The sequence below is a fragment of the Serinus canaria genome, chromosome 1 (genome assembly GCF_022539315.1).
Source record: "Serinus canaria isolate serCan28SL12 chromosome 1, serCan2020, whole genome shotgun sequence".
NCBI lineage: Eukaryota > Metazoa > Chordata > Aves > Passeriformes > Fringillidae > Serinus > Serinus canaria.
The window spans coordinates 44,491,817-44,635,995 of NC_066313.1; the positions used below are offsets into that span (position 1 = coordinate 44,491,817).

Below are 144,179 nucleotides of genomic sequence, written 5' to 3' on the forward strand. Positions count from 1 at the left end.
TTCCGTCCATGCTTTCCAGAAGGTCTAGAAAAAAACCCACCCACCCCAAAATCTGTTCCCTGCTTGCATTCCTATTCAGTACAACAGTATTTCCTGCCTTTTCTGCAAGATAGACCAAGCCCTTAATCCAGTCCTCCCCATCCTACCAGGAGTTTGAGATCACATGGCTTTTCCCTTCCCTTTGTTGTGGGCTCTTTGAGGGCCTTTGGTTTGCATTCCTATGAAGTCCCTCCAAGCAACAACCTCCTTGCATTAAATTAATCCTCTCCCTGTCTTTGGTGATGGAGGTTTAGATCACTACCTGCAGCACATTCCAGCACAGACACTGCTGCTTTGTTTTGCCCTTTTGAAAAAGAGGGATTGAAGGAGGGTGCAGTGTTTTATCAGGCATGGAGCACGCTGAGGCTGGGCACAGCAGAGCAGAGCCACACAATGCACACTTTGTGCTGGCAGGGTGCAATTTAATCCATATTTAGTTTTGGCCTGAGTGATGGTAAAACCCACTTGCTCTGCAGAGAGCAGCACATGAGCCGTTTCGATTATGTCTGATAAGGCGGCCCTTTCAATGGGACAAAAATCATCCTGGGTGGATTTGCTGGGGAGCCTGCTGCTTCCCACAACAGCACTGAATGATGGGATTAGAGGAAATGTTTTCCAATAGCCAACTGACAGAGAGGGTGGCAGATTGGGGGCACACTGAGGCTTCTACACAGCACCACAACTCCAACAGCAGGGTCAGCTGAGGAGGACTGAGGGGGTTTTCCCATCATTTGATTTTCTAAATCCTTATCACAGTTGGATTTTTTTTTCCTTTTGGTTGATCTGACAAAAGGAGATTTGGCTTGCTCAAAAGGTTATAAATGACATTTTTCTAAAGCATTGGTGGAAAAGCAGACAAAAAGAGAAAGCAGCTTTTAGAAGTGCTTCCCCTGAGCCTCAGTCTGTGGAGTTTTCCATTTCTTTTGCCCAGGTTTCAGTCTCAGTTTATGGATGGCTAATTCACATGCTATTTAGCATGCAAAAATTCCCTTAAGTATAGCAGCTAATATATCAAAATCTGGTTGTAACCAACAGTTTAAGGGAGAGCACTGATTTACAGCTTAGAAAAAGTATTAAACCATTGGAATTCCAGAGATCATTTTGATGTGCCCCTGATCTGTATCACACAGTCAGTTGGAACACAACAATAAACATATATAAATACAGAATGTGTACAAAATAATGAACCTGTCACCTTGCACATGACCTGAGGCAGGGCATTGTCCAGGTCAGTTAGTAATCTTATTCCTAAATCCTCAAACTTGAGGAAATTACAGAACACTGTGGACCAATTCAGGGGAGGCCTGTACATCCACCACCCAAGCACTTATTCTGCATGTGGCAGAGATTACAAAAAGAACTGAGAACATCAAAAAAAAAATACTAAAGGTTGTGTTTCAGTTTTTTCAAATGCCTCTCAGCCCAGGCATCCAAGCACTGTAGACATTTCACAGGCCAATATGGGAGCCTTAGGGGGGGAAAGCTGCACACAATGGGTGTTCTACTGACCAATATTGAACAAAATGGCAGCAGCAGAGGTTATTTGTCATTAAAACAGGAATGAGAAAAGGATATCTAGCTTTTAGTGCACAAAAAAAAAAAAAAAAAGAGCAAAAAGGGGGCATTACATTGCAAAACATATTTTAAAAGCCAAAGTAAAGCACTAGTCTACAGCCACCTTACTTCTCTAATTTCATGGTCACCTAAACACACATAAACTCTGCACACATAAACTCTGCAGCAGCCCAAAGCAAAATGAGGCAGATCTGGAATCAGCAGAGTAACAGCATTTACCATGCCTGTTTTGTCCATACCTTGTAAATGTTCTTTTTTCATTTTGGTCTTGATTCCAGCAATATCTGGTAGCTGAGTTTAACCTGAAGAAATTCAGCAGCAAGTATCAGCTCGGCCATTTGTTGTCTCTCTGTTGCAAGAGAAAAAAGAAAGTTTTGGCCAACCTGGTGTTGGTTTATGTTGTTAGATATAGCAGTAGTTGTGTTCCTTTATCAGAGTTTCAGCTTCATTAAACTTTTTCCCTAAGGATGTTCAACAATTAAAGCTAAGGGGACACAGCACCAGTGCAAGAGTGAGAATATCTTTCTGACTGTAATAATAAAACAGACCCATAATATTCCAGCAAATTACACTTGCGTTTTATCAAAATTAATGACACTTTTTGGATATTTTGGGACTACAAAAAGACAAAAAATCCTTGATCGGAAAAACTTATACACTTTGACAAAATGCTGTGAAAATTTACATGAGGAAGCTTTCTCTGGGAAGGTCTGTGCAGCTACTCTCCACATTAAACCCTCAGTCTAATGAAATCCTCAATTTAAATATATCTTTAAATATAGTTTAAGCCTTGGAGGTTCTGCTGCTTACTCAAGGAGGACCAATCAATTTTTTATGGATGAGATCTACCTCAAAGTTATCTCCATACACTGTTTTTCAACTGGGAGAACAGATGGACTCAGGCAGAGCAGACTCTCAATCCTTTGGGTGATAAAATGCCAATTGTATTGATGGGTTAATAGAAGCAAGCCCTGTGGGTTCAGCCTCCCCATTAATACAATGGGAGAAGCTGTGGGATCTGCAGGGAAGAGCTGAGGAATGCCAGAAATTGCATCTCCTGTGGCTTTCAACAACAAATAGACAGCATTGGGGTTGACTCAAGGTGCTGGCAAGTGCTGTAGAAGTGATTCCTGAAAAATATCTGAGTGCCAGATGCTGTTTGCTAACACACAGAGTGTCACTGAGGAGGGCTTGTGGCATTTATGGCCCAGATGCTTTCTTCTCCTAGAGAGGAGATCTTTGAGTTGCCTTTCTGCAGTGAGTGCCCTCTGGGCAGTGGGGGCAGCAGGAGCAGTGCAGGAGGCAGGGGAGAGCAGGAGCAGGGCTGGCATTCCCAGCACATGGCAGCCTCTTGCAGTGGTTCCCTCTGCAAGTCTGGGGGTGCAGACATAAGCTGTTAGAGCCCCAAAACCCCAAAGATGCAATATGGCACCTTCTGCAGATGTAGCAGTGCTGTAACTGCAGCAGCTGAGAGAGGGAAGTGAAAAGCAATTATTATCATCTGTTAGCTGAGGGGGTGAACCAAACACAGCTAAAAGTTTTGGACTCAAGGCTTCCTTGGATCTGCTTTCTGATGTTTGCTTTTCATCCAGTCCAAGGTCTACAGCTGCTGCAGCTCCTCTGAGGAGACCCCTGTGGTTCTCACCTGATCTTAGGGAAGAGAAGTTGGCTTTCAGTTCAGCCTTGTCACACCCCATGCTGTGAGAGCTGGAGGTTTAAATGCCTGACAATCTCTGATCTTTTCCTAATTGCCTCAGGTTTTGGATAAAACAATAAAAAGAGTGTTTTCAAATTTTGCTTAACTTGCATTACATTTTCTCATGGGGGGGAAAAGAAAAAGGCAATCCTAACACCACCCAGAGCCCTAAGAGCCCTGGAATCAGCTACTGCTTCATGCTCTTACTGCTGCTCTGTCCTCTGGCCCAGCAACCAGGCCAGGAAAAAAAATAAAAATCCCACATCTTTGACCAGATCAACCCCAACAACCCATTCTTTAAAAGTCTGCTATTGAACCACTGCCTATGGGTAGTTCAAACAAAAGAAAACAAAAAGGGGTGGGGGGGGAAAAGAAACAGGAGAAAAAAAATTGCATAAAAGTTGTACTGGAGAATCATTCAGCAAAATTCCCAGTTGTGTATTAAAAGCTCAGCTAAATAACTCTGGGCTGCATGGGAAAACAAGCAGGAAAGAAAACTCTTCTATTCTCTAGAATTACCCTGCCCCTCAAGCATACCAGGCATTTTATCTTCTTAGTCTTCATAAAATGCCCATTTTGTGAAGAAGACATGCTGCATTTACCCCTTTTTCTTGACACAGGAGGATTTGTCCTCCCCATCCCCTGCCCCCTGTCAGAAATAGTAACACAGTGAAGACTCTTTGCACTCAGGAAAGGAATGTCTCTCTCTCTTATCCCCTCTCCCCCTGTTTTATGGCTCTTTCCTACCCTTCTGCCTTATTTATCACTGCTGCAATTGTCAGGTACTTGTTTGCCTGCTTTCCTCCAGGTCTGCATTTCCCATTCCCCTCAACTGATCTCCCCCTGCCACTGGCAAACAGAACTGGGGGTTTAAGTTCATTAGCTTGGCAGATGTAACACATGCACAAGGTAAAGCTTGCTTTTAGAAAGGCAGAGAGCTCAAATTCGAAGGCAATCTACCCAGGGATTTATTTGGGTGGATTCCTATCTGTGGACAGCTGCTTCTGAAATGGAAGAAAATGGCAAAGTGTTTAAAATAGTGATTTATTTAATTTTTTTTTTTTTTTAGTGCATGCCCTGATCAGGATTTATCTGCAAGAACCCTCCATAAAAACTAGGGACAAGAGCTGGTCACAGCAGGGAGACAGAGCTAGCCATGACAGTGTGTAAAAATTGCTGATAACAGGACTTATCCTCAGGTGCTGCACAATAATTGCCTGTAGAAGAGATTAGACAGATCAGTAGGGAAGTGCAATGGTTTAAACTGACTGGAAAAACAAAGGTGTCCTCTTTTTTTGGTGTGGAACATTCACTTTCTCTTCCCCGAGATAATCTTACCACAAAATACTACAGCAAAACAAATAACCCTTCATATCAGATCCACTTTGCACACCTGGTATTCAACTCAATTTCCTGAATGGGTGAGTCAAAGCAGGTTGGGCTGACCTGTGAGCTGAGACACAGCAGGGCATTCCCTCCTGTGCTCCTAGGCTGGTGGGGATGACACAGTTTAATTGGTCGCCTGCTTGGAACTGCCAATCAGAAATCAGCCCAAAGTTATAATGGTTATAAGTTATTTGGTTACACTCAGTTAAACAGAAATTATTTTAACAATAATTTTTTAAAACACCTCAAAAACTTTAGAACAGCCAGATGGAAGAAGTGGAAGAAAGAATCCAATCTAATTTTGGCCAAAACTGGCAAGAGTCCTCACGGGCACTGGGAGGGGATGCCTGGGCAGGGAACACCCACTGCCTGCAGGCTCCCTGGCAGCACCCTGCTCCCTCCTCACACCCTCATCTCTCCAACCTCCCCAGCTATTGATGCTGAACAGGTCCAGTGTAAACAACATAATTATATATTTTTATATTGTGCTGTTATAACCTTTACACTTCTACAAGAAAGAAAACTACAGGGCCCTAAAGTGGGGGCTTTCAAGAGCCCCTTCAGCTGCTAATCAGGGCTGGGCTCTGGCTGTTCCAGTCCCTCTGCAGCTCCTCACCTGCCCCCAGTGAAGGCAGAAGGGATGCTGTGGCCATGGCTCACAGCAGCTCCTCTCTCTGTCCCTGCAGCAGGAGCAATCCTGCCTTATCGTGGCATGGGCCCCTCCTCCCTTTGCTTTTGCAAAGTGTTTGGTTGGTGTTTGCTCAAAGCCTTCCAGTGGGTGAGTGGTTTTTGCACAGGAAATATGTACACCATTGCAACGTCCTGCTGTGCTGTGACATGTGGCTACAAAGGAGAGTTTGCACTTGGCCTGCTTGTCTCAAACTCTTTATTAGGTGATGGAGTGGGAAACTGCAAACTGGGTCAATGAGTGAGCCTTTTTCTTAGCACTACTCATGGACCTCCAGCAGCTGAAGAATGTTCTCCTGTCTGCAATTAATCCATCAGTTTGTGGTGTGTGGAAGGCCAGATCCAGGACTCTCTGAAAATGTTGCCACTACCACGTGTAAGTTCTTCCAGTGTTCTTCTGGGTTGAGATTTTTTGCTGCTCTTTTGCTTTAATTAAGCAAAGATGAAGTCTCAGGCTGACCTGGACAAGGAGGGGGATTCCAAACCCCACAGAGAGCTGGCGTAGCTGGCAGCCAACTCGGGTCAGCACTGAGGAGTAGAAGCCATGGGAAAATGAAACATATTCATCAGCAGTGCCAAAAGGGAAGAAAATCAAGATGGAAAGTAGGCTGTACAAAACAGACCCTAGAAAAGAGTAACATTTGTCTCATGCCATCTGGGATTGTATGAAGACAGTGACAGTGGACTCTCTATGAACGCTTCTGAAAGCAGTTTCTAAGAAAGTCTGGGTAAGGTATCCAGGTGATTTACACGTTTCCAGTCAAAACAAAAAACTCAACATTTTCTTGGCAGGCCTCAGCAAGGTTTAATTCCCTCTTTAGAGCGTTGTGAATTCCTTTTTGAATGAGCACAGCTGTGCACATTTCAGTTCAAGCCAACCCATAAGAACACGGTTCCCAGCCCCGGAGTTCAGCAAGGCGGCCGAGGATGTGACTTGAGTGTGCCTGCAGCAGCTTCACCAGGACCATTATGGCTCCCTTGGGATCAGCTGGCTGCAATGGCCCTTTAGTTACCTCCTCCTTTGCTAGCTGATCCCACCTCACTGCTCTGAGTGTGAAACTCAGACCTGGAACTCTAATTTGAATACTGTAAACTTCCAGCTGAGCCAGCCAACAGCTATTATCACTTCAGCATGCCTTTTCTGGGAGAGAGGGAAGAGGCATGCCAGACTCGGGGCAACAGGAAAAGCCTCTGAAGACATCAACACCCGTGGGACATTGTCACTGTGGCTGTGCTGCTGAGCAGCAGAAGCAGGCCCAGTCTCCACTGGTACAGCCCTCTTGTAGGAAATCCTCCAATTATCAACAACTTCATCCCCTCAGGGTCACCAGTGCCCAGATTTCTGGGGACATCTTCCAGTCCCTGCAGCAGAGATGGCAATTCAGCAGCCTCACTGATAATGATCCTGAAAGTGGAGTGAGATGTGGAGGCTGCTGGCAAACAGCCCAGTGCTCCTGAAGAGTAAGAAAATTCCAGTTTGGCTGCCATGGGCCCTGACAAGGGATGTTACAAGCCCCAGATGACCTCTGGGCATATCAACACCTACTCTTTTCTAACCACGTCATGCTGAATCCAGTGCTTCCTTCCACTTTGGGCTGGTTTATTCACATTTAAATTGCTTAGAGCAGTAATAATGAAGAGAGAAGTTACAGACACCCCTGCCAGACACTTGCCTGCCTTTCTGTCCTTTCTGTTAGTGTTCTGGTTTTTTGGTGGTTTTTTTTTGTTTTGTTTTTTTTGTTTTGTTGGGGTTTTTTGGGTTTTTTTTTTGTTTGGTTTTTTTGTTTGTTTGTTTGGTTTTTGTTGTTGTTGTTGGTTTTTGGGGGGTTTTTTTGGTGTTTTTTTTTTGTTTGTTTTTTTTTTTTTTTTTTTTTTTTTTTTTTTTTTTTTTGGTACAAATAGCAGTGTCCAGAAGACTGTAGTATTTATGGTATAGTAAAAGGAAAAAGGCAAAGACAAGGTAGGAGAAATAGTTGGCTGCAGAGACAGAGTTTGTCTCTCCCAGGACCAGCTTTGCAGGGCTGGAGAGCAGCACCCTGAGTCCAGATGGAATTTCTCTGTAGGGTAAAAGTCAGTATAAACAGGGTAAATTTATCTGGAGGATTTACTCAGGCTTGATTTCAGTTCAGTGGAGGATGGTAAGGAGCAGTAGCAGTACAAATGGAAAGACCCAAAACTGGCTTTGATAATCTGGCATAACAAGGAATTTTCTCCATTTTGCAGCAAACAAAGCTTTTCACCTACCCCATCATTTTCCCCAACATTCAGGGGGAAATAAAAAAGAATTATAGGATATCACCAGCTCGAACTTCCTATTTCTCCCATTTCCATGTTCATACTGTGGCTGAGTTTCCAGGTCTTGATAAATAAACGATCCAGGAGCTCACTTTTAACAAAGCCTCTCAACAATCACAGAACCCCCTGCTGACCTTGGCCCTTAAACACTGTTTCAGAGGTCCAGAGCTAATGCAGCATTCACAAACAAGTCCTTTAGTTGACTGGGAGCACTGATGGATTTTCTGCCCAGAGCTGGAGCACCAGAGGGACCTTTGGGTGAGCACAGTATGAGCTGAGGGTCACCTTCCCCAGTGCTGATGTTGATAAGAGGTGCACAGGCTGTCTGCTCCAGGCTGAAACTCCAGGTGAATAATGGAAAAGGAAGAGCAAAGCTCAAGGCTCCTGTTTGCTCCAGCAAGTCCTGCATTCCTGAAGTGACCTTTTCCATAGGGTGTGGTGACTGGGATCTGCAGTGGTCTCAGCTGGAACAAAGGCTCCTGACAGCCAGAGAATGAGTTCTAAAATGGGGGGTTTGTAGCTTTTACCCACTCACTTTAATTTGCAAAACGTTTTTTTTTTTTCCAAATAAGGACAAAAAGCTGGAGTTGCAAGATGGGATGAGAAACAAACCTGAAGCAGGGAACTAAAAACATACAGGCTACAACCAGAGAGGAAGAGGTGCTAGACCAGCTGACAGACACTTCTGACAGACTGAGGGAAAGGCATGGGAAATGGGATAGCTCACAAAGGAAGAAACTGAATGTCAAATTAGCTATTTACCTGTAGCCAGCTATTTCCCTGTACATCAGTTTTTCACATTTGAGACTGTGAGAAGCAAACAAACAAACAAACAAACAAACAAGCTGATTTTCTTGGAAAACAGAGATTACAAACTGAACAGACTATTAAAACCACTTTGTCTTGGGAATTTGGCTTTAACACCAGATTAAATCAAAGATAGCTAATTTGATTAAGTAGAACAAGTTATCTAAATCCCTGCTTAGGGAAAACACCGCCAGCAATTCAGCACTGTTTTGCAGAAGACCTTCAATGTTAAACAGTTTCAACAAGAGCAAAACCTACAGACACATGGCACTTCTCCATGCATGAGGAACACGTTGGCTGGGCAGGCTTCAGGGCAAGACAAATTAAATTCAATTTACAAGAGATAAGAAGAAAATTTGCCATGATGGTGAGGAATCAGGAGTGATGAGAACTTACCTTGTCACCATCAGCTGAGGTTATAGACCCCAATGGCACTGCCTCTTTCTTGCAATGGCACCTCCAGTTCCTGGGGAATTCCTTCCTCAACCTCCCTGTGACAGCACAGGGAGAAAAGGCAATATATTTGTGCAAATGTTAACTGTCACTTCAACTCTCATTTGTAATGAGTAGGATTTACTCTGGCTAGCATGAATCATTTTGATAACATATATATAATTAGTTTTATAGAAGTTTTAGGATGTTATAAAAGCTGCTCTATCACTTGTGTTCCCCCAGGGCTCTCCTATAAAATTATTTTGTTACAACTGTATTCTCCTTGGAAGTGAATTGCAGACAACTGAGCACATTTGTAGGTCAGAGGCATTGTAAGCCAAGGCATCCAAGGCAATTTTAATGCCTTTTTCATTTCTAACACCCATGAGAAGAAATGCAGGCACTTGTGGGCTCCAGCCCTACCAGCTGCCCAAAGCCAAAGACACCCTCTGCTTCCAGGCTGCTGCTCAGCCACCTCCACACAGCCCCTGGCTGCCCACAGCAGATGCTGCAGATCAGCAACCCAGGAGCTGGGATGCTGTCAAATGACCTTGGGGGAAAACACTCAGCATAAATAACACAAATCTTTAATAACTTCCTTTGAGCTACAGAAAGGTGTGTTGGAAGAGGATTTGTCTCTGTGCAGTGAGCTGCAAGGTGAGTTAACTGGATTCCATCTTTGTGAGGAAGAAAATTGGGGCTGATATGAGAATGCATTAAGTGAAACCAGCAAGCACTTCTGATCTTATACATGTTTTTTATTTCATATGCATTTTAAATACTGAATGTAGGCTATGATTGAGAGCCTTGTGGCTACTCCTGAAAAGCACCATTAATAAACAGACTATTTTTAACAACTGCCCTGCTAATCTGCTGTGAGCATGCCAGAGGAGCTTGATGAGGTTAAGGGCTGCTGCAAACATCAGCCAAACACCTTCCAACACCTACCTGATAAATTATTCATGAGGAGCAGGTGCCTACAGTGTATTGAAAGCTGCTGCCCTGTGGCCTGTAACCTAAAGGGGTTTATCCACCCTCATTTGGCCCAGCTTGGCAACGCTTCAGCTTCTTAGTGGGTCATATTCAGGGCATTTCCCCAAGGCCCAGCTTTCCCACAGCACAGGGAAGGTGGATGAGAAGTGCTGTTAAAGCATGATACAAACTCCAGGCTGAATGGACACCAGCAGCAGCAGCAGCTGTGGACACGGTGGGAAGAACCTGTCACGCTGCCTTTTTGTTTTTCCTCTGACAGGATCACAACCCCTGGGTCAGCCCCAGCCCAAAGCAGCTCTCTTCTCCTCCTACCCTCTAGGTCATGTCCTAGTGCAGCTGTAACAGCAGGTGGAGATGGGGGCATTTAGAGGTGCCTAAGGAGTGAAGTGAAAGGTTGTAAGGAGTCAGAGGGACAATGACCAAAAGGCACTTCATAGAACCCAAGATGTCCTGAAGATTAATGAAGAGTATCTTCTGTGCCTATTTTAGTATTGTATTAGATGATGCTGTCAATGATGCACGAACTCACTCATGTATGACAGACAGCAAAAGCAAACAATGGTGGTATTTGACAACTGAAAATTTGTAACATTAAAAAAAAAAGTCCAGTACTTTGAGGTGTTCTGGACAGAAACTAGAGTTCCTGACACTTCTATTCCAGCCACCTGTGCTCTCTCTAGTTACTGGAGAAAGAAAAGGCACATAAAAGAACTGGTTCAACCCCCTCCTTAGACTGGTAGGATATATTCCATTTTGAGGATATCTGTTTCTTCTCATAAAGAATGAATGCAGCCAGAATGGACAAGTTTTAGCCACTTACAAGCTGCCTTAGAAGCTACTGGCTCTTTGGCAACTGCTGGCAAGAGGCATCCCACTCCCTTCCCTCTGTGCTTTTAAATCTACACAGCAGCAGAGCACCAAGCAGCCATCCTGTCAGATCTGTATCTCCGCTTTGCTTCTGGTTTAAGTAGTTTGTCTCCAAGAGATTTTTTGGATACTTCCTCCAAACAAGAAGTCGTGATGATTTCCTACACCCATGCAGCTCCGCATGCCAGCTGTTGAGGAGCAGCCGCAGCGGACTTGAAAACAAACAAATCTCAGCCCAGGGAAGATCAGAAGGGCCGACAGACAGCCCTACTGCTGCTGATTTATACTGCCTTATCTTTTATCTCCTTCCCTCTCCTCCCGAGCACACTAGCTGCTCTCCCACGGTCCTTCTCCCAGGGAAATCCGTGTGCTTGCCTTCTGCTATCATGCATCTCAAATTCTTAAGTTCTTTAACTCTTGAATTCTTTCTAATTTTACTGGAATACTCCCCTTTTGGTACACTGCGAACCTGCTGGGGCAAAGAGCCAATTTGAACTTGTTCCCAAGAGCACACAAATAAATCCCTGGCTCTGGGAACACAAAATCTCCAATACTTTGCCCAGAAGCAATCTGAAATAGCAGACACCCAGTGCCTCCCACTTCACAGCAAGCAGAGGAGGTGCTCTGGCTGGCACTGCTTTTCCAGCTCTCCACAGAGGACAAGGGGAAGCTGCCAGCAGGACAGTTATCCAGCAAGCACAGACTTGCTACCCTTGTGGAAAAACCTCCTTCTAAAGACACTCTCCTCACTCACAGCTTGTTGGACCACAAAAGGTGGCTCTTCCCTGGTGTAACTGAGGCTATAGGGCTTCTCTGAATTAATCTGAATTTGGGCAGGTTTTTTTGATGTACATTTCTGGTGCTGCTTAGTCAACCCCAGCTCTTCTCATATGTTGTCCCTGCTGTCAACATATAGACTAAAAATCAGGTACAACTTTGTCTAATTTCAGCTACCAGCTCTTGTTAAACACTTGTTTTCAGATCAATGTTCAATCTTTTGAATTTATGCTTCTGTATCATCATTACATTAATCTTCTGATAGACTAAGATGCATATTTTCTAAGCCATCAATATTGCTGTTACAATAATCTCTTCTCTACATTTCCATCTCAGTGTCATCTATAATAGTAAAGTCTCTTACTTTGATATAAAATTCACTTTTTATTTTTGCACAATGATTTAGATTCTGACTCGCTGTACAAGCAGCTATTTAACATCTGCAGAAAAGCTTTTATCAGCATATGATATGAATTCTTCCATCTGGCATTCCACTGAACACAAAGCAGAAACATTTTTGAACACCTCTGCCTTTTCTGTTACTGGCAGTGCTGTAATTTCCATTTCAGACTCAGTGCTGTGCAAAGAAAGCCCTCTTTTTCTCTGCCCAAGCTTTTAACTCAGAGGGTTTTTGCTTCTGTATCAACCCATTACCATGCCTGGCTTCCAATCTATATTAAATTCTTCCCTGTCTGATTTCCCTTCTCTTCCCTGCCTTCTTAACTACTGCCTTTTCCTCCTGTTATCTTCCCTGAGGTTTAGAGAACTTCATCCAGCACCAGCTGTATTTATGTCACCTGAAAGTAATTATTACACAATATTTCAGTCACTCTTAAGTGAATCAGAAAAATAATCACATCAAACTTTAAAAAAAATGAAAGCAGTAAAGTTCACACCTCAGACTTTCAAATGTAATCCACCTGTGCTTTTCTGATGTTATAATTATGTGTTATTATTTCAGGATTGCATAAGGGTATAATTTCTTCTGAAGATGTTCACTACTTATTTTCCATAGCAGCCAAACTCCAAAACATTGTAAAATTTCAGATTAAAAGCATGATGCTGAGTTACAATATTATAAACCAAACTTTTGGATAGCTGGTTCAGCAGCCCCAGTGGGAAAGCATGGAATGCTGGAAAAGGATTACAGTGGTTTTTACATTTATGAAGAGTTACACTGCTGGTCACAAGAGAGGTCTCATGTTACTGAGAGTACACATTATTTGCTGGAAAATAAAAGTCTCTTGAAAAGCAAAAAAAAAAAAAAAGAAAAGAAAAGAAAAAGCATCAGACATTTGAACAGCTGGAAGCATTTTCAGAAACTATCAAAAAAAGAGAAAAAAATGTAGAATAATATTTCCCCTTCTGTAGTAAGACTCATTGTGGTGGTATATAATATGTTCCCTAGAGGCTTAATCATGTCTACTGTTCAATCCTCAAAGGTTATTTTATTAAAAAAAAAAAATCAGTGGAGACAACAGAGTTTCTTCATAAAAGAACCTGAAGCTGTCCTTCTGAGATGTATTTATTTTTCTACCAGCTCTCATCTTTGTCAGATATCTCACAAGTAATAAATCTGAGCAATAAGCTGCAATCCAGCATGCTCTGGCAAAAGGCAAGATTTCCTTCCTTTCTTCGTTGACATCTGATTTCATATTAGGAAGATATTGTTTGATGCCACTTTGATAAAACCTTGAAAAGACTGTTGTTTGCAGAAGGATCAAATGAGATGGTGAATTAATGAAGTAACAGCAGCCATGAACATAAAGCAATGTGACTACTACATATAGTTTGAAGGGGTATCTGTACACTAAATCCAATACCACTTGAATTTCTTTCAAATTAAAATGTAGGAGCAATCTCTTAATTGTAAATGCTCTGCTTATTCCGCCAATTATGATGCTTTATTTTCTTTACCGCAGCGCTTCCAGAGCCATGTCAGCACGAGGATTTCCGTTTGCTCAGTTCTTTTTGTCACAATGAATCTTTCAACGTGTGCCAGCTCCAGATAAACATAATCGCTAGTTTGTTCCAGTACAAAACCCAGGCAACAAACAATGAGAGGCTCCCTTAGCAACACCCTTGAATTCCCTTTGAAATACACTTCCATTAAATACCCCACTATGGGCTGTTAAATTTACATTCATCAGCTATTGTATACTTTACAGGCCTTCCCCCATCCTCACAATGTGGCTCTACTCACACCTAAACTGACACTTACTTTGTGGGGTTTTAAATTACTTTACTTACAGCAAAATGCCCACCTAGTTTGCTAAGCAAAACCATTCATTCTTTCCTCTCAAGGATCAACTCCAAACACTCAGTGGAGTCAGTCAGTAGTACAAGAAATAAGCCTAGTTGGGTACAAATCTGAAAATGCACCCACTATGGTTTAACCAATGTCTAAAAATGCCTAAATTCAGCTCTACCAGAATGACAGCGCTACTCACACAAGGCAACTTACACCTTGCAAAAACAGGCAGTGAAAAAAAATGGGTAAAATACCAAACAATACCCTTTTGCACAGATTCTGCTAAAAAGAGGGCAAATCATCCAATCAGCTCTCACTCTTATTTATCGCTTCCCAAACACCCACTTTTTCTGGCTGGGTTCTTTTACCTTTGCTTGCTTCTCTCTCAGTTATTTGCTCTCATCTCTCAACTTTGATTTTCTTCCTCTCTTGCTTCTTTCACTGCATTTTCGCTGAGCAGGACACTTAAAATGCATTTTATAACAGCCTACAGAGGACCTCTAAACAAGGCCATTCCTACAGCAAAAATCACCAGGGTTTTTTTGTGGGTGTTTGTGGTGTTTTGGGGTTTGTGGTTTTTTTTTTTGGTTTTTTTTTGTTGGTTTTTTGTTTTGTTTTGGTTTGGGTTTTTTTGTTTGTTTGTTTGTTTTTTATTTTCTGGGGTTTTTTTTCCCCAAAACACCCTCAAATACCATTTCATAATTTACTTAGAGGGAAAAAGAAAAACCCACTGATAACATTCCCTTTGTTCATCATCCACTATATAACATGCAACTGTACCAAACTGCTCCAGCCTACCCTGGAAAAACATTTCTGTTCCGAATTATTTTGTTTCCCCTCCAAAACCCATCCTCTTGTACTTTAAACAATTCCCCAAGCTCGTCCACTCATCATTAAAAGGAAACTCCATGTGAACAAACATGCAGGGACCAGATCATCTGTAGGGTACCTATTTTACTCCTTTGTCTCTCTTATGTGTTGCAACATACCTCTTTCCTCCTCATCTAAAGTTTTCCACTACAGACCAGTAGGACCACAGATTTACTTCTCCCATCTTTCTCTTCCTTATCTCAAATACAGCTCGTAGTCTCTTTCTTTCCAATTTTCCCTTTGTTTCAAACACAGTTTGCTCTTCCCAATGCAGGACTCCTACAAAAAATATGGCTAAACAAAGGTAAAGAAAATCCATGAGCACATGAGAAAGACCTGTGTGAGCAGTTCTGGGCCATAACATCAAGAGGTAAACCCTAATTGTGAATCAATGTGTGCACCAAAACACCTTTCAAACCCCTCCAGTCACCCTGAACATGAGTTCAATTCCCATTTATTTTCTTCCAACAAGATCAAATTTTCTAACAGACCATACTAGAGGATTTATTCCATGCTTAAACTTCTATGCAATGGAAAACAGTCATTTCATAAATGAAACCAAGTGATCCAATGAAAGTATTTATTAGCGTTCCACCAACATGAACAGTCAAACTCTAAAAGTGTTCACCAAAAAGCAAAACCAGTCACAAAAATATTTTATCCACAATTTTGAAGACATACGCAATCTTCCGTAAAAGAATTCAGTTCTGTTGTTATGAGTCCATGATAAAAGTTTCAAAGTCATGGTCTAAGTCTGAAACAAGGGCATCCACAAAATCTTCAACTGAAGGGGATTTCTGCAGCATACCTACAAAAAAACAAGACACTCTTCATCAGGATGCTGTGACCTTGACAGCTTCATCAGTGATAGCACTTACTGCTAACTAACTTTGAATGTTGCTATACAGCAGAAACAGCTACCAGATTTCTTTGCCAAGAAAAAAGTGCAATTATAGTGTAGAGGGATTATTTAATTTCATCAAGATACCTGTTACACATTTTCACAGAATTGACAGGTTTCAAGGCTGTTAACTGATTTTTGTCATTAAGACCTTGTTTAAGCAGGGAATTATATTTGTTTTAAAGCAATGTAACTGCAGACTGTCATTCCTAAATGACTGAAACAAAATAGTGATTGAGCAGGTATATAAATCCTTATTTGCTAAGTCTCAGTTCTGACCAAGCCAGGAAAAAAATGCATTTTCTCAAAGCATTACACACACCTTAGAACCATTTAATTTAGCACTTAAAATACAGCTATATCTGAAATTGTTGACAAGTCACAAAACATAAACAAAAGCATTTTCAATATATTGCAGTTTTAGTTTTGCTTTTTTACAGTACTAGGACTTACCTTTTTTTAAGACTTTAAATTACTGTATCTGTTAGCTGTAGCACTTGGCTACACAATAACAGACAAGAAAATTAGCATCATGAATTAGAATCATGCCCAAGTACTTCGTCAAGTAATTCTATAAACAGAGAAACTAAAAATTTCACCCCTTCCTCTCCAGAAACCAAATTTTTAGATGGCATGAGAATATATCCTTTAAATTATTTTCAGATGTTTCTTTGTACTTAACATCACCTACAGTTGGTCTTTTCACTGTTATTAAGATTTTCAAGATTACACATGAAAATTTACTGCATAACTTGGACCAGAAAAAAACCAAAAAAACCCCAAAAAACAACAGTTCAACTGCCAAATAATGTAAAATTTAATCTTTGTGTTTCTTTGAAGTGATCTTTCTGGCATCTGCCAATGTAAACATAACCTTGTTCTACCCTTTCCGATCGGTTTACCTACAGAACATAAATTTCTGTTCTTTCACATCCTCAACAATATTTGCTTTTGGTGGAAATTATAATTGCATGCTGCTAAAAGACTATAATCTTTTACTATAACACAATGATTCAAAACCCATCAGGAAACAGACCAGCTCAAAGTAAATTGGTGAGAGCAATTTAAAAGAATTTTCTTGCTAAGACCTTACAGAATTCCATTTCAATCTGATTTAAAAACATGTTACAAGTGTCAACACAAACTGCCATGGCCCAGTAGATTAATAGCAAGCACTACAAGGAAAACAAATCTCACACTATATATAGATTGACTGAAATGCTGTGAAATGAAGTTTGCATCAAGCTATTTTCAAAATGAAAGAGAACAGAATTAATATTTCCAACTACTTGGTAAACTTGTCATCTACTCTAATGTTAGAAAAATCACAGTGGAATTACTTGTAGTTCACAATGAAAAATGGCTTGCTGTGTGCTGGGCTGAGAAACAGATGTGTGCAGATAGCCAGCTACTGATCTGAGCTCCCCAGAGAGCCGTGGCCTCTTGCAGACTCCCTCTCTCGGGTTCCTGGCCGGGGAACACGCATATTTGCCCCCTAGCAGCCTTGGAAAAATTCCAGTTAGACTCATATTTTCCTGCAGTTTTCACAGAAGAGGAGAGAGTGCCTTAAGAAGGTGACAGGGATGGCAGCCCACTGGAACATGTACAGTCATTCCTTTTTCACCAGATATCAGTATGGAGAGATGACTAAAATACTGCACAGATGTTACATAAAAATGGCTGTAATAGATATAACCACTACTGCTCGAGCCCCATTATACAAAACTCCCCTTCCATTACTGACTTTATAAAAAGCAGCCAGTCAGGATGATGCTCAGCCAATTCTTTGACACACTAACAATTATTCTGACAATTATCAATATCTTGGAAAAAACCAAGAGCCAATAGTATAATGATAGGCAGAAGAGAAGAAACTGAAGCTGGGATTATCTTCAAGGAGATTTAATTTCCCCTCTCACATAAAAATGGCAAATCATAACAAAAACATTCCAACCCTCGACATTATAAAATGAATAAGAGAAATATAATTAATTACAGTATACTTGGATGCATTTTAGGGCAGCTGAATACAGTCTTACCAAATGTCACTTGAAACTTGTTACATATTGTATTTATTTATGAAAACCAAGTTTGCTTTAAATATGTAGGAGATTCCAAAATCATTCTGGCAATGGTGATGTCAACTGACCTCTGATCAAGTAGCTCCAGCTTTTGATAACAAAAACAGATTCCAGATTTCTTGCATTAGTGGTTTGTTGCACTCCTATTTTCCCAGCACTGACATCAAAAGCAGACACCAACAGACTTCACTTTTGCAAAGAAGGGACGGAGAGTAACTGAGGTCATTGCTAAAGAACTCCTACTGTAGTGAAATGATCATGCCCTCATTAAATAAATAACTACAGATTTTAGAGTAAGACAGTTCCAAAAGAAACAGGCAATGATGGTATTTCTGTGTTTTAACCTCTAACTCTACACTGATGTGCTAAAGAGTGGTCATGTCTCTCTTCAAACCCCATTAAAATATATCAAAGCAAGATCAGCTTTGATATATTGTAAGTACTCAGCACTTCAGTCTAAATGATTTAGTAAGATGTCCACAAGGTCTGATGGTTGCAGTTTTCAAATTTAGGAGTGTATTTTAATACGTTCAGCCCAACTCCTATTTCAGCTCAGTCTCTCCCAAGCCTAAGGCAACTGCATAGCTTATCTTCACTGCTTTGAAGTTTCTTTCACATTACAGCACTGTGGTTAACCACACCCTTTTGAGAGATGGTTAGCTATAACCTACAATCACTGAAAATTGAGAGAAGAATAAAGCCTGTGGCAAAATTTGGCCTCTGCCCCCCTGGAACACTAATGATTCTGGGTCCATGTAGTTTGAGCTAACATATGTTGCCGTTCATATCACCTTCTAGGATTTATGCGTATTTCTTACACTTGCAAAGGGACATACAATCATTATCTGAAGATTTTTGCAGCCTCCTCAAATTATAACTACTCCATGATGTACAGTCTGAGGCATGGAAAAGCAAATTTTCAAACAGCATTGGAGCAAATGGTTGTTTATTTATACAGTCAGTCGGTTTGGTTACCATGTAGGCTCAGAGCTGAGTATGACTGTCTGCAATGTCATACGGCATCAACAAAGCAAGAACACAACCTCACACACATTTCGCACAAGGATTTCTTCAGAAGCCCCAAGGACAACATGACTGCACCAAGGCACTGCAGGAGAAGTGCACTCCAGTATATGCTCCATGCTCTTAGTTCCCAAAACATCCAACCCAGTAGTTTTCACACTGTAATTCACTTTCTGCCTATGCACCTGGGTTTCTTTCCAGCTAGAGAGTGCCAAGGGAGAGAGGGAGGAATGGTGCACACCTGAATCTTGTTCAGACCTGCAACCAGCACACAACTGGACCTGGAAGGGATAGCAGGGTTATATAACTTCAAAGGAATTTGGAATCCCTAATGCCATGTAATCCTAGGAAGGAGAAAATCTGCAAGAGCCATGTAATCAACACAAAATCACAGAGGAATGAAGTTCTTCTCAAAATGTTTTTTTCTCTAAGGAAAAATTGAAAGAAAATAAGCCTCTCAGACAAAACATTGCCTACCCATTTTCAATTGCCCCCGATATCCATATTTGTGACTATTTCTGTATTTCATTGACTATCAAGGGGATAAGATAAAAAAAGTCTCTTCAGAAAATGTTTAAGAAGTTCTCAACCTCTATGATTTTGGTTTTTTTTAAAGGAAACAAATACTAAGAGAATCAAATGCAAACAACAACAACAACAATAAAAAGCATATTGTGTTTCCTAATTAAAGACTAGTTCAAACAGGAACCTTGTCAGCAACTCCACAGGTCAGGTCCTTTATCTTTCCTAATCAGAATATCTATGGAATAATGTTGGAGAAAGATGAAAAGCTAGGGTCATATCCAAAAACAAAAGAAAAACAATAGATAGCTTCTGAGAAGAAAATCATAACAAAGAAGCTGCATAAATCAAATGTGCTCGTGAAGTAACCTGCTATCAAACAGCCAATGAACATGGTTAATTTCCTAATGAGGTATGGAAACACTTCAAGGGTGAGGCTGCAGATGCACATCCAAACGTCAGACATGTGCAAGCCCATATAAAAAACCACCTGAAATAACAACCTAAAGAACTTTCTGAAATAGGGCACTAGTGAGCACAGATTCTGGACTGTTTCTCTGAAGAGGAATAAAATCAACAAGTTTTAAAGTGGAATCTGTGTTTAATCAAGTATGTTTTGTTATTTGCTATGAGAGCACAGTTTTGCAACTGATGGAAACCAACAGAAGATGGAAGTCAAGTAGTCTGGAATAACAATAATGAAAAAAAAGCAGCAAGAGAAAACAAAAGCTCATTGAACCTAAACAAATTGAATTGTTTGTTGTGGTGTGTGTTCAGTTCCCAATTGAGTTATCTTCCCTGTTTTGTATTGTTTTGTGATGCTTTCCCCCAGTTACACCCCTATACCCAGTTCGACGGTTCAGTCCTGGTTCCCCCTTTCCCTCCAATGGTGTCCTCCCTGTCTGGGCTCGCTGCCAAGCCCTTGTCTCCACCCCCGTTCCCCTGGCAACTGCCCCTTTCCCCTCCTCCAGAGCCCCCTTCATCTCCTGAAACCCCCCCATCCTTCCAGAAACTTCTCCCTTCCACAGGGGGTGATTGGGCAGGTGCCCTGAGTCCCTCCTTCGTTCGTGTACCACTTGTTGCCACCCCTGTCAGTCATGTTGAATTCCCCTCCTCAGTTTCTCCCGATTGGTTCTTGTACACCGCTTTATATACTGCTTCTCCCCCTTTTGTGATGTCTTTTCCCGCCTGGACGCAGTGGTGTCTTTTCCCGCTTGGACGCGGTGGAGAAATGATACATTAAAACCACTGAGCTACACCGGGTGTGTCAAGACCCTCTTTTCTCTCGGCTTCTCCGCCTTGCCGCTTCTTTTCGATACTGTTGCTGCTGTCCTGCCGAGGAAGGCGCAGCCCGGACGTCCCTGACGGATCCGGGTAGTGCCCCCTTAGCTGCTAGCTGCTGCTGTGCTCTGAGCTAGCCCCGGCCGCCTTCCCCCCCTGCTCGGACGGGAGGGGAGTGCTTTCGACACAGCAGCCGCGGCAATTGTTCCTACTTTTCTCCGTAAATTCTCATGTTTTGTAAGAAATACTGACCAATCGAGTACAAATATAACTGTTTTCATCAGGTGTGTTCTATGATTTAGCTTCCAATAATCCCAAATCAGCAATCAAGTTATTGTCTTGTCAGAACACCTGAGTCACCCCGATTTCATTCTTCAGGGAGTCGTTCAAGCACGTTTGTTAAGTTTTTTACTTAACTACTTTTACTGTCTACAAATGAACATCACGATAGGCACAGACCAAGAATCTGCTGATGAACACTTGCTATTTTTACAATCTTGAATACCAGCTAGGATTTCTGAATAAAGAGTATAAAAGTGAAACTCAGAATACAAAAGTGGCCAGGGAGATAAACTGAAGCGAGGAAGATGTATCTTAGATGGAAGAGGATCAGATCATGGTACACTTAAAAAAACTGGGCATAAACAAGCCCACAGGCCCTGGCAGGATGCACCCCTGAGCACTAAGGGAGCTGGCCGATGGCATTGCTAGGCAACTCTCAGTAATCTGTTAAAACAGGAGAGGTACTATAAGAGTGGAAAAAAGCAAAAGTCATGTCTACAGGAAGAGCAAGTAAAAAGAACTGAGGCTGGTCAGTCTCACCTCAGTCCCTAGGAAGGGACCAGCTAATCCTGGAAACTGTTTTCAGACTCCCAAACATCAAAAAAATCAGGATTCACCAAAGGCAAGTCGCGCTTAAATAACTTGATATGATGAAATAACTGGCCAGCAGAAAAAGAGGAGAGCAGTGCACATCACCTCCTTTGGATCTCAGTGAGCGCTTTGACACTATCTTCCATAGGATCCTATCACATGCAAGGGGGAAAGCCAGTTTTACTTCCATAGATTTTCTGTAAGACCATCCACAGATGAATTTTGAAACTTCTTTCAAATAGTACTTGATTCACAGAAACACACTGCCAGCAACTTCAACATAGTTTCCAGGACATTCCAGGAAAATTCCATGTTCAGTAAAATAAAGAATATACCCCAGAAAGAGATCATAAGTATATCTGGTGTTTAAAAACATTTTTTCTTTCTCCACCATATGACTTACAATGTAAAAATTGGATATGCTTGTAAAAATGCACATTCCTGTCTTGCAAATTCTTAATCCACAGTTCTGGGCTACAGTTTTTAAAGGTTACACACACAAACTCTTCAAGAACAGTAAAGAGAATTTGGTAAGTCATATTGAATTAAAAGTAACCCTGTAGATCAGAAACATAAATAGACAACCTAAAGAATATATAGTTGCTTAATATATGACGAGTCTAAGGAGAGCAGAGGTCATGGCCTCAAATATAAACAGATGGGTCAAAGAACTGAAATGTTCTAGTCATGAAACCGTGCCAATCTCATGATGAAATACAGACACGTTACCACTGTCTTCCTTATCTGTAGAAAAAAGTCCCAGAAGTTCCAGTCTGCTAAAACGGAGTTTACAGAGGCCAGTGAACTCATACTCATTCTTAGTACTAAGAATTTCAGAGAAAGTTGAAAGATGTACCGGGACTTAGCAAGTGCTCACCTTACGAACAGCAAAAGTAATGTTTGGTTTGAATTCTGCAACATTACACAGGAAGGTCTTTACCCTGATTTCAGAGATTTGAGATAAAGTCAGCAGTTTCTCAAACTTGTTTCATTCTCCTGGCATTATTTTTTAAGGTATGAACACACATAGTATTTTTGCTATGGGTATGAATGATTTTTAAAAGTTATTTTCCAGGTTCAAGAGGCAAATATTGTAGTGAGATGAATAATGAATTGTGTTTCTTTATTACAGTTGTCAGAGCTGCATTTCATGAAAATGAACACTCAAACTACTGATACAACCAAAGATATTTTGATGACACTGAAATGATGAGGCCAAACCAAGTTCAACTTCTCCTACACAAAATAACCAGAGATTTTATGAATTCCATGTATGGATAAGTTACTACTTTATTGTATCCAAGAAATAATGCAATCTATCTTCCTTCAAGTTTTTTCTGAATTCTTTAGACAGCCTTGTAACACAAACCTTTCCAACACTTCAGCCCAGCTATCTGCGTGTACTCTGCATACCACGAGGAGTTCTACTGACCATGATACAAAGGTGATGACCAGTCCACTTAAATTTTTCTTTCATAAATCCAGTTTTAAGTAAAAAGACCAACTTGGGAAATGCAGTTAAGTTGAAGTTCCTTCCTTTTTCAGGGGAATAAAGGAGTTATAACTGATTTCCTACCTTGCACCATCAGCATGGGCTCCTTTCCACCGCCATGTGCCAGCATCTCTCTACGATAGCGCTCCCCCATTGCCCTGGAGAAACACAGGAGTTAGAGCCATCTGCAAACACTACTGGTCCAGCCTTCACTCAGGTTTGCTTCTAGGATCTCTACAGAACTCACAGACAGAGACCAAATGAAATTTTCCACCCTGAAACAATGGCTGGTGCCACACTAGCTCCTCAAATTCAAATTACATTTAAAATCCCACTATGAGGAACTGAACTAGACAAATTTTATTCACAGGAGTGTGTGTTGGTGCCTATAAAAGTTAATTTGCGAACAACATTTCAGGCTTCATTGTGCCAAAGGGAAAAGTTGCTCTGTTACAATGTCAGCAAAGGTATAAGAATGCTTACAATTTGTGACCTCACAATTTGCTTTTTTAATTTCACAAAGCAAAATGAGTAGGATAGCTCTACTGAGCTTTGATGTTGGTGACATGAAGCTTGTTAAATACCCACAGTTGCTTTGATTTCAACAGAAAATTACAAGCTATTAGGCATCTATGAATTTCAAGCTCTCTAATTACATCTAAATAGGGATTTCAGTGTCTCCCAACTGACACACCTGTATTTTAAAACACTGACACAATTTTTTTTGCACCAATGAACATGTCCCAGAATATATATATACACGCAGACACGTATATTTGTGTGTGTGTATATATATATATATATATATATATATATATCTGTGGTTATTTCCTGCTTTGTAGTCCTCTTAAAATCAAGAGAAACACTAAAAACTAATTTGCATCAAAAAAGCCCACCAACCTAATTTGTTTCATGTTTTCCAAAAGCAACTAGCATCTCATTCTATTTAACATTTCTGTGGTTTTACCTATCAAATGGGTTCTGAGCAAAGCACTGTTTCCACACCATAGAGGCGACAGCCCTGGACATGAGGTAGGAGTAGTATTTGGCACCGTAGCCCACCAGGTGACTGAATCGCAGCTGCCAGGCCTGTAAAATGAAGAAGAACCCAAACCCCATGTTATCTTTGAAATTCTTTATGTTGTTCAACTATGCTGGAAGAAATCTGATCCTATTAATGACAAACAAAAAAGAAAAAAAAAATAGCCAGCAGAAATAAATCCCAGAAGAATCCTTTATCAGAAGAAGCGTTTTCAATCTAAATGGTGTATGTCCAATACACTGATCATCAGGATTGAAACTATATTTAAACAGGATCAGAAGGGGAGAAAATAAAGCAGTAAAATAAATTACTCATATTTGATAATAGCTGCAGAGTTCTACTGGTCTTGAACAAAACCCACAATTATTTTGTTACAAGTAACACAGTATTTTATAATTTTCCATGTGGGTATGTGCGGCATCACACTCAGAAAAGTTCAATTTATAACTTTTGTCAGAAACAAAATGGTAATAGTGATTTGTGTTTAATGCTATAAAAAAACCCAGCTTTCCATGAGGCAGCCATCTTAGAGGAACACAAATTCCATCCACATGCAGTACCATAATTCACAGACTTGTCTGCACATTTTCAAATGCTTGTGTATATATATATATATATATATATAGCAGGTCATAATCTGCAATTATCTTGCTATTCATTTATGGATTGTTACTTCACAGTGACTCATTCAAGTGATGATAGACATTTTTTAATGCTTTTTAGTGTTGACTATTTCCTTATGTTTTCTTAGCAAAGAAAATCAGAACTATCAGCCTTATCTTCACAGAAATCAAAATAATTTTTTCTTTTTATTTCCTCGACTGCAACAGAATAATTTAAATTGTGACAGACCTCCAAAAGTCATCTTGTCCAACCCTTACTCAAAGCAAAGCTAGGCTTGAAGAGATTTCTCAGGTCCCTGTCTAAAGTCTCCAGGGATGAAGATTTCATCACCTCTCCAGTGTGAGTTGTAAAGCAAGTAGGTCCAAACTGAAATGCTGTTTCCCAACAGATTGAAATGAGAATGGATGACTGTAGAAAGGAAGGAGTATGAAACTTCCTTTGCCCTTTGGCTCCGAGGAAACTCCAAAGAGAAAACAAGTGCCCTATCTTATTGGCCTTCATATCCAAAGTCAAAACTCTTAAAATTCTTGTGATATGTCTGTTGTCATGATTTTTTCAGGTACTATATAAAAACAGTTTCACAGAGGAACTAAAACAATAATGTAGCATAACAGATGTTTTAAATTTAAATCCATGGGCTGTCAGATGCTTGTTCCTATCCTACAGTCAATGGCTGAAATTCTGATGAAGCCAAACAAAAAAGTGAAAGGGCATATGTAATTTTCCAAAACTTTTTGTCTTTGTAATCCTTTTGCACACTGTAATTAACAAATTCCTTCTTTTTTACAGCTGAAATAGACTATGCTTCTTTATTCAAGAAAGTCCTATTATCTTACTCTCTCCATTACCCAAAAAGATGTACATGTATTCTAAAAAAAATGACCAACTGAAAGGGTGGAAAAAGTAAGTATTTGGCTTTTACATAGTCTTTTTTCCTCAAAAGAAAAGGAAACAAACAGTGCTTCATAATCTAAATTACTTCTAACAGCTGATGAGAACCAAGGGTACTTTTCCTGAGCAACAGCTACAAATAAAGTTCTCAAAGTTAGCCATAGTTCAGCCATTCAAAAGCTACTTTTTACAAGATGGTTACCTCCACCCTAAGACAGGGGCCGAAAACAAAGGGAATTTGCCACGGGTGAGCAATTGAGCCAGTACTGGTGACCCACACAATTAAAGTAGGAGCAGCAAGGTTAAATGAGATGAAAAAAGATCTCCAGCCTTCAATTTTCCTATGGGTCTCGATGCATGGTACAAATTCTTTAAAATTACTAACTTTTTTCTTTTTACCTTAAAGCACTGTTCTGTATCTCATTGCAATGCAAGTGTGTTACAACATCCAGCTCAGACACAGAGTCTCCGCTTTGCTTTGAAAGGTATTTTGGTTGCCATGTTTATACTTTATAGCTATAGTTTTTCTAACTAGTCCCTTAATTACAACCATAATCATTAAACTAAAAGCACATTTTGAACACAGAGCAGAAAGACTACATTTTTAGAAGACTGAGCAGGAAAACATGTCAGTTTCTTTTATAATAAACTTTAAAAGTTATGATTAGAAGTTTATACTCTCAATCTCTCTCTGGAATGTGGATAACTTTACTGATGAATTGGTTTCACATAATCAGAAATGGTTTTCAAGCTGCAAACAAAAATAATTTCCAGGTGTTTGGCATCCTGAAGGATATTCCTACCTCTCCCATCAGAAAGGAATTACTTTGATAATCATATAAGCTGTAAGTAAGACAGTATGTCTTACTTGAAACCTCAGATTACACTGTTTCCTCAAATGCTCTTGGCATTTAATGGTCTGCACCTAAACCAGCTCATCTGCACTTCCAGGTCGATCAACAACTCAATTTATTGGGTTTGTTGAAACTCTGTATCACAATTAGGCAAGGAGAAAAGAACAACTTCTCAGCAATCTGTCCAAGATCAAAAGCTTGATATCGAAGTCAGCACCTAAAATGGCCTCAGTATGCTCTGCTCAATTTTGTTTGACCTTGTCCTTGCTAAGCTTTACTAACGAATGTCACGTTGTTTCCTTTCATAAGAAAAAAGGAAAGTACAGAAAGACCAAGGAATAGCACTGCTCATCTCCCTCTCTGCATCTGGGGAGGCCTGCAAATATGATGAGGTCGAAATTTCAAAAATTTATTTGGAACAGAACAGTATCTAAAACAAGAAACAGAAATGGAGGATGAGTCAAACTGAAGCTAAGATTGTTTTCCCACTGCAAACAGCAGTAAAGGAAAACCAGTAACAAACAGTGCTATTTCCTACTGAAATCTGAAGCCTGTATTTAATTTTTTTTTAATCAGTACAGATTTTCCCCACTCTAGAGCATGAATAACTCTAGCATGTCATCATTTCCTGTCACTACTTTTGTCCAAGTCCTCACACAAAGTTCCTGATCAGGACTCCCAATTTTCAGTATTACCCAGAAATCATTACATTATTCAAGTACATTTTCTGATTCTATTCTGTCCTAACAATTGCCTTTTCAAGACTGGACTTAGCTACCTATAAAAATATGTTTAAACATTAAAACACCCATCCTCTACCCTAATTCACAAGAAGCTACCTGCCCACATAAAAAAATCTCTTCCTCTCCTCCTACTTCATACAGAGGAGATTATGACTAGGCAATAACATCTTCAAAACCCACAAGAATATATAGGCTACTGCTCCATTCAAAAGTTCTATGATGAATAAAAGACACCCCCCCTTATTAGGGTGATTATAACAAATAATATTTAAAACTATTTCTCACAAAAAAGAGAGACATTTTAAAAGATTATCACAAATATTTAAGACTAAATGATTGACCTGGTAGCATAAAACTCCATTTCTCCATGTTAATAAATTCAGCTATAAGATGACTTGATTTCTTGTGTTATTTCCGACAAGGAGATATTTCTTCATTAAAAAAACAGACATATCAAATTCCCTTTTGGACAGAGTAAAGGCTAGACATGCAGAACTAGGGCAGTCTCCTTATTAAATGTTATATTTTTGGTAAGCAGCTAGAAAGTTAATGAAGACTCTGGGTAATTGCTTACTTCAAAAAGTTCCATGAACCCATTCCAGGAGTTTATAAAACAGTGCATTTTACAGCATAGCCCATGGGTTATGATAATATACCATCCACAGGTCATGTTCATGCCTGCTTTTTATTCAGCACATCAGACTGCAATAAAGGTGGGTGACTGATCCACTGCTGTTATTAAACAGACTTTTTTTCCACCAACATTATCAATCTTTTCTTATAACCATGTCTGAAGCATTTCCAAAACTCCATGTGCAATGGTTTTCCACCCCATCATGTGAAAACAAAAATACCTTACTGATACTTTGTATTCTCATACCTTATTAGGAATTTTTTTAAAGTCCTTGTAGAACACATTCTTAGGGTAAAATTCAGTTCATTTTACTCTAGATACCTTACACTGTGTCTTGCCCAAACTAGTCACATAGGCCTCCTTTATAGTAGGGGACAGAAATATTTATCCTGTTATCTTTTGAGAGGATAGGATTACTGCTTTAGGAGAAATCTGAGTAATTTACTACATTTTCCATCTTCTACTCAAAAGTTGAGCAGCTTCATTCATTTTAACCATGTGGTAGGATCAGTTAAACTAAACTATTTTGCAGGTTACATTACTTTAGGATTCAATTATTTGAATTTTAAATTTAGAACTGTTAATATTGTCACAAAAATTATCTGATACAAACATTTATATGTGATGGTAAAAAGACAAAATTTAAAGAATATCTGTAGGTATCTTAATATATACTAAGCTAGCTTTTGCTTGAGAGGGTAAACATGGTTCTGGAGGGTTCCACTTAGTTTATCAGCAATCATTACTACAAAATCCTACTACATCTTTTGAAAAGAAATCCTAAAGAAATTCTTGACTATTGCTTGGACTTATCAAAACATTCTTCCAACAGTTTCTGCTGTGACTTTAGGTACTTTAAAGTATATTTATGTTCATTTTGCTTTGCATCTCAAGACAAAAAACAGAAGTGAGAACCTGAAAAGACCCAATAATAAATTAAGGGAAGTACTTGTGTCATTTAAGACCTCTAATTACAAAAAGTGTGCTACAGTAATTACACCAATGAGCAAGTTGTTGAATTGTTTCCATGAAGAACAATATTTGATGGAGATGATATCTGGTGCCCTCCCTCTTCTTAATTCAGATCTTATTCTGGCAGGAAACCCAACAAAGGAGCAACCAACTTATCTCCTTCAGGGGCTACTGGGCGGAGAACCCCTTGTGCCGGGCACTCACATGACACTGTTGCTCCTAGTGCCCTTGAATTTAGCTATCAGCAGGGGTGGAAAACTCGGGGGGGGGCAAGGGGAAGCTGCAGGCTCTGGTTCCTTGGAGCCAGGAGAGAAGGGCAGTTAGCATGGGAATCGGCACAGGCTATTTCCCTAGGGTAAGGCTGAGGTTTATCACTGCGAGTGGAAATCGAGGACAATGCTGCTCTGCCATGCAGACAAGACCAGTGCTTTGAAATGGTTTGATGAGTATCAGGTGCAGAGTTTGCAAACTGTTTGTGCCAGTAGCCAGCTTTGGAAAAAAGCTGTAGCACTCCCTGACTGTAGAAACACCTCTCTCCATAGGTAAGCAGCAGCTTGCATGGTCAACTTACATTCTGGATTTTTGACCTCAACCCCTCGAAGTTTTATAGAATTATATAATCATTCTTCTGGAGTTTCATAATAATAATAAAATGCAATAAAGAACCACTTTCTTTCCTGCAGTTTCTAATCTTGCTTAGAATAACAGAAAACTAATTTCAGGAAATCACATCTCATGCTGCATCTCTAACTCGCCTAGTATCAATACTCTTCTTTTTTCCAGTGCTCTGCATTTCTGTGTTAGGAATGGAGAGAACACAAAGTAAACCAAACCAGAGACACTGCTGACATTTCAGAGTGAGTCAAGCAAGAGATTAAGATTTTCAATTTATAACACTTCCGTGTTTTTATTATAAAATGATAAATAAATTTAGCAAGGCAGGAAATGTAAATATTTTTGCAGTTGTTTACACTAAGGAAGAGGAAAGGAATTTAACATTCAATTAACCACTTAGGTGATTCTAGATATGTACCATATGGTCTTTGAATTGCTTAAAGAAAAATATTTCATTTTTACTTATTAACTATTCATGAATTTGAGCTGCTTATAGCAAAATCATTTAGAACTATTTACTCTATACCCTTTTCTCTCCTCCCCAGAAATGGACTGAGGGAAGGAGATGTGGGTCATAATAAAGAATACTGATATCAAAAATCTGTATGTATGATTTGTATTGCTTCGAATCTTTAAAAGGCACTGAGATATGAAAATGGATTCTTTATTGTGTCCTTTTACTGATCTTATCTGGACAAGTTAAGAGACAGTGTTACTTGTTAACCTAACAGCTAGTCTTCGAAGTAAAATATAAGAAATTTGCAAACATACGATTTTCAAACAAATCTTTCATGTCATATACCATGCAATTCTACACAGGTATACATACACATGCAATATCCCCTCTTCAATTATAATTAGTAATTTCTATTATTGCCTAAGCTTTAAATTCATAAGCCTGAGATAAACAGAATCAGGTCACTGTTTGCTTTGAGTACAGACTTGCACTGAAGCCCAAATTTTTTACACTACTTTTCCAATTAAACCTAATTTTAAGTATTGACCTATTATATTAAAAGAAACATCATGAACACTGCTTAAAATAAGCCCTTACAAAACCAAGAAATACCTTAAGCAACATGGTAACTGCAAACTAAATTTGCAACTGAATCAAGTAAAGTGTCTGATCCAACACCAGAAGATGAAATCACTACCTGTTTACTGTTTATTTACTATCTTTTGCTAGAGTCATTTTAGAAATGGATTTAAGGGATCATGACTCTAATCCTCAACCTGCCACAGGTGCAGCGTGAATTTAAAGAAATTACATTCACCCCATCTCAGCCACCTCCCGCAAAGCAAGGGTGCTAATAGTTCCTTTGACTTGTTCTTTTCTGTTTTGACTTTTCACAGAAAGGACAGTCCCCAGTGGCACATGAAGAGAATTTCATTTCGACTCTCTAGGCTGTGTCTATGGCAATGAGGTATTCTATCACTGTCAAATATAGCTCCAGTAATGCAATCTCAGGGGGGAAAAAGAACATGTGAGCCATGAAAGCAGAACTATATCAAACTAGATGAAGCTATCTGTGCTTTCATATATAAGTACAATACATCTAAACATATTTAGAATTTTAACAGGAGATGTATGCAACTACTTGCTCCTTAAAAAGGTCTCCCACACGGCAAACATGGCAAATGCTATCACTAAAGTATGTTTGAGTTTCATGGGGCTAACACTTGGAAAAAGAATTTCCTTAAAAGTGCTTCATATCTTATGATATCTGTAAACACTCTACTGCTGTAGATAGTTGCCCAGTGAATAGTGTCATACAACCACTGGAAAACAAATCTTCACAGTATTTGCTATCACCATTTTCTTTATCATAAAATGAACTCAACTCCACAAAGACAGAAACCTAAACAAACCTTGAAAGGTGACTTTAAGAGCTTTTGAAAGTCCCAGCATCCACTTTAATACTGACCTCAGCAGGGCACCAATCTTCTTGAAATGGCTTTTAGCTATTAATTATTTATAGAACTATCACTTCCCCAGAGTCCACTGTGCACTCCTTTATTAATCTTTTCCTCAGACCCAGACTCTTCAACTTGATTTTACAGTATACTTTTAAAAAGGCTCATATGAAAACTTATCTGGGGACTTGCACTCTGTATAAACAACTTTAGTTTCCAACATGGCAAGGTAAAAAATTACCTTGAAGGGGTTACACAAACTTCAAGGGGTTGAGTAATAACATATGACTTCATCTCTCTTCAAAACTCAAAAAAGTGCAATATGAGCAACATCAGTACCTTGCAAGTAACTGCAGAGGGAGAAGTGGAAAAGCCATCCTCTATGAAGGCCCTCTGGCTTCACTATGAAACTTATGTCTCTGTGACCTACAACAGTGGTTTCTTTAAAATTGCCTATGAGATGTAAGACATACTGGGTGTCTGCTTCCCTCTTCAACAAATGAGGGTAAAAATTAACAATACTTTAAAGGATTAGATAAAAGATTAGATATAATTTACTTCCTATAAATTATATCATTTTTCCCCTCCTACTACTTTCTCATAAATAAGAAACAAATAATCACAGACTCAATTCCAAATAATTTTTTCATAAAGATTTTCAATACGATTCATATGTGCTCATATAAATTTCTCTTTGCTAGCCCAATATTGGATTTCCTTAACTTTCCTCATAGTTCCTGTTTCCAATCTGAACAGATTCCTGGTGATGTCCACTTAAAATGTCCCTGTCTGAAACTAAGCTTCTACCTGCTTTGTCACCATATTTTGTTTTCTGTGTGTTGACTCAGCAACAAATCTACAGTTTGGTTGTACAATTATGATTTGCAAGTGTTAGAAAGCTTGTTAAGCATAGAGTTATGCTATCAATTACTTACATCCTATTTCCAAGATCAATCAATGTCTTTGGAAGAAAGTGGATTTTTTCCATCTTAGGCAGTTCTTTACAAAACTGGGGTTATTTTGCTCACTTGACTGTTCTCAAGGTACCTATGAGCTGCTTAATAATTGCTGCTATTACCTTCTTGAGTGACAAAATCTGAACAATTAATCTACAGTTCCCAAGTTTTTCTCCCTTCATAAGAGCAGTTATCTTAACACTACTACTTTTTCATGAGTTTGTGAGTGATAATTCCTCCAAGTCACTGACTGTTCTGACCAGCTTAAATATTCTGAAAATCTGACTACATCTAATCTAGTTATTCTATTCTATTATGTAATCTCACTACTGTTTTAATCCATCTCAAAATTTGCATCTATTACTTACCTAATCAAAATTCACTCATTGTTCAAAAAATGTTGAGGCAGAACAGAATCTCACTGCTTTCTCTGACATTTATTGTTGCTCTTTCTCCCACTGTCCTCTTGCTTCTTGAGTAATTATGGAATTCTATTACCTTCTATACTTGCAATTCTCAACTCAGCATCTCTAGCCTTTTTTGTTCTGATTTCTTGCATTCTTTCATTATCTCTAGTAATTTCTACTTTTTATTATCTTAATAAAGTTTTAAAGGGCTTGGTCCTTTACTGCCAAATCTTTTTTGCATCAGGATGGTTTGTATCCTTGGTTCAGTCTCTTGGATAACTACATAATGCCTTTTGAATCATCATACTTAGCTATGTTCCAGTTCCAGCAAATATCTGGCAGCCTTCCTCTTTTTGATGCATTGTTTTTAATTATTACAGCTGGGTTTGGTTTCTAAGCTGCTTGAAACTTCCAGAGTTTTACTTATGGCTCGTTAGAACTTACCCTGTATTCTGTTTTTCACACTTTTATATGGCTTTTACTTTTCTAATAACCTCCCTTTCTCAGACAGTCAGATACACAGGCTTTTTCTCCCACTGAGTTCTTTTTAGCATCTTACTGATTAGCACCATAAATTTTACTCTCTCATCTGCCATCCAGAATTGGTTTTTTAAAGGCGCTTTACCAATAGCACCCATTCTCCCTTTTAACTGTTTTTTTATGTTTTCTTTAATCTGGCTTTCAGTTTTACTTAGGTTCTAAGGTTACATCATAGTTTGGCCTAATAAATCTAAAATTAATTTTGGAAGGTTCTAGTCAGAATAAATATGAAATGAAATTACAGTTTAAAATTTATTAGGTGGCCACTACTTAGCCTTCCTTACCAATAATTTTAAGATTTATGTTCACCACTTGAGTTAAGTTTTCAGAATTCAAAGCCACTTTTACCATCAGAGGTTAAAGGTTATCTCTTATTTACTTTAAGCCAGCTGCTTCATTGCTTGCTCAGTCTATTTATTCTTTGTATATGCATTACTGATATTCACATGAAATTTTATACAAAAACAGAGTTATATATAACTGCACATTAGTAGCCACTCCAAAAACCTAACAAGAAAAACCTAAACCTAACAAGAAATCCTAAGACAACAGATGCCACAAGGAAACAGATGGCAAATTCTGTAACAAGATACTTCACCCAAACTGCCAGCTAGCCCTCAGTAGGCTGAGGAATAAGCCTGTTAAAACTACACCCTCTTGCACACACATTTTCTTCAACAACAACAAAACAGGAGGCTTTGGCTCATGGCAACCGTGTGTGATGCAAAAACTATTTTCTCTCTGTAGAGAAGCCAGTTCTGCCTATTGACATCAACTCCTCCTCAGCTGACCAAACAGCCATGCCTCTGCATGTTCCCTGTTAATGAAAAACTTGTGTTTTCAGCTCCCATGGCAAGCCACATCTTCCTGTAGTGCCTGAAAGCCTCCCTGAGCAAGCACTCCAAATGTTAGGTTGCATCTCATCCATTGATTTCCTTTGTCAGGAACATGACAGACACAGCCACAGCAAGTTAAGACAAGGACCTAGGTGGAGCTTTCCAAGGTCAGGATCCCTGTCTGGGCAGAGTCCTCCCAGCTGCAGGAAGAAGACAGACTAACAACCACACTGGTGATACACCATTTTCATACACATCTTTGCTCTAGGGTATCTCTCACAATACCTGCCTTGTCTTCTGCTGGCAAACTTGGCTGGCTAACATTTTTGGTCTCACAGGTGTTTTGGTCTCTCCAAACACTAGCAACTGTTGGCCATGCTGCCAAAGAAACTTACACTCTGGAAAAAACTATATAGCCATAATTAAACCTGTAACCTGATGCACACTTTAAGGTACCAGTAAAGGTGGTCCTTCTGAAATAATCTGTATTTTTAATATGTTAAAACAAAAAGGCATATAGGAAATAATTCAGTGTTCCAAAAAATATCAAAGGCACCCTGCATACCAACATGTTGCCTCCTATCAAAAGCAATTATAATGATGTGTGTGGTTAAATTCCAACATCGCACTTTGTATTCAAGTACCACACAAGAAATTCAGCTGTTTCTGGAAAAAAAGCCTACCAGAAGACCATGTAATTTTGAAAAATGCAAAAGGGACTATTTGGCAGTCATCTAAAAAAGAACCCAGATTCCTTGTGCCTCACTTCAAAACCATTTTCCCCTACAGTCACAGTCAAACCATTTCCCACCAAAATTCCAGATTAGAAAAGGTTACTACAATGGAGAGACAATATATAAGTCCATAATTTTCTAAAAATAAGAATTAATAACTCAAACTACTCCACAAAGAAAATACAGGTATAATGATTTGGGCAGGTAGTGTTTATTGTACTACTTCTCCATTATTGAGAGCTCTTCCTGTAACTGCAGGAGGCTGCAAACAACACTATCATTGCAGGGTCTGTTTACCCTGTGTGTCCTTTTCTGTTACAATACTGAACCAAGCCCCCAGCAGGAGATAGGAATTATTATGCTTGGCGAAGGACTAGCAATGGCATATCATTAAGTTTTGATGACTGTCTCAAAGGAAAGTACTTTTCAAGTCTGAACCTGGGGGATCAGGGGACTAAGCAACAGATTATGGGGAGAAACTTTGATCATGTCTCAGACTGATCAAAGGGTCACCCGATACATTTTCAAAAGCCTCTCTGGGCATCCTGGGACAAACATAGAAGAGACCAGGGGAGACACTCTAAAAGCAGACAGTATCATCAACTGCAAGGCAGGCCATAATTAATGAAAACTGACTTCACAAGAGATAAGAAATAAGCTATGATTTGAACAAAACTTTGGAGCAAAAGCAAAGTACTGAATTCCCCACAGTGCACAGATTTTGACACAATGTACATTCAGGAAGGAATGGCTGGAAAAAGTATGGTCATTACTATTTTGTTTATCTTGCTTGCCTACAAGAATCGAAAAGAAGACTGGCTGCTTTTTAAGGGGATCATCAGGATTCAAGAATCCAGCCTGTGCAAAATTGCCATTCGCTTTCCAAACTCAGTAACACTAATCTCCTCTGGCAACAAAAACTGCTGGACTCCACAAAAACAGGCAGATACATTTCATTGCCCCCTGACTGGCAATCATCAGCTTCTGGATTCAGTAACAGAGCAATGAAATCCCAGTGGAATTTCATCCTCCAGGAGCCAGCAGTAAACTCTGTATACTTTTGAACAGATAAGCAATGGCCAGCCAGAAATTGAGATTTGCATTATTCAGACAAACAAAGTCTAGTGGGGTGCTGTTTCTCCGTGCTTCCATCTGACTTCCTTTCTGCCTTGCACGTGACACCAGCTCCCATGCCCATCTGCATCAAAGCAGCCAATGCAAACATGCCTGTGTGCAATGCCTGCTGCCCCAGTGCCTGCAAAATCTGTTTGAATGGCAAATACAGACCTAAACAAGACTTATTTCCCACTGTCTCTCAACAGAACTTCTTTTGCACTATCCCTCCTACTGTTGGCATGTAACATGTGATGCTTAGGTTTATCTTAAATAGGTACAGCCCATAGGTGCAGCAGCAGCTTTTACTTACTAGGTGTAGGCTATATGCCTCATTTTTAAGGCACTGTAACAAAAAGACACACGCAAATTGTCCTATTATCTGAGCTGTGCCTGAGAATGACAGAAGACACATGCTGTGGCTCTACGCCAGAAAATAAGTCTGCACAATAAGACTGAAGCCCAACAAAGTACATTCAGAGGATATTTACTGAGTTTACTTGCCTGTCAAGAGAAATAAAAGAGAATTAAGGTTCATCAGGAAGAGATAATAATCTATGTTTGCAGCCCTGACAGACAATGCTGCTACAGAAAAATCACATTGATGCAGTGAAGATCTTAACTAAGTAAGAAATACTCTTATCCATCCCCACTAAATTAAGATACAGAAGCCTGACTTAAAAATACATAATGGAATCTAAATGTATAGAGAAGAGATAAATTCAAATAATCAAAACACTTTGTTTTCTCTGCCAGCTCTGTAAGTACCTAGCCAAATAACAGACATAAAAAGCACACAGTCTCTACTATTGTATTTCAATGTCTAGCTCTGAAATCAAATGAGAGGAAGTAATATATTCTTTTCACTTAAAAACCCCAACCATTACTCTAAGACTTTTATTTTTTTATCTGAACTAAAAATTAAACATGTAAATGTGTCTCAAGTTTGGAAGGCAGCTCAGCAAAGGAGAGCAAGACAAACTACAGACATTAAATACTCTACAGAGTACTAATGTTATTCTTATGCAATTTTCCACAATGTTTTACTGAAAATTTAAATTGTCTTACAGTTCTTGACACAAATTTTACATTCAATAAATATAAACATAGACTTTCTGACTATTCAGAAGTTCACAGTATATTTTGCTGGGATTAAGTTCCAGGCCAAAACTGGCTGTCCCACTTCAAAATGATCACAGCCTTAGTACATGATGTTACACTCTTATGGAGGTGTGAGCAGGGGCAGTACAGTTATGACGAGGAAATGGATCTCCCAATACCGTTCTCAGAGAAGGAAAGACATTTTGCTAAGAAGGAAAGTACATTTCCTTGAAGCAGCAAAAGCATTTCGGTATTCTGACCACAGGGGCAAACAGTGACAGGGGGCCAGGCTCCAAGCAGGAATTCAGCTTCACACAGACCAGGAAATCCTGTGACTGCCGTATACAAACTACACCTTTGGCTGTCACATGATGTACAGAACAAACACATGTCACCATGGAGATCAAAATTAGACAGTTCAGTAGAACTCCAGACTTCTTAACTTTCAGATCACACATGAAGGCATAAATGACATGACAAAGGTCACAGGAATACAGTGAGAAGAACACACTTCCATTTCCTGCTTTACACTTTCTCTCATGCTGACAGCGTACACACACCAATTGCAGTACAGTGTTTTGCTGCCTTTTATAAGCAGCCTTTGAAAAGCTCAAATAAAACCTCTTTCCAATATATTGTTTCCAGTGCCTTCTTTACTAAGAAAAAATAGGCAAGGTAATGAAGTTCATCATTAAAAGACAACATTTATACAAAAACACCCCCACTCTCTGGATCAAGTGAGTGAAAGAAAGAAAACTCTTTCAATATAACAATACAGCAGTAAACACATGAGTGTGCAGGGCAAGGGTCAGTGAGAGGAAGGGGTATTATGCTATCAAAGAAAAGATGCAGTTTATACAGTTATTCTGCTACTCACTGTATTGGGTACATATGGCAATCCATAAACCTTCTCCTGTGTTTCCTTTAAAATTTCTGTGGTTGACTTGTTTAGAGGATGTTTACCATGGTAGATTTGGTCCAAGACAGCATAAAAAACCTGAAGAGAGAAAACACATTGGTCTTTGGCACATATTATTGACATATGAAAATCAAAAAAGACACAAAGAAAATAATATAAGATATGGACTAGAGAGAGGGAATAGTTTAAATATATATGGTTTGGAAATCTTCTATAATTAGTATAACACACACTAATGTTACAAGGAGAGAAACAGATTTTTGGAGTTCATCAACCACCACCATCATGACCTTTCATAAATCCATGTTTATGTCATTTATCACACTGGGAGTACCAAACTGTCTGCACCTTTAAAAAAAATTAAGATCTGTCCTGAAGGCCCTCCAGCAGTTCCCCTTTTCAAGAAAAGTATTTTTAAATTCCTATTTCGAAGTTATTGAAGTGGACACTGCAAAATAAGCTATTTCAAGACGTGTACATGCAGCCATGAGAAGGCCTCACCCCTGCAGGGACAACTTACGGCTTAGGCAGTGAACATAAGAATTATGTTAAGAATATTACAGAATCAATGAGGTTGGAAAAGGCCTCCGAGATTATCAAGTCCAACCTTTGACCTAAAAGCACCATGCTCATTACACAGAGCTGCAGACGCTACTGAGTTTCTGCCAGAGCCCTGCAACAGTGTAGTACTAAGGTCGATCTTTCCTTTAATTTAGCTCTCACCATCAGAGCAATAAATCGCTTAAGTGTAAGCTTAGCTAAAAGCACACTGCACCAGGGGGGTACTTTGCCAGAAGTAAGAGCTGCTCCACAAGCAATTTTTATGCATGTGAACTACAACAGAATGCAGGTGCACTCTGCTGTAGTTCACATGTATAAAAATTCATGGGTGCATGACCAAATAACTGAAGTGTTCAGAGAGTGGGAAAGCAGCACCACTAAAAAGACTTTCCAAGCAAAGACAGCAAGGTGGAGTCTCTGGAACAGTAACAAAAAACATGAAACAGGCATGGACAGAAGAAATGATTGCAGCCTTGGTTTTTAGCATGAAGATTTCCTATTTTGTGGAAGTGCAAGGAAGACAGAGGACACCCACTGCTCTACAGCACAAGATATTTTTAAGTAGTTTGATGGATCCAGATGCTTAAGGGAAGAGGTCAGGTCATCCAATAGTCAGCACACTTCACAGGAAAGTTGACAATAAGGAGCAACAAAAAGCTTTTTTGCAAGGAATGTAGCAAATAATCTGGCTAGAGATTCAGGCCCAGTCACTCTCCCAGGGTGCAATACCATCCCTAATGACATAAACACTGTTCCAGGAACTATAACCATGAAATTTTATGGAAAAAAAAAAAAAAAGTTGTTTGGATGTTTTATGTTACCTAAATAACACAACCCCCTGAACATCAGAAAAGATTCTTTATTATGAAATGTTAGTAGAAATAATTCTGAACTCTAATAATTTATCAGAATTCAGAATCTTCTTATTTGTTCTGGATACGACATGTAGTTTCACCAAAATTGTGACTGTTTCTAAAGTAGTATATTTCTTCTGTTTGATTAAACTGTCTTCTAACATACAGAATTCTGGTAAACCCTTTGACAGTCTCTCTTGGCACACTGTTTTTTTTTTTCCAAGAAAAAATGAGGGTTATAAGCAGGGGGGGTGAATAAACTTGCAGGAGCTACTCCTAGATTTCCTGCTTGCTCCTCATTAGCCATGGCTAAGGAGGAGAAGAAAGGTAAGACTCAACTTGCACAATTACCCATTAATGACACTGCAAGTTTCATGTCCCAGGTAGCAACACTGAACAAGACGTGCAAGCACTCAACACTGTTCATCTACAACTGCAGAGTAGCCAGAAAGCATCTGTTCAGACTAAAAATATACAGAGAAATCTACACTAGACTGCAAAAATACTTTACTCTTATATATCTAAGAAGAGAAAGAGGCTTTACAATGGCTTTGCATTCCTAGTCACTAGACTCCCGTTCTTTTTTTTTTTTTTTTTTTACACAGTTTAACAAAAGCTACAGGTTTAGGACAGCAAGGGTGCCTAAGAGTATGACCTGCAGTAAGTACCATGAATAGACCTGAAAATTACCTCATGTAATAGTCCTAAAAAGGTCACTTTCTCCTGTCACCTTACACCTTTTTAACTCTGCAGTAGTCATTTCACACTAACTTCCCCTCTTCTCTCTACAAAACCCAAATCAAACGTGAGGAACTTCAGCATCTGACAACAGACTTTAGCTTCAAGCTTCAGCACAGCCTTGATCCTCTTTTTTCTATCTCCCATCTTTGTCTGGACCAGTCTGCAGTTGCTCTTCAGCATTCTTCCCAAGATGGGGGAACTGCATCTGCACTGCAGGGGACCTTCTTCAAAGTAAAATTTGGAGTGAAGTAGTTTGTGGTCAAGGAGCAAAAGCTCAACTCACAGCTAGGAAGTGGGGAAATGTCAACCAAAGGCCAGTGAAATGTTCTGCCTAAAGAACAATGTGGTGACAGGGAAATGAGTCACTGAAGTCAGCTACAAGCTCTCCCTTGATCCTGGCACACGTACAATGCGGGAAGAAAGCTGTGAGCCAGGCCACCTGGACAGCACGGTTAAAAAAACCATCCCTGAAAATAAACTTGGATGAACTTTATACCCACATGCATTTCCATCTACAAACCACAGTTCTGTGTGTTTACACAGGCCTTGGAAATGGGAAAGGGAAACACATCCCCAGACCACAGGATTTTAGATGATACTGCTGAGGAGCAAGCTAATACTTAATATCAAGCAGTAGATAGAAGATGATTTCTAATTTCAGTAAAACAAATTCCTCAAAAGACGTAAAAAATATAAAAACGCCATCAAATACTTATTAATCTTCATACTGTCTCTCTAATTTGCACTTACATTGGTATTTATTAGTTTCACTTGATTCCAGTTCTTTCTAGCTCCTTGTCTGCTTAAAAGCATTAATATGCACACACTTAGGCATTTTCCAGTGAAGTTACTACTGACTGAAAGACTCTGGGATTCAATCTGCCTGGCAAAAGCCTTAGGAGAAGATGTATGGACTCTCCTATCTTTCCTTCTGAGTAACTGATTACACGACCTAAAAGAAAATTCAGAGGTATTATAGTTATGAAAAAGCAGCAATATTTCTTACTTTCATGTGCCAATAGACTTATTTTCTGAACAGACCACAGAAGAAGAACCCCCAGGTGTTTTCCACACTGCTGGAATATTTGTCAGCATTTTTTTCTACTTTTAAAGGTCAAACACAGCTAACATAGCATCTAGCCATCAATACAGAATATAGTCTTTGCAAAATCTGAAGGAACAGTATTAGAATCATCATTCACAGTATTTTCAGGTATACAGCTAGCAGCACATATATATTTTGGCATCTGCAAATTAAAATATATTTTGCTTCAATTAAGTATTATACTTTTTAATTTGCATGACTTACAATATGTACTTCTAAAATGGAAGTTGTTTTTGCATGTAGTTGTTTTGCATGCATTGTTTTTGCCATGTAGTCAACTTCTCTGGGACATTCTTTTGAATTATTCAACAGAACAGCTCTGCCAATTTGTCTCTTTGAAACGAGTGCACACTTCTGCAGGTTTTACACCTGGCATCTCCAAAAATATAGTGCTGAAAGTAGGAAATGAATAATATTATTCTGTATGGCATTGTGGTCATTTGTCATGTGTTGAAACTAGTTTAACTTAATTTACACAAGAAAAATTTGATGGCAAGCAGCCTGCTAAATCACTGCATCACTGCCAGCAGCAGTCAATCATCAGGTACCCACAGGAACTCGAGCCCACCAGAAGTGGGTGTTCTTGAGCCACAGGGTATGGAATGACTCCAAGACAGACTCTAAAGAGGCCCCAGGAACAGCTGAGGGTCAACAACAGCAGGGACATTGTAGAGCCCCACCACAAGCAACTGATGCAATGACTTCTTTTGGAATACTCTCTCCTGCACCACAGAGCAGGGAGGCCATGTCACTTGTGAATATCTGTGTGACTTACATTGCTCGATATCTGACCCTATTTAGCCTCCACAATGCCAACTTGGTCTCAAACCTTGACAAGATCATAGCAAATACATATAAAGTTGAAAGAAATCTGTCAGACTGATACGTAGCTCTTATGGACAGAGACACCAGAAAAGAAAGGGTGCATGTCAAAGGACCTCATCAACCCTTTGGTGGTTACTAATCTGTACATGTATTGTGCCCCCATGAGTAAAATTCCACAATTAAGCATGCACAGTATAAATTTTATTTCAATCCAGATTTTTTTCCCCAATAAAAACTTCCTGTATTAATTATTTATATTCTTGCTCACATTCCTTCTGGATTATCAGGCATGTCTATGAGAATCTTTCAAAGCCAGCAGTGTGCATTTTAAAATCAGACCTGTAGAGAGAGTGCAGTTATATTTTCATGTCACAGAGGTATAGCCACAGGTAGCACCTGCCCAGCCAACATTGGCTGCTGACAGCCAGCACTGCACTGAAAGCACAATTCAAAAGTCCAATTCAAAAGTCCATTAAATTTAATCAAGGAAAAATACATGTACACTGTAAACAGTGTTCAGTCTGGCTTTGACTAGTGTAAATGACATGTATACAACTTACAGGTCCACAGCCCAGGCTTCTGATTAATTTAAAGTCTTCTTTGTAACTGCATAGAGAAAACTGCAAATATTGAAGTTTCTTTTTCAGATCAACTTCAACTAACCAGCCCAACTCCTGGGGCTGTGATCATTTGGCCACTTCTCAAAGGAAGAAATACCAAATATCTGTAAAATTGTTTTTTTTCACATCTCAGTAACTAACCTTCACTGAAGTATTAGCAGAGTTATCTCACCTAAACACCAGGCTAATTGTAGAAGGAAAAACTATATGCTTCAGGCTTAAGGCAAAACAAAGAAGAAAACAAAATCACACAGGAAGAACTTGTAGCACACTAAGCACAGCCAAATGCTTACGGTAAGAAAATCTTAGCTGGATGCTAATGCTACTGTACACATCTGAGAACTGCTGTTGCAGGACTGAAAAAGGCCAAATACCATTTTAGATAGAACTCTGATTTTCTTTACTTCCTTTGAAGAACAGCATCACTGATTGTTTATGGAAACGACAATCACATGACAAAAGACAATCACACCTACCCACAGAAAATAAAGGTTTATTCATTTAGTTACTTTTCCTAACACTGTGGGAGAGAAGTCTTACATCCTAACAGCACAACCAGCAATTCTGATGTGACAAGTGGCCACTTTCATCTGGAGCTGCAGAAGACAAGGAACTCAAATCACATTCTAGTAAACAGATGTGCTGGTTTGATTTTACTGTGGAAGACTGTATCTCTCAGCCCTACTATATTTTAATGATTCAAGGTACACAATCCTTCCTCTATTTCAAGTTCTCCTTAAACAATTCCATTAACTCAAGAATTCAATCTTAAACTACCTTTGGGAATTCCGATAATCCAACCATTTTCAAAAGCTGTGGTTTTTATAATATTTTCCTATAGATGTAAGCATTTAGGTTTAAGCAGACAACACAGAATATGTTCAAAAAACAAACATAAAATTAATATGAAATTCATTCATTTTAATTAATTTTCATATACTTAGAAAACAGATCTACATTAAAATAAAAAATTTGGTCAAATTATAAGAACAAAAACATGTTTTGTAAGTGCTGAATAGAAAGTGGAAACTAGAATGCAAAACACATACCTGGAGCTGCATATCAGCTGCAGCACACACCTTTTTGGACTCACATAGTCTTGACACCATGTTTTTTGGTAGTGGCTTGAAAAGAAAAAAAACAGGTCACATTTAGACTTATTGTTTGTTTGTAAATTGTGTTTAAATAGCTAATTACTAGAAGAGGCTGAAGATACAAAAAAAAAAAAAGCCTGGTGGTAATAAAACACATTTAAAGTGCTTTGCATTGAGGAAGGAAATATTTGCAAACAAAGCATTAACCAGCCAATTACGATATCAGCATGAATCCACATAGCAATAGAGAAATCATTAAGCAAAATCTTTTTCTATAAACTGAGTCCACATTCCCTTATAGGCCTATTAAAGATGTTATTACTATTTTTAGATATAAAGAACAGACTGGGGCAGTTAAAGCTCTCCCACATCATAAAATTCATAATACTGAGCTTAATAATACTGGGTTTTCATAAATTCAACTGAGACAGCATCCATCAACCCTAACCCACATAAAAATATTTAGTTGTACTGAACAGTAAATATCTACCCTTTGAAATTTTTAACAAAGTTAAATTTATTCCACATCTATGGCAATAAAATTATCCACGCCACCACATACTGAAAAGTCAGAAACACTTTTCAAGGAATTATAAAAAAACCTTTTGACTTTCCATCCAGATGTCTGCAAAAACATCCAAAGACTTTTTAATGCCACATTTTCAAGAACATCTGTCTATGAATGCTTGACATTACGCTTCTTCCACCATTTGCTGAAGCTTTTCAAGTGATGTTTTTCCTAACAAACATTTCCTTTTTTTTTCCTCTAGCAGCTTCCTTAACCAACCAAATGGAATGTGGTTAAAATAACTGCATTCTTGCTAAAATATTAAGAGAGGTACTACAAGTTGTACAACATGTATAGAGTTATGTTTAATGCCTAGCATCTCTATGTTATAGGGATGCTAGGTTTTAAACCTGACTCTACAATCATACCTATGCTTTTATAGTGTGTTGAAGCATTCAAGAAATAATCCAATAAAGTCTACAGGTATGGCAGAGCCATATGTTTAGATTCCCTCCAAATTATATGAATTCCAGACAAACAATGTTCACAGAATAAAACCCAGCTCTAGAGAAGGTACACCTAAGTGAAGAAATTTTATCAATTGACTCTAGAATCTCAAAGTTGAAGCAGGTAAGAAAAATTCTCTGCTTGCACAGCTGCTTTATGCAGTACTTGCTAAGGCTTGCAACCTCTTCTCCAAGTCAAAAGTTAGCTACGTCAAGCATGGTATAGAACCAAAGAATTTAATAAGGCAGAAAATCAAAAGAATCAAGATGAAAGTAAAAGTAAAATTAGGAAAAAAGTACAGGTCACTCTTATGACCACCTGTTGACAAAAAGGCAAAGGAGGAAAAAACACTTATGTCTTTCTTAAATCTATCAGTGTTACTGACCTGGCTTAAAGATTGTGTTGTGATCATAATTCACAACCAAGCAGAATTGGGCACCAGAAAAACACTGCCAAAATTAGATTAAATTGAAAGAATTTAAATTGATAAAGAAGTCACTTATTTTTTCCCCAAACACCTTTGGGATCTTAAGATTTCAGGGAAGCAGAATTTGACTCCAGAGGGTTTTCCATAGATCACAACTCCACTCCAAGGTATGTTTCTGCAAATGTCATGCACACAGATACACTGAGGTATTGAACTGGAGCATGTACTGTTTCAGGCAGTAGAAACTATTCCTCCTCGCTCCATTACGATCTCACACAGTTGCTTAATAGGCAGCTGAATGAATTTAAAAAAAGGTATCAGCATTCTTACTTCACTTCTCCTGAAAGATGAACTCTCTGATAAAACCAGAATGAGACTGTCATCTTCCTTCTAAAAAAGACTTCACAGAGCTTTGCCTAAAACTATGTCATTGAATAACCATTTAATTTTTAAAATTTAAACACTACGTGCTTTACCTTGAGCCCACTCTTCTATCTTTCTCCATTAAGTAACTTTAAGATCTTGTAATGCATTTTTCAGTTTTCATGGTGCTAAAAGAAAAGAATTCCTTATGTCCCAAAGCATGCTTAACTCCTTATGGTTGTGCAGTAATCGCAACACATTACAACTGTACTATCTGTGGGCTAATTCTTGTAATCATGCTAATACAATACAGTCTTTGTAATTCCATCTCTGTGAATAATGAACTCAGTTCAAATTTGAACAGCTGAAACACTGGCCTTTATTCAAGAGAGCCTCCAAACCCACACAAGCTTAAAATTATTTAGCTCAGACCTACCACGTATCCTTGCACTTCACAAATGAAATTAAACAAAATCACAGTGATACAGAATGGCACCCATGCACCAGACTGTCTGCTTAAGTACTGTAATGTTCCCATTTTGGTATGGCTTGACTTCATGAGCTCACCTGACTAATCCAACTTTAGAAACTAATTATTACAGTCCTCTCTATTTATTCATTTTATCTCAAGGATTTTTTGGTTTGAGTCATCTTTTGTATGAAAGGAAAATCAAGCTTGCTATTTTCTTGAAACAAATAGATTTGTACTGGCCAGCTTTTGCAACTAAGTTCAAAACACCTGCTCCTTTTGACAGGAGAGCTTGCAAGTTTTGTCAATCTTCAACTTTCAACAGCACAACCTTTCAAAAGGGATAGAAAGCAGAGAGAAGCTTTCTATAAACTTCAAGATATTTTGGACCAGAACCTCATGATCTACATCTAAACAAACTTTCATGTTTGAAGGTCTGTCCATCAGTTTCTTTTCCTGCAATGCTACTAAAACACAATTTGAAACAGTTCACATGTTTTAATAATCAAAACACCTCTTTCCCCTCCTCTTCCCACAAGCAAAAGCACTGATTGTATGTGCAGATCCTCAAAGATGAATCCTTCTACAGCTGACTTATATAGCAATGGCTAAGGTGAGATTACACTGGTAAGTTTTTCTGATGCAATTATGTTCAGCCGGAATATTAGAAACCACACCACCTGAAGTTTACATGCAAAAATTAGAGTGTAGATGCAGCAACACCAAAAGAAGAATGCTTTGTAAAATTATCTGTATTGCCTCCAACACAAACTGGATCAGTAGCAAGTCCACCTTCTGCCAACATCCAGCAGAGCTCTGTTGGCATAGCTGGTGAAGAAAACAGCTTTCTAACAGCCTTCTAGCACAGGAAAGCTCAGTCTCTTAATCCATAAGAAGAAAATTAATGGAAGTTCTCACAGAGAACAACATACTGATTAAATGGTTTCACAATTTTCACATTTTACTTTTTTTGTCCATCTTCCTTACTTCCCCTTGAAAAGGGGGTAAAGTGGACTCTTTTTTTTTAATACATCAAAAACTGGAGAAACAAAAAAAAATCAAATTTCCTATTTCCACAACAAGAGAATTCATCAGGGAACAAGCAGAGAAATTAAGTCCCAAAAAGATCTTTGTGAAGTTAAAAATGAAAGAGAGATGGGATTTTCAAGTCAAAGTACTTCATAACATATACACAACAGAAAAGGTTGTTTCAATCTATTTGTATTTAAATGACAGACATAGAAATCTGATATCAGATTCTTAAAGTCAGCTTAGATGAACCAATATAAGCAAAAGCAGATTTAGAGATGTTGGATAATGGCTTAAAAATGCATTCTAAAATTTTAAAAAAGCAATTAAAAGGAAGGAATCTAATGCTCTCAAGAGCCACAGAGCAGTTTCGGCTCTTCTTCTCATCATCCAGCATAATCCATTCTTGCCCTCTTCAAGACTGGACTTTTACATCAAACCTCTCTCAATTGCTGTCTGAAAAGGGAAGATTTCACCACCAATAAGCAGAAGTAGTTTATGGAAATGCCAAATGGGACACAATGTCTGGTTCTTAGCTTTTGCACTGAAACGAAACATGGTTTAGATTTGTCAAGTCATTTTGAAACTACAAAGCCATAAATAATGTTCCACAAATCTCTTTCAGATGTTTTAGTGAAGCTCATTCTCTGAATTCATACGCAATCAGATTAACTCCATGCTGTTTAAACACTACATGAACTTTATAGAGAACATCAGAAAGCCCTATTTCTGTATGTGGATTCAAGTAGACAAATGATCAACACTCCTGAAATGAGTTTAATTCCCAGGTTTCAAAGAGACCTTTCTTAGTGCAATCAATTCTGGAGAAACAATTGCTCTCTTTAAAAAAGAAAAAAAGAGAAAAATTACAGATCAAATTTCTCAGACAGTATCTATTCAAACAGAAGTTAGACAACATATTTTCCTAACTGTTCAATGGAGGCAAACATAATTTTACTTCCATAATACTGAAATGCACTGAATGCTTAGTACTGGATAAGAAGCCCCAATGAAGTATAACACTACACAACATGAAAGCGACCACCAAAAGTCACCTTGCTCCAAAGAGCACACCTTTCCAAATACCCCACAGAAAGCAGATCCTTGCAACAGACTGATAAAGAACTTCCTCATGTGAGAACAACATCAGAGTTTTAATGCAGAAATTCATGACTGACAGAATCTAACTAATCCTAATATAATCCTAAATAGAGCAGTATATTTTTCATCACAAAATATTTCACTCACTGCCCTACACCGTGCTAAAAATCGAAATTTTGAAACACTGCAGATCATTTCCATTTACATCCATGATTGGTTACCTGAGCTTTATTTTAAGACAGACTTTGGAGAGTTCAATGACAAATGCTATTTTTGTCATAACTTACCTGTAATTATATTAAATCATTCCAAAACACTTGATTCACACAGAAGTTGTTCACCTACTATACCTTGCAGGAAAAAAAAGGCTGAAAGTTTTATATATGTAATTGGAACCTAGGATGTAAGAACCATTCTTACACAGATTACATTTATCTTTTTTCCAATGACAATATTAACATTTTTTCTGAATAACTGAAATCGTAATACTAAAATAACTTTATCCATTGTTTATTTCTATTTAAATGCTATTAATTAATAACACATGTAAAGATGATTCTTTTCTACATACATTTTTTCCTATTTTCAAAATTTTACCTTTTTTTCCCTACCTGTCCTGTTTTATAATGCCTTGCAAACTGGTTAACGACTCGATAGTCATTTGCAAAGTACTCCATCAGAATTGAGGGAACTTCAGCAAAATCAGTAGCACATCTGGTTCCTAGAGGTAGAATAATTGTACACATTAGCATCTGCTATTTTCACTAAGAAATAGTTAACTCTTCCCAAAAGGTTTTGCAACTTTCAGTTTGGACTTTTGGTGAACTTTAATGTTCTTTCATTTATTAAGTCAATATTTTATTTCCATTATTGTACATACTGCCAGAAAAGCTTCATTATAATCCTACACATTTTACTATAAATCACAAAGTAAAACAAAATATTTGAACAGCTGGGTGAGGCACCTTATAAAGCTCTGGATCACACCCTTTTTAAACTAAACCAGACTGTAGCCAAACTGGCCCTACATGAAACACCAAATCTATTTAAGTATCCTAAACCTAAATTAAACTACAATGTAAATAAAATTCTGCCTTAATCCCATTCACAGTTACAAGTTTTAGCTTCCATCTGTTTGCTGAGCTTTCTTATGCTTTATATTAACCTTGCTTTATGATACCAAGTCATTCATTCAAGAAACACTCCTGTAGATTGAAGATATGTTCTATGTAAGTGCAATGAGGTAATATCTCAGCTGTTACTATTTTCAAAAAGCTCTTTCCCAAAAACCTTATTTACTCTAATCTTTATCAGCATCTTACCAAATGGAAGTTACTAAAAAGTGTAACACATTGCCAAATCAAAGCTGAATTTCTAATTTCTATATTAAAGTTAGCAATGGAAAAGTTGTTGCTTTCATATGGACCCATTGGGTCGTCACCTCTATCCCGGTCTGCCAGACACAATGTCAACATTCAGAATCAGTCTTAAATTCTAGTCTGCTTTTACTATTATTTGAAGACTGGTTTTTAAAATCACTCCTTTGACCTCTACAAACCTTTCTCTAATTTTTAATCTTAACTTATGATCTGTTTACACTCAGTGATTCAGACTGATACTGCTCTTTAATACAAATAGCATTTATCACACTGGTTTTTACCTACTAAATAGAGAGAAACTATATTCTCTCTGAGCCATCATTAGCCAAAGGCAAGATAAAGTCTAAGAAACTATCCATTCTAGTTCTCTGTAACTGCTGCAGTTTGAATTCACCTTCCGACTAGACACACAAAATGAACATGCCCAAACACTGCATGAGGTTTCACCAGTACCTTTACCATTCTAATACTTACTGCTGTTAGATACAGCTCTGATGTAATTTCAAATCACACTGCTCCTTTTTACAGACACATTAGCTATATGCACTTCTGCATTGACACATAAAACTGTCATTCTGTTTGTGCACCACTGCTGAAAAATCTATTTGGTAGCAAAAATTCTCCTTAGATTCTGAAAATGCATCATCTGCACTGTGTAGTTCTGAATTAAAGAAAAGTAAGGCAAGAAGAGAGAGCAGGAAAGATGTCAAATTACTCAGCTCATCTCAATTAGAATGTCAAGTTTTTTTGTGCTCACAATAGCCTGTAGTCATATTGCTTCCATACTTTACCACCCCCATCTTCCATGAGGGCAGACAGCCTCTAACAGACATCCCTGGGACAAGCCCTTTGATTTTTGCACATTCCAAATCCATTAAAAAAGGATTCTCTGCAGAAACAACACCACTGACCTCCAACCTCCAATGCTGCTTTTGCAATGCTAGATCTGGAGTGAAATCCTTTGGGATACAGGACTGCCTGGAGCTAAGGCAACACAGAAACCATACACAGGGACTCCTGGAAAATCTGAGCCTCACAATTAGCCACTTCCTGCCCCTTCAAGAGTCTGACATGCAGAAACACATGATTCAGCACAAGAGGAGAACTCACTGAAGTGGCTATTTTGGGCATATAAGTATTCCTGTAGCTCAAGATGAGCAAGCCTATATGAGTGGAAGGAGTGGAGTCTTAAAGACTATACAGAGCTTATACTGAAGGAATTATGCAGTGTTCATCTGTTTTAACAATGTCTAGTAGTGAAAAACTTATAAAATAGTTCAGTCAACTTTAATTTTAAATGGACTTAAAAAAAGAGTATTTTGCCACTGGGTGCAAAGGTATCTATTGATAAAACATGAATTTAACATTAACACCCCTTTGTATCATTAGGATAAAAAGGGTAAAACATACTAAAAAAACTACTTCTTCAGACAAGGGATTCACAATCTCACCTGTTTCATAGTTTGTTTGGTTTCTATTTTTTAATAAGTAAATGCCCACTGCACTTGAGATTGCCAGCACACTATTATAGAAAAGAATATACCAAGCTGTCTACAGGTAAAAAAAGTAGCATGCCAAGCAGCCTTCGCCAGCATGGGTGTTTGACCTGTTTGCCACAACTGCAGAAGGCTATAGAAGCCAGAGACCTGCCAGGCAATACCCTCACTACTCTTTGCAAGACCTAATTCACTGATTTTCCTTCATTCATTTTCCTAAGTCCTTTCCAACCCAGGATTCAATGTGGTTTTACAGTAGGTACAACCTATTTCCCAACCTCCAACTATCCCAATGATTATGAACTCCACATAAGACAAACTTGAAAGAGTGGATACCACCAACAGAATAAAGATCAACAGTACATAAAGAAGAGATACAAACAGTTAATTCTTATTAGAAAAAGAATATTCAAATGTTGTTTGGTTGAGTTATACACAATATCTGCAGATTTGAAACCATATTCTCAAATCATCAAGGGTATAGAACTATTAACATGACAAGCATTTTTGGTTCATACCCTTTTTAATCTTTTCTTTTGTTCTATTTTTAATTTTTTTTTAATCTACACCTTTCTTCTGGAAATTAAACGTTTGACTGAAACAAAAAAATCACGACTTTAATAACTTTCTTACCAGTGACATGTTGGTACCGAGTTCTCCCCAGCATAGAATGCATAGCATGTCCCATTTCATGGAACAGATTCTCCATCATGCCAGGACTTAGCAGCGTTGGTGCACCCCTTGCTGAATTGGGAAGGCTCAGCATAAGAACGACTACAGGTAGCTGGTACTCTCCATTCTCCTTTAGCCTGCCTCCTCGAACTGTAAAGTGACAGTCCTTTTTGAGGTAAAAGTAAACCAATGTCATTATATCAGTGATATTAAAACAATTATTAAATTAAACTAAACTGTTAAATCAAATCAGAACATATACTCAGCTACACAAGTAGCTTCTATTGAACAACACTGTTTCTCCATCCTTACCATATACCTCAAATTCATAAAGAAATTACTTTATTCCATAAAGGAAAGGCTATATTGCTTCTAGAAAATAAAATTATTTCTTTACGTTTTAGAGTTATCAAAACCGTTCAAACTTTCTAACAGGTATCATTAGTGACAAGAAATTTACTGATGTGTCAAATCCATAACATACAGATTAAATTCTCTCCTTAACCTTCAGCAGTAACTTCTTTATAAAATACACCACACAGCACTACTAGTATACTGTGAAATACTAGCAAAAGAGTTATATAGCAAACTAATGTAGATTTAAAGTTTGTCCCTCATCACCTCATTAAAGGTGGTAATTTGCAGATGCTTCTACTGAGTGAAGTGTCTACTGTACTGCATCCTACTGCAAATATACTGGCACTAGGTAGTGACTGAGCCACAACAGTTAGAACCATCTACAGTTTTAAAGAGAATTTAGAATAAAACTTAGTTGAGTGTAAAGATTAGAAAGTATAAATGTCAGATTGTTTTTACTTGTAAACAGTAGGCCAGAAAACAAGTGTTTAAATATCTACCATTTCTCTAAACAGAATTCTCTAAACATTTTGTAGCACCTGTTATTCTGTACCACAAAAAGTGTGAGTTCATCCTATTGGGTGTTTTTTTTTTAAATGAAAGCTTGCTCTAAAAAATATTTTACCTAAACCCACACATGAAGTTACAGAGATTCCCTGTTTAAATTTATTTTAAAAATGAGGAAACCTTTACTAAATTTATATTGAACACAAAAAGCACTAATGCTACAGTCAGTACTTATATAAAACCTGAGCTGAAGTCAGATCATAAATGTTACCTGATGAGGTTTATCAGGTCGCTGAAAGAAGTCACAATAGATGTACCCTAGCAAACCTTCAGTTTCATGAACAACTGCCTGAAGAAAAAAAGAATATAATTTCCATAGTGAAAGCATTGATAACATGCAAATTGAAGACATAATACTCAAATCCCAAGACTTATAATGAAGAAACGGCAAACAAACTGGGAATAATTAATATAAAATCTGTTCTTAATTTTAATTGAAAATAAATATATGGATAAAATTCACATCTTCTATCTCAAACGACAGACATTTCTGCATTTCACTCCAAACTAGCTAGTCACAGATTAGTATTAAAAGTACTTTCTGTGTTAAAAAAGCCCACAAATGACAAACAGGAGCTGATTTACCACAGAAATAAAAATAGAAAGAGTAAGGAGTAATTATAAATTGACCCACAGTATATAAAGAACAGCATCTCTTGCTGGAGGTTGAGGATAGAAGAGCAGTGGAGAAGATCTGACAATGAAAAAATGTAGGAAGACAACAGAGGAACTTGGGAACCTGATGAGTGAGTTACTGCCCAAGTTTTGATTTCCACCCTCCCCTAAAAAGAGGGCAGAAAAATAAAAGTAAAAAAATCAATCTCAATGTAAAGATGACTTTAAGAATAAAAAAAAAAAAAAATGAGGCAAAGACACATGACAGCTAGGACACACACTTCCAGCATTCTAGTCATCTATGGTAATCTACAAATTGAAACTAAAACTAACAGGGCCCATTCAGAAAGGTGCAACAATAATCTCCAAACAGAAATTGTTTCTGATTCAGGCATCCTTGACACAGAGCTATTAAAAGGCCATAAAATACCAAACATCCAAAAGGCACTTTAAAGAGATGATAAAGCTCTTGAGGTCTAACTTCAACTAAAATTAGACAGTTTGTGTTTTTGATAGGTATCCAAGTAATTTTTTTGATTCATAGCTCACAGGAACACACTACCTTGTTTATCTTCCCTTTGGTTTCAGATGCTGGGAACAAGAATACTTACCAACTTTCGAACATCTTCAGACCAAATCTCTCCTCTCTTTGTCTGTTCAGCATAGAGAGAGATCCCTAGGAGCTGACTGAACAAAGAGTTCAAACCTTCCATGCATGCCCCAAGAGAGAAAAATGGACAGTACAAGCCAGGATCAATGTTGTACCTAGAGGAATACAAGCATCCCAAACCAGTCAGTCAGCAGAGGTACATAATCTACAGTACTCACCTTCAAGCCACAGGATGTCACAAAATACACCAGCTTAGCCCAAAGACTCTCAGCAAGCATGTTTGGCTTTATTTTTCAAATAGCGAAATCAAGTTACAGACACAGTGCTTTGCAGTACCTCAATTTTTCTTATATTCAAATCCGGATACCAAATTCAACAGAAGTTGACTATGATTTTCAGAAATGTGGTGAACATGCAGCCCAAAGAGACCATGGCAACATGATGGGTGGCCAAGCAGTGGCTTTTGATACTCAAGAGACCACTGGCAGTTAAGTGCCTTTCCCACGCCAAGGCTGCATCGTGAGACTGATCAGAAAAAGAAGCTGGCTTTGGCTGTGGTGTGAGCCAAATCCCCAGCTAGGGCAGGAAACCAACTGGTTAGCACTGCTGACTCTGCAGTCCTGCCTTTCACTGCAGCAACAGAAACACCAAGAAGACACAATCACCTCCCACACAAAAATCACACCTCAAGCTCTGGGGACTTTCTTGAAGCATGTAGAAAATATCTTACAGCTGCAAGCCACCTGGAAATTTCAGTATGCGACATGGATTTCAAACATGGCCAACACAGCTTCCTGAGCCTAACCTCAACCAACTATGTTCAAGATGTGGTACAGAAGACACCCATAGGGAGGAAGACATCATGCATCTGCATGCACGCACATGAACAGAATGAATAAAAAATTCAAAAAGGAGTTCAGAGATGTATGCAGTCTGTAGGAGAGGTTACACTCCCTGAGACACTGACCCTAAAAAGTAAACATGCTACAAGTGTATCAAGCAAATTAATGCTTTGCAAAATTACACCTTTCAGAAGCTGATCAGAAGCATACAACTCTTTTGAGACAATAGCAAAATCAGAAGTGAAATCTGCTTGTAACTGTGTGTGCACCCCAAATGGCAAAAAATACTCGTCTCATTTCACATACAAAGCCCAAGCATTATTTTATACTATTTTCTAGGGTCTGGGAGTAAAGACTGTTTAACTCTAGACAATCACTGTCAATGAAATTTAAACACACATCAGCTAGACTACAATAGCTGGACACCAAATATGAGAATCATGCTGTTTTAAGGCCTGGGATCAAAGGCTTAGTTACAGACCAGCTGTGAAAGAACCATTTAGTCCCTACCCACACACCTACTCTCCCTTCCTTCCCACTCTCACAGAGAAGACCTGAAAAAGAAGCCCACTGGGGATACTTCATTTGCCAAAGTGCTGCTTACAATCACAGCCCAGATTCACTGATGGGCATCACTGAGCTGTGAAGCACAGCAGGGTGAGGTTACCCCTCCAAGCCATGATATGTTGAGGTACAAGATTTTGCTTATTTTCACATCACAAATGTGAGAAGCTGAAGTCAGTGTATTCCATTCTATTTTAAACTATACTAGAACACAGAAAATATAGCAGATTTTGCTTCTACCATACAGAGAGTTTTTCAAGAACTTCACACACTGCATGCTTCCATGTACATGTTTTCCTTCTTACTCAAAAAGTCATTACACCCAAGGAACAAGCAGTATAGAAATCACTTTAGATCAAGTTAGATAAAAAGACTGAAAGCAAGTCTCTAAAATAGCAGAAGAGATGAGTTAGTTTTTATAAAAGCCACAGAAATTTGGAGTACAAAGGACACTGACTGACACACAGAACTGCCCCTTCCACCCCAACGTGCAGAATTACAGGGTATGTGTTGAATATCCTAAGAATTTTTAACTCAGTAATTTCTAAGAATTGAATGCTTTCAACAGTGGCCCTTTTTGGAAAGCTTTACAGGTAAATCTCAGATGTCTCCACACTTTTATAGACTCACCAAGTGATTGCCTTCTTGCCAGACTGTTACCATTAAAACTGAAACACACCACTAAGTGCTTCAGATTTCCTGAGTCTGCTCTGAAGCTCTCCCTGCATACAGATACAAGACCAGTTGAAACAACCCTTCTTTTGGCAGCAAATCATAACAACCTCCATAATAGTTTAGAACTGGTGTTTGTCGTATCATTTTAAAATCTTGTACTATCCTACATGCCACTATGAATAGTAAGCTGAGTTTTCAATTTGTAATTCAAAGAATTGCTTGTTTAAGTAATATCTGGCTACAAAAGCACTGTCTCAATACACACCACAGACAAGCTCAAGTGGCTTCATTGCACAAGGGCTCTTTGCAGGGCTTTTTTGCTGAGTGCATTTCAATCAGTCCTGCCAAATCTACATTTATTTGCAAAGCCTGCACAGACATCCAGTATCATCCAGGATTCCTGTGCTATGTCCTCCCTGCCCAGTGGGAAAAGAGAGACAAGTGTACAAGGTATTTCAAGAAAGAAACATATGATACAGTACTACAAAAACACACTTCAATAATCAAAATTTAACAGCTAACATTCATAACAAAACATCAGATTTTCACAGCTGCAGGAAATTAAAACGTGTTACTCCCAACCTTGCTCCCAGCTGCAGGATAAGAGAACATGAAAATAATAAGAAATTAAAGAACAGCCCGTTGAAAACATTTCATGAAATTAGATAACTTTTACACAAGAAATAAGAAAAATCAAAAGATGTGTAGAGACTGCTCAAAGTTTTCCAAAGAGCAGAATTTTTTTTATGGACCAGCTAAACCTGGAAACCATTTCCAAGTAAATGAAAGACAAAGTCCCCAGGAGCAGTCAGTATAGATTCAGCAAAGACAAGTTATGGTTAAAAAACTTGTTAACCTTATATGATGAAATAAGTGGCCTGGCAGAAAAGGGGAGAGGAGTGCACATCATCTCCCTGGGCTTCAGTGAGCCCTTTGGCACTGTCTCCCATAAGATCCTCACAGAGAAGCTGTCAATGTATGGGCTGGATGAGCAGACAGAAAACTGGCTGAATGGCAGGGCCCAGAGGGTGATCAGTGCCACAAAGGCTGCTGGGAGGCCAAGGACCAGCAGTGTGCTCCAGGGGTCAGTACTGGGTCCAGTCCTGTCCTGTCCAGTCTTTGGCAGATAACACCAAACTGTCATCCAAACTGGGAGGAGTGGCTGATACGTCAGAGGGTCTTGGTTCCATACACTGGGACTTTTACAGGCTTACAGGATAAATGAGGTGACAGGAACTTCAAGAAGTTCAAAAAGTTCTCCACTGCACCTGGGGAGAACAACCCTAGGCACCAGTATGTGCTGGGGGACACCCAGACCTAGCAAGAAAGGCATTTTGCATTCAAGGACCTGGGGGATCCTGGTGGACACCAAGTTAAGCATGAGCCAGTGAGGGACCCTTGCCACAAAGAAGGTGAGCAGCAGCCTGGGTGCATTAAGAAGAGCATGGCTGGGGGAGGTGACCCTTTCACTCTAGTCAGCACTGCGTCCAGTGCTGAAGTGCTGTGCCCAGTGCTTGGCTCATCAGGAAGACACAGCCACACTGTTGTGCCTTGGAAAGACAAGGCTCAGAGGGATCTTAATAAGGAGTATAAATTCCTGAAGGGAAGGTGCAAAGAGGACAGAGCCAGGCTCTTCTCAGTGATGCCCAGTGACAGGACTGGAGGCGTCGGGCAAAGAATGGAACATAGGATGTTGCATCTTAACCTCAGCAAACATTTTTTTCCCAGTGAGGATTAGCAAGCACTGGCACAGGTTATCCTTAGAGGCTACAAAGTCTTGCAACTTGGAGATACTGAAAAAGCTGCCTGGACATGATCGTGGACAATCAGCTCTAGGAGACCCTGCTTTAGCAGGGGGCTGGACCAGATGACCTCCGGAGAAAATTTCCAACTCCAACTACTTTGTGAAGATGTCATATGGAACCCAGGACTAAGAGCATACAGCTGCAGCATGAGATAGATTCCAGCTTTATCAGAGGAAGACAATGTTTCATACAAATCACAAAGGATTACCACATTCAGTTGAAATACTGGATTAATGTGTTTGCTGGAGGGGTGGAACAAAACAACCTCTGAAATTAAGTTTAATTTCATTTCAGTCAAATACAGAGATATGTACTAGCAGGACAAAGAAATGATATTTCTTCATGGATAGAACAGCTGGCCCTGATATATTGCAAGGAGAAGATCAATGCCTACTTCTCATTCTCAGCACTCCTCGAACATGCACAATGTCCCCATGGCCCCACACCAGGATGAAAAGTATGTGAAGAAGGCCTTCTGATAAATACTTAGTAATATACTGTCACCGTTCAAAGTGGGGTGAGGGGGTGGGGTGGTGGCAGGAAATCAGTCTGTAAAAGTTTTGTCCTTTGAAAAAAGCATGATATTTATCCACCCCCTCAGAAAAGAAGTAGTAACAGACTATAATGCCTTAAGGCAGACTCCCCAGAGGAACTAACCCCCTACTCTGGCTAATGTTTGAAGATGTCACAATCTTGACATTTTGAGTACAATGAGATCCTGACTAAACAACCACTTTAAAAGAAACTACACCAAGTTAATGTCAGTCCCTTCTGCTAGAACATTGCCAGGATCAAACCTCTCCCACATTTAATGAAAGATGTGTGCTAATGTTCTTCTTGCCAATTGGAAAATTGAAAAAAGTTTTGAAAAACAACATTTTTTTATACAAAATGCCAAAACAAAAATGTTTCTTCTTCTGTTCTCAATCGTCAATTTCTGCCTTGCCTGTTACACCAGTGTGAAAAAAAAAAAAAAAAAAAAGCTGAAGATATTGAAAAACCCTCAAATACCACTAGTGTCTTAAGCCACAGACTCAATATTTAACTTACTTCTAGACACACCTGAGAGCAGTCAGCAGAATTATCTGGCATCCACTGTTTGCTAGCCAATGCAGTGTCCTAGGAGTTATGTAGAAGGGAGTTAAAACCCATAATATAGTGCAATTATCACAATCAGATTATAATAACAAGTAATACTTCAAAATGAGTATTGGGTAGTGAAAAAAAAAGCTACTTCTCCAAAAAGTGTGTAATACATCTTCAAAAATCTTTGTTTAAATACCAGTCTACACCCACTAAGCAGTAATCATTCCAGACACCAAAACACAGATTCAATTCCCAAGTTTTGAATTTGGTCCTACCTCATACATGAACTCTATTTTCACAAATTAAGTACAACCAACTCTAAGTGAAGAAAACCTAACCCCAAACTTGCACTGATTCCAGGAAAACTTTCTCTTTGGGCTTACTTAGGAACAGCAATTAGCTGAAACCTCAGCTATCTGAAACTGATGTTCTATAACCAAAACCTCAGCTCCTGGAATTATTACTGATAGATGATCTTGCCTTTCAGTGGCAAGAGCAAGCATATGACTGACTCTTTTCTGAGCCCTCACCTTTAAGATTTAATGCCACTCACTGAAAAATAAAAGGTGTAACACTAGGTAAGATTAGAGGACAATGGGGAAAAGGGGAGAAATTGAAAGAATTAAACCTTCCCCAAAAATAAAAATACTCAATGAACAGAACAGGAAATGGTGCAATCTCTACTAGATCTCTAAAACGTAAATCTGGTATATGGGTGTGGATAGGAAAGTATTTGGAAGAGTTTACAAAGTAGATGCTCCCTTCTTGAAGATTCTTGTTGATTTCAGACACTCAAATGGTAGCAGTCATTAGCAACTTCATTGTTTCCAGATGACAAGAAAAAAAGCATCTGTTAGCTAGCAAATGATTACCCAATCTCAGTTACTGACAGTTTCATGTCTTAGTGGAACTGCAAGAAAACATTTCCCAGGCATTCTAATTCATACCAATCTAAAAACATGGTAGCTCAACAGTGGCAGCCATGGGGACTGTGATTGTGACAGCAATCGAAACTTCTCTTCCCTCAGTCCTTTAAAGAAAATTCTCATGCTGTTAAAGGGTCTCAGGTTGTATCTTCAAAACACACTCTGACCTGGGCCAGATTTTGTAAAAGACATAAAGCTTTAAGATGAAGACTTCTCTCAATACACTCCTTTAGCATTTTAAATTGCCCAGTAACAAAGACAGAACTTGTCTGTGTAGGATGCAGAAACTTTTTGAGGGCTGATCCAAGACTGTAAAAATAATTTCTCCTGAAGCTAAAGGGAAAACTCAAAGTTCCCCATTTCTATCCCAGGTGTATGGTGCTTCTTTGATCCCTATTCTTTCAAACATGAAACCAAGTGTATTTGTAAATGCACACTAAAGCCTCCCAACAAAACCCTACCAAAACCAAGGCATTCCTGCCTTGGCAAGGGGTTAGACTAGATTATCTTCACAGGTCTCTTTCAACCCTAACAATTTTGTGATTCTGGGATTCCACCGCACATTACTTTTCAATTGATGGAATGAAAGTACAACTTCAGTCAACGAATTAGCTGATACTGACTGACTCTACATAAAAAGAAGAATTTCCAAAGTGCTTTAGCTTAGCCTGCCCTTGAAATGCTCACTAGCCAGAGCAAAGCTATCTTCATAATCTACATGTTAATAAATGTTAATGACCCTACTGTGCATATAATTATTTTTATTGTACTACATGTTAAAGCAGCAACCAAATCTAAGACTCACTTTATGCACAATTTTGAAGCTGTTATCAACTGTACGCTTGAACAGTTGTACAGCTTTGTGCCTTCTATTTAAAACAAATAGTAAAACATTGAAATAAAACTGCAAGAAGCAGCTGCTTTATTATGAGCACACTCTTTGGCAAGCAGCCTCCACATTTATTCAGGCAAGTTATGATTTTATCTCCAACAGGAAGTGCACTCAAGTATTTTTGGGAAAAGGAATCAGAAAGGAAATTATCATGACCCACACTGAACTACAGTACCAGGCACTTTGCTACCAGTAAAACTTCTGCTAAGGGTTACTGCTACTAGGAAGAAAGGTTAATATTCTGGAGACAGACAGCATTTAGTGACAATAACTACTGCAAAGGAGACCTGGAAGACAGGTTTTCTTGTATGCTGTAATTTGCAGCCCTAGAAGAGCAGACAGACTCTTCTGCACATGGTAGAGCAAGCTCACCAGAAAGACACCGTACTGATGTCTCCAAAGCTGGCAAACACATGGAAACATGGTTACAGTATTTCCTAAGGAAGAAAAAAGGATTCAGGGCAGCTAAGCAAGCCTGGGCAAGACTCAAACACCCTGTCTGGATACCCTTTCGCTTAAAATGTGAGTTCTTGCCCTTAGGATGCCCATGTCACCAGAGAAGGGCAGACACGAATATTATGACACTTTCAAGCTTCATAAGGTACCAGTTAGAGGTAACTAGAACAAGTCTGGAGCTCAGCTATGAGCTCTTGCTTCTTGCTGGAACTTAGGCTTCCTGACTGAACTGCATGTTGTATAGTTGAATCCCAAAAGGATGAAGAGCACAGTGCTTTCTATGGCAATCTGCCTTTAAAAATGCAGGCAAAAGAGATGGATCTCAGATGGTGTTAACTTTGCAGAGAACTATATACTCCAGTCAAAAAGATTTCTTACCATGTAACATTTCCTCTAGTATATCCCTGGTAAAAAAAAAAAAACGCAGGTATGGATTGATTTTGATATTTGCAATTTGCTCTGCTACAAAAAGATTTTCCCAACTACCCTTCAACTTGAGCACATAAATTTTTCTTAAGCCATTATGTGAAACTTAAAGGATCTGAATGTAATTCTGGAAGAACAGGAAAAGGAAATATCAAAAGTTCTATCCATTACAGACATACACACACCCATCTGAAAACACAATGATAAATCTAAAAGAAGACTTCCTGAAATCAAGGATTTTGTACATGCCTAGATATTAATAATTTCTTTTTAAAAGGTTGCTTTTAGTTTTAATGTAGGAAATATAGCATTTATGTAAAAAAAAAAAAAAAAAGGGGGACAGCAACACGCATTCACCCTGCACAAATCAGTAACAGCATCAACAAATATATACATGAACTCCTCTACAATGGAAAAGAATACTTTCCTCTGTGCCAAACTTTCAGTTAAGCTGCTTTGACTTAAGAAAGATAAAAATCAAGACACGAAGAGGTCAATTTTATTGTCATAATGAACCTTAAATTAATTGTTTCTCCCATAGAATTGCATAACTCTCATGCTTACATGTCGAAAACTGTAAAAGACTGAAACACAAACTTGAACATAATAGGTTTGCTCTGTATTCATTTTGCATATTCCAGTAACTTAATTCACTCTGAACATCTCATTTCAAATGCCAAAGCATTTGTATTTATAACAAAACCCAAGAAAGAGTTTATGAGAAAATTTTCATTCTATGTCAGAATGTGAGCTAAGTAACTTTACAAAGAGAAATCTCAGTAGCCTCCTAACAAAAGTAGAAATATCAAAGAAAGCAGTAGTTTCTTTAATGTAAATTCCTACTTCTTATTAAAGGATAAACTACATTTAAGAAATCCAGACACTTTACTTTCACAGTTTGCAGCCCAGCAGTATTTTTAAGAGAAGCAAAGTAGCCAAACCAATTAAAAAAACGATTATAAAAAGAAGTTAACTGACACAATGAGGTTTGGTTATTCTTCAAGAACAGCAGGCTTCAAACAAAAAGGCTGTGCCCCTGTGAGAAACAAATACGTAGTATGTGATTATAAATAATTATTTCTAAGCTTCTATGACTTCACTGAGTCTAAATAAAATGCAGACTCCTAAAATCACTTTCATTTAAGCTGTGTCTATGGAATGAGGCTAAGTCTGTTTTGTGCAACATGACTTTCATCTATTCTATTAAGAATGCTTTTTATAAAATTGAACATTAGGGATATTTGAATCAGGATCTGTTCTTTAGAACACAAGCATTCAGACTCTTAACAATTGCAAATTAGCTGCCAGGCAAAAATGCTTATCAGTGGCTATTATATATATAATATATATATAATAAGTCCCTCATATATCCTGACCTCTTTGGGGGTTTTTGTGAGAAAAATTATTATCCTGTTGACATCCACAAAAATATAGATGATAAAGTTAACTATCTCTAATAAAACAGATCCTGTCAAAACTTTCAAAGAAACTTGAAAAGATCTTGTTAGTAAAGATAAAAGTGAGATGAACCCCTCAGGTTAACTTGAAGAGATCAAGACAAGGAAAACCCCTACCAATTTTCATTACATGCCAGACTATAAAACTTAATTCTTTACCTAAAGGGAGGCTCTGAACCATGATTTATAGAAGACTCTGGATTTCTTAAAAATAATCACAATAATATAATAATAATAGAATGCCTTTGTACTCTCATCAACCATAAAGAAGCACCTGTATTTCACATTCCTTTTTTCTTTCTGTTAATTGTACTTCCTAGATTATTTTGGAGGAGGTCAAGGGGTACTTTAGAATATTGGTATCGACACTGCACACAACTTTTAGATTTGATTTAGTTTTCAAATCAACAATTTATTTGTTCTTCCACAATGTTTTGAATAAGAAATAATTCTTGAAAGTTAAATTCTACTTTACAGCAATGCTTTTCAATGACTTTCAAGTTTTTCTCCAAAAAGCTTAATCCATCAGCTTTAGTGACTGGTGAGTTAAACTGGACTTTCTATACCTACATTAGTTGATTTAACAGAAGGCATTCCTTGCCTTTCTTACAAATAGCTTGTTACACAAAGTTCTCCTCCTCTCTGAGCACTTTGGTTGAAAGATTTCCTAGTTATATTTTACATCACATTTCCACTTCAGCTTTCAAATTCAACAGAGTGACAGTTTTCTCACATGTTTGCAAAAGGTCTGGGCTATACTTCCACATGGCATTCCCAAGAGAGAACAGTCTTTCATGAAACTAAAAAAAATTTTACAAAAAGCAGCCACGAACAATTTTCTTTACTAGTAACTTGCAAACCTCAATATTAATTGCAGCTTTTAGGAACTTGTGAAACATCCAGTCACATTTTCATACCTTGGTACTTGGTAACCCTCTGAAAAAACCCAGGAGTGGTGCCCACCCTTCCCTGAAGCCAGCAAACCATGGATAGTCCCAGCAAGAAAGGAGGTGATTTATTCCTAATCTCTGCTAAGATGGCACCCCCAGATCCAAAATGCCTGCAGCTGTCATGGTGGCTTCTTTCCTACACATCAGGAAACAAACTTGTTTTTGCATTGATCTGTCATCCTCAAGGCTGGTCTTACTTCCTTCTGCAGTCCCAAAGAAAGGGACTAGCACAGAGTCAGGACTCTGCAAGCACATCACAGCTTCAAGTGGAATAAAACCTGGGACGTTTTGGCAAAAATCTTAACAGTGAATTATAGCCAGTGACGTCAACCCAGCCTGGCAAGAATCACAGGTTAAGGAAAGAGAACTCAATTCCAAATACACAATGCTCACTGCCGATGGTTCTCAAGAACAGTTCTGCACCTCTGTCAGAAGTGACTAAGTACAGCCAATCCTACCTCCAAGGCAAATGGCTGACCTCAAAAAGTCTCTCACAGCATTTTGTGGTGATTTTCTGTTGTGTTTTTTTCTCTGACCTGAAAGAAGTCAGCAGGACTACCACATCTTTGCAAGATCAGGGCCTTGAGAATTACAGCAGCACTTACTGAAAAGTAGTGCAATTTAATTAATACTTTGGTACTCGTCTGCACTAAAATGCAACATTATTATTTTTATAATATACATATTAGACATCTTCTTACTTGTTAGACGCTGAAGCATGTTCTAGCATTCACTGGTTTATCACCCTTAGCCTGCCAAAATTCTTGAGGTTCTCCTAATTACTCTATCTTCTTTTAAGACACTACTACCATGAATTTCAGACTTTTGTCTCCTGTTTCTCTTAAAAGTACATTTATACTGACATGTATTTTCCCTGCCTCTTAAACTATAGTTACAAAAACATTACACTGTCTTAAGAGTAGGTTTAAAGCCATAGAGGCTACTTAACATAGGCTGGGGAAAAAAAAAAAGAACATATCCTGTTCCCATCAACAGGAGGCTTACACTTTTGAAGTAGGATCAAGTTTCCAGGGAAAAGACTTGGTGAAAGCTGACAGAAACAAAATTGTTGTGCCTGGGTTTAGACAGAACAACCGCAACGCTGCTGCTTGAGGCTGGAGCGCCTCCTGCTGTTCAAGGGACAGAACAGCAGCAACCCTCGGTATCGCCGAGAAAAGAAGCGACAAAAACCAACCCGATGCGACAGCAAATAGCATCAAAACTCTTCAGTCCAAGCGCATGAGGGCATCCTGCATCCTTCAAAAGTAAACATCTACCTCTTAGAACTAGTTATTAGAAATCTGGTGAAGGATCTTTCCTTAATTCTGCTGCAGTAAAGACTAAATGTATATTTACAAGACAAAAATATATAAACAGATTTAAAATACACAACATGCTGCAAATATAAAATAGACACATTAAAAACACGTAAAGAGTTTCAGTGTCATTTGAGATGTAGCTGGTCAAAATCTGGAGGACTAAAGAGGAATGGCTGAATAGGCCAAACTAAGAAACAGTAAGCATTTTCCAGCAGACACACTGTCCCATCTAATATTTCTTGCACCCCCTAGTGCTGAGTTACTTAATCAAGAACTGAATCCCCATAGTCTCTTTTTTTATACCTAGATTTGTAAAGATAATCTGCATCTCATACACCTCACAATACCTACAAAATTATGAGTCTGTACTTCAGCTGGAGCCATGGTGACAACAGTAGTCCAAAGGAAATACCCAAAAGCATACATTTGTTTCCCTTTCAACAAGAATGTTTTACTAAGCAGAAGAAAAGAGAATTTCCTAATACAAAAACCTACCATGCAAACTACTACTGAGTCCCAAAACATGAGAGACAAATACATAAGCCATGCTATGTGCACAGTGCTACTACAAATTCAACCATGGCATTTCTGTTAAAGACCTAAAGCTGAAAGTAAATTTCTTCCAAAAGAAACCCTTGGAGAGAAAAAAAAAACAAAAACAAACAAAACAAAACAAAACAAAACAAAACGTAATAGGCTAAACAAAGAACAGGAGAAATTCATGACAGTTGAGTGCATCTTGTTTTAAAATATATTTTGTGATTCCAAGATGAAGAAATGCAAAATAAAATAGGACAGAAGTAAAAATTAATGATTTATTTAGCATATAAATAAAAAAAAGAAAAACAATTTTTTTAAAAAAAAAGCATTCCATTATTTTCCTATGAAAAAAAAACATCCAACCAAGGAAAATAATATCACTTTTCCTTAGATGAATAATTTAATACTATGAGATAACTGGCTCAGTTAGGAAGAGAGAAACAACAAATAGCCGAAAGTCGAACTCCAGCCAAGCATCAAGGTTTGTGGGACAGATACAGTTCTCATCTTCCAGCTACAAAACTGCTAAACTGAACATAGCATAGCATCTACAGGCCATTCAAGAAGGGATGTGGTCTAAAAAGGGAAGTACAAATACAAGATAAAGGATAGGAGAGTCCCATTTGGGTAACAGGGCATTTAGGGCAGAGACATGACAAGGTATATTCCCATCCTCTGGCTGTTGTATGAATACTGACTCCTGCCTGGTTTCACTCATAGAGCACAGTCCTTGAGACTATGTAGGGGAGTAGTAAATTTTACTTTTCAGAGCTGATTACTCAGTGTCCAGTACCCTGTTAACCACCCTCAATATGAGCAGAATAAATGTAAAGCCTTGTTCAGGCAGTTAAATCAAACACTTTTTCCAAAGACAGGCAACTATCCAGAAAACAGGACCATGAGAGATCTCACTCTTGTGTTAATGCAAAACAACTCTGCACACAACGGAAAGGAAAACTCCTTTTTTTGCCCTGTCTTGTAGATGCTTGTATATCTGCCAGAAACAAACAGTCCTACCCAAGCTGGAGGGAGAAAAACATTAGGCCCCAATTCTGGACTGTAATTAGGGAGACCCTATACAGATTCAGGAGACTTCACACTGATCCAACTTCCACACTTGGTGCCTGAATACAAAAAAAATATAGCAAAGACACACTGCCAATGTCTAGGTCTGCTTTACCTGCAGCTCTCCCAAAGCCACCATGCAATTCTTCAAGTAACTTAATTGGATCTCTCACAAAGCCCCCCAAGGAAAGGAAATATTTTTCTTTCTAATGCCAAAAAGAGCAGAATAATCTACTTGTGATCATCAGCAACTCGCCCATGAGATGGTTAGCTTCATGAGATCTAAGAAGGACAGTAAGACCAGTAAGACTAAGGACAATCAGCATCAGAAGACACTCTTCCAGGAGAGCTAACAAACACAACGCCTTTGACACCTAATGCTCTAATCTTTATGGCACACACCAATTCTGGAAACAACCAGGCCAGTTGCTGGCAATCCTTTCATGCCATGTCTATACTACCACAGCTTTCTGATCCAGAGTAAACTACTATTTTATTCAGATACATCTAGTCTATGTTTGTTGAAAAACCAAAAAACTGTAAATCTGCAGTGAAGGAAGAATTTTTTTCTAACTCCCCTTGTGAGAGCAGCACGTCTTTCAATTATCTTTTCCAACAGAAACCTCAAAGGTCACTGCTGCTGATCTAATAAAGGCAACATGCAGGGCTTACATCTTTCAGAGCTGACATCTCATTATGTGCAAAGGCCCAGTGCACTATTTAAGTGTATGTAAAGGATTTATTTCCCAGTCTTTGCAAGAGAGATAGAATTCATTCTTATCCATAAACAGTAAAGATTTACAGAAGAAGTTCCTATTTCAAGTCTGCAAAAGAGGATGAAGTTGCACATTCAGTAAGAACAATGAAGTTAAAATATGAAGTTGAATTGCATTCAGGGTTCAAAATTTATTTTTAAACATTACTACATTCCAGCTAAGAACTAAAAGCAAAACAAGAATAAGGATTTTCTATCTGTTCTAAAACTTCTTCGTCCTCTTTTATCTTCAAAGAGGGCCAATACTCCCCTGCAAAACAACCCAGGAGCCAAAAACTTGTACAGGCATTCAAGCAGTAACTAAAAAATATTACAAACAACTCTCCCACCAGATAATATTTCTTTTTTCATTTTGAGGTACATCTTCAAAGAAAGAAATCCTGTTTATGTTGAGGACTTCTTTGTCTTTATTGCAAGGACACTCATTTACATTACAATCAGGAACATAAGGAGCTTACCTCTCAGCACGAAGGACTCCACTGTAATACGGGTGATCCCATGGCATCAGCATCTGAAAGAGAATTCCATCTTATAATTACAATGACAGACAACAAGAGAACGCAAAGTAAAAGTTTTGATTCACTTGAGTATTTCTGCAGTTTCAGTAAGTCAGAATTTTGAGAAGTAATGTCAAACAGGTAGGGCTCAAGCCAAAAATAGCATCATATATCATAACCTGAAAACTTTTTTAACACTTCTTGAAGACTGGTGTTCTTATTCATCTATATGATAGGACTTCATACCAGATTTCAAGAGATACACTCAGTTAAAATAAAAAGATAAATCTAGATATGTACAGCATTAAGATACATTCAATGTAGTATACTAACTGGGTTTGAATCTAACCTAAAGTACAGCCTTTATTTATCAAATGAGTCAATTAATTCAAAGCAAAGTGATACCCCCTTTCACTGCCTTATGTTTTGGTTATCTCAGTATCACTTTGTATAAACCAACAGCTGTCTCATACTCAGTATTAGGTTTTAATACAGCAACTAAGAAGTCAGAAAGCATTTGAAGCCAGTAGAGAATGTTTCTAATTCTACTACTTCTTGTACACTAAAGTAGAAGTAATTGTAGAACATGATTACCTTATATTTTTTAAAAGAAACAAAACAGACAATCACATATGGAAATGTAACTTACTGAATTATGGGGATTGAGCTTCATTTTCATCTTTGTCATCATTTCAAAGTCTTTTTTAGTTCTGAAAAATATTTTTATTATGAAAATATTTATGAAATATTTATGAAAGATTTTTGAGCTGTGAAATACAGTGCATGATAATATAGCATCCTAATAAAATGTCCATCATTAGAGATTTATAGTACTATATAAGATGACTAGATAAAATGGCACGTCCACATACAACAGTAGAAAAACCTTTTCACTCTGCTTCTGCCATTCTTTCAAATTCAGTCCCTCTTCCTTGGTCGTACAGCTCAAAAGCATTTTCATTCTTACAATACATCCCATTTATACCCAGCGATGAAACTATTTTGTGCTGTTGGAGCTCAGGGTGGCAAGAGGGACAAACATGGAAATTTGTTTATGGATGCAAAATGTATGGATTTGTGCATATGGCAAGAAGACCAGGAGAGGTGTTCCACACTTCAACTTGGTCTTCTTGTTTGCTGTTAACTGCACTTCTTGCATTCTGTCCTGGGTGCTCTGTGATCACAGACACAGAATCTATTCTAAGCACACAGCTTTCTCTTTCTCTCAAAATTCTGGGGAAGTCTTGATTTTTGTTTCAGAGCACACGATAAGCAGCACTGACTAACTTATTACTGCACAAGTTCCTCTATTCTTGAAATAAAGAGTATGGTTAAAAAAAAAAAAAAACTTAGTGAAAAAGGCATACCTTTTAGACAACTGCTCAGAAAGCTTCTCCAGAAATTGTCTTACTGTTTCTAGAAGGAAGGAAAAAACATTAAAATTATTCTTCCCTAAACAATGTTAAAGTCACATGAGACTATTCCAAACAAAAATTCCATTAGATTTTTTAACAAACTACTCCAGTGACATTATTTCAAGAGAATTTAGTAATCCATTTGCTTTGTTATGTGCTGAGATAATGACACCTTCATAATCTAAGGAGTGAGCATCAATTCTGAACCAAAACACCAGATCCTCCTTCTGAGTGCTGTAATTTACAGTGACCACTGAGTATGGCATACAGCAAAACGTAACTGCAATAAAACACTTCACTGGAAGAATTATGTGCAAATTTAGGTAAAGAAACTAACAACCTTCGATCTCATACGTTACACGTTTGACTTCTCAACATGTCCTTCTATACAGGCCTTCTTACCTGGATTTTTGGCCATTGTTCCCTGAAGAGCCCTGTGGGCAAAGGTGTCGTAGCCAACCAGCTGTGCCAGGCTGTTCCGGCTTGCAAGCAACTCCTCCAGTCGAGCCAGCTGCTGAGTGTTGGAGTGCAGAAAAATCTTGTAAGCAGCTTCTCGCACCTAATACAAGGGGGAAAAAAAAGTCACATTGCTACAGAGTAATTTTTAACAGAAACAAGCAATGCAACTGAAGATGTGGCATAACAGCTGTATTTCACTGATATTGGTGGGAAAAGGCCTAAAGTCTTTTAACAATAGTAATTACAACTGCCTGACAATTACAGCTCTTAGCCATTAAAAGTGGAATGAGGAAATGCAATGAGACAAGACTGCCAAAAAGGGTCCTGTTCTCTACTCCTGTCAACAGTCTCTCATCACCTCCCTCTTTCTGCCAACATCTGTGCTTTTCAGACTGCTCTGTGGGCTGTCTTAACTCATTAAAACTTCTGAAAATAAACCCAAGTTGTTCTCTGCATATCAGTTAAGTTTGCTTATGGTAGAATCTGACAAGAAAAAGAGACAGGTTGAGGGGAGAGAAAAGAGAGGATGAAAAAAGCCTTATTTCTTTTGTAGCAGAAAACTATTAGTCTGCCCATCTGCCCACAAACTTTCTCCTTTTCTCCTATTTTTAATTAGGGTCTTTAGTTTGGGTCTTTTCATAACTCTGAAAAAAAACTACCTGAAGACTCATGAAATTTAATAAAATGCTTTTATGTTTCACAAACCAATCACAAATAATTTTATTTCTACATATGGAATAAGCTCAAGAAATCCAGCAACAACTTATACTTGCCTTCATCTGAACTAACCCTCTCTCCACATAGCATAAGTGAAGAAAGAACCCTGGAATGTTTCAATATGCTCCTGATCTTAGAATTGTATCTAAAGGTCTAGGGTGCCACTGCCACATTTCAATGAGTCTAAATTAATTTTAAATTTATAACTCTAAATTAATTCTTTTTTAGAAAAACAACATTAACAAGAACTAAAGTAAGGGCTTTTTTCAGGATAATTCAGGTTGGATGGGACTTCATGAGATCTCTAATCCAACCTCCTGCACAAAGCAGAGACAGGTATGAGCTAAGACCAAGTCACACAAAGCTTTTTCCAGTCTGGTCCTGAAACCCTGTAAATATGGGAGAGACAGCATGACCTCACTACATCACTGCCTGGGTATCATCGGCAGGAAAAACTTCTCCAACTGGCATTTCTCATCTCAACTTTTGCCTTCTGACACTTGTTCTCCTGTCATGCACCATGCTGAAGACCCTGGCTCTATTTTCTCCATGACATCCTTGTGGGTACTGGAAGGGTGCTGTCAGGGTCCCCCCAAATCACCTCTGCTACATGGTGAACAAGCCCAAATCCTACTGCCCTTCCTCACAGGGGAAGCACTCCACTCACTGCCCATCTTGGTGGCCTCTGCTGAAGACACTCCTGAAGAATGGGGCTGTAATCTCACCCCTCAGTCTCTAAGGGAAGTCCAGATGCTGTTGGCTCTTTGCTACCAGGATCACTGCTGGCTCATGCTCAGCTTGCTGCTCACCAGCACTGGGCCTTTGCCACAGATCAGACCCAGCCAGGCCTATAACCAGGAGTTCTCCATTTCCAGGTGTATGATTTTGCTCTTTCCTTTCTGAATTATGTAAGACTACCACTGAACCATTACCCCAGATTTTAGGCTACTCTGAATGTCAGCCTTCACCTTCAAGTGTATTGATTGTTCCTCCCTATTTGCTCTCCCCTGCACATCTGGTAGGCAAGCATTCTGTCACTTTCTCTATGTCACTGATTAAGGTGTTAAACAGGGGACCCAGGATAGACTCCTGCAAGAATTCTTCCATTACCAGTCTTCCTGTAGGGTGCATTTCAACCACCACTCTCTGATCATGAAATTTGTTTTTTTACCTATCTGGTTGTCCACCAATCCAGACTGTATTCTCCTGCCTTGGACTAAAGTCACTGATGAACACTGAGGCAAAAGCAAGGGATAAGCACCTCAGCCTTATCTGCCTGCTGCCACTGTCACCCACCTTACTCAGCACTGAGCCTACGTTTTCCTTGCTCAGGCTTTTAGTAACAATGCAACAGTAATTGCTCTCATTGCTTTTGCTGTCCCTTCCAAGTCATAACTGCAGTTGAGCTTTGACTTTCCCAACATCATACCTACACATACAGGCAACGTTTCTACATTCCTCCTTTGGATCCTGTACCTTCCCCTTCATGTATGCTATCTTTTGGAAATGAAGCTTTGTTAAGAGGTGGCTGCTTGTCAAGCCTGGTCCCTGATACATCTGCTTGGCTTACTCTCACACACTTGGAGGATGCTGCCATTAGAAAACTACCTGCTTTCTTGAGCTCCTTTACCCTTCAGAATTGCAATTCATGGGATACCACCTCTGAATAAACTGAAGTGTGCTTGCCTAAAATCCAGTCTGTATTCTGCCCCTCTTCTTCCTACAGCCATTCAGGGTCTGCACAGCCATTATTAAATACCTGCCACTATCAAATATGCCATTGATTATTACATTCTACCAAAGTTTTTCCTGTTAGTAATTACAGCATAATCACAAAAAAAAAAAAAAAAAAAAAAAATTTGCCTCACTAACAAGTCAAATAACTGATATGTACTTCTGGTATGAAGGATGCCAAAGTAAAGTCAGGGAATACAAACCAGATCATCAGGACAATCAGCATGCAGACCAGCAATTCGTAGGTAATTGCCTTCAGCTGTAAAATTATACCGAATGTGCTCTGGCAACACATGTTTGTCAATCTTGTTGGGAATGTGAGTTCCTATCAGAAATTCATTACATAAATCCAATATTCTGACATTGAGGTCGACTGCCTTTTTACGCTGTAAGAAAAATAAAGCACAAAATAATATCTTCAGACAGAGTACAAGCGGAACTTAAAGTTTTTAAACCTCAAAGGACTCTTTCAAAAATTAAGCAGAAAATACAACACTTAAGATTATACCTACAGAATCAATAAAGTCAAAATGCAGGGCAAATCAACAAGATCAGATGCTCAGAAAGCATTGAAATTTCAAAGAAAATGCCGACATTTCTGCAGTAAGAAAATATACAGTGGAGTTCAAATAAAAATTACATAAGCTTTGCTAACTTGTAACTGATTGCTATGTAAAACATTGAATAAAAAAAAAAGCATCTTTTAGAGAGATACCCTAAAACAGAAATAGAATAAAATTCTCTTTTTCCTGTTTGTATTGTGCTGTTTTCTGGAGACTGTAAACTATTTACAGTATTTCAATGCCTCTCTTAGGAGTTTGTGATTTAGAGTTTTATCATCATCACAGTATTTCACACACTTAATCATGCAAGATGTGCTTCAGTGAACTTGCTCACATTAGTAGAGTGTGGTCTCTATTGTCTGTGCATTCACAGCTCAAAAAACAAAGGCTGAGGGTACAAATACAACATAACTTGTAAAATCCAAAGAATAACATAACATGAGCTCTGTCCTCCCATTCCCACTCTCTCTCTTGAAAATATATCTTTGAGTTTTATTTTAAAAAGCAGGAAGTCTTTGTAGCAAAAGTAAACTTCAACTTACAACAGGGAAGAATTTCTAAAGTCTTAAATTGAATTAAGAATTGAAAAGAAACGCTGAGCAGCAAGCACGAAAAATGGGATAGGCAGGGGAGGAAAAGGAAAAAAGATGCAAAAATAAGTGAAATTGTAACTGGAAGGAGATGAAGCGCCATAAAACCAATAGCCAAATCAGACATAACTCCAGAGCTGAAGTTTCAAGGTTGTTCTTTGGACAATGTAATAGTAAAAATATATTCTAGAAACATTTTCTATGTCACAAAGCACCATCAAAACCAATAGCTTCAGAATAACTCTTTAGCATCAGTCTGGTAGAAGAGCTTTTGTACAGATATTTTTGGAGAGGATGACTCAAATAAACAAGGATTTAACTTCATACAGTGACATGAACTATGAACAGACAGATCATCCACACCACGAAGCATGGTGTAAGCTGCTGGGTTTGAAAAATCCATCACTAACTACTGCAAAAGTATATAAAAGCTCCAAGACAGGTAATCAGACCTGCCCAGATACTCAATTTTGAACAAGATTTACAACTTCTGGTTATGTAAGCACCCCAGGAGTGCCTGGACACACAACTGAACCCTTCTAACACACTCCACTTGATTAACCTCAAGGTCATCAAGATGCATGGAGTGCTGCTTTTCCCTCTCTGTAAATATCTTGTTCTGACATTTTAAATATCTGATGCAGACACCAAAGAAAGAAAATAGGATCCCAGAACTTACTTATAATTCCTCAGAACAGACAGGAATTATGAGGCCCAAAGCAGAAAGAACAACCAACTATCTAAAAACTACCTTTAGAAGTGATTTTAAATGGACAAAATTAACCGCTTCTAAGGCAACAAAATTCCACATAGGACAAACTGACCCAGAAGCGCGTGATTTCACATCCCACATGTTTCATTATCTGGTCTTTTGTAGACAGACAAATTTCTGTTCATACATTATAGCCCGAAATTACCTTTTCTTCATCCAAATGAATGCCACTGATCTCAAAATCAAACATAAAAAGTTCTGCCACTCGCCTAAAAATACAGTAAATCCCTGTTAAAACAGCCTCATTTGATAATAAGCAGCATTTCTTAACAGATCTTGCCTTTAGTAGTTACTTATGCGTCATGTCTTTCACAGAGATTAACACCACACCACAATTATATGAATGCTTTTATTAGGGACAAAGATTTCCTATGTTTTAGGTCCTTAACAATTTACTCAGTGAGAAGCAATTTGTCCTTTGTTCTTAGTTTAGTCATCTGTTTTGAAAATATCCTTCAAAATAATCCCAGTACCTTAATCTAGATGTTCAAACAATTTGTGCAAATTACCCTTTTAATTTTCTTTCACACTTCATTTATTCTAACATCAGAAAAATATCTTTCCAAATCTAACATCCTTGATTGTGGTGAAAGAAGGAAGAAGGAAAAAACTTACACATTAAGCTTGTCTAACCATGTTAGTGAATAAGTAATTCAAAACTAACTGCATAAACAGCTAATAAAACCTATTACAACAATCATAAAGTAAGCTTTCAATAAATATATTACAAATCTGATTTTGAAAAATATAAATAAACTTCTATAAAGTGAAATCAAGTTATATAGTCTGTTACTAATTTTATTCCTAAAAACATTGATATGTACACTGTACAGTATATAATTTTAATCAAAATAATATTATTGAAGAAAATCTTAAGCTTTCTTTTTTTTTGTTCTTGCACTATCTCAATTATTCAGCATAAATATATCTTGTGCTCTACAGTCACATTCTCCAAGATTACACAACTACAAACTTCCTAACTCCTGTGCAGGTAGTTTGGTAGAGACTAATAAATGAATAATGGAGATGTGGTTTGTTTTCCAAAAGATGTATTTATTTATTTAAGAAAACACAAAATACAAGTACAATAAGGAACAGAATATACCATCTAAGAAACTAAATGTGTAAGATTCTATTTATAATCTATAAAGATCTATAAGCATTAATAAGTACCTGGTTTCTGGATCTAAGGAACTCAATACAGTTTCATCAGCTAGCAGACGTCTCAGACTCTGACACAGTTCAACATCTGTATTTAATCTGGAAAGACACAGGGTAAAAGAATCATGCATTAACAAGAGACTAATTTTTCAGTTTCTTGGTATTACTCATTCAAAAGCAATATTTAGTGAAACAACATTTTAGCCAAAGACTGTATTTTAAAATGCTTTCTGGTTCACAATCACAGTTGAAAAGTAGAAAATTTCTATATAGAGCACGTGTGGACAAACCAGCATGGAAACAGGCATTGTGCATCTGAGAGAAAAATACTTCTGGATGGTATTTTGTGGCAACATGACAAAGTCTAACACTGACTGCTTATTTATGAACAAAGATAATCATGGTGAGAGTATAAAGGTGGGAGAACGGTTTTCTAATCCTTATTTTGAAAGAACTCCATTAAAGGAAAACCTGTGCTCAAGTTTGCCATCAGATAAATGTGCTGCTGACTGCCACTGGACTAGACTGAGAGCTTACTATCCCCAGAACATTGTCACACACCAAGCACTGTCCCCGTGCAGATCACACTGTGTCCATCGGATTTGCTGGCATGTTATCCTGTACTCCCAGGTGGGATACAGTGGGCAATGAAACACATGCACACAACAGTTTAAGAGCCTCCCAAGATAATATATGAGTAATTTCTTCTTTCTACAAATTTTATATCTGAAGTGGTATTCAGATATTAAAGCCATATTGTTATATATGGTATGCTTAATCAAAGTCCTGAGAAATCCACTTTTAAGCATTTTGTACATAAACTTTTCAACCACTAGAGAATTGTCACAAGTCCTAGAAAAATGTCACTTGAGCCTTTGATGGGATTCAAGGACATGGAGTCTCATAAACTGCAACTAAAATGGAAAAACCTTTCATGAGATACTGTAACGAAATGAAACCCCTTAATATCTGTAACAGAAGACTGACACTTTGTTTCCATGAACAAATATTTTTAGTTGATTGCCGTTTTCACAGATGATCATACAGTAATTTTTAAAGCTGCATATGGAAACAGGAAAAAAAAAAGAGAAAAAAAAGAAGAAAACATACTTCTCTACCACAGTACCAATGTTTCTGCAAGCTTCTTCAGCAGCCTCTCTGAATGCAAAGTCAGGGTGGGCAACTTTTACAAAATCAGCCTGATAAAGTAGAAGAAGAAAACAGTGAGGCAAAAAGACAAATAAAAAAACCTCCCGGTTTATGAATAAATTGCATTCAAGCAGTTCCACTTATATTAACATTTATTTCTACAGTTCTATGCAATCATTTTGTAGAATTTGCCTTTTTTTGTCTAAAATATAAAATTGACTGGAAAACTTTGCTGACAATTATTAATCCACACAGTACCTCGAGTCCTTCCAATAAATAGTATTAATTCATACCCTTCTTAAAACATTTTATGCAGTGTGTATCTTAGAGTCCTTATAATACAGACCTACTCCAACATATTTGAATGTTATTAAAAATTTTTTTTAAACTAAATTTTCTAGTTAAGATGAAAGCTCACCACTAACAAGAAGAAATTTCCTAAGAAGAAGAAATACTGATTTTTAATAAATCTCCAAACCCTTCAGAGGGTTCATAAGGCTAGAAGGATGCTAAAAGGGGCTGGGAAGCTAGGAGCTCCCATGACTGCTGACATGAAGTCAGGGTGGTTTTAGCACTGAAATGATAGACTTAGAATATATTTAAAGTCTAGGACTATACTGAAGATATTAAGCATGATTTTACAGAAAGTACATGCAACAAGCTGACAGAGTAAAATATTGTTGCCTTTCAATTGAAAAGGTAGCCTTAGAAATGTTACACACTTAAAATTTTTACTTCTAAGAATTCCTTTTTAAAATCCTGTATAATACTGACAGAAAAGGTGCTGAATGACAGATATAAAAATTTCTAACAACAGGTAACAATCAACAAATAACTTCCAGACAGTTCTGCAAGCTGTGTAGCTGTGAACATAAAAAAAAACCTGAATATAGTACAAAGGAGATAATTTTAGCTAAGCAAACTTATACAAAACTATGGCCATTGAATTCTGACATTAATGTTTTACTTAGGTATTGACTAATTAAGCAGAATTAGGTATCATCTATACAAAACATAAGAACTAATGACTTGACAGAGCTTGTAAGTACTTTCAGAAGGAAAAAGTGCTTGGTACAAAAGATGTCTTAAATCTACAAAAGAATAAGAAACAAGACTGGAGAACTGAAAACACACTGAGATATTCAAATGTGAAAACCCAAGTGACCTCAAAAAACCCAGTGACCTATTCACTAAGAACTGATTTCAGTATGAAGTTTGGTTCTGCTTCCTCCAACCAAAGAATTATGCTTTTATAAAAGACATGCTTTGGGCAAACTTCCAGAGAGCAATATGAAATGCTCTAATAATGTTTTGTGATGCAGAATATCAGACCAAGTACTCGTCTGTGGACGACAAAAATTACAGTCTAAGAAATTGCTGCCTTTTTCTAGTGTTATTAAAGGAGTGATACTGCTGCCTTTACTCTGGAAGTTCTTTATGGACCTTTACCTATAAATGATCAGAACTTAAAACACGTGCATTGTCACTCCAACTTTAACTCTGAAATCAAAACCCTCTTTTCCACAATGTAAGTGATGCTAGAGAGCTTATGTATTAATATTGCAGCAGAAGCTCAAGCACGATTTCACTGTAGTTTTTCTTGTTACAGCTTCTATACTATTTTTGCAACAGTCTTAAAAATAACTGGACAGTTTGACAGGATTTGTACTTGGCTATCATTTGGTAAAACACTTTTAATTCACTTTCAATCAATTTAACTTTCTGTCTTAACACAAAACTTCATGGAGCTGATCTGCTATTTCTACGCTATTACTGCAGGGTAGAAAATCATAAAATGGAACATAGTGTAAGCTCAGCCAGTTTGAAAGAATTTATGTAAAAATAAAAAAAGTAACATACCAAGTCTGCCACTCTGCACAGGCTGTCTGAAAGCTGATCAAAGATCATTACAGTCTCTGGCCCAGGTGGTGTTGAACATGCCTTCTGGACAAGCTGCTCTGATTCTTGCAATGCTTTGTCCTGTGCTTCTTGAAATCCTTCTGGACAGCTCAGTTCTGGAACACCAAACAGACCCTGCAGTGCAAAACACAGTGAACACATATCACTATTGCCCTCCTTGATTTCTGCACCTTTGTTTCAAGACTGAATTATCACTACAGAATTTTACCCAAATGACCCCAGCTAGCACACTGTAACACTTCACTGGACAGCAGCACCAGATATCAAGAGATTGCAGGCAACAGGACAGCTGTCTCAGGCTCACTAAATGAGCCTCCAATATGGGAAGCAGACCTCAAAGGAATAATCAACAACAAGTGAAAATGTTTGTGGAATGAACAGTTTTATTCCTGAAGTTCCTATCAAGCCTGGCCCTATCCCACAGAGCAAGGTAAACACACTTATTCGTGCGGGGTAAATGCAGATGGCACTTATGTTCTGCATTTGTGGAAGAGACTTAGAGGTTCTACCACTGACCAAACAAAATTACTAATGATAATAGAAAGAGAAGTTCCACAGTGCAGGCCTACAACAAGAAAAAGATTTCAAAGCATCACAGAATCCCCCGAGTTGGAAGTGATGGCAAAAGTCTTTTGGGTTTTATGTATTCTTCATGTATTTGTAGCTTCGGAGGCTGTTAATGCATAGTTATAACTTCTAGTCATTTCCCAGCTCTCTTGCTCACAGCTAACAAACTCCTGTTGATGCATTCTTGAAATTCTGTTTAGTCTTGCCTGTTAGTTTAGCAAGGACACTTTATTTTGCACCATAATAAAATGCAGAGTTAGAAGACTGGGGGAGCTTGGGGGGGAGCTCCAATGGGGCTGAACCCAGAGGGAAAATTATCTAACCCAGCTGCTCTTCTAATTGGACAACATTTGATAGGTATACTAATCAACTAATTATAAAAATGTAGAACTATAGTATCACATGTACATATCACCATGTTGTGCACCTTGAAGGCTTTCAGTTAAAGATTTGCTTTTGTATTATTATTTTAACAGTGTTTGAAAAAGCTTTGAGTTTTATTCCACACGAAGAAAAGACCCACAAGGATCACTGAATTCAAATTCCTGGCCCTGAACAGCACCCTCCCCAAGAGTCACACCGTGTGCCTGAGAGCACTGTCCAAATACTTCTTGAACTCTGTTAGGCTTAGTGCTGCAATCAGGCTCCCTGAGGAGCCTGTTCCAGTGCCCAACCACCCCGAGTGAAAAACCTTATCCTAGTAATTCCTTAATTTCATTTAACTTAAAGCAAGATCTCTTCAAGCAATACGCTCCCAATGCAACTGCCCAACTACAACATGAGCATCTCCTCACCCCCTGACTACAGCATTGAACAGTGAAAGGTATGTGATTTCACACAAAATCCATCCCTTCCAAATTCATCCTCAGTATCTAAAAACCACAATGTGGATTTTCAAATCTGCAGTCCAGTCGGTTTATAATCCACTTTCTGCAAACTCTTTGTATTATTGCAGTCAGATGCAGCTTTGCAGCTTGCTAATATTTACCCAAATAAAACAAAAAGCTACAAATTGACAGCTCGTCTGTACAAGTATATATTCTGAAGCAAAAGCAACCCTTTAAGCACACATTCAGAACATTCTGGATTGCTTTGTCCTATTTTCTTTCTGTCACTCTTGCTAAAAGCACCTTCTTTATTTGCTAATGAAAGGAAACCTTTCCTCACAATTCCCATGTTTTAATTTATTATTTGGGAACAGAAACTGGACTGAAGCGAACATTGAAAAAGGTATTTTTATATTTTTACACATGTGCACAAAACATAAAAACACTTGTGTCACAGCACTCTTGAATAATGTTTGCTGCCTAAGACACTCAAGACTGCCCTTTCACTCAGATCCTCAGCCAGAGGATGCAGTGTCTTGCAATAGCCCTGGGAGCTCCAGGTCTTTCTGCTGCACATGTAGTATTCTGTGACCAGGATATATCTCCTCTTAGAAATAATTTAGTTGTGCAACTCCTCTTACATATGATGCCAAGTTTAACATAAAAAAATTAAAATTACAAAAAAAAAAAATGAAGCTTGGTGTTGTTCTTTAATGTCATTGGCTGCATGGCTGAAACATTTTTGTCTTCACTTGGTCTCAGCATTTACATCCTACCTGGCACAGCCTCATTGTGAGTCTGAAATATGCACCTCTATTCCAAAAGAATCGTGGGCCAGGTGAATCATCTGGAACACATTCCCTAGACCAGCCAAGCAAACAGTATTCAACTGGATTATTTCCTGAAGCAAGACTTCCACCAGTGTGCTTTCAGAGGCATGAGAACCTGAAGAAAAGTCTCCCAAACAAGTGCCAGATTGTAAACAGAGGTCAGATTTGCCCTTTCTAAAACCCAAAGTTCAACAGCTCCACCAGGCTGGGCACCATGGCAGGAATAGCTGAATCAGCAGGCAAACACCTGGATTTTACAGCTGCACCTATTCTTTATGCACTGCTACCTTATCCTGTCCAGGAGCGTGTTCATCCCCTGGACACACATTAACAAACGTCCCTGACTCATCCTAAAAAGACAAGCATCAGAAAACCCAACCATCACCAAATCAGCAAAGAAATCCTTTTCTTGCCATAGGCAAGACATCAAGAGTAAGCCCAGGCAAGGGGATGTGAGCAGCGTGGCTGCTCTCGAAGCACTGTCTGAGTACAGCGGGACGGCACTGACACGTGAACGCTCAGCGAGGGGAGGGCTGGCAGGGAAGAGGGAATGGAAGGGGCAACCTCACTTCATGGACCTATGGGCACCACTGAGGCTCAAAGCACTGCCACGTACAAGGGCATCACTGTCAAACGCTTCTGTGACCAAAAGCCACAAGGTTTGGGTTTGCTAAATCCCATATAAACTCTTATTAAAAAAAAAAAAAAAAAAACCTTCACCAAGAGAAAAATTACCCTCTTAGAACACTTGAGACAAGCAGAGCAAAGCACGAGGCTGCCAGCGACCAGGGCTCCTGTCGCAGCAGGCCCGGCCCTCCCCCACCGCCGCTCACCGTGTCCCTGCCCGCCGCACCGCCGCGCAGCGGCTGCTGCTGCTGCTGCTTCACATCGAAGGCGGTACCCACGGGGCACCAGCTGGTGCTGACGGCCCGGCCTCCCTGCCCCGCCGCCCGGCCCCGCAGCGCCCGGCCCAGCGCCGCGGGCAGCGCCCGCCGGCAGCCGCCCAGCATGGCGGAGCGGAGCGGAGCAGGGAGCAGAGCGCAGAGCGGCGGAGCGGCGGAGCGGGCCCGTCACGGCCGCGGCCTCCGCACGCCCGCTCGGCCGCGACCTCCGCCCGTCCGCGCCGAGGGGAGGAGCGGCAGCAGGAGGCGGAGCGAGGCGGAGCTCCGGGCGCCCTCGGGCCCTCAGCCCGGTGGGAGGCTCTGACCCGGGCTCTGAGCGCTCCTCGGCCTGCCCCGCTTCCGCCGGGCCCCTCTGTCCCGGGCTCTGAGCGCTCCCCGGCCTGCCCCGCTTCCCGGGGCACCAGCGCCCTACCCGGCCGCACCGGGGCCTCTGCTGGCTCATACCTGTCCTACGCGTTCTCTAGTAAAATGTAAGGCCTTTCTAAAATGTTTTTTCGGTCTACATGTTTTTGTGATACAAACTTGCGGCGTGTGGCTTGGGGGAAGAAACTTCGTCTTGCTGAGAACTTCACAAAGGCCTTTAGTCCGCCTGACTGCCCTTGTATCTCCCTCGCTGTCATTTGAGAAGTGCAGCTGTTCCTCCTGAATTAACCCACCGTGCCCTTTCTGTTTGGGCTCTGTGATCCGCACTTGGGTTCGACTACTGTGGGAATGAGCCCACATTCCCCTGGTACCTACCCTGAGGTGCTGATGGGATGCCAGGCCTTAAGCTCCTAACACTGCATTTCATGATGCTGACCCATCTCCACTGGCATCTCTACTTTATTCTCTTCTAAGAGAAGTGAATGAAACATCCTAATTTTTTTAATATATATTTTTGAGTTTAAGAAGAAAAGGAGTGGGAGGACGGGGGAAGAAGAAGAAAAAGAAAATTCGGGGGAAAGAAATGACAGTTTTTATGTGCATTTCATTTCCTGTTTTATGGCACAGGAAATAACTCTTGATCAGTTCTCTGGCACGGCTGCTTCGGTGTTGATTAAATATTATCTTTAATCTGTGAGAATTTATTTTGCACCAGCTAATTCTGAAGTACAGCAGCTTTATGCTGTATTTTTGCACTGGCCTTGAATATTTGCCCACATCAGAGAATCCACATGGCACTTCCTCCTATTTCACTCAATTTCAGACCTGTGACTACACAGAGAGAAAATACCATATTTAAAAGCTGTAAATGAAACAACGAAACTTGCTTGCACCACACAGCAAGCAGCTTCTGCAGAGGTATCAAACTACACTAATTTCAATTTAAAAATTCTTTTAAAGTGGTTAGATGGAAACTAACTAAGTTTCAAGTCCATCTACACATGCCACATTGGAAGATATAAACTGGCTTGGAAGTAACTGTTGTTTCTTGTTTATACAAGATATCCCACACAACATAGTTCCAGAACTTTTGTCTTTTATTTCATCCCACTTCGCTTTAAAATTTGTTTTTCAGAACTGGGGTACACACCCCTGTGAATGCCTACAGTAAGTCACCAAACCACTAACATTGTTAAGCCCAGCACTGTAGATTCTGAAGACTTGTCCTCTCTTGTGCAGAAGCTGTTCCTGAAACCAAGTGTCTTCTGTTGAATCCAGCAGAAATTGCCCAGCAGATAACAGCTTTCTTAGGGAGGCCATTCAGGGATAATGCGGAGCTACGGGGGCGGGCAGCAGCAGTGGCTGCAGTGGGTCAGCAGTGCTGAAGAGGAGGAACCCAGAGAAGGTGGTATCGTCATCGCCATCTGCAAAGAGCCCATTGAAGGCCTCTCCTTGGTGGGCCTGCAGCCACACTTCGTCTCCTCCCTGCAGCTCGAGGATGGCGGCTCCCGAGGCCTGGTCCTCTCCGCTCTGGTACCTGTCCACCGTGTGCAGCATCTTCATGCCGTTCTTCACGAGAGCTACTCGCACGTTCCTCGAGTAGACAGTGATGTGGTAGGTGAAATAGTAAACACCGGAGTGTTTGCAGGTGAACTTGCCAGTAACCGAGTTGAAGTCATTCAGACTGTTATAGAGCACCTTGTCAAACTTGATCGGGCGATTCGGAGGGGGAAACTTGGTGTTGGCTGTAAGGCCAACACTGAAAGCACTCCTTGGCAGGACTCCTGGGGCACCTACCTCCCCCTTGTCTCCTCTGTCTCCTTTCAAGCCTCTTTCCCCCTGAACTCCCGGATTACCCTGTGGTCCTATACCTCCAGTATTACCTTTAGGACCTGGATTACCAATCGGTCCAATTGGCCCTGGGAAACCAACTCTTCCAGGATGGCCAATTTCACCCTTTGTCCCTTTTGGACCTATGGGTCCAATGTCTCCTTTTAACCCCTTTTGTCCTTGCAGTCCCAGCTCTCCCTTCTGACCTTTGTGACCCACTGATCCTATAAATCCTTTTGGTCCCAGTTTCCCCGGTGGTCCTCTTTCTCCTTTATCTCCTTTGTTCCCCTTCTCTTCAACAGTCCCATTGGTTCCTAAAGGCAAAAAAAAAAAAAAACCAAAACCAAATAATAATAAAAACAAAATAAAACAACTCCACAACTTTCTTGTGATCCTAATTGGAAGGCACAAATTGAGGTTCATCACGAGGACATCTCCACTGTGCATACTCCACTGTGCTCACTGTACACACAGTTTTGCATACATTTAAGTGCAGGATAAGCATAATGTCTGAAGAGCCTGCTATTTTGTTAGAAAACAGGTGCTCTGGCTGGCAGCAGCAAGAATAAGCTCAAAGAAAGGAAGGTTGTCTATGGGCTGATGATAACACTGACAGCTCACATCATCTCATACAAAAGTACCATCTGTCCACACTTTTTTACAGCCTTTGGTGTACAGAATGAGTGACAGGGTTCACAATTTAATCAGAGGAAGAGGAAGGGGTTTTTTTTACAATACCATGAACTTGACTTGAACTGTCACATGTTTATATAATTTTTACATATAATTTCTACTTCTCTTGGGTTACATAGGTTGCTACTGCAGCACAACTAAAAGTGTTTTGTCCTGGTTACTTGCCACCCTGTGCTTTATTTGTCCTTCATCCATCATTGATCAAAGCCTTCAAAACTGCTCTGGTTGCTGCACAAGGTTTTGAAGGTGAAGATCTCATGATGTGAAAGGCACTTTAGCAGTTGATAGACAATAGACACCATAAAGAACATAGGCTCAATCCATCAGGAAAAGAAGCTGATCAATTCTGCTCAACAGCCTTTGGCTTCTCATGTTAGGAATAATGCTGTTTGTAGAGTTTGTTGTTCTCAATTTAGAAATGAGAGAATTTAAAATAGATGAGATTGTATGATGAGCTCACAAACACAAGGGCAGCAGTTCACTGACAAATATTAAATTGAGGCACTTCTCTGACCTCGTTCACCTTTCTCTCCATTGACACCATCTTTTCCTGGTCTTCCAGGAATTCCTGGTTCACCTAGTACAGAAATACAAACACAGATATTCATTAAACAAATTACCAGAAAATTTGGGAAGAGTCCTTCTTTAATCTTTCCTCCTCAATCCTGGCCAAACAGTAATGTAAAGCATACCTTATTCCTGACTTTTAGTGTCTGCCACTGCTGGTAGTTTTATCTTACAGAGAGATTGACAAAAAGCACAGAAACTCTGCTTGAGGATGGTGCTTTGGGGGTACAGATGAAATCCTTGGCATAAAGAGGTGAGTTATTGAGACATGTTCAGTTGTTGTAACTTGGAGAGGATCACCAGTGTGAAAACTTTTCTTGTTGCCTCCATCCATGGAAATTCAGCAAGAAGCATTGCTGGGGCAGGAAGCCTTGCAGTTAAACAAGAATGCGGTTTTGTGGTGGGCCTGGCAGTGCTGGTTTAATGGTTGGACTAGATCATCTCAGAGGCCTTTTCCAGCTGTGATGAGTCTGTGATTCTAAGAATGGTGAACTCCCTCCTCAAGAAGGGACATGCAGGAGTTTAACTGACGGCAATGGATCATTGCAGTGGAATAATATTGCGTATAAAGCCGAGGAAGGCATTCACACTCTTGATCCCTATACCTAGCATGGCATGGAGTTTCCACTGCTCTACAGAGAGCAATTATAGAAGTGATTTTTGTAGTACAGAGGTAGTACAGATGCCCAAGAGGTCTGTGATCAAATAACTGGATACATCCCAAGTGCAGCAACAGAAGAAAAACTGAGTTGGCAGTTTGGTTGAGAGAGCTACTGCTCTCCAGTCATATGGACCAGAGAACAGTTCTTTAGCAGTTTTCTGCGCATTGGGTGCATCCCAGCATCTGCTGAAATTTCACTGACTTGGTAAGGAACAAAATTAATCCTCATGTATTAAACCACAAAGATGTATCTATATAGAGTGTAAAGAATGGTGCATTCACCCCACTTTATTTAAACAAAGAACAGTCAATACAGTCATCATAACAGATGAATTTAGGAAAAATGTTGGAGAGTGTATCAGAATCTAATGGTATCATGATAACTCACTGGAGTGCAGGACGGACCTTTAGAAAAGAAATGAAAATATGAAAGTTATAGGTTTTCTATTTTTCAGACCTTTCTGGAACCCTGCATACAGAAGAAGAGGGCAGTTAAATGTATGTGCCTATTAAGATGCTAATGGAAATCTTTGTTCCTTTCTATATTTTAAAAGGTTATGAAGTGTTATATGTCCACAGGCCTGCAGATTTATCACCTTGTGCAATCCTGGCCTTGATATTCCAGCATGGATACAAGGGCCATTGTTAACCTAAGGCTTAAGGTATTATGGGGGTGATTAGCTTTAGGATACTGAGATTATCCCTGGCTTTGATTTCTCACACAAATCTCTATTATAGCCTGCTAGAGCAGAAATAAATCCTACATTGTTGTTTAACAGTCTCTGTTTCTGAACTTACTCTAGTGACTCTTGAGTTACAGCCAGTAGGCACACTCAGAATCAAGTCCTACCAATGAATAATTTAGATAAGAAAGAGAAGTCTTCTTACCACTGCATACTTCCTACTACACCAAACATGGTATCAGTTGTTTCTTTTTTGTTTAGTGGGCTTGAAGCTCTTTGCAGAAATATAGTTTCTATCTTAGAGGAGTAGGAGTAGGTTTGCAGGCTTTAAAATTTTCAAATACATTTGAAAATATTCCCATGATAGAAAGTAAAGCCTTTTTTCCTTTTGTTTTTATCCCATGAGCCTGACATCTCCATAGTATTTTCTGTCTTGCTTTCCTTAAGCCTTTTCTTATATTTCCTTCTTCAAAGAGGTAAATGACAAATGTCTGAAATGTTTTCTGAAGGCTAGGCAGAATAATCCCATCCATGCAAAGTAACTACAGACAAATTTGGGAGTGAATGGCTTTGCATTTGATATATTAAATCATTCATTCTGAACATAGTACCTGTATCTCCCTTGTCTCCTTTTGACCCGTCACGTCCATCCCGACCAGGTATACCATTGTGCCCAGGATTGCCAGGGATCCCAGGATACCCTTGGGTGCAGATGTCCTGGTTCTGTGTCTCTGCTGTGCTGACTACAATAGCCAGCAGTACAATCCAGCTTTTCATTCTTTAGATAGGTTATAAGATTTTGGCTGAAATATTTAAGAAGAAAAAGTACATCTGCCTGTGCCTACCTTAGAAAGGAATGCAGGGTGGTGCAGAGAGGAAAACAAGGAAATGGGGTTTCACCACGTCTATTGTTTTGTTTTATTTATAAATATTTCTGTAGCATTAATTACAGTCCTGGAGACTACTGAGTGCTATTTTAAATAATTATTTAATGGACATATCAGTCCTGGCATCATTCTACATTTAAAATATTAGCTTTACACAATTCTCCATCTACATTTCTCCCTACACCTACTTGTGACCACATGGTTGTACCAGAAGATAGTGTCATGGGAGGTGAGCTAAGGCAATTCAACCCCTTCATTCAGCACAAAGCAATCACTTTTAAATTTTTAATTTTTTTAAATTTTATTATTATTCACTCAAATTAGTCCCCTACTGGGTTAATAAGTTGAATGACCTCAGAGGAGGGGTTAGAGCTGGAGCAGAGTGAGATGAGGGCAAAGGTGTGAGGGATCAAGAGAATTATTGGCAAAAACAAGTCTTTAGCTGTGTGCTCCCAATTCATGTAACTTTGCTACTAAAAGTCCATCTTATATTTATCTTTTCTCTAGAGAGTCCCTCCTATATAATGTTTTTTAACATAGGCCCATTGAAATACATTAAGGCTTAATCCTGGACACAGCTGGTTTACTTGAGTGTAAGAGCAATTGTTGGGAAGAGATTGGACTGAGGAATAAAAAGCAAATAGCAACAAAATGAATACCTGCCTTGTTTAGAATTAATATCCAGAAATGTTAATACACAGGAAGCTTCAGCTATATAGGTTAATACTTAAACAGGTAAAAGTGATTGTTAGCATGAGTAAATGTTAAACAATTGGCTTTGGAATTAGTTCTTTAATTAATGAAGAGTAAGATCAGTATTTCTTTTGCAATATTAACTAGCATTAACTAAAAAATTATTTCTTCTCTTTAATCCCTTCACCACAATTTCTGACTCTCATGAAACAACGCACACAAGTACCCTGTAAAGAGACACCAGTATGTCCACAATAAGAATAATTACACCCTTAATCTAATTTATAGAGTAAGATTTTATCTTTGGGACATGCTCCTTAATCTTTTTATTCTGTGTTTAGAAAAGTTTCCCATTTTGGAACCATTATTAGAAATTATTTATGGTGTCTTTGCCAATGGATTTACTCAGAGATGTTTGATCACCAACCAGAAAAATCCCGCTTTGTCTGCTGCTGCTGTTTGGCACTGAAGAAAGGTGAAAACAGATAAAACATTTGCTCCTTCTGAGGTATATAAATATTTGCTGCCTTAGTCAAAGCACTCCAGAAGCATTCAAAAGGAAGAAGTGCTCTGTATGACACTGTTAGGTTATGATGCATCCTACAGAGAAGTCTGACAGTCCTTGTCCACTTACAGAGAACCCCATTCCCAGTTGTCTAGGGAAGCATTTCCTGCCTAAAGAATAGACAGTGTGGTTGGTGCCCCATACATTCACTCCTCCCTACAACCTGACATCATCATCATCATCATCATCATCATCATATATATAGGACCTTTGTTCTTACCTTGTTCACTTGGTACTTGCAGTGTTCTTGGACATCTTTAAACTGAGTGTAGAAATTTCATGTAAAAGAATGCACACTCCAATATGTGCTTTGAGGACAAGCACTTATTTGGTCACTAAATTCTCAAAGGTCAGTGATTTAATTTTGAGAGTTGTTCAATAATTAAAACAGAGGTTTAAAGTGGAATGTTTCTGTTTATTCCAATATTAAGCTGAAGTGCTCTGTACTTTGGCTTTTACCACTGTTACATAAAAGGAAATCGTTAAAATGGATTAATAAGGCTTTGATTTCCTGTTCCTTTGTACAAATATATCACACAAATGTTAGCCTCTGACAGCTTGGATGATTTGTGGGATGGAAGGCATGTCTCATACCATTATTGTAGTGCTAAAATATGTCATGAAGGTAATTTCTGAGTCAGTTAATTTACAATGGATTTGGGGACAAAGACTATAGAAATTAAAACAAAAAATGCTAAGAATGTGGCATTACAATTATTAGGTGATTATGGAAAAGAAGTAAATAAAATTACAAAGTTTTTCATGTGTAATTAGCAGGCTCCTTATCTAGCTATTCAAGCAACAGTCAAAGTTATTGGGCTACTAAATTATGTATTAGTGGTAACTAATTTGAAAAAAGCCATAACTCAATTCTTAACTATGTTTTCTTGAAACTAATGGAACTGCTGTTGTCTAAGGACTGGTGGAAGTCAACTGAGCTTATCATCAACTCCCTAAGTGCTGATCATCAACAGTGAAGGATAAAACCAAAAGTAACGTGAGTTAATGTGTCAACTTGAACTCTTGTTGGTTCAAGTGACTGCAAACAGAGTCTGAGGGTGTCACCACACTGCAAAGATGTGTCACGTGTGCTCTGCACACATCAAAGAACGTTCCCTCAGCACAGCAGAGAAACGAAGTTTTCTGTAAGATCTTCACCACCACCCTGTGGCGACACCAAAATATTGCAGGAGTTGAGTTGCCCTGGCTTGAACCTGGGACATCGTGTCCACCGCGCTCTGGGGAAAAGGAGGGACCATGGGCAGCAATTCGCTGCTGTACTTGAACTTCTGCAGCCAAATTAATCTTGCTGCTATGCTAACTGAGAAAAAGAAATGAGAGCCACAATGAACAATCATTTTCTCTTTACCCACTAAGCACCGTCTGAAATTTTCTAAGCCTGCTTAGCCTGAGCCTCCTTTCTCACTTAAAAGTTCGAGTCACTTAAAAGCAGGCCATCCTGCCAGTTAAGAATAACGTCATTCATTAGCTACCTATACCTTGATGGACTCTGCACTTAGTCTGGTTTGATGCATTTTTAACAGGTAACCAAGAAAACTGCTGGAGAAATAGCCTTAAAGACAAATGTTTCCTTCAGCTGCTTTTTAGTGCCTTGTCTCATCACAGAATTATGATTTGAAAATAATTACATGGGAGCAAGAGTTCATCATTTGCTCTTAAAAAACATTGCATCTGAAAGGCAGGAGATGCAGAGGTTTTTAGATTGACTGTTGTGCTAATTACCTTCATTAGGAGATGAATATGACAGCAACAACCATGATGGTTAATTAGATATACCTGACCTTATTAGCAGAGCAGTTTTCTAAACACTTTTTCAGAAAGTCAGTATCTCTAAAGTCTGGAGCGAGCTTATAGGAAGAGGCCATGGTGCACCTGGGGATCCTCCTTTCCTTTTAAGCAGTTTCAGCTTTCCTGAAAAAAAATCCCTGGGAGAAACAGTGGATAAATCCTACATCACCTTGTGTTCAGAGAGAAATTCAGCCCCTGAAGAGCAGTGGTACTCCTTCCTCTCAGATCTGCCCTTCTGAACTTCACTGATGTGACTCCAGTGATGTGGATGGACACCTTCCAGCCTCTGCTTGTCCACAGAGCAGTTTGGCTGCCAATGCAGGTGTCCCACTCTGAATGCTTAAAACATTAAAATGACTCAGATAAACACTGTCCAGGTGTCAATCACACATACACACCACCCCACTCCCCCCCAAGATGCACAACAGAAATGCAGGATGTAATGATGTGTTGTAAACAGACAATGATGTAATGTAAACAGAGGGAAGGTGTGATGGATGTGGGTTACTTGTCTGGTGCAACCTGCTGTAGGTGCCAGCAGAGACATTTGGGGATGCCCCATGGAGTCTACAAAGGGGGTGCAGGTGTAGACACATGTACACACACACAGACACAGACATGTCTGTTTTTTTAAATCAGAGCCTAAGTACCTAATGGTGGCAGTAGGTGAGTTCTCAGCTCCAAGCATTGGACAAGTTCTGATTGCAGCAAACTAAACAGAGACTTAAGATTAACAAAAAAGTGTCCAAACAGTTTATACAGTTTTATCACATTCTCACAATTACATATCCTCTAGATAGAGTAACTAGATTTTGTAAAGCATTGAGAAACACATTCACTTGTATAAGGAGTATTTTTGTGCTTTCCTTACAAACGACACGGTGTGCTGTATTTCACTGCTGAGGTTTTAGTTTCTCCTTTGATTCTGGAACATGAAAAGGCCTGAGTCCTTGTCTCTGATACCAAGCACAGATCATTACGCAGCCTTTGGAAAAAACCTAAACAACAAAAAGAAATCTAAGACAAGCAGTGCTATTTCTGTGCAAACTAAAAGCTCCATCTGATAGATGAACTCTCAAGGAACTTAGAAGCTGTAAGTACAGAATGATCTACAGGATTTAGCCTGACTGCCCAAGCATGAAATAAAAGGCTCAAATGAGCTCACCCTGGCCAGATGAACCACAGGGTCCTTAGAAAGCCTATTGATTGCTACATCCTACTCCACTGTTTGCTTAGGGTATGTTTTTATACCATCCAATCTATCTCACTAAGTGCTCAAACTGTGCCTTTCTCTTTAATGTTGGAGCACTCAGCACACATCCCACCACAGCAGCAACCTTGGGAACAGAAACTCTCAGGTGTGAGATAAACCAAGAAATATAAGAGCCTGGACTTTGGAAAGAGGGGTAAAGAATTAGCAAACCAATTATTGTGTCAGCATTTGAACTTGTCAAAACATTTCTGATTAAAAGATTTCGGCAAAGTATGTTACTTTGTTAAAGCTGTTTGTCTCAGCAAACACAATCTTTGACACAGCCTGGAGCAGGAAGGACACAGGCACACCGTTTAGATGTCCTGTCAGAATAATGAGATAAAAACAACTTCCCTGAATCAGAGAGGTTGAATCCCCAGCTGTGTTCCCCTCTGCTCCAGCAAGCAGGCAAGTAAACCTGTTCACACACATGCGCAGAAAATGCCTTTTGGGTGAACCCATTTAAATGGGTTTACTTTCATTCCAAAGAAAATAAAATTAAATCCTCCTTACCTGCCCTGCAGTACTTAAGTCATCATCCTCTGTTAGCAGGAGCTTTACTAGAACAGAAGCTGTACCTGCATATATTGCAAGGGGTACTGTGTGAAGCCTCTGCCAGGATAAGGTAAAGCACAGTAATCACAGGCTGACAGCAGCAAGTACGGGCTTTGCCTGAACCATGAAGAGTTCAATACCAGAACCAGCCTTAGGCATTGTTAAAATGAACTTGTGCTGGGAAGCACTGAAGCTGTTACTGGGAAAACAAGAGAGGATGGTGTGACTTTTTCCTTAAAATACTAGAAGAAATATGATAGTTGATACATTTTTGCATCACAAAGGAAATTTCGTAGACAATTTAAAAAAAAGCACAACAACTTTAAAACTGCACATAAAGTTTTATAAGACACAGATGAGGAACTTCAGCTTTGTATATTATTTAATTCAACCATGTACAATAAAAGAAAAATAATAGGAATGTAAGTTTGTACTTATTTCCAGAAAATAGATTCATTTGACAAACAACATTCAAAGAGTAAATAAACCTTGCAATGCAGTTATTCCAGAAGAAATGCACATCAAGCTACTGCTGTCCTATACATTGTACTTCAGCTGTCAACAGCCAATTCCTCTGCTCTGCAGCCAGGACACTTCATTTACAACATGTGTAACAGCACACACACAGCGTGAGATGCACAAAGCAATGGAAGGTATGTTACAAAACACCAAAACAGAATATATATGCAAGTTATCCCTCTTATTTACAACAAAGAGTTTTAAATTAGAGATCGTTTAGAAGGCATCTGCTACATACAAATGCCACACATGTAGAAAAAAAAGCAGAAAGGCAGTCAGAGAAAGGTATTGTGTTAGTTATGGCTAAAGACCTTTGGCTCCAAAATTGTGATATAATTATTTCCAAAAGACAACTAAAATGTGGAACATTTGAGAAGTCTGTCTTTGAACTCAGTTCTTACGCTGACCACTAAAATTCAATGTGAAATTTAGCATGGCAAGAGCCACTTGTAAAACAATCTTATTATTTTATACATCAAATGCTCTGAGTTGGGTGCAATTATGGTTTGGCATTTCCTAACTCAGTGGGAACACATTTGAGGACAATTATATTTTACTGCATCTCATGCAAAAAGTCTGAGGTTATCTGCTCAGCAGGCCATCAGGAAGGCTCCGGCTGGGCTTTATCAAAATGAGGCACAAATGTTCTTAGTTGTTGCCCTAGATTTTTTTATAGTAACTTAAAGCATGCAAGTGGAAAAGAACAGATGTTGCCATCACAGCTTCCTGATGATCTATATATAAGTTTTGTCACCAGAAGGAGAATCAGGGCAAGAGTTGCTACAATTCAAACTTCTCCATTTTAGTTGCAACTCCTTCCCACAGGCTCTGAAGTGATGCTAGCTCCCAAGTAAATATTTGTCTTAATTGTTGAATAATATGTGTTTTCATTTCACTATAATTTGTTTAAAAGACTATGGCATAGTATAAATTTGGCCTGTCTTACTATACTTGATCTTAAATCTGTTGCAAGGTCATATTGCAAAGAAAGACAGAGAGAGCATTAAAAAACAACCATGTCTACATGAAGGGTACCATATGTAAAACTGTCCTGAGTAATCTGCACCATGAAATATTTTCTTTTTATCTCTTTGAAATTCACTCCTTGAGAAAAAACCTACTGCATCCAAAACCATATGCAAACATTTCTGTTCATTTTTAGGGCTAAGGCACCAGCACTAATACATGGGAAGAGCCTTCATGGGCACTGACATGTCACAAGAAAGATCCCCAAACCCTTTTTTTCCAGCACCTCACAGAACTGAGCGCTGGAAGGAAGTAGGTTTCAGCAAAGACACATTTGTAAGTGTGGATCTCATAATGTCTTCAGGTCCAGCTAGCAAAGTTTCTGGGTGAGCACTGCAATCCAACTTCAGCCTTTTTTTTGCACTTAGAACAACTCTTTCAGAATGTGATTATGGAAAATATCATCTTCACTCACACCATATGTGCATCTCATTGGTTTACAGGCCTGAATGTGGCATGTACCCACAAAAATGGGTATGTAAGAAATGCAGAAGGCTTACTCATTTGAGGGGAAGGGTGTGCATCCATGCCTGCATTTGGAAGTCTGCTCCTTGTGTTTAAATTGAGCATTTAGAATTATCTATTTTTAAAAATCTGAGCAGCAATGGCTGGCTTAAACATCAAGAGAAATATACAAGCAGCTTTTTCACTGTGCATTTTCTTTCAGCTGGATCACTACAAATGTCAGTGTGCACTCCCAGTTCTTAACTAGTTTATATCATCTCCCATTGCTATGGGAAAGCACAAGCAATGAAATTTACTATGCAGGGCACAATTTGGCTGAGCATACCAGACTTTGCCTTATTGCTGAGCTATATACACAAGGCATTTGAAATGTACAGTTGTCAAAAAGATGCAATTTAAAATGAAAACCACAAACCTGGGCTTTGCAGAAGTGGCCACAAAGTTAGGAAATCACAAAACCTAGTTAATAGTGGGCTTCACAACACTGATGATAAATAAAAATATGGAGGTAACAACAGTAGTAGGAACAAATACATCTTTAAAATAAGGCTTTTCTACATTGTTGTTAAAATGCCTGGCGTTTAGCCCCTTGTTTGTTTTTCATATATTACAGATCCATGACAAAGCTGATTGTGCCCACTGTCAAAGAATACCCTTGGATCTATCCTAATCATCAGGTAATGCCCCTAATCAGCAGCATAGGATAAAGTATTGTAAAGACATTCATAGCAAATCAGTTCTGAATCATTCTGAGTCTTTACTTCCTTCCCAGCAGTCTTGTCATCCTTGATGAGAGCAAGCAAGCAGAAACTATCAGTGCTACAAATATCAGGATCCTCTTTCTTCCTGGTGGCTTTTTAAAAGTTATTCTCCCAGATCAACTTCATGCCACAGAGGAATTGAAGCAATGCAAATCATGGATTGCATATGCTGGCCAGAACTGACCTTAATCAAGTCAGGTTCTTCCTCTTCCAATGGGGACTGATGACACCAAGACAAAAATCCATCTCTGGTCCACACGATTTCTCTGTCCCTTCCAGTAAGGATTTCTCTTTCTTCTGAAGAAGTTATTGGTCAAAACCCATTGGTCAAAACCCATTGTCAATTGAATGTGTACAAGAAGCATGGATCCAGACCGCTTCAATATATTTACATTACAATTTATTCATTTTCTAAGTCCAGCTATATGAATAAAAAGAATGAGATCTATGTAACATAGCCAGCAGTCACTATGTACTATCTCAACTCTGATTTTGTACATTCACATTATCTCTGTGAGAAAATAAAAATGTATTTTTTACACAGAGAAAATAACATATTGGAAATACAAAGAAGAGTCTCCCAGGTGAAGAAATGAGTGAAAAGCTCTACACTGAAGAGCATACATGCATGCATCTGCTCTGACTGAAATGAATCAATCTGAGATGCCCTGGGCTCCTCTTGTTTCCACCTGTGTGCAATAAATGCACATATCTTTACAGTCCATTTCACACTCTGTTCCTGTTTCTATAGGACAGAATAAAATTTCCCTGTTCCAATCTGGAATATGGTAAGGCCTTGCGGGATGTTCTCCTGCCATTTGGCAATGTAATAAAAAAAATACAGGAAGGATTAGGGTCCACTAAATTCTGCAACAGCTGGTTAATCACATGGGATATCTCCACCTGATTTTAATGGGTGATCTGTGCTCAGTGCTCCAGAAAGAAGGAGAAAATTCTACTAAGACTCCTTGCTGATACATCCCTGTAGAAAAATTCCTCCCTATCCAAAAATTTGGCCATCAATATAAGGTTAAGAAAAATGAAATGTTACAATGACCTGCACAATTCCTTCACTACTTCAACATAACTGAGAAACAGAGATCAAATGCTGCTGTTTCTGAGTAACAGCAAGTTGTCTTTGTCAGAAGAGAGACTGCTCTTCATCAGCAATGCTGACACTTGGCAACATGGACTTCAGAGCAGCCCTGACAAACTTCTTTCCTCAAAGGCTGCATTCCTGGCTCAAGGGAACCCAAGGTTCTGCCTCTGAAATGGGAGATTCACTGAGCTTAAGTTAGCTTGACCATGTCTCCCAGGTCCTTCTCTGGAGTGAGCCTCCCTCTGTGCTGATGTCCTTCCAGGTCCTTTGGCCTCTCACTTTTTAAAGGGAGTCAGTTTGTTGAAGGTATGCCAGAAGAGGGATGGCTTCCGCTTGGGTTCTGCCAGGGCAAAGACCTGCTGCTGCGGGACGCTGGTAGGCACGGTGATGTGTCGCTGGTGAAGGGGATGAAGGGTTTGGTGTGGAGGAGGCATGGGACACCCATTATAGCTCACACCTACAGAAGAACAGTTGGAGAAAGCACCTGAATCAGACAGGGAAATTTAAGCACAGAGCCAAGGGACAAGATGAATTTTGCCATGATCTTGAATGGCACAACTACGGGTCACATTTTCTGATGTTTGACTTTTTAATTGCTGCATTGATTTGGCTTAAGAAGACAACAGTACCAGTAAAAATAATGTAACAGAATGACCAAAACCAAGCAGTGCTTTCACACAGCTGGACTATACTGTTTGCACAAATAAATCTTGGTATTTCAAAGGAATGACTTCAAACAGCAGATATTGGTACTTCAGTCCACTCTCAGAGTAAGGCTGGGTAAAATACTGCTACCAACAAGAATGCTGTTTCTTCCATTTGAAATATATTTTTCTGGGTTAATGTTCTTAAGACCTTGAGCTTTGTGCATTCTGAACAGAATCTCCTAACTACAAACTTTAGCCACTCCCCTGAAAATCCAGACAGCTTCCAGGGGTATCTATTGATTGATTAAGAGAAAATGCTTTAAGAACATTAATCCCAGTGAACAGAAGACAACCTAACATCAACTCCTTCAATCCTAAACTCAGACATAAATCTTATTCCACTTTTCTCTCAGCACACTAGAGATTTAGCTGAGTTTGACTTTCAGATGGAAAAGGACAAAATCTGTTGTGCTTTGTTTCTGTTGTGATTATTTTCTGAGAGAGGAAATGAATAAAAACAAACAAGCTTCTGGTCCATCCTTCCTTCTAGAGGGATGCCAGAAGAAGCCATTTTGACTGTTATTGTAAACAATATAACAATGTGGCTTGCAAGAAGATCTTTAGGACATTTTAAACAAGACACAGAATTGGTAAAGAAGAACAAGCTCTGAGTAAAAGCAAAGGAAGGAATTGTAACACTTATTTATAATTTAACCTGTGCATCCAATTCATCACAACTTTAAAAATAAACACCTTGCCTTACCTCTTGAGTTTCTTCTCTAATATACAGAATACTGATTTGTCTGTTTGAAGAAGCTCAGGGAGCTGATTTAGTAGACAGTTTACAGAGATATTGGAATTTAATATTAAAATACAGGTTGATGACAATTACTTGACTCCATGTAAGCCACAAAAATGTTTTTAAAAGATTGAAGAACTCGGCCACAGCCAGACCATGCTATTTCCTAACGAAAAGATCAATGGAACACAGTAAGAAGGTAATGCAATTCTCAACACCCACCTTTAATTTTTCCTTGCCTTGACTTACGGGCATTCTGCATGGCTTGTTTCTTCTGATTTTCTGAGATTTCCATACCTACACAACAAAGTGTAAATTAGGGCACTAGTACATAATTACTGTATCTAATATTTGATGGCATTAAATTAAAACAAATAAGTAAATTGTATCTTAAGCAATTTTTAGTAAATTAGCAAATTTTAATAAATCTTAGTAGCAATATACCTGAGGTTTTTAGAAGTATTGTCATATGAACTTAAAGAGGGTTTTCCACTGGGATAATGACAGATAAGTCCAGATAACAAGAGATTTAAAAAAAAAAAAAGTTGTCAAATAAAATTTTTGAAATCTACAAGTCACCAGTAATAGATCACAAATGCAGAATCCTTTTGTTTTTCATTCACTCTGAGCTAACCTGGGTAACAGATTGGAGTCACTGCTAGTACAAATTTTGGTATCTTTCCCTTCACTCAGAGGAGAGTATCACAAAATCTGGCAGATGCTGAAGCAGGCTGTGATGTGGTTTTGGCTGCATCATTCTGGGGCTGGATCCCTCACTTGGGTTTCTCATACATACTTGTGTAAAATACATGAAGCACATGGGTAAGTAACCCTATGCTATTTACAATCATGTGACAGGTGTATGGCTGAGCTGGGGTACAGAGATGACAGACATCTGCTAGAAGGTGGCATCAGAGACTGGTGCTGTCTGGAGCCCAGGTAGAGGCACTCCAGTTTCCTCTCCCTGTGCACAACACAGTTGAGATACATGCAAATGTCACATTTGCACAAGGTGACAACAGGGTGCACATGCTGTTTCATTTCATGCTGTGCATAAGGCTGCACTCATTTCACACATATGCACAGAAAGAGCACAGAAGCTGTGGTTCAAAGCCAGAATGAAGTGTCTGCTTCAGTTCCATTTTGCATCTTCCCTCACTTCTCTATACTTTTAAAACTCTCTTTTTTATCCTGAAGTTATGAAAAAGTTATTACAAATCAGCCTATTAACTTAAAACATCCATAACTTTTGGGTAGCAGTAGTTTTTTTTTATCCTGCGGGGATTTTTTTTTTTTCCTTTATAGAAACAAGGAAACAGATTTTTAAAAATGAAAGCAATTTCATCAAGAGAGATCAGACCACTTTCTTAGGGTTACTATTAGTGGTTTGGAGAAGGATTTTCTGGCTGTGGTCTTTTCTCTCATATATTCATAAAAGCTAAGAAAAGCTGGATATAGTTTGGGACACAATGACTCACACCAAAGTGTCTTTGAAAATAGAAGTAAAATGCCATTTGCAGTTCTGAATTGAAAGAGTATTATTTGTTCTCTGAGTGGTCAGATTAGAGGCTTTGTGTTTAGTCCAGCGAGATAGCTTACAAAATCAACAAGACAAATTTAAAGCTGAGTTCGAGAACAGTGGCATTTTTCCATTGGTTTTGGCTGCAGGAAATGTTTAATTATGCCAAAAAGAAGACATTTTAAAAAAGAAACAGCCTTCTGGTTAATGGAGAAAACATCCAAGCCACTGTGGCTCACAAGACCAGATGGACATTAGCTATTACAACTCAACAATCTTTCCTCTGGTTCATCATACCTGTCCCAAAACAGGAACATCAGAATAGTGAGTTGCAACACTTGAAAAGCAACTTTACAGAAAGCTGGATGTTACATGGGCAGAGAAGACTGCATGTGCCTATGTGCCATGACCAAACATACAGTTTCTCTTAACTGTTTTTTTTCTCCCCCACTATATTGCACTGTGCCTGAAGAGCATCAAGCACAATGGACCCTCCTTGCACAGTTCTCGCACTCAGCAACCACGGGAAATTGTGACCCAGCCCCAAAACAAGGGCTAGTGCTTTTATGACAAATCTCACTGCCAGTGCCACCACCACTGTTGGATGGTTACTCTTCTGAATATCATATGTTGATTTTCATGAGGTCCCAGCAGAATAAATAGTTTAGGGCTATAGCTGCTACACCTTTGCAATTTCCTCATGCTTGGGGATTTCTGCAGCAGTGTCACTTAGGAGGAATAGTTACACCACAACAGACCTGTGGCTGCCCAGGGCAGAACCTCAGGAGCTTCCTGACAGACAGCATCTAACTTGCTCAACATACTCTCCCAGTGCTCCATAAAGTAACCACCCAGGAAGCAGTGCAGAGCTCAAGAATGCTTCTTCTTAGAAAGGATGGAAATGGAAATGTTCACTTGTTCACTTTTTATTTTCTTTACCACAGTCTGCTTTCTTTGTATATGTTTTGTCAATGAAATTTTGCTGGAGCTTTTGCCACTGATCTTAGAGGGTGCATGAAACGATGCAAAACCAAAAAAGTAATCCTAACTATACACTGACACAGAAGACACACTGTCCTTGGAGTGTCCCACAGGCTGCAGGTCTAAAACTGGTCCTAGGATTTACTACCTTTTTTCCTGCTCACTCAAGGTTTGGCTTCATTTCTCTGTGCCAGTGCCAGAAAAATGTGCCAGTGCCACTCACTGCCCAGTGGTGCTATTGCTGGGTCTGTAGTTAAAGACACCATACAACTGCATGGGCCTCCTGGACACAGGAGGTGCCACTATATGCAGTACAAATCTACAATTATTGCCTCTTGGCTTTGTAAAAAAGGAGCCTTTATGGACAGATATTTTTGACCAATCATTCATACAAAAGTGCTAGGATTTTAGATGGATTTTTATTATTGATTAGTTTTTGTGACTTGCATCTTGTCATATCTCATCTCTCATTCTGCTCCACCAAGTACCAGAATCACATGGATGACACTATCTGCCCTGGACCTTTGGCCCACAGTGACAGGGCAAATGCCCCTGAATAGGCTTCACTTACACAGCTAAACATCAGGTCAGGTAAGAAACGGACACCAGCTCAAGAAGACAGAGTGCACATCTCCACAAAACAAAGAACTGCAAAAGCAAGTTTGTTTTAACCACTGTTTAGAAATTGTTTCACTCACCCATTTCCTTGTCTTCTCGAACTCTTCTCCTTTCATTTTCATACGCCTCCATCCATCTCTTTTTATCCTCCTGTTTTTTTGCACAGAATAAATGAACCTCTTCTGTAGTTCTGTTTATTATCTTAAAAGCATTCTTGACATTGATGTTAAAATCTTTGTCTCTGCCATCTTCAGTGTCCACAATTTCTGTCTCGTCCATGTCAATACGATCCTTGTAATACAGAATGTCCCTTCTCAGCAAGTCCTTCTTACAGAACACAAGCTGATGGTCAAAAAGGAAGAAAGTCCTCTGCTGGCTTTTGCCTTGTTTTGATATTTTGGTCAGTTCTCCTGAGTGGATCAGTTCTGAGCTTCTGGCTAACACATCTGGTCCCTAGGAAGACAAGTATATAGAGATATAGAGATATGTAGTAAGTAAATAATATTTTAAGGTCTCAGTGTGTGTCTAACCAGTCTCACTATATAATTAAGTCTTAAGTTCACTCACTTTTCTTGTATTTTTATCATTAGATTTGAAAATGTCACACAATGTAAATAATATCACAGAGGTAAATTCAATCAGTGTGGTTCTGCATAAACAGACAGAAACATTTAAATCAGTGAAACAGGTTCCCATTCTGACAGAACTACCAAACTTCCAAATGAGATTCAACATTTTTAAAAGCTCCATTTTGTCGCCTCTTCTCAAAGGCAAGTGTCCATGTTACATACTGCTCTTCCTGAACTATAAACAAGGTTAATCAGTAACAGAAACATTGTAAATGAAGCAACTGGACTTTTAACGGAGCAATGACCACTTGAAAAGTAGACACCATAAACAAGCACCTGCGCAGAAAGACTCCTGCAGGGACATCAAGTATTGTACACAGTACCTTTGCCCAGGAAAGGCACAGGCTGACACTCACCTCCCAGTCCACGATAGAGACTTGCCAACGGGCAATCTTGTCTATGCTTTCTAGTCTCCGTTTTCGCTCGTTGATCAGGCATGCCACGTTCTTCATGGCCTCATATGCAGCTTTTATGTTGCTATAATCACTGGGAAATGTAAGCACATTTCAAGGATCACTTATACAATGGACATGATGCAATCACAAACCATGGAAATGATGCAACTACAGTCCCTGCAGTATTAGCCCACATTATCCACTTATCCCTCTACTCAGGTACTTAAAAAAGAGGAACATGATTCCTGCTATCCCAAACCCCACACAGTAGCCTGCACAATTCAGTGCTGCTGTACTGCTGGGCTTGTCTAGGAGCAAATTACTTAGACTGGTGGAAGGAGGCAGAAGAGATCGATTAATGAAGTGCAACACTGTCTCTACTGAAAACAATGGCAGAACTCCCACTGAGCTCAGTGATGGCTGTATTTCACCAAAGGACTGTGTTTTTAAGCAAGACTTTAGTAAGTTTTTTTGGGAAGGACATTCTTTTAATCACGTTTAACAACTGTATTTTCTCCTTGTTCCCAGTGACTGGGTCAGTGAACACAAATGTAGAATGCTAGGTGGACGGGAAAAAAAAACAAAACCAATCCCACATAGGGTGAGAGGAAGCCAAGAACAGGGGAACCAGAGAGAGGAATTAAAGGAGACAATATGAAGAAAGAATCCAGTTTCTACAGGACAAATGTGTCAGAGCCATGATGGTCACCTGCCTCTTCCTGCTTCGGGACTAATGCAATTAACTCATGCCAATCCTCCTGTCCTTCTTGCAATGCTCTGCTCCCCTCCTTCTTTCCTGAGCTCTCAACATGCCTATGAATCTCCCCAAGCTTGCAGGCAGGCTTTTTTTTCTCCTCTGAATAGCATCAATCTCTCCTTCACCTTTGTCAAATGGAGTCTCTCAGAAGAGAGAAGGAAAGAGACGTGTTTCTTAAGGAATCCCAGCAGAGCAGCTGCTTTTCCTCTTTTATCAGAATGCCCGTTGCAGAAAAGGGAGCCAGAGGCAGAAAACAGCATGAATCAGAAATAAATCCTGCCAAGGCGTTAGCCTTGCTGTCCTTTTTATCTGCTTCTGTCTCTGTTCCAATTTTCATTGGCTGCTGCTGATGGATGCGCTTCCCTTCTGAATGCGTGCATTCTCTCCTCTCTTTATTTACATCTGTGGGAACTCTATTCTGCCACACTGAATACAGAAAGTGAGATTAACAATAACAGGATCCTACTAATGCCAGGGAGATGTCCCACAGGGTGACCACATGATATCCATACTGCTACACTTGCCCTTCCTTATCTCAGTTCCTTTTTTCTTTGTTGGTATTTATTCCACACTTGCTACACAACTCGTGGCCTTCACAGCAGGCTGTGCATACTGGAACTTCAAATTTTTTATGAAAACAAAATGGTCCCAAAACCCCCCAGCTGGCTGGAGCTTTCCCAGGGCTCCATGTGGGTGTAGATCTGCCTGTTTGTGAGCATCTCTGCACTGTGGGTGCCTCTCTGTGCTTGAAGGCATCTCTGGATGCTGTGCCACACAAAAGGAAAATACATATTATGGGAGAAAGGTGGTGAGACCTCGCTGACACTTTATCTGCAGGTTTAATAGCTCACAGAATAACCTTTCTAAAATTAGTATCAGTGAAGAGAAATTCTGGTTAGTAATTCTTATTGCAGCACTTCCCACGTAGTCACAGAACTGAATAGAGGCATCTCACATCTAAATGTCAGTGCTTCACAGATCTCATATTTTGCCCCTGGCAAAAATCCAGTGGTCTCCAAGGGGAGTTTTCTCAAGGTTAAAGTACTGACTTTGGCCAAGGAAACACTGCCTCAGGCTTCATTTGGACTTTGAGCACAGGGGTCACAATGGAATACTTTCTTGCAACCATACCAGATAAAAAGACACTTATAGATAAAATCTTAATTTAGTCAAAGATTGAATCAGTGCAGGGGTATACCAGAAAGGCTATCTGCAACTTAAATTTTTGTTTGTGCCAGCTGAAAATCTAGTATCTGGATTTTACTGCAAACTAAGGTGATGTTTATTACTACTAAGTTTCTAAAACAAATTACCTCCAAACTTTACTCTTCACTTTTTCTTACATCCACAACTTTTATGAGTCTTCCCCTCTTCCTCTTTGGATTTCTTTCTCCTTGATTTCTTTTGACACACTGGCCTTTTATTCCACTCTGAATTACACATCCCTCCCTGCATCCTGTTTACACACCATTTTCTTCTCCTTCTCCCTCTTTGAATTATTCCTCATTGTGTCATGCATCCTCTCTGTCCCCTGTGCTGCACTTTCAGATACTGTTTTGGTGACTGACTGTGATGGTTCCAAGAAGCCCTGTTTATCATGGTCCATGGCAGTTTTGTTCCTGATCTCAAACCCTTCAGTGTTGTGACACCCAGAAAACTTGAGTAATGAGGTCTTACTACGATTACAGAATTTGTTATATTCATTCTCTCACCTGTGCTCCTGAGTAGTGTATTTGAGCAATTCTGCAAGCTGCAGAGGGTATTTGCAGATTTTCTGCACAGGCGTGAGAAGAAAACCATCAATGGCAATGTCAATCATCTGCTGCAGCAAGCGACAGGCCTCAAAGAAGTGGCGGTATTTGCCCTGCTTCATCAGTCTGGAGAGTTCAATGCAGGCACTGGGATGGTTGTTACAATACTCTGAATAAATAGCAAAGCCTTCTTGCTATTCAGAAAAAAAAAAGGTACAACTTTACTAAAGTATTTGTCTATAAAGGAGAAAAGCAATTTTTGTAATATCTGTTATATATAATTAGATTAGGTAGTCCATTTTCTTTACTGCTTTCAGGCTGATCAGCCTTGAAAGTATGCAGAAATCTACTTTGTAGCTGTCAAAACCATGTACCCTTTTTTGTCAGAACACAGAAATAAAGGTCTCTTCTTGAGTCAGGATAATCAAACTCACTGTAAGAAATATTTTTCTTTGGGGAAGACAGCTATCGGCTTAGCAAGTCTCTATCAAGAACTCACAGCCTATCTCCCCACTACCTACCTTCCCTAATGTCTGTATGAAGTTTTTGCTTGCTGAATGAGATCACTGCAAACAATCCAGCTCATCTGGGATCATTAGAGTTTCAACAAACTTAAAACTGTTTACAAAATTACATGATTGATAAAGATGAGGAGAAATCTAAAACAAATATTTAATTAATTGCAAGTTACTTTACATTCTAAAATGCTGCCAGTTTATTATTTAAGGAGCACTTGTTAGTAAAATCCTCTCCTAATAGGGTAACTTGGCTTTTTATTATCATATTTTGGTAATTTCATAAATAAAACCAACTTTTTCAACCTACATGTTGAAGAAAACATGACCCTATTTCACTTAGGTGAGGTTCTTCTTTGTTGTACTGTTTCTCAAGATCCTTCAGAAACTTCCTTTGGAACTTGTAAATATCTTCAATATTTCCAAAAATGGTGCTTAGCTGAGCTGTGGTGAACATTCCTGTATGTTTGCGACACTGCCGAATGTAACCCTGAAATGAAATAAAAAACACTCCTCAGTCTGAGGATGTGAGACACGTCCTACCTTGAACTAAATCATTTGAGCTGCCAAGACCCCGGTGGTCTCCAGGCAAGGGAGTGGTTTTCTACACACACACACACACACACACACACACACTCACACACAGACAGAAGCAGAAGTTCAGATTTGCATCTGAGATGTTCCCATGTGGATTCCTGGGGTCCAGCCCCTGTCTCAGGGTACCCCAACTGAACCAGGGAATGCCCCGAGCGTAAAGCCCACTCACATCTCCCTGTTGCGAATGCACTGCAAGGACTGAACCTCCAGGACCAGCTGCTGTGCTCACAGTCTCACAGCAGTTACAGCACCAGGGCTCAGGGAGTGCAAAGGTTAACTGATGTGACAGGGGCTATCTGCCAGGCTCCTCCATTTGGCTCCTGGCAGGCAGACCTCCTGCAAACATCTCTGGGAGCAGACAGCTGAAATAGCCTTGCAGTTGCTCTGGTGAGGTTTACCAGGAAGTAACACTGACTGTTGCTGGCACTGTTAGGAATATTCCTGTCTCCTCCACAGCCATCTGCTCTGAGAGCTGTGCAGTGGCTATGCTGCAAGCCAGCTACCGCATTTCCTACTGCACCGACAGGGAAAGCCAATTCCTGTGCGGCTCCTGTAATGTGGACTGCAGACACTTCTTGAATGTAAAACATGTTTCATGGGTACACTTTAGCTTCATGATCCTGGCTACAACCCTGAGTGATTCATTCAAGGGCTGAGCTTGCAAATTTGGGTTACTATCTGTGTAACTTTTCTGGCTTAGTCTCACTTGAGTGTATTTTCAGCCTTATGTTCTACTTGCACCACCCTACAGATTCACTCTGAGGACAGCAGACTATCTCTACCCCACATGTTCAGCATGGCCCATTGCTTCTCTTCTTGGAAAATGTGTGCTTGCTCTCTTGTACTAAACTCACAGGACACACATATTAGAGAAAATTAATTAATTAATATGTGCCTAAGTCTTAACACGTCAGTAAAATATGAGAGTCATGTCCTAGAACTCAGCTAGCCATGGCAGCAGCATAGCAGAGCGTACAAATTCTTCTCTGGTCTTTCATGCACACAATCAATCTTACTAGCTTAAGTAAATAATGAATATAAATGGCAAAATTTTCATTTAATGTTTTAAAATTAGCCAGCTGGTAATCAATTTTTGTCCCTTCTCTCTTCAAGAAAAAGGCCTGATCTAAAAATGGAAAAAAAAAAAAACAAATAAAAACCTTCTGCTTCCTTGTCTACTTTGCTGTGAATTAAATAATCTAATGGTAAGTGGTGGACTAAAGGATGACAGCATGACAAATACAAGGACAGACCTAGCAAACTAAGGCTACAAAGAATATTTTTGTATGTTGCTTAGCACCATTCCAGATGCAAACCACAAAGACAAGTCAAATACAGGTCAAATGCATCATAACTCATGTCAGAAGAGGCAAGCTTCAGTGAAAAGTATTAAGAAGCTTCTTGCCCAAGTGTGAGCCTCCAACAAATATTGAGAAAAAAAGCAGAGAACCACCCCCATTTTATGGCTCATACAAGCAAGGCACACACTTAGATTTCTTCATAACTTCTAAGAATCCAGTAAAAATCTCCTCACTTGAGGAAACAGGGAGAAAAACCATTCAGCAAATACTCTTTCCAAGTTACTTCCAAGAAGTTTTGTCACTGAACTGCAAATTATTTTACTACAGTTACCCAGAGTTCTCTATACAGTGGCAAAAAGCTCTAAATAAACAGGACTTCCTTCTCTCATTTATTATGGAAATAGCAATCAGAGAGGCACTTTTTCACTGTCAAAAATGGAAGTTTTTTTAAAAGAAAGGAAGCAATGGCTCATGGCAGTCATCAGAGAGGAAAGCCGTAAGAGGAAACGAAGAATCTGACTGACAGCATCAGAGCGCAATTGGGAGTATTTTGAAATAAGAAACCACTGTGGTTCTCAACTGATATGGAATGATTTGTTCTCATTAGGTCAGCAGAACGTCCTCAGGTTAAAGCATGTACCTCACAGATGTCCTTGAGATGCTTGATATAGACTCGTTCTGTTTTCATAATTTCCTGTATAACGTTGGTTCTCATCTGATCCCTGTTTTCAGCTATTTTCTGGCGATGCTTGCTAATATCTGAATCTTGTTCTTCGTCCTGGATATTACTACAATTTTCTGGCACTTCTTCCTGATTAACTCGCAGCTGCAGCCAGAACAAACAAAGCAATTAGAGAGAAGCAGAAAGTTTTACAACGTGTGGTAAAACTGTTATAAACTTCTTATACCTAAGAGAAGAGTGGATACAGACATGTTCTCATTCTTATCTTACAGAGGGGGCTTCACAACAGGATTTATCTCCTTGTACTCACTGCATATTCAAATAAAGTGTTGAGATTTCTGTCTGGTTAAATACATGACTTCTACTCACAGTATTTGAGAGAGACCATGTTGTGCTGTCCATGTTGTTTTCAGAGTTAAGCTTATTTCTGACCCTTACTAATAGTTAATGTGTTTGGCCAAGTTAGCATGGGGGAAAAATTACAAAAGCAAACACTCAACCACTTTTAAATAGTTTCCCTGTGCCCCAACTGTATGATGCAGACAGCACCTCCTTTTCTGACTTCTGTCTGATTGTTCAGGTTGCCTAGAAATCTAGGAAAGAGAAAGGGAGGAACCACCTGCTGCACTTTGTGTATGTAGTACTCCATGCAGTGAGGTCCAAGTTTCACTAGAGGTTCTCAAAAGGCAGTTCAAATTATTTTCTAAAATATAATTCAATTTTTTACCATCTGAGAGTTACACTATCATTAATCTGGGTGACTTCTGACTGCAGAGTTCAGACTGTGAACCAGATTTCTACACAATGTCCTTGATAATAAATTAAGCCCTATTTTACCAAGAAATCCCTGCAGCGTGGCTGTCCCCTGCCTTTCCGAGAACTGTTGTGTCCTCTCTGCACACACTGATGACTTTCTGGTTGAGCTTCCTGCTCTTGTAATCTCTGTTTATGAAACTCCTTTGGTTACAAAGGGACCAAATGAAGAAGACAGAGTAAAAGTTGTCAGAGGAGTTAAGGGATCTTAGGGTGTGATTCTCTACTGCTTTTTTTCCTTGTGAACTCGTTAGGGGTTGCACCACTGAGGTTCAGCTATAAACATGCTGAGGATCAGCATGAAATGCAATGCCATGACAACTGCTGCACTCTGCTAGAAATCTTACAATGGTGGAAAAGCAAGAAGCAAAAGAGTTACTCACCCTGACAAAGCTAGCTGGAAACCAGGCCTCCTTGTCCTCATTTCTTCCCCACCACCAGTCTTTGTTGGAAGCTTCTAGAACTCTGATGACATCTCCAGCTTTGAAGCCCAGCTCTTGATCATCCATAGTGACATGGTCCCAGAGTGCTTCTGCATAGACGATTGTGCCATCGCTTATCAGCTAAGATAGGAAGCAAATGAGATTGCAAAGGACAGAAGATAAACTATGAAGTGTTTATAAACTACAAAGATATTGATGTAGGTCACTAGATTACCTACTATTACTGCTGTTACACGATAAAACTAAAATTTCAGATTTTCAGAAATCTGTGCATATTCTCATTAGTGAAAACAATTAGATTCCTGCTCCAGAGCAGTTACATAGGGTAACAGTTACAATCTGTAATGATTTAAAACCCAGAGAGAAAATTAAACCCAAACTGTCCCCTTTCCCCCGCTCCCTTCCTATAGTAGAGGAAACACTAGGAGAGATTATAGAAGGAATCACAATTTACTGAAAAACTGCAACAATCGCAATAATGCTACTAAAAGAGTGTACAAAACAAAGTTTTACCCACAAAAAGGTAAAAAAAGTGGTGAATATGACTGAGCAAAGAAAAGTCCCTCCCCAAAGAAACTAGCTACTGCCACTGAATTTTTTATGAAAAAAATGAAATCTCAGACTGTGGAAAACATCCCTCCACATCCCCCACCCCTGTCCCTGCCCTCCCTGTGTCATCATTCCAGCAATGCAAAGCCCCGGACATTACCTCATTAATTGCTAGCTGTTCCCCTCCGGGCTGCAGGTACCTGGGAGCAGCTTGGCAGAGCTCCTCGTAGCTGTAATCTTCCTCACTGCCATTGTCATCCACTAAGGCTGAAGATTCAGTCCCACCATCTGCAGCGACTAAAACAAAAGTGCAACAGCTGTTTGCTTCATCATTTTTATGACTCAAAGAAAGACAACAATGCAAGAGGAATTGCTGAGAAATTGCCTTTGTTGTCATGAATAAAACAGTAACAGCAGGAGTGGAGAATAGCAGAGCTCTCAGGAAAACCACCTTTCCATCATTAAATATGATTTACTCATTTTTAGAATTTCTTATTTAGCAGCTGATAAAGCTTTCGTACACAAAAACCCCAGAACTACAAAGATTCCTTACTTATTTTTTATCAGATAAAACCTTAAATGTCCAGTATCAGAAGGAAAGCCCTGATGCCATTTCCCACACAGCAGATGTGAGAGCCCCAGCAGTCAGTGGGGACACTGTCACCCCCAGGCTGGGTGCCCTCACACTGTCACATCCCCTGCAGGGACATAAGGACCCGATGGTTCCGTGCCCACCCACTCGTGAGAGGGGTGGGCAGCCCGCGTGCAGCCCCAGCTCTGTGCTGGCTGCTGCCACCTCTCCCATGAACTGGGGAGGCTCTGCCAGCAGCAAGGCTCAAGGGGACATGGAGCCCAGACTGGGCATGGTGGAATGGCCCTACAAAAACCTGTTCCAATTTTCCCAAATCACAACAGTTTCTTGGTTTGACAATTGTGCATTTTCTGATCAAGGAGGCAGCTTTGTATAGAAAGAGAGGTCAGGACTAAAATGGGTTTCATCTTATTACACAGCCACATAAGAAACACTGTTACTGTATAAAACTATAAAACCCCTTTGGGGTACACCACTGGGTGACAGACTCTTTTGGTGATCACTACTGGCAGAGGAAGAGAACAGGGGGCTGACCTCAGGAACAAGTCTGACTGACTGACTGACTGACTGACACCCACACTGCTCAGTGCTGGACCCTGTCCAAGTGGGATTGCCTCTGAAAGCTGTTATGTTGAAAGCACCCGGGATCAAGAAGCATTCACGACCAGTGGCCCTGTGCTTGAGTGCACTCTCTGGTCCTTGTTAATTTATTCCTAAAGATTTATTTTTATGGCAAGCCCAAGCTGTGAACTAGAGTCTGAAGATCATACAATGTTCAAGAACGCATTAAAAAGTAAAAAGTCAAATTCAGAATAGGTTGCTAGCCCTGAACTTCTTTGCTAAAGGCTAGTGCCTCCCAGGTAAGTTGCCATACAGTCAACACAGCAACTCTTACTCCTGAGTGCCTGGGAAGGGACATTTAAGCAGAATTATTGAACCTGCCAATTCCAACAAGCAGCAAGGCTGAGCAGCAGGATCCTGACACTGACTCTTCTCTACTCCGCTTCAGACCTGAGCACTGCCTGTCTGCTGAGCTCTGGGCTCTGGATGGGTAAGAGTTGCAAGGAGACAACTCCTGGCTTTACTCCATGCACCCACTACCACCAGGCACTCTGCTGCCATCTGCTATTTTCATTACAGGGAGAAATACTGAAACCCCCTCCTCAGGGCACACATACCACCACCAGCCTCTTCACTCATCTGAGCATTCATTTGCCAGAGAGATCAAAGCAGATCACCACACAGATTCAATGAAAAACTTGCCAAATTTTTCTTTCCATTAAAAATGTAAAACTATGGCATAGTCCTGATACAACAAAACATGGCTATTCTGTTCTACTCCCTAGCATTATAAATAGACATTCACATTAACAGTATCATCTGCTTAAGCAAGAAGGATGCAGAACCCCTATTTAAAAAATCAAGACTTTTCTTCCTTACAAACTCATTAGTCTGAGCACTGATGAACTTTTAAAACACATCTTGCGAAACTTACTGAAAATGCTTTATTAAAAAAAACCTGCAAATAAATATTTCATTAAATCAATTTTTATCTTATAAAGCAACATCCAAAAAATTAATCCCAGTGATCCTTTATACATTTCCACTGCACTATCCGTACTGCCTGTGGGGTTGTTCCAGTAATAATGGCACATCAAAATAACCTAATTCATTTGACTCCAGACAAAAAAGAACTACAATTTTGGGACAGAAAGCTGTTTGTTACTCTGTACCAAATCAACAAGCTTACATTGACTTTGTTGGGTAGAATCAAGTGAAATCTTGAATTCTGCATCTTTTTCTCTATTGAATACAGACAGAAATACAGAGGGAGGGGTGTGCTTTCCCAGTTGCACCAACAGGATGCAAAAAACTTAAGACAGCCTGGAATTCATGCCGACCTTCTAGTAGCTTTTCTAGTACTGCAGGTTCCCACAGATGACAAAGAGTAAGTGTCATCAGAATCAGGCCCCCTGACTGCCACTGTTTACCAGTTCAATCAAAAAACATTATGAAAAAAGCAAGAGCGAGCATGTTCTACTCACACGTACCCATCTGAAGGCTCTCCAGACTCCAAAAACGTGCCATTGCCCCCCTGGCTACCATGCTGCCGCCAGCCCTCTAACAGGTGATGACGCTCAGTCCTGCAGGGCTGGTGGAGGATCACAAGAGGCTCTGAGCTGCGCACAGCTCAGAGGAACAGGCTGTCAGCTGCCTCGACAGTGCCTCCGAGGCCGAGCCCGGCTGGGAACTGCCAGCAGCGCACTCAGCCGCTCAGCCTGGCTGCCGCGAGCTCCCGGCTCTCTGACATCATGGGGTGCCCTTAGGGAGGAAGTTCCAGAAAAGAAACAAAACCCCGGCTGCCTGGCCCTGGCCGCGCTGCGCCTGCAGCCGCCCAGACCGCTCCCACAGAGCCTGAACATCACGAACACAGCAAGCCAGGGAGTGCATTTGTTTTTCATTAAAGCAGCTAAATGCGATTTCAATCTATATTCAAATGACTGCAATCCAGAGGGAGAGACTATTTGGACGGGAATTGGGAGTTCCTTGTATTACAACACTGTTCAGAGTATCGGTCTATCTTGGTCATACTATGCCAGTTAAAATTCCAGAAGAAGCAAACAGTTAAGGTATTTTTTTGCACAATTTCTCTTGCTTCACAGGCAAATGCTGTATCATTTTTTAGGGCACAAGCAGCACAAGTGTTAAGGCTGCACCAGACTGCTCCCAGGAAAACAGAGAAGAGGGAGACATTTTCTCACTGAAACTACAAACTTAATTCAGCTGCTCTATGAAATAGGGAATGAAGCAGGAAATGGGAATGAACCTCAAACCCTCTGTCTTTCTCTGGGTCTGACCCAGCCAGAGCACAACCTCATTCATTCACCATGGGCCAGTATTCACCCTTGCAGCTGTGTCCTCCCGCCGTGAAGCTGGATCAGGCCATGCACTGGAAGCAAAGGCAGGAGCTGTTCCCGTCAGGGGAGTGCAAAGCCTGCTGCAACCTATGTCTGTACACAGCGCTATGCCTACAGTTTGGAAAGCCCCAAAAACTTACTGGCTGCTTCTTTAGCTGAAAACTGTTGCTCAGTTGAGCCTGTCCTGTAACTGGGAACTGCCTCCTCCAGGGATATGTTCACAAAACCCTGGAGGCATTTCTGCATACAGCAACTTCTCAACACCCACTAAAATCACATGGTTTCCCCCAGCGCTGCCTCAGACATAGAAAGAAAGGCCAAACATCACCCTGAAATATTAATGCTGTCTTTCTGCAAAAATCGTCTTTGTGCTGCACTCCACATGAGACTGACAGAAATCATCTTCTCAATCTCTCAACCTTCCCTATTATTTCTTGCTGCAAGGACTCTAGTTGGATAGCACAATAAAAAGCTACTACATAAGATCTTCACACACAGCCTCTTGGCATAAACCATTAAAAAAAAGCAAGCTGGCAAACAAAAGTGACAGTGGTGACACTGAAGTGCTGATGATCCTGGGACTTGCAAGTGAAAATTTCACACTTTTAATCAGCCAGATCACAAGATCTTTGCCATGTCAAACCCCTGCCCATCAGGGAAAGACAGTTCAACTGCCAGAGGAAAACCAGATCAAACCCCACATGGCTCTTTTACAAGACACCTTAAAAAAAAACAACCTCTGAAAAACAACTCGAAACTCTTTTGGTCTGATTTTTGCAGAAAGGAACAGACTGTGTGCTTTTGCCCAATGACTAACCTAATGCCACAGTGGGATGCTGCTCAGATAGAGGAGGGTTTGCCCTCCCTCCTTTGCATGGGCACATCTGGTAAACTGAACCACCACAAAAGAGCTCATTTGGGGTGAGGTGGTGGTGGCTTCATTTTCTTGTAGATCAGCCAGGAACAGGAGGAGGCACAGGCTGTCCTTTGTAGTGGCAGTCCACAGTGACCTTGTCCAAATGTATGCTGAGCTGGCTTAGCCACTGTGCAGGGCACTCTGAAAAGGCTGTGGGTAGCACTTACTAAAATACTAAAAGCTAGTTTATCCACCTCAAGAAAATTCAGTTCTAGAAACACCCTGGTATCATAGTGGGGGAGTGACCTGAGGCAGACCACAGGTCAACCCCAACTACTTCTCTGACAGCAGCCAGGAAGGAACATAAAAATAGATGAGGCGTGTGATGGCATTTTTCTGATGTACTTTTCTAAATTCCAGTTATCTTCCAGATCAGTCAGATCCCTCCTGGGGCAGAAATTATATCTTTGTGTTTAATGAACTGGATTTTTCAAACTACTTTCTGATTTTTTTAAACTGCTGGGATGTGAAATACAATGTGTAGCAATTAGTTTTATAGTTTAATTTTACAGTCTGTGAAAACTATCTTTTATTTTGAGCTTGCTCTCTGGTGATTTCATTTGGTACCCTTTAGTTCTTAAATTATTGGAAACAATAACTATTATCTGTTCATTTTTCTTATGCCAAACAGACTTTTATTCTCCTATTGTCCTTTTTTCCATGTTCCAGAGCCCAAGCCACATTAATCACTCCTCTCAGAGACACACACACTGAGTCAATTTTCTTGTCCTTCTGCTTTTCTCTGTATCGTCCCCTGTAAAAAATGCCTTTTGGGATGGAAGGAACGGGGAGATGGCCCCCACACACACCAGTGGCACAATTGGGCCTTCTGTTTGACTCTCTATTCATTTCCTACAAACTCCTGCCCTTTTATTTACTGTTTTGACTGTTACTATGCACTGCACTGACTCTGTAAATGTCTGTTAAGATTACAAGTCTTTTCCTGAATGGCAATATCCAGCTCAAAGTCCTTCCTTCTGTAAGCACATCAGGCTCTTTTCCTCCTCCACATGCATTACCTTGGCTTTACCAACACCTGAAGCCAGAGCAGTGCCTCATGTCTCACTTTTACTACTGTGAATAATTCAGCACACCAGCAAGAATTACCATTTCGTTTAATACCTCCCTTCCCACATTATTCGTGCAGACACTGAACATCTGATTCCACTCATCAGCTCTCTCTTTAAGAAAACCAACCACTTTCCTGAGTCATTCCCAAGCTGTGCTCCACACAGACCAAATTCTAGTCCCGCCCAAAAATATGCAAAAAAAAAAAAGGGGTGATTTTTTTCAGACGCTTATAAAAATTACTCTGTAGTGACAAACAGACAACCTGTTTAATGTCATTTAAAACTTGTAACCCTTCAAGCACAAGAGTAGCAATATAAGTCTCAAGGGCAGTTTCCTGTATGTTGTCTGATTCTTCCTCTCTTTCCTACAGATGATGATTTACTGTCTTGTCACATCTATTTTTCTAAAATTTTACATCTCTAATTTTATCTACCATTGCTATAAGAAGAAAGCAAGTAATGTATTAGGCTTTAGCAAGTAACTAAAATAAGATACCACTGGTTTTCAGAGCTTGAGTTTAGAATTACTTTCTATAATAAAGGGCTTTTGTGCTATCAAATTTCACTGTGCATGAGCAAACAAAAAACTCTCACATGTTCAAAGACAAGGAAGTGCCTTGAGATTTAAGAGAAAAAAGAAAAGAGATCAGAATTTGTGACACTAGTCACTTTAGTATTTTCTTCTGGAACTACCAAACAGATTTTTGCAACTGCTTTCAAACTGTGAAGCCCACGATATTCCACACTTGCCTTCAGAGTTTTGATTTCAGAGACTTTTCCTGCTCCACTTCTACATTTATTGTAAGGTCTCATAAAAGTCACATCTAACATAATCAAGGTTGCTTTGGCTTCATTGTCCTGAAATCTTGCTTTGTGTATTTGTCATCCTGATGCTTAAGTTTAGGAGACCAGTAATTCAAAACCTAAATAATACCTGGAGAGATATTGCTCTCATGCAGTTGTCTAGGTAACTAATACTATTTCATGTGGTTTCCAAACATCAATTAGAAAGGATAACTAAAAATAGAAAAAATAATTCCTGCTCTGTGATAACAAAAGAGCCCCTTTTTTCACAAACTACATTATGGAAGATCTGTTATTCTGTGAGTGGTCCTTCTGGAATCAGGGACTGAGACACCACAGAATCTCAGCAAGAGTCACAGAACTTGATGTCTAATTTACCTCAGTGCCTGGATCATTAAGTGTACTTAGAAGCATACAGCAGAACACACTCCAGACATAGGTTTTAAATTAGATCCCAATATTCTACTACAATATAAATTCAAGGAAAATACAAATGGAGTATATGTAATTGCCCTGGTTAGAGAGAAGAGGGGGTGGAGCTTTTAGCACTGTTTATTCCATACCACCCACATCATTGCTGGGGGCGTGGTTTTGGCAGAAGCAGCCAGGCACTGGAAAGTGAAAAAAAAAAAAAAAAAAAGTTTGTCATCTTGTTGGATCTCTCCAGGGAGAAGGCATTGGGATCAACCAAGTGGTTCCAGCCCCTCTCCTTTCCCATCCCTTCAGGTCACAGGTTTAAGACACAGTGCTGAAGGACAGCAACAGTGAGTCTGAGACGCCACTCCAAGGGAACAAAAGGCAACAGAGAGAGGCCAGCGGCTGAGCCAGCTGAGCTACACAGAGCCCAAGCTCCAGAAGAGCCCAACTGGAGCAGCACCGGTGCTGGAGCAGCCGTGTGGGACTGAGCCAAGCTGGGTGGAGCAGCATCAGTGCCAGAGGCAGCTGTGCAGAATGGAACCAGCAAAGCAGAGCAGTCTGAGGCAGCGCTGTGGCACAACACGATCATTGCGCTTCCAAGGGGTTTGCCTGCCCTGCTCCTTCATTGTTTCCCAACAGGGGTGAGGGAGAACGAACATAAAACAGTGGAAGCTCTTCTTGACATATTGCCTTTGTGTCCCAAATACCATGTGGCCCAGATGCAGGAACAGTAATTATATTGTCTTTGTGTGGAGACCACAGCAGGCACTGTCTTCAGGAAGACCCGGAATTTTTTTCACAGTGGTAAATGCCATTTTTTGTGGGTAGCGCATACTTCTTTTTGCATACTTTTTGCTATTAATGCTGCTGTTGTCATTGCAATTTTAGTAAATTGTTATCTTGTAATTTCTCCTTATTGTCCCTCCATTACTGAAAGGGGCAGGGGGAAAGGGAGTGGCTTATTGGGAGTTCAGTTCCCTAAACCAGCTGTCTAAACCAGCACAATAATGTATCTCAGAATCACAGACGATTCTGAGTTGGAAGAGACCCACCAAGATCATCAAGTCCAACCCTGAAGTGAATGACCCATATGAGAATCAAACCTACAGCCAAGGCATTATCAACACCATGCTCCAACCAATAGAGCTCATCTCAGTGGATAAGTCCCTCTTACTGCCATACTTAGAAATTCTCAAGTCTGTTTCTTGAAGGGCACCTCCTGAAAAAAACTGTCACGTTCTATTTAAAACAGGAGAATTCAGTTTTAACACGCTCTTACATAAACTAATTTGTAGTTAAATTTGTAGAATTTGGACATCACTGCAGCTAAAACTTAGCTAAGAACCATAGAAGCCAAGTGCTGACTTGTAAACATACACATAATTTTAATAAACATTGAAAAGGCTATTTATTAAGTTTTCTACTTCAGTCATGGGAAGCCTTGATCAAGAAGGTTCAGAGTGAAGGCTTCCAACAGTGTTTTGTTCACTATTAACAGTGAAAGATATAAAGTGAGAATTTTGCTTTTATTTACAAGTCTTGCCAGTGTCTGAATGTGTTAACCCAGGTTCTTCTGGACCCACCTGTGAAGAAATGTTCCACTACATCTAGACTAGTTAATAGACCACTTCTATTAACTCCAGGTAGCATTGCATGCTAAGAGTAAACAATTACAGCAAAATTACACAGGACACATCAGCGAGCCTGTTAAAGTGCAGTGCTTCCAAAAAAGGCAATTTTTACCAAGAACCTGTCCCTCATGTACCAGAGTTCTGGTTGGACTACACTCACCAGCAAGCCACTTACTTATTTAAGGCTTGCCTATCTAAGTAAGGCTGAATGCATGGCAAACAAAAAATTAAAAATACATGTGTGGTGTGGCTAGGGTTCAGGTATAAACTCAACCATATTAGAACTTACCTCCTTCATAATCTATTGACTTTAGGCAAGTATAAAACTAAGAGAGTGGAGAATACAGGCATGTAAGTGGTACAGAACAATAAACCATAGTAATGTCAAAGAGTAGACAGGGAAAAAAAGTTTTACATGAGAACAGCAGCTACTAGTAAGAAACTCACAAAACAAAGCAACTTGGCTGGGCATTACTTTGTCACTGAGTTGGTTTGCACTCTTTTGTCCTCCACACTATATTCTAATTCTTGCTTAGCCTGGAGTGTAGCTTTCTGATCTACAAAGTTAAAAATACTCATCTTACCATTAGATGTTCTCATCTGCCGCCTCCGTCCCACACGGTCCAGACCGATGGGGGTACTTTGTGAGAAGGTGAGCGGCCGGAACCTGGCAGAAACAGCCTTGTACGGGGGCACCTTGTGTGCTGGAACGGGTGGCCGTGCCACAGGCTACCGAGGAAACAGGAAAATCCAGTATTAGCAAAGCCACAGGCAAGTCCAACTGAGCAAAGCTCAGGTATGAAGTAAGGTTTCTCCAGATAGTCCAGGTAATTACACGGGCAGTAAAATCTCCTATGTTAAAGTAACATTGCTTAAACACTGCATACCATGTCCACCAGCATCACAGAACAAGTTTTATTACATTACAGTTCTTTGTTACATTGAAAACTCCTTAGCCTTCTGTTGTGGTCAGACACGCTCTGTAATTTTCATCTTGTAATATGCTTTTTTGAAGACAATCAGAAGGTGGGAGCACCTCTCCTATGAAGACTGGGCTGAGAGAGCTGGGGTTGTTCAGCCTAGAGAAGACAAGGCTCCAGGGAGACCTCTCACTACGGCCTTTCAGTACCCAAGGAGGTCTACAAGAAAGCTGGAGGGGGACTCTTTACAATGGCATGTAGTGATAGGACAAGGGGGAATAGCTTTCAGCTGAAGGAAGGCCAATTTAGATTAATGAAAAAGCTTTCCAGGATGAGGATGGTAAACCATGAGAACAGGTTTTCTGCAGAGGTGGTGGATTTCTGCTTTCATCAGTAAAATGTATTGCTTGTCAGTAAAATAAACAAGACAATAATAATTGTCTAAATGATGCTCTGTCCTGAGTTCCCAGGAGTCCCGTAAGAAAGAGGTAGTACTAAGCTTATTATTAACGTTATCTCAAAGCCATTTTCTTTGGATAAATCATTCATTTCTGAAATTATGACTGGAAAACCTACCCCTGTTTTATTTGCAAATTGAGCCTAATTTTATGTTGTCCCTGAACAATGCCACATTAGCCAGGCTGAATGATCTTGCATAAGCATTCAACATTAAAGAGCCAGGCTTCAGCACATGAACTTCAGAGAAACTCATCTTTAGATCTTATTGTTCAGCTGTTACTGTTCTTCTATCAGGTAATCTAAAACATCTGGGATGGTTTTTAATGAACTCTCTCTTGACACTCTGTTACGAAACACATGAGAGTATTTTTTGAAAATGTTTTCTCACACCTAAGCTGTCCGACCAAAACAAAATACAGTGAAGAGGAATTAGCTTTGTACTTTTCAAATATTCCCAAGGGTTTTCAAAGCTTTAAAAAAAAAATCACCAGTGTGAAGAGCAGTCTTTGATAGCCCCACATAAAATACTTCTAGAGCATATATGCCTGCTTGATGAGTCCTTTTTCACATTCCAGCTAAAAGTTTACTTTTTATTATGACTGCTAAAAACCTCAATGTGTATGGAATATGATTCACATACAACCTCATCTTTAAACCTCATTTCCTAAGTGCCTTATCAGTATACCAGAATCCTTCACCACAAAAAGTCTGATTTGTTGTATCAAACAGCTAATAAAAGTGATGGCAATTACTGTATGCAAATAACTGTCTGAGTTAGCAAAAAAAGCTACATATTTCTGGCCAACTAAAATTTTCTTATAAGGCTTCAGTCCAAATCCTTTCCCCAGACAGACATGGATGTGTGGTAGTCCTGGGAAATTGGCCTGGGAAGGCCATAATTTGGTTTAATAATGTTAGGAATGCTTCATCGTTTTGGTCTTGACCACAGTGATCCAGCAATGTGCTAATTTAACCCCAACCAAGCAGCACTGGAGCATGGAAAGAGTCAAATCAAATAGCTGCCTTGATGCATGTTCCTTTACTATTAAACTGATGTGAACAAGGTTTGAAAAGAGATCAGTCTGGTCTCAGCACTAAATGAAGGGCCTGGAGAGTGTTTAATCCCTTACACAGTACAGCAAGTTGCCCATACTTACTAGCTCTTGAAATCCATCTATTATTCTTGAGTAAGGTGGCCTAGAATTTACAACAATAATTTTCCTCTTTTTTTTAACCTTCCAAATTAAGAAATAAATTAATTTAAAATACCTTAATTACATATGATTTGAAACACAGGCCTTTGCCTGGGTAAAAGGTTCATTAGCCAATGAGTTTTGCATTAAGATGCATTTTTCGTCAGGGACTTATAAAGAAAAAGTATGTAATACACAATAACAGTGTTCGTGTTACAAAATGTTTTTCACAGGAAACTGAAAATCCTGACAGTGTTTTAGCACTTTACTATAAGTAAACTTCCCAGTGGGAGATGAAGTGGCTTGAGAAAGACTAACTGGACTCGAATTTCATTAACAACCACCAGAATCAAGTTTTTTGAGGATTCAAATACCAATTCTTTTTTCTGTTGCTTTATCAGCTTGACAGTTCTTTAGGCAGAAGTCCTCGAGCTTCCAGAGAACGTAGAAAATACCTGATGAGTGCATTCTTACAAAAGCTGAAGCTCTGCAACCAAATGCAAGATGGGGCCACGACCACCAACACAACAGTAAGTTCCTCTACACATTGTACTTTGCTCAGCACCACCTCCAGGGAGAAAGGAGCAATTTTTACCTTTCTGAAGTTTTTAATTTCTCACCCTTTTACTTAAGCCAACAGAGATGGCAAATATAGGTACAGATCACTGCTTGCTTATAGGTTTCCTACTTTTGTTTCATCTGATCAATTTAGTAGTACATGGACTACTAAATGTAGTCCATATACATATTGTATTCATATTCAGTTTTCTTAAATTATTAATTTCATTATTTCTTAATTTAGTACCAATTTTCTCAAGCATTGTCTTCATTAGTTTTAAGTATCTTTGCTATGCCAAAATCAACATTTTGAACACCAGTTTTAATGCCACAGTTTTTGAACAGGCTTGCTTTTGAATAATTTAAATTGACCAATAAATAATGTGTTATCATTATGTTTGATTGTACTATTCTGTTCCTCAGGCCCTCTATAAGGAGACTAAACATACATCTGTCTTACACACAAATAAGACATTATGACCATGACAAGAAAGAAATCAGAATAATTTACAATACAAAAAAGATTATCCCAAAGTCAGTCTAAGGTTTGTTCCATGCTGTATTTTTAGCAAGAAGACAAAGTAATTAGTGACCAGGAAAGCAGTATTCTAAGTACACGATGTCAGCTTGACAAAAGGGAAGGAAGAGAAGGAAGCATCCATTCTATTTTCTAGGCTGAAGATAGAGACAAGGAAGTGAAAGGGTCTTTTGCAGTTTGCAGAGCACATCTGTTTATCTTACTTGTGTCAGCAGATTTTCTCGCTCTTCTACTTGATCGTCTCCATAGAAATTGACCCCACCTATTACAGAGATGGGTCTTCTTTTTCTCCCTCTGTGGTAGCCTACAGTATGGCTTTGGATCACAGACCCAACGGATGCCAGTCCCGGCTGATTCTCTCCATCTGCGCAGTCTGTGTTCTGAGACTCCACTGCAACTGCATCTTCTGGTATAGAGAAACTTCGGATTGACATTTGGCCATAGTCTGAGAGAGGTCTGGGCCGGGATCTTTTTCCAGAGCCCCATTTCCTGGGTGTGACCTTTTGTGAATCTGCCTTTTCTTCCTCCTGGGATGTGGACCTCTTCCAGTGGTCATCAGAAACAACCTTTTTAAATGTGAACAAGTCAAATGAGCCACAGAATTTTCTGACAGTTAATCATTTGTGAATTTGTTGTATGTCAGATCAACTTAACATGTCTGAAACAGAAGGAGTTACCATAAATACAACAAATGCAATTGACAATTCAGGAAGAGATAACTTTGCAAAGCAGAGACATCATGGTGCTTGCGGTGAGTAAGGTAAGCACCCAACAATCAGTACCTCTTTGGCAAACCAGACTAATAAAACTAAAAAATGACCTATTACCTCAGCAGTACAGATAAGTCCTAACACAGACACTAAACTCATGGAATAGTATCTTTGAAAGATAGCTCTGTGCTCACAGGACTTTTTTCTATGCACAAGTTGGATATTACAGGTAACACCAGTAAAAATAACTCAGCTGTGATTTTGGATCTTTTACCAAGGCTTGTAGCAACAGGACAAGGGGCAACAATTTTAAACTGAAAGAAGGTGGATTTAGATTACATATTATGAAGACATTCTTGACCATGAGGTGGTGAGGCACCAGAACAGGGTGCCCAGGGAAGGTGTGCATGCTTCAACCCTAGTATTATCCAAGGCCAGGCTGGCCTTGGGCAACCTGGTCTAGTGAAAGATGTCCCTGTCCATGGCTGGTGAGCTCAGACTGGATGATCTTTAAGGTCCCTTCCAAGCCAACCCATCCTAGGATATTTCTGTTTCCCCTCTGCTCAGTGATGAAAACAAACAGCAAGGCTGCATTCTGACTGCTTGCAGGTCCATGTAACTGTAAGCTGATACTAGACTGGGCAGTCACACTCCCTCCTTCCTCTCACTCCCACAATGCCACTTGGTCAGATCTAGAGATTCTGCAGCCAGCAGTGAATTAGGTGAGCGAACTCGTCCAGTTTGGAAGGGAGAAGCTCACTTCCCATATGCTCTGGGAGGTTCAAGTCATGCAGATCATATCAGAGGTATATTATAGCACAAACACAGGAAAAAATGATGGCCTTACATAGGAAGCTTGGAAAATGAGCACGTTTTTCCTATATAACAGCACACCTGGCTCACACAGGTTAATGCTTTCAAGTATCACAACTGCAGTGGCATTACAAGTTTGGAATACCACTGAAATACTTGGTAGAGGGAACATTTTTAAGCACTTCAGTGCATTTGAAGTAATACTGTTTTAATTTTTTCTAGCAAAATACTTGCAATTTTTCAGAAAAAAAAAACCTACACACAAAAATTTATGTTCACTTTTCCCTCAAATTTCTGATTTCTTGGTGTTTCTCAGCTTTTCCCAGCTCCTTCATAAAAATAGAAAAGAAAGAGAGAAAGCTAGTAAGTATTCCAAAAAAGAGAAGCATAATTTTGTCTCTCTCTAACTATATTTTGTTCATCTGTTCCAGACCAGATGAAGGCATTCCAGATATTGCATAACCAAAGGAAACATGCAGCCCAGAAGCTGCCTTTTGCAATGATGTCTGTGCCAGAGGATTTAGCTTCTGTCACCCTTCTTGTCCACTTGTCATTTTCAGCCAGGCCACTACAAATTCAATAACTTTTTTTAAGCCCCATGGTACAGTGGGCAGATGTTGCTTTTTGTTTGAAAGACAGGTTAAGATTAATTCAATGGTATGAAAGCACTTCAGCCAGTAAGCAGAGTTACTAAACAGTCAATATTTCAACATGATTACTGCAATTATGAAAATTGTACTTTTCAAATATTCCAAAGTATATTGCTCTGCATTCAATTATTTCACTTACACCATGAAATATATTCTAAACAGAGTACTTTAAAAAAAATTGTTTCTATACCTGTCATTCAAGCAAGAACTTCAGGTTCTCTACAGATTTGTGTTCAGGATCAGTTTTAACAGTACATTTAATGAAACAGAGAGTCACTGCCCAGCTGGTGCATTAACACAGCTTCAGCAAAACTGTCCCTTAAGCACAGCCCCTCCAAGACTGAGCAGCAAAGTCACAGGTTAAATAAGGTTCTTACCTCAGAATCAGACACAGGTAAAGGGTCTCCACATATGCAGTGACTGAGAAAGGAGCTCATGAGAGTCATTTTACGTTTTTGTTTCGCAAAGTCTCTTCCATAAGAGCTACAAATGTGAGCACACTCTCTGCATAACCAGTCAGGCAAAGTTCATACCATGATCCTGTACTTTTAGACTGAGGAAGGACACGTCACACGTCATCTCATAATCTGCTGCTTACACCCTTATCTTGAGCAATAACATTTGCAGAGGACTGCTTGCATTCTGCAGGACTCCACCTTAAGCAGTGATCCAAATGACAGCCAGATTAATCTCTGCTGTACAACAAACAATGCTGAAGGATGTGTGGTTTTAGTCTTAGATCTATAAACTGCACTGAATAATACTAAAAGAGAAAGCATAATCTTGTCACTGCAAAAAACAGGGGAAGCCAGACTGATAATCTCACATTCCTCTAAGTAGCCTGCTCAAGCAGGACCTTATCAAGTGACCACTTACTAGCAGGAATAAAAATATCCAGTACACAACTCACAGGCTCCAGTACTGGAGTCACTTAAGTGTAAGTGTGATTCTTGACATCAAGGAAAAAATTCTGAGGAAACAATTGTACTCCACCTGTGACTGGCTTTATACTGGTGCACCACTGCTGACCTCAAATTACCTTCTCCTAATGAATTTTTTATAAGTGAAAGCAGGTTGATGTGCAATTATTACTGGGAACATCTACAGATGTCTAGAGATACACATGGCACCTCATATAGGATGAAAATCAAAATCTCATGCACTGGCTCATGCATTGTAAGTGTGGGTCAAAAATTTCAAGGCATTTTGAGATTTCTGACAAGTTAAGATCTAAGATTAATCCACCTTAGATTTTTTGGAATTCACACCTGTTAGTCTAGCAAAAGCACAGGATCACCAATACTAGAAATCAAGATTATTAATCCTGCCTTTTAGGCTGTATCCTCAGTTAGGTTTCTTCTGAGACTGCAAATGCAAACAGCTCTGCTTGTTGGTGCTGATGCAAATGAATTTATTTTATCTGGATAACTAAATTCCTACAACAGCAAACTAGTTAAATCATTGTATTTCAACTGCTTTCCTTATTCCTGACAGCACTGTATCTACAAATACAACCATTTAAAATTAACATCTACTTCAATCCAGGTTACACTTATATTTGCTATTGCTCCCTTTCAATATGTCACTCTTAGCTGCAGATTCCTGCATTTAAATTTCAATTCTGCAATGGAGCTGTCTGTACATTAACTAGATAACAAAGCTGTCATCATAGCCAGGAGAAACGCAGGATGAAATTTTGTTGCCTGAACATTAGCACCCAGGGCCATTTCAAATGTCCAAAGGAATCTAAGATATCTCCACACGCCATGCATCATGCAAGTATGACACAGGACCTATGGGAGGCTTGGGCTGTCCAGAAACAGCCCCTGGGGACAAAGGGAAGCCTGTCATGACATCTCCAGCAGTGCAGGATCTTTTATGTTCCAGAAATCAAGTTGAGCCCCTAAACAAGATCATCAGCCAAGCCTACTGAGTGACCAGCCAGGCAGCACTACAGGCAGGAACCAGGTGTCAAGCTGGATTGCAGGTGGGTTTGGATGGAGCTACAACCATGCTCCCCAGTGCTATGGACAACCCTGCTTGGTCCCCACCTCCTGCTCCAGAAATGTGCAGCTTCACCACAAGGTTTTTTCCAGCTGTGTGCAGCTGTCTTTGATAGCTGCCTCTCACTTCATTTGACAGCTATATTTAGTTGGGCTCAACTCCATGTTCAGGTGTGCTGTTAATGCTGTGGTCTCCAGGACCCCCTGACCACACCCAACAGGCTACAGTGGGAGCTCTCCCAGGCTGCTCCCAGGTAAACAATGACAGCACAGAGTCTGTGCCCAGCCAGACCAAACCCCTCCCATGCCTGGGCCCAGACTGATTTCCCAATCCAGCTACAGCAACTTCAAGGACTTGATCATGATCTCAGCTCAACTTGGCACTGGTACAACCATGTTCCATTTAATGGCACATGACTGCTATTGGCATTCTCTGTACCCATTAATAACCAAGGTAAGCAACATCAGCATCAGGTGTTTAATCACTGAAATCTTAGCTTAGTCTTTAGAGCCCAGCTCTCCAGCTATTACTCAGAAAAGTACTGTGTACTTTTGATAAATTCAGCACTCAGAACTAATTTCAGAGGAAGTGCTGCCCAAGGAGCACAACAACTGAATTGCACAGTACTGATAAAATGTTGCTTATGTGGATGCAACTTTTATCAGTGATATGGCAAAGAAATTGCCAATACCTGAAATTGCATGGCAGGACTTTTGCAGGTGCAGTTACACCAGCCATGAATAACCCTTCATCCTCTATACCTGACCCCATTCTCTGCTGCAGAGAAAGCCCAAAAAGCCCAAACTACAAGTCTGACCCAACAGAAAATGCTGCTGGTCAGCCTCCAGCTGTTGGGACACTTTTGATGGCTGACACCATGATAGCAAAGGAAAAACAAGCTCTGAGTGATTTTTTTTTTTTTTTTGTCAATGCGTTTAGCAAGTAAACTCCCTAATTAAAATCCCCACTTTATAAAGGTCTTGATGACTGTGTACATTGCTGAGAGTCCCTGACCACTGATCTGCACATCAACCCCTACTGTTACCTATTTGGATTTCAAAATTTAACCTTTTAAGTTCTGAATGCAATGATCAATAACATGCACATACAGACAACTACAAAGGTATAAGGGAACACTTCTCTCCTGAACAGTTTTCTCTGCCTGGTAATCTTATGGGAAGTCACAAGTAGGTGCCTCTTGGACAAAGACCCCCAGCATTCCTCTTCCCCAGGGAAAAGAGCATCCTGACTACGCTTCTGATTTTTTTTCTTTTTTTTCTTTCTTTTGGGGGGGATGGGGGAGGGTTTGTTTGTTTTCCTTAGCTAAACAATACGTTGCAATACTTCTTGTTTTGTTATCTCTGTATGTTTGAGCTGCCTGGCTGAAATGTAATTTTGCTAACTACTACTGCCTTTTTCTAACCCAGAGAAAGCAGATAATCAAAATCTAATGATGTCTCTACAAAAATGGACATTAATTACCAAATGCAATTTACTGAAAGGTGTGATAATTTAAACAGATGATGATTCTGACTGAGCAAAAGTTATGAGAAAAACCTAAGTAGGCTGAGAAGTTTCAGAACACAATTACTACATCTTCTCAGTGAAAAGTTTTGATGGGTAATCAGTCGTGCTCTTCTGCAAATGACAAGGCTTGAAACTATCACAGCACTTGTGCTAGGTCATGTAGGTATCTTTTTATTTTGATCAAGAATATACATTTCTGCATATATTTAGGGGTCCATATAAAAATGTACAAATTTCTTTCAGTAGCAATGACAGCTATATAAGATATTTTAATTGGTCACTATTAAACAGCTATTATTTGTGTATAAGACACTAACTGCCAAATCTTAGGAACTCAGCAGTAATACTAGAAGTGGCTTTTCAGTTTATACAAGTGCCACCAAACATAAAAAGGACCAAGGGATCGTGACCTAGTAGCTATAAATTATTTTACCACCTTGACCTAACAGAGTAAAATTCTGCACATGTCTCCACCTAGGTACATGATAAAAATTAACTGCTGCACTTTTTCTTGTTGATAAATAGCAGTTGAGAGAGCATTAGCTGAAGTTCATTTATCACCAACACTAAATGAGGTTAAAAGCTTGTTTTATGTTTCATGGACACGATCAATACTTTGGGTTTTTTTGCAAACTGTTGCGACAGACACAGAGATTATGAAGGTCTGGATAAATAAAGTATCCCAGAGATAATTTATTTATTGCTTTCTTTCTAGGTTTTATAAAAAGATTCTGAAGTTTCAAGAGAGCCCAATGATCCCCTATTGATCCAACAGTTACAGTTTCCAACAGTGATACCACAGCAAAAGCTACCATGGAAATGACTGCTTTTACTGCAGAAGAAAGCACACTTTCAGTAATTGCATCTTCAATCACAAACAAAGAAGAATTATGAAACCAGTCCAATTCAAGAAAATTTCCATCTATTCCTTTGTAGTTAAATGCAAATTGCACTATATTCTTTTTTTTTTTACATCCCTCTGCCTCCTCTGCCACTAACATCTTTTCTTTCTAATTAGCCTTTGAGAAGACCCCACATAAATGCATTGATTATCCATCTCTAGAATATCAAGGGCAATTTGACCAGTGTCTGCAAGACAGCAAAACACAATCTATGAAACAACTGCAAAAAAAACCTTCTTAAATTACACTAATATACACAAGCAAAGCAGAAGCAATCAATGCAATACAAAACCATGGCCAACATTTACACAAGTTTTAGCTGCTCAGAGGATAACCTCCTTTTCTTTTCCCCTTTCTCCCCCCCCAAAAAAATTGTGTGGAGCCACAGCTAAAAAATTTGTGAAGCGCTGCTTCTGAGGGGGACTCCCTAAAGGAATACCATTGCACTACACCAGTATAAGCACACAGAGTAGATGCAGGAAATACTATGCATTTTAGTAAAGAAAAATGATATTACTGTGTCCTGTGACATAGCAAAAGCAACCCCCATTAGCAGCACAAATTGCTGTGATGAAACACTAATTTTAGAAGTTTTAAAAATTGGGGCAAAAATTTATATAATTTTCCGCTTGGGATCTGTGAACACCAAAGCAATTGGGGTGTTCTAACTAACAAATACATCTATAAAACCACATTAAGAGATCAGGCTATATAGATAAAAAGAAAATTTAGCCATCTATTTTCTAAGGCCTTTTAATGCAGGTTTGCTTCATTTAAACTGATCCTTGAAAGCCTGCTTATCACAATCAATGATAAAGCATAAAGCCTTCCCTCTCAGCAATATGCTTCACCAAGATTAGCGAGTTCACCTTGGTAATATCCACATTTCACAGATAAGGAACAGATACAAAGCACTTAAGTCATGTAGAAGCATAGGGCAGGACTGGAAATGACAAGCGGATCTCAAATCTTTTCCTCAGCCTCAAGGATTTCCTTCGTCCTCTCCTCTAATTCATTTCCAAATCCAAATCAGCTAACATATTTCCTAATGGCAGATGGGAGGAGTTTGCAGGGAAATGTACTTCCTTTGCAGAAATAATCTTATCACTCATATAAAAACGCAAATGTGCTAAAACCAGAAAACTGTTTCCTCTAGTTTTTTGGCGACTTGATACTTGGGGATGGCTGGATGATGCTCTTATACTGTTCCTTCTTCCCTTCAGTATCTGAACTGGAACTGCAAACATGTAGCGTATAGTGAAGGGGTATTCATATTCTCTGCTTCTTTTAGATGTATAGCTATTAATAAATCCTAAATAAATCCCAAAGTATTTTCTGTATTTACTTAGAACATCCCAGAACAAGCAACAGGTCTAAAACAAACAAAAAAAAAATCCCTTCATTTAGCAAAATGAGGGACTTTTCTTCTTCTTTCAGGCTATCTTTGTAATACCCACTGGCAGATCGCAAAAGCCAGATGATAACCACAGGTCTGAAGTGGAACTTCATGTTAACAAAGCAAAACTTAAAAAGCCTTAAGCCTCTGCCTCTCTTTAGTCTCTCCAAAATGAGGTCCTCTGGTTCCTCACTCTCTCCACCCTTTCAGAGCAAAGCTTCATTGTCCCTGTCCAAGACCAAGCCCTGCCGTCAGCAAGTCCCAGCAGCAGTCCAAAACCCCAGCCTGGGAGGGGTGGACCTGCCTTGGGCAACTCTGCCAACTCTTACTTCCCAGAGAATGGGGTGGGGGCAAGGCTGCTGGGCTGGTTTTCCCCCAGCACACAGCTGGTCTCCCAGCCTGCCACATCATCCTGGCACCACAAGCAACATGGCATCATCCAGACAGCAGAAAGAGAAAATGCAGCTGGCTCAGGGGAAACCCTGCAGCTGCCTCTGCTCACTTTGGAAATCTCAGCCATCTAGCATTGAGATGGATTCTCAGTGCCAACAACTCAACACTGCACTTGATGGAAGAAACCAAATCACATGGGCACAGTGCTGTTCCACTTTCTGGGGCACTATTTGTTACTCCTGAAACCAGGGTGAGCAACACCTGGGTATTACTGAGGTGCCACTAGACAGCTACAGCAGAGTCAAATATGAGACGCTCTGGAAAGGCAGAGATGCTCGAATGCAATAAAGAAAAGGTGCAGCTTGCCCCAGGCTAACTGCAGTGAAGTGAAACTGAGCTCTCCCCGTCACCATCCAAAACATTTCTGAGAGGATGACAGTAACTCCTATATTATCCTACAGTTTTCAGGAATGGCTAACTTTATTAAGAACTGGAGAGTTACTTGGTCTAAAATTCAAGCCAATCCAGAATTCAGATTACTGTCATGACTGCCTTGCTTTTCTTCTTCCTAATAGCGGATACAGCCACAAATGATTATGGGCTGCACCCAATGGATGACAGCTCTTCTGCTGAGAGTTGAAAGAGTTTTTGCTGCTATAGGAAGATATTCCTGTCATTTGAGGGCTCCCTGCTGCATAATTGCAGCAATGGATTCTGCAGTCTAGGTTTGTAGCAATGAGCAGTGGTTTCTAGTCTAGCTCTGGGCAAATGCATCTGGAAGTCACTCACTGAGTGACTGTGGGGACATTGTGTGAATGCATCCTGACTTGTGCAGAGCATCTCAGAGTTTAGTGTAAATCCAGTGTTGTTTGGTCTAACCGAAACCTCAGCTCTCTGTAAGATGCTGTTCAGAGCCTGTGTCGGGGTTCTGCTGCTCTGTCCCCAGGTCCTGCAGTCAGCAAGACCAGAGTGCCACCAGAGTGGTGAGCCCTCACTCCAAATTACAAGCCCCTTAGGAGCAAACCCAGTTTAAGAAATTTCCCCCACTACTTCATCTAATTATCCTTCACAGTTTATCATATTTACAGTTATACACATTAGGTTGATTAAGCTACACTCTCAATTGCACATGGATGAACCAGAGGTGAATAAGTCCAAAAGGAAGAGTTTAGAGAGCTGAAAGCAGCTCACTCCCAGCAGGTGTGCTCATGCCCAACCCCACAGCACTCAGGAACCTGAGGCATGTACTACAGATGACTACCCTCAGATCCTGGCTGCTGTTTGCTCCTTGCAGGCATCGAACATGACCACATCCAGCTACCACCCTTTGGTCCTTCACTAGGAGGACACTTTTTGAAGTTAGAAATAGTGAGGACAAACAGTAAGGACATATCTGAGACATATGTATCCCACCCCTAAAGGTCTTCTTCCTCTTCATCTTTACAAGCTGTCCTTCAAGTTAAACCCTGTGTGCTCAATATTCAGAACCCAGAGACCTGTCCAGGACAAACCAGCTCAACTCTGCTAACAGCTGAGCACTGGGCACTTTATGATTGTGGACTAGCTGGGACCAGTGACTTTTATATGGCATGAACATAAATGAGTTGACAGACAGGTCTTAGAACATTTAAAATATTGTCTGCAAATAAACTGTGACTCAATCATAATTACAGCAGAGTTACCTCTTCACTGTAATTTATCATGCACTTATGGTCATGCAGATAAGGTACTCAAGTAATAAAAAGTCTGGTGTACTGTGAAGCCAGATGCCAGCAAGGCAACCTAAATACCAGATTATCTAAGAGTTTGTGAAAGAGTAGGTGAAATGTCAAGTAACTTGATTTTTACTTTTTTGTAACAAATTCAGAACAGTTTTGTTCAGGCAGCCTTAGTGGCTGACACATGCTAGTCTGAAATAAGACTAAGTTTTCATTATTCCAGTGACATAGGGCTCTTCCTTCATGAAAGCAAAGACTATGTGAAACACCCCAAACAAGTACAAGCTTGTACTTAATCATCTCTTCATGCTATTTAAAAGCAACATATTGAATATAAATGACAGTAGCATGAAGCAGACAGTGGCAAAGCATGGGATGTCACAAGTGAGCTTTGGTGACTCACACCTCTGTAGCTTCAGAAGTGCTGAGGCACGGATCCAGGCTGCACTTAATTAGTTCTTCCCTGGGAAACAACCTCTGTCAGGACCAAAAACCAAGAAATTTCCCCTGCTTCAGTCCAAACCTTGCATTTTAGTGAAACCCACAAAGTGAAGTGACAGGATCTCAAGACTCAATCACGTAAGAAAAAAAAAAAAAAACAATGCAAAATATCAATTCTGATGTACAAATAGATGTCCTTGCAAGAATACTGCAAAACCAGCTTTACAGTAGTGGGGAAACACAAAGTAGAAATATTTAGTTTCCATATTTGGGAAAATATAGAGATGGTCCGAATTCCACAGATTTCATTTGCTGACTAATCTATTAGATGAATGAGTAAGGAAATAAACTACACTTGCTTCCAGCTACAGCAGCCAGTCCTGAAAAGAGAACTTATTTGAGCCTGACTGGTTAGGACCTTCTAAGCTTTACATCAAAATATGTCTTCAAGTTTTAGTGGCTGTACTGGAATACATACTGGCTTATACATGAAATCTGGACAGAAAGGCAGATCCATGAAACATGGAAACAGTGCAGAGCTGTCCATCAACACAGTCTATTTAAGGTTCAGACAAAATTTTGAAAACGTGTGATGTTTATGGCTCCACACTACAACTCAAATGATTGTTGAGAGCGAACTAAGCACTCAGCCATCACAGAAGAACTTGCTGGGCAGGTACAGTTCTGCAACGCAGAGGTGTAAGGTAAAAATGAATTGTAGTCAAAAGTTCAAACCCCAGTGACCTCATTTATTGAGTATGTGGCATTCATAAAAGTGCCTACAGGCTGAATAAATTCCAATTAAAAAATAACCTGGCATAAGTATCTTTGGTGCCAAGCTAGCTCCATGCTGAGGGAAGCATGCTGTAAAGCAGGAAATTAAAATCTCCAAAGAAATGGCAGGAAGAAACCATACCACTCTACCTGTTTTGCAGTGACTCTGAGTGCCACAGCTTTAGGGTTGTGTATGAGAAACAGGAATGGAAAAAAGAAGTAACAGACTTTATACCCCTTGTACAGCAAGATAAAAGCAGACCCTCTCCTGCGCAGCCCCTGCTTCCAACCCACACCTACCACCTCCAAAATTTTTGGCTTTTTCTATCAGAAGAGAGGTCTGCCTGGATGCAGCTATGCCACAGCTGTTTTTATAAAGCACAGGGGCTCCAGGCAGTGCTCACAGCAGAGTGAGGGCTTGCAGCCAAGGGGCCTGTTCCCTGGCCACCACTTCCTCCATCTTTTGCTGGGATCCATCCCATATTGTCTGCCTGCTCATTATACAAACCCAGAGCAACCACCAGTGCATATTCTGTATTTTAGACAACTGAAGCAAGCATTAAAGGACACTCACAATTACCCTAAAAAATGTTAAAAATCTAAAGAGAAAGCTTAAATTGCATGTTAGATAATAACAGAATGTGGTGTTAAAACTAAAAACTGCAGTAACTTTTATCCACCCAATGTACACACATTTATGTAAAAACTGTACTGGTTTGTGGAGAGCTAAGGGGAAGGACCAGATTAATTTCTTCTGGGTCATGATGGCAGCTCACCACTAGATGGTAGATGAGTAGCATTAATTCCACCTCCCATTTTACTCCTGAGAAATACAACTGGTATCTATTCACACTAGGACTCTCGCCTCTTCTGGCAGTGTGAAAGCTTCTCCTTGCATAAAAGTGAGAGTTTTGGAAAATATGGATGGCTGGAGCAATTCTATGGTTCCAGAAGAGGAATAAACTCTGACCCCAGACATTTATACACACTGAGTTTATTTTTTCAATCTTACCATTGCTGCAAACACAACAGTAAATAAAATTGCTTTTCTCCAGCAGAAGGACAATACTGATAAGCTCTGTAACCATTTACAGTTAGTCTGCAAAAACTGTGCCAAGCCTTTAAAAGTAGGACAGCTTCACAGACATTTTAAAACTTCACAGCACGAAAGGCTGAAGCTTGTGCAGCTGCAGCATTGCCCTGCCTATCTCATACCTAAGGTCTAAGATACTTTAGTCAAACTGAGGTGCCTTAAAAGATATCTCAGCTTTATTCTGTGAATGTCTTGCATATTTACACAGATCCAGATGGATATTTGCCACAGTGAGCTGGGGCTGAGCTAAGCCTCACTGCCTCAGACAGGTGCAGGGTATGTCTGACAGCTCTTCACCAAGGTGCCAAATCATTGCAACTTCTCTGGTGCCAACTCACAGCATATTTTAGATGGGGGCACAGTGTTAGCATGTGAATTTACCTCAGAGGTGCTGCAATATATCCATCTACCCATTCACTGAGAGTATGAAATCACTCATCAGGTGCAGTGAGAACAACCATGTCTTCACCAAAACAACAGTAGCAAAACACTCAGCCCAGTGTCTAAAGTACTGCTGTTGGCAGTTGGCAAGTAAAAGAATAAGCAAGCAGTTTACCGTCAATTTGGTCATCACTGCACAGGGAAAACACTGGATACAACTGAATGCTTAAACCTCTGTACTGTGTCTTTCACGCCCCACTGCTCTACAAATATTACCATGTTCTGCAAGGTTTCACAGGCAAAGTGTTTTACAGTAAGTCAACACTACTTCAGAATACACGGATGCTTTAAAATTAAAAAGACCTTTCAGTTGTGAAGGAAAAACAGCCAGACCCTGCTCAGGCTGGTAAAGTCTGACAAGACCACATGACAAGGTGGTGTATCTTCAGCGTGCAATGAGCTGCCCTTGAAAATGTACACGAATACCTTGCTGCCAAAGCTTCCTTTGATTTAATGTGCAAAGAAAAAATAATTAGACATTAGCATCCAAAGAGAATATTTAAGGGAAATAATTGCTGTCAGCATATTTTAGCAATAACAAGCTGCAGCAGCCATTACTTTGCATTGTTTTGCATTAATAAAGACAAAACTCAATAGGGAACATACATCGCCTCTGAAGGATTTTGCTTTCTTTCTTACCTCTTCCTTTTTCTCTTCAGTACCAGAGGCCAAATTGAGGCTCAGCTGAGAGTGGCTGCTTATGCCACTGTCTTCATTTCCATCATCATAATACACAGTTTTCACTGAGTCCTGGAAGCAAACAGGATTCCTGCCCAGCTTCAGCCCCGGTACCTCGACTCTCTCCTCGCTCTCTGATGAGCTCAGCGACAATGTGCTGTGATGGTTTGGACACTGGAAATTCATACTGCACTTGACCTTCCCTGCAGTTGGACTTTGAGGCTTTGGAGTAGTTGGCCTGACCGGAACATGAAGGTTTTCGGCTTCATCTGTACACTGCTGAGTAGCTTTTGGTTCATCTGAGTCCGAATAAAAGACTTCATTGGGAAATGGACTAAAGTCATCCAGAGTAGGTGAAAAGCTATCAGAGTCTGGGATACCTGATGACGTCCTGGGGCTTTTATCCTCAGTAAAAACTACATTCATTCCAGCCTTTTTATCCTGAGCAATCACAGGGCTTTGCAGGCAAGGTGTTCCTGGCAAGGAAGAGTCTGGACTGGATACTGAGGAGGTGCATCTCTTCATGCATCTGTCATGATCCGTGCTGCTGGAAACCCTGCGGGAGTAGTCATCGTGCAGCCTACTGTTTGACCTTGTTCTCTGGGACAGCTCACTGGGAGAAGGAGCCATGCTCTTGGGGCCATCCTTCTTCCTTGCAACATCTGTAACGTTACTGACGAGTTTCAAAACTCGATCAAAATCCTTTGCTCTGATAGGGCTCTTCCATCGCTTGGATCGCCTCTCAGGGTTTCCATCACTTTTGTCAGAGTCAGCAGAAGGAACACTCATAGTCCTTGCTGGTATCGGTTTTTCATTTGCAACCTTCAGATCAGCAAGGTTTGAGGTGGACTTCCGTTTGAATGAGCTTTTCTTCAGAAAGTTCAAATTATCAGAACTTTTGCTTCTCCAGTAAATGATCCTGTTGTTTTCTGAGTCTTTCACCAAAATTTCACAGATCTTTGGCTCTGCAATGACAGGTGATGTTGGCCTAACACAGTTGTGGCGACTCTGAACTTTATCAGTGTCTAACAAGTTGATGCGGCCAGCACCGTAAGCCCGCCTGATGCTGCGTGAGCGATGAGTGTTCCTTAGGAAGGACTCATCACTCTCCTCTACATCAGAGCAGTCAGAAGCTAAACCATCCACTGCATTCTGGAGATCATGTAGAGGCCCCGAATAGGAATACCTGTTAGTCTGAACTTGCACCACTGCTCCATTTGAACCATGTTTGCCTATGCTGTTGTCATTTACGATGTCTGAGCATTCCTTTGTTTGAGTTCCTTGCTGAACTGAAGACTTCAGCTTCTTGAAAGATCCCATCTTTCTGATAGAAGAAAAGGCATTCCATGTGGATGAGTTGCCCATCAAAACCAGAGAACGAGGTCTGTCAGAGCTGGAATTAGCCCGTTTCCGAGGGGTGGTGAAAAAGCGCATGATTTTGGAAGGGCTGAGCTTTTCCTCTTGAAATTCCTCCTCAACATTGTTGCTGGTGCTGTGTCCCCCATTATGACTGGCACAGGTAGTCTGGTTTTGGGGCTCTTTATTATCCATAACTATACAAGTAACGGTGGTGCCATTTCCACAGCCATTCGGAAATGTTGTCATGCTCTCGATGCTGTAGGCATGGAGGTGGAGGCTGGGGTAGCTCAAAGCAACACTGCTGTCCCCAGCAGCTGACCTTGCTGCCTCCCCTTCATCTGCTGCACCTTGGTTTGCCTTGCCTTCCCATCGACTGGGTGAGCTGAGCTCCTCAGGTGGCGCTGCCTGCATCAAGAAAACAAAAGCCAACATTAAAAAATTTTCTTTTCAAGTCCCCTACTAAAAGAGGTTTCAGCTACATTTTAGGAAATAAAGACACACACAAAATGAAGGAGTTCTCCTATGGTGAACAAAGGTGTGTTGCAGAGGTACAGAGAAGGCATTTGTCACTCCCTCAAAGTATAATTGCATTTGTCAGCAATTTAAGAGACCAGAATAATTTCAATATGTACTTGTTTCTCTACTGCTAATCAGCTAATAAATTCAGTATGACTAGCACACCCACCTTACAATAATAAATACAATTCTCCTATGCAAGTAAGAGAAATTCCCAGTAACACCAATCCAGTCTTCCTCCTCATGTGCTCAGCACTGAGCCCCAAGACACATGGGAGGTTTTCATCTAAAACACGTTCATCAAGGGACACCTAACTTTCAAACAGGAGGCAAGGAAGAGGAAAACAGGCATAATTTTTCCTAGACTTGCTTCTGTTGGAAGGCTGTGTGACACTTGACTGACTTGTCTGTCCTCTGGCACATAAAATTCTAAGAAATTACATCAAGTGCACAGCAAAGTCTTTTTCCCTACGAGAGAAAACAAGAATTAAAAGAAGTACATCCAGAAGCCACCCTATGCTATGGTGAAAATAAAATGGAAACTTAAATCTGAAAGTGACTAAAGCGTTTGGGGCATACTGTAAGGGATCTCCTCCTCAGCTGAGCCTGGGAGATCCAGCAGTGCAGATCACACTCCAGTGCCTGGGAAAGTTGTAGGGGGACCACGGACCATGTGTCTCCTACCCCAGCCAGGGGTCTTATCCAGGCAAACGTTTTCCCCACTCATGGTAAACAATGCCTCGAAAACCACTGGGATGCCCAGTCTGAAGCTGGCTCCACCTTAAAAACAATGCTTATGGCACGGTTCTTTCAGCAAGGGGCAGAGGGATCTTCGAAAACTCGCCACGGTCGGCGGGGTCCTGGGGGCGGCGGGGGGGATCTCCCCCTCATCCGAAACAAGGAGAGAAGGTATTACAGCTGTGCTTTGGGGAAGGCGGCAGCCCCGGACCCTTCTTTGTCTCTTCCCCATCGCAAGGGCCGCGAGGACTCCAAGAGCAGCGGGGGCTCGAAGAGCAGCGGGGGCGGGGGGTTTGGGTGAGGCGGAGGCGCAGCGGCAGGAGGTGCAGGAGCCCGCCGGGGGTTCCATCGCGGGGACACCGCCGGGCGCCCGGCGGGACCCGCACAGCCAGTCCCCACCTCCATGTGAAACGCGGCAGCTGCGGAGCCCGTGCCCGCTGCCTCTCGGGCTGCTCCCTCCTGAGCGCACTTTGAAAGTTTTGCGAGCCCCTGCTCCTCCCCGGATAAAAGGATTTGCTCGCGCTTCAGCAAGACGCCTGGAACATCCTCCGCCGCAGTTTTTAATCCCCGCTACTGCCGGGGTCGTGGCGGAGCCTGCCGGGCAGCAGGGCAGAGACGGGCCGAGCCCCGCCGCCGCGGCACCCCGGCCGGACAAAAGCCCGCCGGCCACCCAACCCTCGGCCGGCCCTTGAGCCCTGCCGCCGCTCACAACTTTCCGCGCGGGAAGAAAACATCGAACGATAAACGAGCACAAGACGCTGCTCTCGGCAGAGAAGTTCCCAGAGAAAGCGGCTCTGGGAGAAACTGCACCTGAGCGGTCAGGAGGGGCGCGGGGGAGGGGAGGCGGGAGAACAAACACAACGAGATGAGATTAAAAACCCAGCTCGTAGCGTGGAGCCTGCAACAGCAGCCCCGGAGAAGCTCCCTTACCTGGGGAGAGCCGGGGCTCCCCGCCGCCGCCGCCGCGCGTCCCGGCCGCTGCCCGCTCCCGCATCGCTATGGCAGCGGCGCCCGGCGGGGCGGGGCGGGGCGGGGCGCGCACCCCCGGCCGCTCCGGCCGCCCCCGAGCCCGGCAGGGTCCGCTCCGCCCGCCCCGGTGCTTCCCGCTGGGGCTCCGGCGCTGCCGCTCGCTGCAAGGAGCCTGCCTTTCTTCCCCCCGGCGGAAGAACTAAGGGCTGCGCAGCGATGGTCATGTTTAGGAGCTTAAAAATTTCCTCGATGGTGCCCCGCCCCGCCTCTCCGTCCCTAGATCCGTATGCCCTGCTCACGAATGCAGTTTGCACGGCTCATTGACCAAACTCATGCTTGGTTCCCAGGCTCCACTTCTGTCCAAAACCTGGACAACCTTTTGGTTTGCTACTATTCCTCAAACCTAACAGCAGAAACAACATTTCATGCACAATCCGAACAGAGTTCATATACTGAAATGAAAATTTTGTAAGACAGTGTCTTAAAGCCCTGTGTCATGACTCCTGGCTAAGACCTGTGCAAACTGGTAGCCCTTGCTCAGAAATTTTATTGTTCAAAAAATATTTCTATGCTTGGACTAAAACTGTAGATATAATTTCAACAGTTTTATTGAAGCTCAGGTAAGATACCAAGAGAAATTGGAGCAAGACAGACTGCATGGCAGAGCAGATGCCCTAAAGAGCTAGCAAAGGCCATCAGCCCCACTGCTTCTCCTCCGAGACTGGTGTGACTGCACACGCAGTGTAATTAATTCTCTGGAGAGCAGTACAGACACACTCTCAAAGGCAAGGTGTAGTTAGGGGATGAGGCAAACAAATGGGCTTAAGGGATGCAGGTCAAATGAGGTAGCAAATAACTGGGAGTGACCACAGAAGTCTCCAGCAGTCAGCAGCAGCAGGCACAGCCTGCCACCAGCCCTGCTCTGGCAGCCAAAGCTTTCTGGTACATCCCATGGAAGGAGTGAGTTTGGAATAATGACTCAAATGAGGGGGCATAGGGGTTGCTTTACAGTGCTGGGCATGGGAAGCAAAGGAGAAATAAATGCAGATTAAGACTGGAAATGCTGACATTGTATGGAGAGGGTCCACATGGACCACAGCTGGTGATCTGTGTTAGCTTGAGACAGTCTGGGGAAGTTCTAGTATCAGTGCAGACAATAAGTATCTGCTTCAGACCTTGGGAAAAGAATGTTTCTGAAGGCAAACTCAGTGAAGTTGGTTAAACAGAAAAAGACCTCAGTGGCAACATTATGAGAAAAATTTCATTTATATGAGACAAGAAGTGTGTCAGAAGTTAAGTTAAAAGCCTCTTTCAACAGGTCTTATAAACTTGTCTCACAGCCTCCCTGGTATCTGTAAGGATTTGTGCTGGTCAGTTAAAAACTTCTAACAGTGTTATTCAACCCTGAGTTTCATGGGCTTGTGTTCCTACGTTCCTTTAAGTTTCTTTCCAGAGATATCCCAGGTATATGCATCACACTCCTTCTGAGTATGCTTTTTAATCCACAACCTCTGTCTGCTCAGAGAAAGGAACCTTCAGTTCCTCAGGTGTCCTTTATTGACCAGCTGGACAAAAGGACAAAGGAGAAAAAACTATTGAGTTGAATTGAGCCTCAAATTTGGGTCTTTCCTTTATCCAGCCAACAGTGTTTTGGAAATTTAAGAAATAACTGATAACTGAGATCTGAAACCATCTTTTAAATGTAGTTGAAGTTCATAAACATATTAAACAGGCTTGAAGACCTAGAAATTGTCAAAGAAGATATTGACAGATTAACAAAGTGCTCATAAAAACTTAATTTTCTTAGAAAGTCACACTAAAACTCACTGTAGATAATAAGAATTTATATTGCATGTTGTATTTTTTAAACGTCACTACATTTAAGGAAGAAAATACTTAGAAAATTACAGTTACAGATATAACTGTATCTAGTCAATTAGACGTTTGTCAAGTTTCTGAAAGTAAATAGTTTTAATCTTCCAGACTTGTTCATCATAGCTTTTCTGCTGGTAGTGTGGTAAAACCCTCTTCTAAATCTTGCAGGTTCACTGATTCAGTCAGCCCTTCCACATGTGTGTACTATTCAGAGAAGCTCGGATGCAGTACACTAAAGAGTGTGTCTGAGAACAGGATTAACTTCCTGTACTGGAGACCAATAATTAACAAAATCTTCTCTTAATCTGAATTCTCTTTTTTTTTTTTTTTTTTTGAAGGCTGATAAATTGTATAAAGTGTTCAGGTGCCATCACACCAAGGTCTAGTAAAACTGGTACAAAACAGAATTTATTGACTGAACTGCCATGAGAAAAAAAAGGCAAACCCCTTTTCCAGCTATAAACTTAAACCCTTTCAGTTTCATACAAGCCATAGTATTTCCTCAAAGTTACAAACCAAAGTTTCAGGAGATTAGTCCTTCCTATATTAAGGTTTTTCTACAATCCTAAAAACAGCAAAATGAGAGTACTTTTACCATTTGCCATTGAGAGTCCTTGTTAATGCAAACAAATTCATAACACTTGCATGGGTATTTCTGGAAGACTGAGCTATATACTCTGTTATTTACAGGCTAATGTTTTGCCTCCAGATGAACAACAGAAGCTGCAGTGAGCAGTGGGGCAGTGCCAGCAGTACATGTTATGGTTGACCAAGTACAGCAATTTATGAAGGAAGGAACTTCCAGAAGAAATTCCAGATTGGTGTATGCGTGAGATTTCTAATAGTGATTTGACACCACACTTAGCACAACAAAAATGAAATGCTTGTTTTAGAAGCTCTAAGTCTGTTCTTTAAAAGAGGTTTAATGCACATGTGACAAGGAGTGAGAAGGATTATTCCAAGTGTAATACAGGTGGGAAAGGATTACAAAAAATGTGACATGGGAGAATGAATATAGAATTTTAAAGATGAAGAACAACCTTCCCCTGGCTTTTAATTGGCAGTGATACATCTCTTAGATTTTTCACAATAGCAAAGGGCACATTTATATAATGAAGTCACATACATAAATCTAAAAAGTCTGAATAAGAATGCTTCTATCTACTTAGTTTAGAAATCCTCTCTTCCACTTCTGCAACAGTAATTTCTTTCATGTTTCTTTTATAAATACTTTCTAAAATTCTGCTTCAAAGTAGTAATTTTGTTTTTTTAAAAAGGACTCTTGAAAGAGAGTACAAACAAAAACAGTCAAAAGGAATAATTTCAGTAAAACATAAAGCACTTGTCCTACTTCCACAGCTACTGGGCAAGAAGGCAAAGGAAGTGACTCTCTAAGATATACTCTACATTAATGAATGACCAAATTTAATTATTAAGACGCAGAATTGCTGAAAAAAAAGAGATCCCTTTGCTTTAAATGACAGTGTCTTTTCCGGGCTGCAGTACATAACTAAGGCTCCAGTTGTGCAATTAGCACCTTCCTTTTAGATCCCAGGCAAAGTCTCTTCTGCAAGCAATTAGCCCCCAAGGAATCTTTACATACTGACAGGTCCCACAGGAGGAATTAAGCTGAGTCATCTATCTATTGAAGTTAAAGGCAACTTCCCCAACAACTTCACTGGGAGTAGGAACAAGATCTCAATGTTTTTAGCTAGAAATGAGTGAAGAGTAGTATGTTTGTGTATGCAAGCCCAAACTAACATAGGCAGCTAATTATTTTCGTCTGTTTTTTTTTTTTTAATATAAAAACAATGTGAAATTAGGGTAGGATTTTTCCATTTTTGTATATCTGCAAACAGATTAATAGTAATAAATAGAAATGGATTTTCCAAAATCAAGACCTTTGTCATCCTGGCACTGAAAACATCCAAGACGACAAAATGAATCACATTGCTAGGAAAAACACTGAAAGGACAGCCTGAGCTAAATTGCTGCATCAACTTCCTGATTTGGCCAGTGAAAGTCCCCATTGCCCACGTGCATGAGGCTGGTGTGCAGCTTCCTAAAGGCCTTCCCCCTTGCATTTACTTTGCTGCTGATAAAAGCAATTACTGACCCAAGTGAGAAAAGTTTATCACAGTTTGGTATAAATCACAATACACAACAAACTGTTTTCCCCTCTAATCTTCTTTTAAATGTGCTTTGCAAGGCTGAGCTTGCTCAGCTCTCTTAAACACAGGGACCTAATTTAGGGAGAGCACAATGACCCAGTGGAGTGATGCCATCAATGAAAAATGACTCTTGTGTACCAGGTTACCATTATCCCATCTCTGAGTTGCTCTTACTCACCCACCTACACCACTACAGCTGCTGCAACTTAATGATGGCTTCAGCCTTTCAGGCTGCTAGAATGCTATTTATAACCCCACGGGGTCTGACTGCGATGCTATTCTTCTTCCCCATCCTCAAGAGGCATTATTCAGACAGCATGACATGGAGAGATGGCTGGTATTACAGAAGAGCAGTTTCCAATAAACAGATCATTGTGTTTTCACATAAAGAAGATTTCCAGTTACCAATTAGGAAGGCTGAATTCCACCTTTATTTTGTGTCTCAAAAAGTATAAGTAGTAGAAAGAAAAAGGACTGTGGAGATGAAAATTTGACAGAAATAGGAAGGAAAAGAGATTAGTCAAGAATTATCTTTCTTCTGTCTTTTCTTTCTTTTCTTTTTCTTTCTTTTCTTTTCTTTTCTTTCTTTTCTTTTCTTTCTTTTCTTTTCTTTTCTTTTCTTTTCTTTTCTGTTCTTTTCTTTCTTTTCTTCTTTTCTTTTCTTTTCTTTTCTTTTCTTTTCTTTCTTTTCTTTTCTTTTCTTTTCTTTTTCCTTTCTTTTCTCCCTTCACTATATATTTTTATTTTATTCTTATCTTGAAAAATGTTAGATTTTCTGTTAGATGGATGTACATTAAAGTGATATGGACTAGTTGGGAAGAACGGGCAAGATTTCAGACTTGGAGTTGTCCCACTGTGAAGCCTTTTGCTATCTCTTCCTTTTCTGCTCTAGCTGCCATCCTTTCCTATGTCACACTCACTGCAGAGTCTGATGGCCCTACAGCCATTCTGTATTTATTTTCCTTGCTCGAAATAATAGCACGTAAAAGTGACTATTAGCAGCTCTTTACCAACCTTCTTCCCCACCTTCCTAATTACCCTGCCGTCCCCTCTTCCCTATTCAAAACTGTTCTTCCAAAATTACCTGAGGATATTAGGGCACTTTGTTATGCAACAAGGAGGGGGAAAAAAAATGGAAAAATAAATAAATAGAGAAAGGGTCTTGAGGCGTTTGAGGGCTGAGGACCACCTTCAGTGGGTGAATGAATGATTCGGACCAGGGGCTGGAATGAAAGTGAGGAGCATTTCTGTGTGTGAGCCATAGCAAGGTGCAGTGTGTGGGTTTATTTGATTTTGGAAGGATTATGCTTCTCCCTGGACTCAGGGAGGAATCACAAGCAGCACTCAGTGCTCCCTTAAGTCATTGAGCTGTGTTGAAGGGAGGACAGATACAGCAATGCTGTAGAGGCACAGTGTCCATCAGATACCAGGAAAGTGAAACAGGTAGGGGACTGTGTTAGAAATGATGCCTCATCATTAGAAATTATGCAAAGATACATAAGATCATCTTGCTTCTCATGCTTATTATAACAAAATAACAGGTCAACAGAATAATTAGCCAGTGTGACACTACAGAAATTCCCACCTGGTTACAGTGTGGCTGCAGACCTTATGTACCTTCATGCTGGCCAGAGTAAAAAACCCTAAATTACAATTACAGCTTTTAATACGCTCATGAGAGCAGAGCAGTGAATATTTCAGTAAGATTAAGAAAAAAATAAACAGGTTGCACTTGGTGGGAAGGATTGGGGCATCCTGTTGTTACAAGGTTCCTAGGTGATATTGATTCATGGCCTTCAAGAACCACACAGTTCCTCGGGGTTTATTTCTCAATGAGTACCAATACTTTTCTTTCTTTAGTCTCTCTCCAAAATGACAAACTTGCTATCTTTGTTACAGTCTGAAGTAAATTAACATTAATGGCTCTATTTCTTGTGCCAGATGATTGAATTACCGTCTCCACCATGTTTCTCTTTCAGACAAAAAAAATCATCTTGCTAATTATACCTTTAGTTTGTCAATTTCTAATTTTGTTTGAATTTACTCT

The 144,179-nt window shown here is 39.8% G+C and overlaps 3 protein-coding genes across 9 annotated transcripts in view; all 3 read right to left on the minus strand.

Annotated features, from left to right (window-relative positions):
- Positions 1 to 15,241: 15,241 nt before the first annotated feature.
- MIPEP (mitochondrial intermediate peptidase) lies at positions 15,242 to 81,726 on the minus strand. Its single transcript, XM_009102833.4, has 19 exons — positions 81,456 to 81,726; positions 78,339 to 78,512; positions 76,440 to 76,528; positions 75,342 to 75,428; positions 74,314 to 74,377; positions 72,447 to 72,629; positions 69,736 to 69,892; positions 69,286 to 69,334; positions 68,568 to 68,628; positions 67,880 to 67,932; positions 53,645 to 53,798; positions 52,630 to 52,707; positions 51,456 to 51,660; positions 48,559 to 48,668; positions 43,499 to 43,573; positions 37,702 to 37,821; positions 23,816 to 23,937; positions 22,933 to 23,006; positions 15,242 to 15,483 (listed from the first exon to the last, which is right to left on the minus strand). Exons 1-19 carry the CDS (start codon positions 81,630 to 81,632, stop codon positions 15,389 to 15,391), a joined length of 2,127 nt encoding a protein of 708 aa, XP_009101081.1. The 5' UTR covers positions 81,633 to 81,726; the 3' UTR covers positions 15,242 to 15,388.
- Positions 81,727 to 82,519: 793 nt separating this feature from the next.
- On the minus strand, positions 82,520 to 87,724 carry LOC103812543 (complement C1q and tumor necrosis factor-related protein 9A-like). 2 transcript variants are annotated; one of them, XM_009085615.4, is made up of 3 exons: positions 86,933 to 87,724; positions 84,925 to 84,987; positions 82,520 to 84,031 (listed from the first exon to the last, which is right to left on the minus strand). In XM_009085615.4, the coding sequence occupies exons 1-3, from the start codon at positions 87,096 to 87,098 to the stop codon at positions 83,208 to 83,210; spliced, it is 1,053 nt and encodes a 350-aa protein (XP_009083863.1). In that variant the 5' UTR covers positions 87,099 to 87,724; the 3' UTR covers positions 82,520 to 83,207. The 2 variants fall into 2 exon arrangements, with proteins under 2 accessions (XP_009083863.1, XP_050836833.1); XM_050980876.1 differs by lacking the exon at positions 86,933 to 87,724 and adding an exon at positions 85,103 to 85,956 and having other exon boundaries at positions 82,520 to 84,987.
- A 4,722-nt stretch (positions 87,725 to 92,446) lies between these two features.
- The window catches only part of SPATA13 (spermatogenesis associated 13), a 71,497-nt gene continuing 19,764 nt past the window's right edge, over positions 92,447 to 144,179 (minus strand). For 3 of the 6 annotated variants that reach the window (XM_018908509.3, XM_018908510.3, XM_018908508.3), the window contains exons 2-13: positions 134,466 to 136,268; positions 121,168 to 121,530; positions 117,881 to 118,025; positions 109,109 to 109,245; positions 108,340 to 108,519; positions 107,102 to 107,287; positions 104,874 to 105,053; positions 104,010 to 104,242; positions 101,502 to 101,631; positions 100,597 to 100,969; positions 97,621 to 97,695; positions 92,447 to 96,409 (exon numbers count right to left, since the gene is read on the minus strand). In XM_018908509.3, coding sequence (XP_018764054.2) covers positions 96,228 to 96,409; positions 97,621 to 97,695; positions 100,597 to 100,969; positions 101,502 to 101,631; positions 104,010 to 104,242; positions 104,874 to 105,053; positions 107,102 to 107,287; positions 108,340 to 108,519; positions 109,109 to 109,245; positions 117,881 to 118,025; positions 121,168 to 121,530; positions 134,466 to 136,109 — 3,828 coding nt within the window. In that variant the 5' untranslated portion in view covers positions 136,110 to 136,268 and the 3' untranslated portion in view covers positions 92,447 to 96,227. Of the gene's footprint in view, positions 96,410 to 97,620; positions 97,696 to 100,596; positions 100,970 to 101,501; positions 101,632 to 104,009; positions 104,243 to 104,873; positions 105,054 to 107,101; positions 107,288 to 108,339; positions 108,520 to 109,108; positions 109,246 to 111,591; positions 111,813 to 117,880; positions 118,026 to 121,167; positions 121,531 to 123,514; positions 123,685 to 134,465; positions 136,269 to 138,047; positions 138,112 to 144,179 lie in introns of those variants that run through there. The other 3 variants (XM_030234242.2, XM_018908511.3, XM_009102835.4) reach the window with 3 other exon arrangements.

What these genes read in the sequence shown, in the direction of transcription:
- LOC103812543 (XM_009085615.4), bottom strand. Translation starts at nt 87,098, where the DNA reads ATGAAAAGCTGGATTGTACTGCTGGCTATTGTAGTCAGCACAGCAGAG. An exon ending in AGGAGACAAGGGAGATACAG is followed by an intron (nt 84,988 to 86,932) that starts GTACTATGTTCA and finishes TTTCTGTACTAG; the next exon opens with GTGAACCAGGAATTCCTGGA. An exon ending in TGGAGAGAAAGGTGAACGAG is followed by an intron (nt 84,032 to 84,924) that starts GTCAGAGAAGTG and finishes TTTTGCCTTTAG; the next exon opens with GAACCAATGGGACTGTTGAA.
- MIPEP (XM_009102833.4), bottom strand. Translation starts at nt 81,632, where the DNA reads ATGCTGGGCGGCTGCCGGCGGGCGCTGCCCGCGGCGCTGGGCCGGGCG. An exon ending in TCTGAGCAGTTGTCTAAAAG is followed by an intron (nt 68,629 to 69,285) that starts GTATGCCTTTTT and finishes AATATTTTTCAG; the next exon opens with AACTAAAAAAGACTTTGAAA. An exon ending in AGCTCAATCCCCATAATTCA is followed by an intron (nt 67,933 to 68,567) that starts GTAAGTTACATT and finishes ATTCTCTTTCAG; the next exon opens with ATGCTGATGCCATGGGATCA.